We start from the raw sequence: 144179 nt of genomic DNA on the forward strand, positions 1-144179 counted from the left end.
TACACATGTAAGGCCTAATAGGAGTCAAGCCGACGATCGAAACAATCATGGAAATGCAATGTTAATGGTAGTAGAGGTTGATCCTACTTCCATCGTCATGTAATGTGCTCCATTGCTTACCGCTCTCCTCTCACTTGGAGAAGCTAGAGTTCTAGGAACAACCGATCGGCGAGGGCGAGGGCGCAGGCAGAGGCATCGAGGTCTCCTGCACCTGATTCGAGTGTTAGGGTTCCTCTTTTCATGGCCTCGATCTCCTTCACCTCGTCTCTTTTCCTTGGCCTCGATCCCTTTATTTAATGGGGATATATTTGTGGGAGACGTGGGATGATCTGAGCCGTTATTTGCGTGCGTAATCTATCTGTGATTGTTTCTCACGGCGACACGTGTGCTTACAAAATCTTTTGGGACCGAGGCCCCCTGCCCCCTATATCACCCATTTAAACTTTCAGGGGTGATGTGGTCCACGAAAACCGAATCCTGTGTTTAGCCAAGATACCAAACAGGATAGTTAGCCCTTCATATGTCTACTGTTTCCGGGGTCCACAATATCTGCGATCTTTACATCGTTGCTCGGCGTCGCTGCTGTGTCTGGTCTCTCAGACAAATATCTGCTTTGGGTTATAGGCGGATCCTTTTAAACCTGCAGCAGCTTCAAGTCTCGGTCTTTGGGGTAAAGAAGGGCAAAAAAATGTCACCTTGCTGTTGCTGCGCCGTTCCTTCTTCTTCCACCTCCAACTCCTCTCTCCCCATCCTTCCCTCTCTCCTCCAAGCCAAATCCCTCTCACCTCTTCACCGCCTCCCCTCCAGAATCCCGGCGACCCATTCGAGTCCACAATGCACTGCGCAAGCCACGTCTCCCGTCAATTCTCGATATCTCCCCAAAGTCGCCGACCCGTTCGACGAAACGCCCCACAGCAAAGCCCGCTCCTACGCCAAGCTCATCAGCTCCCATTGCCGGTCGCAGCGGTGGAGCGACGTGATTTCCGTGCTCGCCTCCATGATCGCGGACGGTGCCACGCCTGATAGGTTCCTCCTGCCGAAGATCCTCAAGGCCTGCTCCGAGCTGCGGGACTGGGGAACTGCCGCAACCGTCCATGGGTATGTGATTACTGCTCCTCTGGAGGTCGACATAGTCGTCGGCAATTCTATTGTTGACATGTATTCCAAGTGCGGAGATATCACCTCAGCGCGCGCGTTCTTTGATCGGATGCCCGTAAGGGATGTCATCTCGTGGACCGCTCTCGTCAATGCCTATGCTGACGCTGGATTGCTGGATGTGGCGCAAGCTATGTTTCAGTCGATGAGGGAGAATGGGGTTCGACCGGATTTGATATCGTGGAACGCGTTGATTTCTGGGTTTGCTCGGAACGGGGAGACCGGCATGGCCCTTCTCCTCTTGGACGAGTTGCGAGAAAATGGGCTTCAGCCAGGCACCAATTCTTGGAATGGAGTAGTGTCTGGTCTTGTTCAGAATGGGTGCTTTGATGATGCACTTGAAATTTTCAGACAAATGTGCTTGCATGAGAAACCAAATGCTGTCACGATAGCAAGCATTCTTCCTGCTTGCTCGGGCCTGACGGCTTTGAATCTTGGGCAGGAATTGCATTCATATGTGATAAGGAATGGAATGAAGATGAACGCTTTCGTGGGTGGGTCTTTGATTGATATGTATCTCAAGTGCGGAAAGAGTGGTTTTGCAGAGAGGGTGTTTGCTGATCTGGAGAATAGGAATGTGCCTGTGTGGAATGCACTGATTGCAGCATATGCTGATGAGGATAAGATGAGTGAGGCCCTGGATCTTCTTGATTTGATGCAGAAAGATGGATTTGTGCCTAATGTGATCACCTACAATACATTTATTGCTGCTTATGCAAGAAGGGGCCAAAAAGATGAGGCCTTTAAGTTTTTGTTTGAAATTATTCGGAAGGGTTTGAAGCCCAATGTTGTTTCTATGAATGCACTAACATCTGGCTTCCATCATTCTGGTCTTAATGATGAGGCATTGGATTTGTTTCGAGAGATGCAATTGCCAAAATCGTTCAACACAAGATGTTCTAGCATTCTGATTGGCATGTTGGATGTGATAATCCAACCTAATGCTGTAACCATTAATTCTATTCTCTCAGTCTGCGCAGGCCTTAAGTTACATCATTCTGGAAAGGAAGTTCATGGCTTCATTTTGAGAAATAGTTTTGAGTCTAATGTCTTTGTTTCAAGTGCATTGGTTGACATGTATGCGAAATGTTGTGACATGTCTTCTGCTACCAAGGTTTTTCATGGAATGAAAGACAAAAATGTAGTGTCTTGGAATGTATTCATGGCAGGTCACAATCATAATGAGCATCCAGAAGCTGCTTTGAAGCTATATTTGGAAATGTTAGAGCAGAACTTCGTTCCTAGTTCTATTACGTTGATGATCCTACTGTTGTCTTGCAGCAATATAATGGCTCTGAGGTTGGGCAGAGAATTGCATAGCCGCATTGAAAAGGGCAGACCTGATGGCTGTCCTCTTACTTTAGCAAGCACCCTGATAAATATGTATGCAAAATGTGGTAGTATTAAAGATGCTAAATTAGTGTTCGACTGTGTAATTGAAAAGGACTTGGTAATATGGAACGCGATGATGGCTGGTTATTCACTCCACAGAATGACTACGGATGCCCTAAGCTTGTTTAAACAAATGCAGCAATCTGGTATCAAGCCGGACCATATTACTTTTACTGCAATCCTTTCGGCATGCAACCAAGAAGGTTTTGTAGATGAAGGCTGGAAGCTTTTTAAAATGATGGAGGATATTTTTGGAGTTTCTCCCACCTTGGAGCACTTTACCTGCATGGTTGATATGTTGGGTACTGCAGGTTTACTGGAGGAGTCTCTGGATCTCATCAGAAGAATTCCATTCAGACCTGATGCTTGCCTGTGGGCTACTCTTCTTAAAGCATGTAGACTACATTCAAATTATGAGATAGGAGAAAGGGCAGCAAGGGCACTTTTTGAGTTAGAACCTCAAAATGCTTTGAATCACATAGTGCTCTATAACATCTTTGCCATGTCCGGGTTGTGGGATTCTGCTAGTACCATGAAGAATGCACTGAGGGATCAGGGGTTAAAGATGGTTGACATATGTAGCTGGATAGAAATAGGCAGTGCCATCCACTCCTTTAAATCTGGAGATAGCTCCCATCCTGAAATGGAGATGATTCTGGCCATGTGGAACAAGTTAGCTGATGGAATGTTGAAGGGTGGGTATGTTCCTCAGAATATTGTGTTCTGTGATCAAGGAGAAGTTGATCCCTTCACTTGTTACCACACTGAAAAGCTTGCAGTATGTCTAGGCATTATCTCTCTGCGTGCTAACATCCCTATACGTGTCTCCAAGAATGTCCGGATGTGCATTGACTGCCACTCATCAGTTAAATTTATAAGCAAAATCGAGGACCGAGATATCTTTATAACAGATGGGTGCTTCTATCACCATTTTAAAGATGGAACTTGCAGCTGTGGGGACAAATGGTGATTGAACAATACTAGAAACGAACTACAATTGGTGTATTGTTCATCTAGGTGATGGTTCACCTAAGATCTAACATCCATAATAAATAATGAGTTAAGGGCTCACTGATCATGCAGGATATGTGGTTAGATGTGGTAAACTTCAAACTGGATGTATCTGCATCAGAAAATTACCATTTATAGACATTCTTTCAATTGATGCAACAGTCATGGTCAGATGTCGACTTGACATAGATGTAAGTTGCAAAGTTTGAAGTTTCTGCATCAGAAAATAGCCGACTGACATTGCTGGCAATGCATGAAACAGTCAGACTGAGCAGGACCAGCTACATGATATCCCAGACCAACATGCCTAGTTGTTCTATACACTATTGCTGCAAGGTGTTCCATTGAGGTAAGGTGGATCTACTTATGCATTTAAAAGGATTTAACAATTGTCTTAGCTGGAGTGGGGAGGTGATAATACAGTGTTTAATTGTAAGAAAACAAAATTTGCACCGTGGACAAATTAGATTGCTTTAATATTCTTTCATATGGTTATTTTGGATAAATGATTAAGATCTGTATGTTATATCTCATTAATTACCTTTAATTAATAAGATATTTGGATTAAGATCTCTATGGTTATTTGGATTAATTACCTTGAATGTAATATCTCATTTTCAATTGATTACCTTGCACAAGGTAAATGGTGGCTTTTTAATGCATCTCCAGCAGCAACCAGAGGGAAAGAAAATAGAAATTGAAGATCAAAATCTCGCTCAATTGTTTGCTGAATTTGTCGACATTTTTGCTGAGCCGCACGGTTTTCCTCCTACTCGACAACATGACCATTGGATTCCAATCCTTCCGGGCAAGCCACCAACGAACACTTGACCATACCGATATCCTCACCTCTAGAAGGATGAAATTGAAAAGATCGTAAAGGAGATGCTTGAAACAGGGGTGATTCGGCCAAGTTGCAGCCCCTATTCCTCACCAGTGTTACTTGTACGCAAGAAGGAAGGAACTTGGCAGATGTGCATCGACTACCGAGCTTTAAATGACATCACCGTCAAGGACAAGTACCCAATACTAGTGGTGGATTAACTTCTTGATGAGTTAAAAGGAACTCGAGTCTTCACGAAGTTGGACCTCCGATCCAGTTACCACCAAATTCGGGTATGTGAAGATGACATTCCAAAAACTGTATTCCGCACACATAACGGCCATTATGAATTCTTGGTAATGTCTTTTGGACTCACTAATGCTCCTTCAACCTTCCATAGTCTCATGAACGATATTTTTCGGAGCTTTCTTCGCAAATTTGTGCTGGTAATTTTCGACGATATTCTCATTTATGGTCCTTCGCTTGAGACTCACTTTCAGCATTTACGGGTTATTTTGACGATCCTTCGGGAAAATACTCTTTTTGTTAAGTAGCCAAAGTGTAGTTTTCTCCAGCAAAAAGTAGAGTACCTTGGGCACATACAATGATTTAAAAAGGCACTCGGGCGAGGCGAGGCGAGACCCGAGCGCCTCGCTTCATTTCCAGGCGGTGCGCTTCAAAGAGCCTGAGCCCAGGCGCCGGGCGCTTCGGGCGAGCGCCTGGGTTAAACCAAGCGACCGAACCAGCGTTTGAGGTCTGGTTCGGTCTCCGGTGCTTTAGTTGGTTCAATCGAACCAACTAAAGCACCGAAGACCGCTTTAGTTGGTTCAATCGAACCAGCGTTTGAGGTCTTCGGTCTCCGGTGCTTTAGTTGGTTCAATCGAACTAGCGTTTGAGGTCTGGGTTAACGCTGGTTCGGTCTCCGGTGCTTTAGTTGGTTCAATCGAACCAACTAAAGCACCGATATCAGCGTGACTTCCCCAACCCTAACCCTGCTCACCATTCACGCTATTGTCGCCACTGTTGCTATCGCCGCTCTCGCTGCTGCTGTCGCTGCCGTTGCTTGCTGCTACCGTTACCGCTCCGACTGTCGCCGCTTGTCGCTCCTGCTCGTCGCTACCGTTGCCATTGTCTCCGCTCGCCGCTTCCGCTCCTGCTCTCGCTGCTGCTGCTGCTGCTGCTGCCGCTGCTCGCTGCTACCGTTGCCACTGTCTCCGCTCGCTTCTTCTGCTCCCGCTTCCACTGCTCGCTGCTGCCGGTGCCACTGTTACCACTCCCGCTGCCGCTGCTATCGCTGTCGCTGCCACTGTCGTCGCTCACAACTGCCGCTCTCGCTCTTCTCAGTCAACACCCTCGGTCTTTCGACTCTTCCCTTACACTCTTCTCCTCTTTCGATAGTGTACTGTTAACAGTATACATTATACAGTATATTGTTAATAATATTCTTACTATATACTGTTAACTATATACTAGTAATAGTAATTGTATTTATTAGATTAATTTAATAGCATATTTTTATTTAAAAAAGTAATTAATTATATTTATTAATTATATTATTAATTATATTATTAATTATATTATTTATTTTTATATTTTAGTGTCTCACTTTATTCGGGCGAGCTCCTAGCGCCTCGGGCAATTTTGGACCTTGGCGCCTAGCGTTTTTTAAATCACTGGGCACATAATATCATAAGAAGGAGTGGCGGTAGACCCAACAAAAAATAAAGGAATGCAAGGCTGGCCGAAACTACAAACGTGAAATTACTACGCGGTTTCTTTAGACTAACGGGCTACTACTGAAAATTTGTTAAGGACTTTGGGAAGATCAGCGCACCCCTCACTTCTCTACTGAAAAAAGATGCTTTTCAATGGTTGGATAAAGCCTCCGTTGCCTTTGACAAACTTAAGGCAGCCATGACGATGCCAGTGCTAGCGCTACCAGATTTCAACCGACCCTTCATCATTGAGGCCGACGTATCTGGAGTCGGAATTAGAGTCGTTCTCATACAAGATGGTCAACCACTCGCATACATCAGTAAGACATTATCTCCCTCCCATCAAAATATATCAATATATGATAAGGAGATGCTCGCCATTGTCTACGCAGTAATGAGGTGGAGACCCTACTTGATCGGTCGGCGATTTCAAATTAAAACCGACCGTAGAAGCCTCAACTGCTTTTTGGAGCAAAAGATATCATCCCCTGAGCAGCAAAATTAGGTAATCAAACTTCTTGGATTTGATTATGAAATTATTTACAAAAAGGGGAAAGAAAACATTATTGCAGATGCACTCTCATGGCTACCTAAGCAAGCTAAGTTTTCAGCCATCTCCCTTCCTACCACCAGCTTCCTCAAGGACATTAGGGAAGAAGGAAGAAGGATCTAGAGATCAACAACATCATAAAAAAATTGGAGGAGGATCCAAGTGCAGTTGCCCACTACACTTGGGATTCGAGGGATCTACGCTACAAAGGTCGCATTGTGCTTATATCTGACTCCCCTTCTATCAAAATCATCCTGCATGAAATACACTCCACACCTTCAGCAGGGCACTCCGGATTCCTGAGAACCTACAAAAGAGTGAAGCAAAATTTTTAATGGAGATGGATGAAAAAAATTATTGCTGAATATGTGGCACAATGTGATGTATGTCAACAGCACAAGGGTGAAACAGTGACAAGTCCAGGGAAGCTACAACCATTACCCATACCAGACTCGGTGTGGATTGACATCACCATGGACTTCATCGAAGGGCTGCCACCTTCCAAAGGTAAAAGCGCAATTCTCGTGGTGGTTGATCGACTTACGAAATATGCTCATTTTTGTGCTGTGCGAAATCCCTATACTGCTTCTAGTAATGCCCAGATTTTCAAAAAAAATATTGTTAAACTGCATGGGATGCCAAGGTCCATTGTAAATGATCGTGATAGGATTTTCACTAGTAAATTTTGGACCGAGTTATTTCAGTTACAAGGCACCAAACTCAAGATGAGCACAGCGTATCATCCACAAATTGACGGCCAAACAGAGGTGGTAAACAGGTGTTTAGAGATGTACCTTCGGTGTTTCGCCAGCGATCGGCCAAAGGAGTGGGCAAAATGGCTTCCTTGGGCCGAATTGTCACGAACGGTCGTCGCGCACCCGCAACAACTTCGTTCAACGAACCGTTCGTCGCTCTCATCTACATGTACAGCTACTTGGCAGCCTGTTTTGCCTTGGTTTTGAGTCATTTTGCTTGTAAAAATGTAAGTTCGAACAAGTTGCAGCGCTACAAAGCAGCCGCTCACCGAACCGAGCAAAACAGCCCCAAAACAGCCCAAAACATCTCTGTTTTGGTGTGTCGCGGGCTGTTTTCTGCAGCCCGCCTCCGCTCACCAAAACGTCAGCCATCTCAGCCCCTTTGAACCTGGCACAGGGCTGGATGGGGCTTCAGTATAGTGTCGGGCGTTGAACAACCTTTCGCAAGTTCGCACGTTACCTTGACGGGAACTTGTTGTCGCGCTTGGCACCCGGTAAGCAGCTGCTTGTGGACTTGCAGCTGTTCGTTCAACCCTCTAAAGTCCTTATTTTCCCCCTCTCCCTCTTTTCTCTTGTGCACGTAACAGTGATTGCAAAAGGCGCTCGGGTGCTCGCCTAGGCGCTCGGGCGAGGCGAGGCGAGGCCCGAGCGCCTCGCTAATGTCCCAGGCGGCGCGCTTCAAACAGGCGCCGCCTGGGCGCTCGCCCGAGCCCAGGCGCTGGGCGCTTCGGGCGAGCGCCTGGGTAAACCAAGGCGACCGAACCAGAATTTTAGGTCTGGTTCGGTCCTGGTTCGGTTATTAGTTGGTTCAATCGAACCAACTAAACCGATATAACCCTAACCCTAACCCTAACCCTAACCCAACACTAACCTGCTGCCGCTGCCGCTCTCGATCCCGATCCCGATCGCGATCTCGTCGCTCGCTGCCGCTGCTCGCGCCTCCCGCGAGCCTTCCCGCTGCTCGCGCCTCCCGCAAGCCCTCTCGCTGCTCGCGCCTCCTGCGAGCCCTTCCGCTGCTCGCGCCTCCCGCGAGCCCTCTCGCCTCCTGTGAGCCCTCCCGCGAGCCTTCCCGCTGCTCGCGCCTCCCTCGAGGCCTCCCGCTGCTCGCGCCTTCCTCTCCCTTTCCCTTTCCCGCTGCCACTGCCGCCGCTCGCCGCCGCTGCTGCCGCCGCCGCTCGCCGCTGCTGCCGCTCGCCGCTGCTGCCGCCGCCGCTCGCCGCTCGCTGCTGCTGTTGCCGCCGCTGCTTCCTCCTTTCTTCATCAGGCTCAGTATACTCTTAATATTAAGTTTATTTGAATTTTAAAATGATTAATTTTCTGTTAATAGATTAATAATATATTATTTTGATTTTAATGTTATTAATTTTTATTTATTTGAAATTATTGTTAGGTTTCAACATAAATGGCAAGTGCAGAAAGCAACTCAATAGAGTCTCCAATGGTATCAAAAAAAGATCCTGCGTGGAAGTATAATTATTTGAAGGATCCGAAAGATCCTAATGCAGTGACTTGCATATTCTGTGATAAGACTACCAGAGGTGGTATTTTTCGTGCAAAACAACATCTAATAGGAAATTTCAAGAATGCAGCAGCTTGCAAAAAATGTCCACCTGAGGTAAAAGAAGAGTTGCTGAATTATATGAATGAAAAGAAGACACAAAAGAATGAATCTTATGGGAATTTACCAGAAGACAATGTTGAACATATCAGAGATGAAGAAGAAGATTATTCTACGAGTATTAACCCAAGTGAAAAAAGAGTATACGACAAAAAAGGAAAAGAAGTTATGAGTACTAAAAAAGGTAGAAAAGGACCGATGGATCTATATATGCTTTAAGGATCCCAGAAACAACAAGGGCAAGCAGGAGGCTCAAAATTGAGACAAACAAATATAAGTGATGCTTGTGATAAAGAAATAAGAGGAAGAACAATTCAACACATTGCTCGCTTCTTCTATCAGGCTGGTCTTCCCCTTAGTACAACTCGTTTAGACAGTTTTAAGGATATGATTGAAGCTATTGGAAGATATGGTGCAGGATTAAAACCTCCAAGTTATTATGAGATGCGAGTTCCATTGCTGCAAAAAGAGTTGAATTATACAAATGACTTACTAAAGGGTCATAAAGAATCATGGGCAACACATGGTTGCTCTATTATGTCAGATGTTTGGACTGACAGGAGGCGCAGGAGTATAATTAATTTTATGGTTAATTGTCCTTTAGGGACTATGTTTGTGAAGTCAATAGATGCTTCATCTTTTGTAAAATCTGGAGACAAGATATATGATTTACTTGACAACTTCGTGGAAGAAATTGGAGAACAAAATATCGTTCAAATCATAACCGACAATGGAAGCAACTATGTTTTAGCTGGTAATATTCATCTTTTGATTTTGTTAATTATTTTATCTTCAATTAAGTGTGTTAAACTCTTAAGTCTTATCATTTTTGTTATCCTTTGTCTCAGGTAAATTGCTTGAATCAAAAAGACAACACTTGTATTGGACTCCATGTGCAGCACATTGTATTGATTTAATGTTGGAAGATATTGGAAAGATCTTAGAAATCAAGAAAACCTTAGAAAGGGTAATTTTTGTTGTTGGATTTCTTTATAATCACATTGGGGCTTTGAATATGATGAGAGAATTTACAGGGAATAAAGAATTAGTGAGACATGGTGTTACCCGATTTGCTACTTCATTCTTGACATTACAGAGCGTGCATCGTCAAAAACATACTCTGAGAAATATGTTTACCTCTGAGAAATGGGTGACAAGCAAATGGGCAAAAGAAGCAAAAGGCAAGAGGGCTGCTGATATCATCTTAATGCCATCCTTTTGGAATCATATAGTTTATATATTAAAGGTAATGGGCCCTCTTGTTCGAGTCCTTCGATTGGTGGATAATGAAAATAAGCCTGCAATGGGATATATTTATGAGGCTATGGATAGAGCAAAGGAGACGATTAAAAGATCTTTTAATGAAAATGAAGAAAAATATGAGAAAATTTTTACAATCATTGACGAAAGATGGAATTGTCAACTTCATCGTCCCTTACATGCAGCAGGATATTATTTGAACCCTGAATTCTTTTATAAGATTAAATCTGTTGGATTTGATGCAGAAGTTTTGGGTGGGTTATATCAGTGTGTTGCAAGATTAGTTCCCAGCATTGAGGTTCAAGATAAGATTATTCATGAATTATCTTTATATAAAAATGCTGAAGGTCTTTTTGGAATTCCAATTGCCGTTCGATCCAGGACAACTACCTCTCCAGGTATTAATAATTTGATATAATTAATTTCATATATATTATGTTACTATGTTATTGCTAATAATAACATAAATTTTGCAGCTGAATGGTGGAGTCTATTTGGAAATTCCACCCCGAACTTACAGAAATTTGCTGTCAAAGTACTTAGTTTGACATGTAGTGCTTCGGGTTGTGAGCGAAACTGGAGTGTCTTTGAGCATGTAAGTATTACTAAATATTTTTATTTTAATTAATTTATTTATTTAGATATATGTATTAATATATTTTTAAATTATATGACATGATAGATTCACTCTAAGAGAAGAAATCGGTTAGAACATCAACGATTGCACGATCTTGTTTACATAAAATATAATCAAGCTTTGAAGACTCGTCATGATTTGAAAAATAGATTTGATTCAATTTCATTGCAAGATATTGATGATTCAAATGAGTGGTTAGTAGGAGAAATGGGTGCTAACTTGCAAGATGCTGAAGACGAGCTTGTATTTGAAGATGATAGATTGACGTGGGGAGATGTGGCAAGAGCTTCAGGTGCTGGAGAATTACAAACATATACAAGACAGATGTCAAAGAGAAAAATGAGTGCAAAAGCATCAAGCTCGGCTCCTGCTATTGTTGAAGACATAGAGAATGAAACATATCTTGATGAAGAGGAAGGAATCGAAGAACAAGAGGAAAAAGACGAATTCAATGAAGATGATTTGTGTGAAAATGACGATAATATTGATTATGATGAATGACTTTGATGTAAAATGTTAATGTTTTGAATTTTGAAACTTTTTGTTAATGTGACATTGTGATTTTGTATCTTAGATTTTCTTAATTTAATAGCATATTTTTATTTAAAATTTTAAATAATTATATTTATTAATTATATTATATATTTTTATATTTTAGCGCCTCGCTTCGCTCGGGCGAGCGCCTAGCGCCTCGGGCGTTTTTGGACCTTGGCGCCTTTTGGCGCCTAGCGCTTTTTAAATCACTGGCACGCAAGGTGCTTGCTGAATTTCTTGTAAAGCTTCCCCTTTTCGCGAGACGTCGAGACTTGTCCGTCGCTCGTTCTTTCGAACTAATCAACTTTCTCTTTTACAGGTCCTTCGAGACCGGCGAGAGGTTGCAAGTGGGCTGATCTTTGCGGAGCAATATCGCAAGGGTGAAGCGCGGCTTAGGCAACGCAAGCTAAGTCTGCGTCTTTGCCGCAAGGGTGCCTCGCGATTTAGGTGACGCAAGCTAAGTTCGTGTCTTGGCCGCAAGGGTGCATCACGCCTTAGGCAATTCCATCTAAGGCCGTGACATTGTGGTTTCAGAGCGGGCAAGCACTTCGAGCGAGCAGCGAAGGAACTTCGCCATGGCAAAGCATCATGGCGAATCAAGCAAGATGGGGCAAGCCGGACCCTTGCCCCAAGCAGCCGCAGGTGGGCTGTATGTGCACACTCGCTTTCAGGTTGTTGGAGTTGCTCAAGAGGAGCGGGACAGCGAACATGATGAGCGAGAAGTTGGCTACTCTTCGCGAGCGGAGGAGGTGCAATCTGGAGCGCCAACTGGGAAAAAGAGTCACAAAGAGAGACTCACAACGACGGAAACCCACTTGGAAGTTCTTGAAGCGAGCATGGAGGAACTCTACCATGGCCAACAAAGGCTTGTTGGGGTAGAGAGCTCACAAGAGGAAGCGGAGTCCAGGATCGACAAGGTCGAGGCCTTAGTCGACCGATTGTCTGATGACACCAAAGACTCCGTGCAACACTTAAAGGATGTTGTGGCGGAACTCACTTCAAAGGTGGCCATGCTCACAAGAGCACTAAATGCAGGAGGAAGCAACACCCGCGTTGCACCACCACAAAATTTGAGGGCACCCGAGCCTCATGGATATGGAGGGGCCAGAGATGCCAAAGAGCCCGAGAACTTTCTGTTCGACATGGAGCAATACTTTCGAGCCACGAGGCTTGATTCTGAAGATACCAAAGTTTCTATAGCAACAATGTATCTGAACGGAGATGCGAAACTTTGGTGGCGAACCTGTTGAGAGGAGATCCAACAAGGTCGGTGTCGGGTTGACACACGGGAGGACTTGAAGCGGGAGTTGAGAACTCAGTTCCTACCGGAGAACACGGAGTTCGTCGCAAGAAGGAAGTTGAGACAATTCCGCTAGAGTACCACCATTCGAGACTATGTGAAACAATTTTCTGCACTAATGCTGGACATACAGGATATGTCCGAGAAGGACAAGTTGTTCAGCTTCCTCGATGGTTGAAGCCATGGGCTCAACAGGAACTAAATCGAAGGAATGTCACCGATGTGGTCAGGGCAATTGCTACTGCAGAAAGGCTCACCGACTTTGTTTCCTCTGAAGACCCGGGAAGAAGGAAACAATCTTCAGGCAATCGCCCTCCAAAATATTCTCGAGGGAAGGAGCTCGGGGGTGAACAAAAGAAGAAGAGTTCCCACAAAGGGCGAAGCCCGAAAGGCAAGGCCTCGAAACCTGGCGGATGCTTCTTGTGCGGAGGGCCACACATGGTGAGGGTGTGCCCACAAAAACAGGCACTCAATGCTTTAACAGCTTCCATCCACCCTCCCAAATCGGACAAGGGCAAGGTTGTCGCTCTTAGTTCGAGTAGTTCTGAAGCCAGCAGCGACGATGAGAAGTCGCAAGGACCCCGGATGGGAGCTGTGTGTTTATTGAACGCCATGCGGGGTCAAGTGGGGGAGAACCCAAAGACAAGGCAACAAAAAGCAAGAAGCGGCAAGCTGATGTATGTAGACATTAAGCTTAATGGCCAAACAACTCGTGCAATGGTGGACACGGGCGCTACCCACAATTTCATTGCCGATCGAGAAGCAAAGCGACTTGGGTTAATCTTGGAGAAGAGCCCAAGTCGAATGAAGGCGGTGAACTCGGAGGCCAGGCGAATCTCCGGGTTGGCGAAGGGAGTTCCCATTAAGATCGGAACATGGAGCGGGAACACCAACATGATGGTGGTGCCATTGGACGACTTCCAAGTGACTCTTGGAATGGAGTTCATGCACGTGGCGAAGTTGGTGCCCATGTCGTTCCTAAACTCCCTGTGTATGATGGGAGGTGACGACCCCTGCGTGGTTCCTGTCTCTCGGAGAGGAACCAAGGAGCCCCAACACATATCGACATTACAATTGAATAAAGGGGTGCGAAAAGGTGAATTAATATTCGTGGCTGCTATGAAGCTAGAGCCACTCAACGAGAAGGCCATTCAAGAACCTGCTGTGGTGGCGAACGTCTTGAAAGAGTTCAATGACGTTATGCCACCCGAGTTGCCGAAGACTCTTCCACCACGCAGAGGCGTGGATCACAACATCGAGCTGGAGCCAGGAGTGAAACCTCCAGCGAGACCACCCTATCGCATGTCCCCGCCAGAGTTGGCAGAACTCAGAAAGTAGTTAGGTGAACTGCTAAGCGGTGGTCTCATATGCAGCTCTAAAGCACCTTTCGGAGCTCCAGTTCTCTTCCAGAAGAAACAAGATGGGAGCCTCCGACTATGCGTCAATTACCGAGCCCTTAACAAAGTGACAGTGAAGAACAAGTATCCCATCCCGCTCATCGCGGACTTGTTCGACTAGTTGGGCAAAGCTAAGTATTTCTCGAAACTCGACCTTCGGTCGGGGTATTGGCAGGTGCGCATTGCTGAAAGCGACGAAGCGAAGACTACATGCGTGACTAGGTATGGAGCGCTTGAGTTCTTGGTGATGCCTTTCGGCTTAACCAATGCTCCGACTACGTTCTGCACTCTCATGAACCAACTATTCAAGGAGTATTTGGACAAGTTCGTGATCGTCTACTTAGACGATATCGTCGTATACAGCCAAACGCTCGAGGAGAATGTTCAACACCTTCGGACAATTTTCAAGGTTCTCAGGGAGAACACTTTGTTCGTAAATAGGGAGAAATGCTACTTCGCCCAAATGGAGATCTTATTCTTGGGGCATCGAATCGGTGATGGTTTCATTCGCATGAACAAATCAAAAGTGCAAGCAGTTGCGGAATGGCGAACTCCAAAGAAGGTGCTAGAGTTGAGATCCTTCCTTGGTTTCGTCAAATACTATCGACGCTTCATAGCGGGGTACTCGAAGCGTGCAACTCCACTGACGGAGTTACTAAAGAAGGAGCAGCCTTGGAAGTGGTCGGACAAATGTGAAAGAGCATTCCAAGATCTGAAGGCTGCTGTTATGGAAGAACCAGTGCTTAAATTATCAGACTATGGGGAGCCTTTTGAAGTCCATACAGATGCTTCGGACTTCGCTATTAGGGGAGTACTCATGCAGGAAGGTCATATGGTGGCCTACGAGAGCCGTAAGCTCAACGAGATCGAGCGGCGGTATCCAGTGCATGAGAAGGAGATGATAGTGGGATCCACTGTCTACAAGTTTGGCGACACTACCTTCTCGGATCGCGATTTGTGCTGAGGACAGATAACATCGTTCTGAGTTATTTCCAAACACAGAAGAAACTTTCCCCAAAACAAGCACGATGGCAGGACTTCTTGGCTGAATTTGATATGGCAATAGAGTATAAGCTTGGGAAGGCAAATGTCGTGGTCGATGCATTGAGTCGGAAAATGGAGCGCGTGAATGTCGCACAATTGGAGGGCGGAGGCCAAGCAAGTCAAGTGCACTCCAACTTCCTTTCCAGGATCAGGGATGGACTGTATAGTGACCCCCAAGCAGTTATCCTGATGCAGCTCATCAAAGAAGGCAAGGCACGACGATTTTGGGTCCAGGGAGGACTCGTTTACACAAAAGGGAATAAGGTTTATGTTCCTCGAGTGGACAATTTGAGGCGTGAACTCTTAAGAGAGTGTCACAATTCCCTTTGGGCTGGACACCCAAGCATTTGTGGACTTGCAACTGTTCGTTCAACCCTCTAAAGTCCTTGTTTTCCCCCTCTCCCTCTTTTCTCTTGTGCATGCAAGGTGCTCGCTGAATTGCTTGTAAAGCTTCCCCTTTTCGCGAGACGTCGGGACTTGTCCGTCGCTCGTTCTTTCGAACTAATCAACTCTCTTTTACAGGTCCTTCACGACCTGCGAGAGGTTGCAAGTGGGTTGATCTTTGCGGAATATCGCAAGGGCAAAGCACGGCTTAGACAACGCAAGCTAAGTCTGCGTCTTTGTCGCAAGGGTGCCTCGCGACTTAGGCGACACAAGCTAAGTTTGCGTCTTGGCCGCAAGGATGCATCACGCCTTAGGCAATTCCAGCTAAGGTCGTGACAGAATGGTGGTATAATACTACATATCATTCATCTACCAAATGTGCCCCTTATGAAGCACTGTATGGTCGGCCAGCCTCTATGATTCTAAAGTATGTAATTGGCTCGGCCAAGGTAGATCAGGCCGACCAAGAATTAATTGACATGGACAAACTCCTACAACTGTTAAAGGTTAATCTCTCTATCGTTCAAGCCAGAATGAAGTAGCAAGCCGATACACGACGAAGCGAAAGAGAATTTTCAGTAGAAGATTGGGTTTATCTTTGTCTACAGCCATACAAGCAACTCTCTATCAACACTCGAGCCTCCATGAAGCTATCCCCACGTTTTTACGGGCCCTATCAGATCACAGAGTGTATTGGAGTCATGGCGTACAGACTGAAATTGCCTGAGGATGCCAAAATTCACCCTGCCTTCCACGTGTCGTGCTTGAAGCCCAAGTTGGGAGAACACGAGTCACCCCAGATCCAACTGCCCAAAACCACTGAGGATGGAGTTATTCAAGCCCAACCACAAGCCATCATCGACCGCAGGATCGTGATGCGTCGCCGACGTCCCTCTTCTGAAGTACTAGTGCATTGAAATAATTTACTATTTGAAGACGCCACATGAGAATCATATGAGGAGTTGAAGACCTGGTTCCCTGAGTTCATGGAATCCCAGCCTCGAGGACAAGGCTGATTTGAAGAGGACGGGTTCGTTAGGACTCTAGCTAGGAGAGTCCTAATTGAGAAGGGCATTTATGTTAACCTATCTAGCCGACCTCTATTAAAGAGGTGAAGAGGTCGGCTAGGGTTAGGAGTCCTATTATGAATTGTTTTTAGAGAAGCATTAGGAGTTGTAAAGGAATAATAGGAGTCTTGAGTATGAGTCATATTAGGAGTTAGGGTTTAGAAGCCCTTATAAATAGTCATGTATTCATCATCTTTTAACAAGCAATAGATGAATCTTTTCTGCAGCCTTTGAGCAGCAATTTGGAGGAAGGAACCCTTGTAGAGTTCCAAGGAGGCCGATCCCCTAAAGAGATCAACCCCAAGCTTAGAATCTACAAGGGTTCTATCACCCCCCCCCCCCCCTCTTGTCCTTGGCGAATAAGGTTGGCCCTATCCTTTAGGGCCTCCCGGAGTCGAGGATGGAGGAGGGTGGTGGTCCTTTAGAGAAACCCAAAGACTCACCAGATGACACTCTTCTGCAAGAAGTTGCTGTGCTGAAACATCCCAAGACTGTAGTGACTCTTATGTCTAAGGCCGTGGTTGCCCATTTCAAATCTATAAACACCTGTGTCCGTTGTCGACGTAATGTGCCGACTGAGTTGGGGGAGTTTGTGCACCCTGTTAAGGGGAGTAGTTCTGGCTCTCACCCATCTTCTTCTTAATGAAAGTTTTTACTTGGAACTGTACGGGGGCCAAGCGCTGCCCAGTTTGTGATTTTTTGGAATTTTTGCTGGTTTTAGACTCACCTGATTTAATATTACTGCAGGAAATTCATGCTGATGAGGTGCGGTCAAAGGCTGTCATTCGCTCTCTAGGGCAGTGCCAGGACAGTTTTGCTCAGTCAGTGGCTGGGGCATCTAGGGGTATCATTTCGGCTTGGCACACCACTATGGTACAAGTCTAGGTGATATCGTCTCATGCTTAATGTATGTATGCTGCGATTTAGCTTAAAAATAGTTCACCTTGGTTAATTTTGGTCATCTATGCTAATGTTATTTCGATTTTACGTAATGTGTTTTGGAATTCTCTAGCATCTGTGGATTTATCCGATGTCCCATGGTGTCTTATTAGTGATTTCAACTGCTTACTTGATGCTCACGACAAGCAAGGGGGTTTGGTTTTCTCAGTTAATTATGCTATTCGGTGTTTTCGTGACTTTATTTATAATTCGGGTTTGATGGATCTTGGCTTTTCTAGACGGAGGTTTACTTGGTCCAATAATCGGCAGGGTTGGCCAAAGTTTTGGTTAGACTGGATAGGGATTTTTCCAATTCTCGATAGCTTTAGAAGTTTGGTGATTCCTCGATTTCTCATATGACTCGGGTCTATTCGGACCACTATTTAATTCTTTTGCATGTTAAGGATTCCCGCATGAATCCTAAACACTTGTTTCATTTTCAAAACTTTTGGATTGAAAATAAGGTTTTCCATGAGGTTGTTAGGAATAGCTGGTCCTTCTATATTTGCCCTACTATGCTTTTTGCCTCCTTTTCTTATAACCTTAGGAAGCTTAGGTGTGACCTATCTAGGTGGAACTGGACAAGATTTGGAAACCCTAATGCCCAAGTTGATCGGTTGCAACAGGTCATCTCTTCCCTAGAACTAAAAGAAACCTCGTCTTGTCTGTTTGGTGAGAAGACCAGATATTTGATCTCCTTACATAACCACTTTCAAGGTATAATTCTTCTGTTGAACCTTAAATGGTGGGTTCTTTCCAAAACCAAATGGGTATCGATGGCGATCGTAATACTAGGTATTATTACTCTTTGGTCACTGCTCGTGCCCGTAGTAACCACATCTAGTCCATTAAGGTTAATGACTCTGTGTTTGACTAGCCCAAGATTATTATGGCTAGCTTTATGAACTTCTACCAAGATCTTTGGAATGCTCCCTCAGGTATCCCTAGAATTGATATTTCTTGGCCTGTTATCTAGGGCATTGATAGTTCACATCACCATTTTCTGACTAAAGCCTTTGATAGAAATGAGATTTGATAGGTCGTTAGATTGATAGGCTATGGGAAGAGTCATGGTCTTGATGGTCTTACGGTTAAATTTTATAGGGGTTGTTGGGATATTATTTCTGGTGCATTGTGGATTTTCTTTAATCATTTTCATGATACTTCTGTCTTGCATTCTTCTTGGGTTCAAAAACACATTATGTTTATTCCTAAATATGCGAATCCTATTTGTGAAAGATTTTCGGTCAATTTCTCTTTGTAATGTTATTTATTGTATTTTGGCCATGGTACTTACAAATGGGTTTAAAGGTTTTGTGCCAAATCTTATTGCTATGGAGCATTCTGCTTTTCTTACCGAAGCATTCAAGATAATATCCTAGTAGCCTAGGAAGTGGCACATTCCTTCCTTTAAATCTAAAGGAAAGAATCCTTTAATCATTATTAAGGTTGATCTTGAAAAGGCATACGATAGATTGTTTTGGGATGCCATTGTTCCGGCTTTAAAGGTTTTAAATTTTCTTAAAACTTTTATTTCTTGGATTTATAGTTGTATGTCCTTGCCTGAGTATGCTATTCTTATCAATGGGTTCCCTTTACAATCTTTCAAGGGGGCCCGAGGTATTAGGTAAGGTGATTCTCTTTCACCTTACTTGTTTATACTTATGGTTCAATTGTTGTCCCATTTGTGTCACGGACAAAATTATAAACGAAGTGTTTGATGTACTGCTCATATATGTCATTGTCTTTCGGTTTTGATTGGCTTTGGTGGCCGTTTTAGGCTAGTAAACAAATGTTGCTTGACCCTTGTGAGTATTTTGGTTTGTAGTGAACTATTTTTGACCCTTTGTTGTGTGACCGTTTAGAGCTTGTGAAATCTATGTTTATAATTTACATTGGCTATGAAGTATTTGCTAAAATGGTTGCTTGTGGATCTTGAGTGAAACGTTTTTTCTAACCTGTTTTATCTTTTGTAGGTCCTAAGAGACCATAGGAGGTTTCTGGGAGGCTGACCTTTGCGGATGGATACGTAAGGGTGCCGCATGACTTAGGCAAAACTAGCTTAGTTCGTGACATTATGGTATCAGAGCGGGACAAGCACACTTAGAAACACTTGGCATGCAAACGTGGGGGACCTAGCAGGGTTGTGTTGAGGGCAACTAGCACGCGTGATCGTTTGGGGGAAACGGGCATGGAGATATAGGGAAAGGAGTCACTCAAAGGAGCGGGCATGTGAGATTGACATTTAGAGGAATGGCCAACCCTTCGCGCGAGAGGCACAACGAGGATAAGCAAGCTGGGAAGAATGTGTAGCGCACAAAGGTTGGGATGGCTGAGTTCGAGCTACGACTCGACGTTGGCAACTATACTTGACGGTGCTCAAGGCAAGCGGAGCATTTGGTAGAGGATAAGATCATGCAAAGTGAAATAGGTTGCTCAGCGACCGAAAGAGTTGTGCAAAGCTCACAGAGGTGAGGGGAATTGCTAACTTGAAGAATTCGATACTCATGTAAGGGCTTGTATGCAGACGAGAGAATGTTCGTGGCCATCCTAAGGTGACTGAAACTCGCTATTGTGGAGCATTAAAACTTTCTCTTCGGCATGAGAAGGATACTTCTGTAAGAGGTTGATGTAGCGAGTTCAACATGTTGCTAGGCCTTGAGGGGGGTAGTGAGGGCTGTATTGGTGAGGAGTCGCAATCTAGCAAGTGCGTTTGCAGGGGTAGAATAATGCATAGTTTGTTTAGCAAGGCGGAGTAGTCCAAGGGATGATGGTCTCCAAAACTTCTAGAGGGAAGGATCCGAAGAAAGAAGTTACTCCAACGAGACAGATATCTAGGAGGGATAAGTCCCGGTTCTCTAAAGGGAGAATCATATGCAACGGACTACACATGTTGAAGAGTACCTCAAGACAACAACTCTATAAAGCTTAACGAACCGAGCGAGCGATGAGGAGTCGTCGTATGAGGTAATGCATTGGTGGATGCATTGCGAGATCAAGTGAGGGAGCGACCTAAAGTGACATAAATGAAGGCACACTTGGAGGCGATATAGAGATCAAACTCAACGAAGGGCTGACCCGTAGAATGGTTGGCGCGAGGACCACCATCAACTCAATGCAAATCAAGGAGTAAAGCAACTTGGATGTAACTTGGTGAAGTACCTAAGCCGCATGAAGGGAGTCAACATAAAAGATGGAACATGGAGCAGAGGCACGAAGCTTTCTTTAGACAAACGTCAAGGACATGAACTCTTGCAGAGGTAAGAGCGGGATCTTGTCGTTCCATGGGTCCCTCATTTTAATGGAGTAGACTTATCTTGCATGGTGTCAAAGACAAAGGGAGCTTCAAGGCACATGCACCTTATCTCAAAGAAGCATTTGACGGAGGAACTAAGGCGACTCAACTTGCGGAGGCGAAGTTGGGGTCAGAAGGCCTTTGGCATGGAGCAAGAGGACACGGAGGTGGGTACTCTTGAAGAATACGCTACAGTGTTGTCATTCGAGTTGCAATGAAGGAAGCGGTGCATAGTGGAGATTGTGTTGATCGGAGTAGAGGCTCAAGATCCAGATAATGATGCACTAATTTCAGCAAAGTTGGTGGACTTTAGAGTTGCTAGGTGACGAACTGTCCTAGAGCTGTGCTTCATTCGAGTGTGACCCGAGAGCGAGTGGACGAAAGTCGATTGCCAAAGGAGCGAACATAATCGAAAGTGGAAGAGCCTTTACGATGTGCTGGCAGAGGCCATACATAGAGGGATCGCAATCCAAGTTCATCCCACAATGATTAGAATGCAATGAAGATGTCACCAAGAGGCGACATGATGTAGCGGATCGTGGTGGAACAGTTCGTGGCAATGTGATACACACGAAACTAGTCCCGCGAGGGACTAGATCATACAGAGGTATGATCGGGAGATATTGGGAGCTCCACTTCGGTGAACAACATGACAACAAGAAAGGCTATGGATTCAAGGAGTGAATGTCATGGTACTGCAGAGGTGGGTCTTCCATGTGTGCACTGGATTTTGTATCGGATGAAAGATTTGGTCATCAGCATATTGTCACGACCTTAGCTGGAATTGCCTAAGGCGTGAGGCACCCTTGTGGCCAAAGACTCGAACTTAGCTTGCGTTGCCTAAGTCACGAGTCGCCCGTGTGGCAAAGACGCGAACTTAGCTTGCGTTGCCTAAGTCGCGCTTCGCCCTTACGATCTTGCTCCGCAAGGATCAGCCACTTTGTAACCTCTCGCAGGTCCCGAAGGACCTGTAAAAGAGAAAGAAATTTAGATCGAAAGAACGAGCAACGGACAAGTCCCGAAGTCTCGCGAAAAGGGAAGCTTTACAAGCAAATCGTCAAACACCTTGTGTGCACAAGAGAAAAGAGGGAGAGGGAGAAAAACAAGGCTTTCAAGGATGAACGAACAGCTGCAAGCCCACAAACAGTCGCTCACCTGGTCCCGGGCGCAAAACCAAGTTCCCGTAAAGGTCACGTGCGAACTTGCGAAAGAGTGTTCAACGCCCGGTATATAACCGAAGCCCCATCCAGCCATGTGCCACCCGGGGGGTTCCTGGGTGCTGAGATGGCTGACATTTTGGTGAGCGGAGGCAGCACTCCGCTCACCTCTCGCGGCACGGGAAAACAGAGCCGTTTTGGGCTGTTTTGGGGCTGGTTTGCTCGGTTCGGTGAGCGATCGCTTTGCAACGCTGCAGTTTGTTCGAACTTACATATTTACAAGCAAAATGACCCAAAACCATGAGAAAACATGCTGTCAAGCAGCTGTACATTCGGGTGTGAGCGACGAACGGTTCGTTGAACAGAGTTGTTGCGGGTGCGCGACGACCGTTCGTGACATTCTCCCCCACTTAAACTGTCGACGCCCTCGTCGACGTTTGTTGGTAGTTGTTGATGACTTCTTCTTCATGTCGCAGGGCGTCTTCAGGCTCCCAACTGGCTTCAGTTCGGGGAAGCTTTCGCCACTTCACCAAGTACTCTATCTGCTCCGCTCCGTTGGGTAGCTTTATCTTATGATCCGCCAGAATGGTTTCCACTCGCTTCTCGTAGGAGGCTGTGATGGGAGGTAACCGAGTTGGAACATTTCGAGAAGCATCTTGCGGATCCGGATGGTAGGCCTTTAGGTTGCTGGCGTGAAGAACGTTGTGAATTTTGAACCACGCCGGCAGCTGCAACTTGTAAGAAACATTGCCTACCCTGCTAATAATTGGGAAGGGCCCTTCATACTTACGCACCAATCCTTTGTGAACTCTGTTCCTGAAGAATTAGAGTGATGCCGGTTGGAGCTTTACCAACACCAAATCGCCAACTTTGAACTCTTGCGGTCGCCTTCCCAAGTCAGCCCACTTCTTCATCCTCTTTGTCGCCTTCTCCAAGTAAGCCCGCGCAATATCTGCATTTCGATGCCACTCCTTGGCGAAATGATAGGCTGAAGGACTACTTCCAGTATACCCAACTGCCATCGTGTGCGGAGTCGACGATTGTTGTCCTGTGATAATTTCGAAGGGGCTCTTGTTGGACGTAGAGCTCCGCTGCAGGTTGTAGGAGAATTGGGCAATGTCCAACAGCTTCACCCAATCTCGTTGATTGGCACTCACGTAGTGCCGGAGATATTGCTCCAAGAGCGAATTTATTCTTTCAGTCTGGCCATCCGTCTAGGGGTGGAGGCTTGTAGAGAAGTATAACTTTGACCCCAACAATTTGAACAGCTCAGTCCAGAATCGTCCCAGGAACCGAGCGTCTCGATCACTAATGATGTTGTGCGGGACTCCCCAATACTTCACTACATCCTTCATCATCAGTCTGGCCGCCTCTTCTGTTGAACAGTGTAGGGGAGCAGCAATGAAAGTTGTATACTTTGAAAACTGATCGACCACCACGAGTATCGATCCAAGTCCCCCTACAGGTGGCAAGCTTGATATGAAGTCTAAGGAAATGCTCTCCCATGGCCTTTCTAGTACGGGCAACGGCTCCAAAAGTCCCACCGGCTTCCGCTGCTCCGCCTTATCTTGTTGGCAAGTAAGGCATGTTCGAACATACTCCTCCACATCAATCCCCATCTTTGGCCAGTAGAAGGCCCTCTCCACGAGAGCCAACGTTCTGTGAATGCCGGGGTATCCAGCCCAAAGGGAATCGTGACACTCTTTTAAGAGTTCACGTCTTAAATTGTCCACTCGGGGAACATAAACCCTATTCCCTTTTGTGTAAACAAGTCCCTCCTGGACCCAAAATCGTCGTGTCTTGCCTTCTTTGATGAGCTGCATCAGGATAACTGCCTGGGGATCACTATACAGTCCATCTCTGATTCGGGAAAGGAAGTTGGAGTGTAACTGACTTGCTTGGCCTCTGCCCTCCAGTTGTGCAGCATTCACGCATTCCACTTTCCGACTCAGCGCATCGGCCACGACATTTGCCTTCCTGGGCTTGTATTCCATTGTCATATCAAATTTAGCCAGAAAGTCCTGCCACCGTGCTTGCTTTGGGGAGAGCTTCTTCTGAGTTTGGAAATAACTCAGGGCGATGTTGTCTGTCCTCAGCACAAATCGCGACCCGAGAAGGTAGTGTCGCCAAACTCGTAGACAGTGGATCACTGCTGTCATCTCCTTCTCATGCACTGGATACCGCCTCTCGGTCTCGCTGAGTTTGCGGCTCTCGTAGGCCACCGGATGACCTTCCTGCATGAGTACTCCTCCGATAGCGAAGTCCGAAGCATCTGTGTGGACTTCAAAGGGCTCTCCATAGTTTGGCAATTTGAGCACTGGTTCTTCTAGGACAGCAACTTTCAGGTCTTGGAATGCTATCTCACATTTGTCTGACCACTTCCAAGGCTGCTTCTTCTTCAGCAACTCCGTTAGTGGGGTTGCCCGCTTCGAATACCCAGCAATGAAGTGTCGATAGTAGTTGACGAAACCAAGGAAGGATCTTAACTCTGGCACCTTCTTTGGAGTTCGCCATTCCGCAACTGCTTGCACCTTCGACTTGTCCATCCGAATGGAGCCATCACCGATTCGATGCCCCAAGAATAGGATCTCAGTTTGAGCAAAGTAGCATTTCTCCCTTTTTACGAACAACGTGTTCTCCCTGAGAACCTTGAAAATCGTCCGAAGGTGCTTGACATGCTCCTCGAGCGTTTGGCTGTAGACGACGATATCGTCCAAGTAGACGACCACGAACTTATCCAAATACTCCTTGAATAGCTGGTTCATGAGAGTACAGAACGTGGCCGGAGCGTTGGTTAAGCCAAAAGGCATCACCAAGAACTCAAACGCTCCATATCTGGTCACACAAGTAGTCTTTGCTTCGTCGCCTTCAGCAATGCGCACTTGCCAATATCCCGACCGAGGGTCGAGTTTTGAGAAATACTTCGCCTTGCCCAATTGATCGAACAAGTCAGTAATGAGCGGGATGGGATACTTGTTCTTCACTGTTACTTTGTTGAGGGCTCGGTAGTCGACGCATAATCGGAGGCTCCCATCTTGTTTCTTCTGGAAGAGAACTGGAGCTCCGAAAGGTGCTTTTGAGCTGCAGATGAGACCACCGCTTAGCAGTTCACCTAACTGCTTTCTGAGTTCTGCCAACTCTGGCGGGGGCATGCGGTAGGGTGGTCTCGCTAGAGGCTTCACTCCTGGCTCCAGCTCGATACTGTGATCCACGCCTCTGCGTGGTGGAAGAGTCTTCGGCAACTTGGGTGGCATAAGGTCTTTAAACTCCTTCAGGACGTTCGCCACCACAGCAGGTTCTTGAATGGCCTCTTCGTTGAGTGGCTCTAGCTTCATAGCAGCCACGAACGTCAATTCGCCCTTTCGCACCCCTTTCTTCAATTGTAATGCCGAAATATGTTGGGGCTCCTTGGTTCCTCTCCGAGAGACGGGAACCACGCAAGGGTCATCGCCTCCCATCATACATAGGGAGTTCAAGAACGGCATCGGCACCAACTTCGCCGCGTGCATAAACTCCATTCCAAGAATCACTTGGAAGTCGTCCAGTGGCACGGCCATCATGTTGGTGTTTCCGCTCCAAGTCCCGATTTTGATAGGAACACCCTTCGCCAACCCGAAGATTCGCCTGGCCTCCGAGTTCACCGCTTTCATTCGGCTTGGGCTCTTCTCCAAGGTCAACCCAAGTCGCTGTGCTTCGCGATCGGCTTGGCCATTTAGCTTGATGTCCACATACATCAGTTCGCTACTTCCTGCTTTTTGTGCCTTCGTCTTCATGTTCTCCCCCACTTGACCCCGCATAGCGTTTAGCAAACGCATTGCTCCCATTCGGGGTCCTTGCGACTCCTCATCGTCGCTGCTGGATTCAGAACTGCTTGAGCTAAGGGCGACAGCTTTGCCCTTGTCCGATCGGGGAGGGTGGATGGAAGTCGTCAATGCATTGAGTGCCTGTTTTTGTGGGCACTCCCTTACCATGTGCGGTCCTCCGCACAAGAAGCATCCTCCAGGTTCGGCCCTTTGTGGGAGCTCTTCTTCTTCTGTTCGCCCCCGAGCTCCTTCCCTCGAGAATGTTTTGGAGGGCGATTGCCTGAAGACTGTTTCCTTCTCGCTGGGTCTTCAGAGGAAACAAAGTCGGTAAGCCTTTCTGCAGCTGCAATTGCCCCGACTACATCGGTAACATTCCTTCGATTCAACTCCTGTTGAGCCCATGGTTTCAAACCATCAAGGAAGCTGAACAACTTGTCTTTCTCGGACATGTCCTGTATGTCCAGCATTAGTGCAGAAAATTGCTTCACATAGTCTCGGATGGTGGTACTTTGGCGGAGTTGTCTCAACTTCCTTCTTGCGACGAACTCTGTGTTCTCCGGTAGGAACTGAGTTCTCAACTCCCGCTTCAAGTCTTCCCATGTGTCGACTCGACACCGACCTTGTTGGATTTCCTCCCAACGAGTTCGCCACCAAAGTTTCGCATCTCCATTCAGATACATTGTTGCTATAGAAACTTTGGTATCTTCATAATCGGGCCTCGTAGCTCGGAAGTATTGCTCCATGTCGAACAGAAAGTTCTCGAGCTCCTTGGCATCTCTGGCCCCTCCATATCCATGGGGTTCAGGTGCCCTCAAATTTTGTGGCGGTGCCGCGCGAGTGTTGCCTCCTCCCGCATTTAGCGTTCTTGTAAGCATGGCCACCTTTGCGGTGAGTTCCGCCACATCTTGTAAGTGCTGCACGGAGTCCTTGGTGTCATCAGACAGTCGGTCGACTAGGGCCTCGACCTTGTCGATCCTGGACTCCGCTTCCTCTTGCGAGCTCTCTACCCCAACAAGTCTTTGTTGGCCATGGTAGAGTTCCTCCATGCTCGCTTCCAGAACATCCAGGCGGGTTTCCGCCGTCGTGAGTCTCTCCTTATGACTCTTTTTCCCAGTTAGCGCACCAGATTGCGCTTCCTCCGCTCGCGGTGAGTTGCCAACTTCTCGCTCATCCTGTTCGCTGCCGCGATCCTCGTGAGCAGCTCCAACAGCATGAGAGCGAGTGTGCACATGCAGCCCACCTGCGGCTGCTTGGGGCAAGGGTCCGGCTTGCCCCGTCTTGCTTGATTCGCCACGATGCTTTGCCATGGCGAAGTTGCGAAGTTCGTTCGCTATTCGATCGAAGAGCTTGCCCACTCTGATACCACAATGTCACGACCTTAGCTGGAATTGCCTAAGGCGTGAGGCACCCTTGCGGCCAAAGACTCGAACTTAGCTTGCGTTGCCTAAGTCGCGAGTCGCCCGTGTGGCAAAGACGCGAACTTAGCTTGCGTTGCCTAAGTCGCGCTTCGCCCTTGCGATCTTGCTCCGCAAGGATCAGCCACTTTGTAACCTCTCGCAGGTCCCGAAGGACCTGTAAAAGAGAAAGAAAGTTAGATCGAAAGAACAAGCAACGGACAAGTCCCGAAGTCTCGCGAAAAGGGAAGCTTTACAAGCAAATCATCGAACACCTTGTGTGCACAAGAGAAAAGAGGGAGAGGGAGAAAAACAAGGCTTTCAAGGATAAACGAACAGCTGCAAGCCCACAAACAGCCACTCACCTGGTCCCGGGCGCAAAACCAAGTTCCCGTAAAGGTCACGTGCGAACTTGCGAAAGAGTGTTCAACGCCCGGTATATAACCGAAACCCCATCCAGCCATGTGCCACTCGGGGGGTTCCTGGGTGCTGAGATGGCTGACATTTTGGTGAGCGGAGGCAGCACTCCGCTCACCTCCCGCGGCACGCGAAAACGGAGCCGTTTTGGGGCTGGTTTGCTCGGTTCGGTGAGCGATCGCTTTGCAACGCTGCAGCTTGTTCGAACTTACATATTTATAAGCAAAATGACCCAAAACCATGAGAAAACATGCTGTCAAGCAGCTGTACATTCGGGTGTGAGCGACGAACGGTTCGTTGAATGGAGTTGTTGCGGGTGCGCGACGACCGTTCGTGACAATATGGGGGTTGTGTATCATCGAGGGAGAATTTCGAATGCAAGTACCAGTGAGTCCCATGGGGAGACTTGATCATGTAGAAGTATGATCGAAGCAGTTGAAGAGTTGGATTACTCCAGAGCTCATATTCGCTTAAGAGAGCCTGACAAGTCAGGGGACAAGGTCGAGTAAGTGAACGTTGCTACCAAGGAAGCTAAGGAGAACAGAATCAGCGCGAGTCCTGTAACATGATGGTGAAGGCTATGCATGAGAGTTGCAGTTTGTCTTTCTATCGACCAAGGGGAACTGCTCGGAAAACAAAGAGGTGTTAAAGTAGGCGGTCAAAAGGAGCGATGAAGTGACGATGAGTCCAGAGGGACTTAGCTACCTAAAACTAAGCATCGGTTAGAATAGAGATAGACTCGGAGGAGTGCCACAATGCCGCAAAGGCGGATCTACTGATCGCGAAGAAAGAGACGCAGATGCGAGGTGACAGATAGTAGGGCCATAGGCATGACAGCGCCATGGCACTACAGAGGTGGGACTTCCGTGGAATCATCGATCCCTTGCTCTCATGGAGGGAGAGCGCTTAGTCATGAAAGGGGCTGAGGAGGTAGAGAATGCAAAAGCAAACTCTAAGTATTGAGACAAGGCTGAAGGGCAGAGGCCAAGGAACTTCGTAAGACCGGTGTCAACGAGCTTCTCATCAAGATAGCCAAAAGTTGAGGACTTCGAATCGATGCAAGAGTGCTCGACCAAGGAACGAAGTAGACAGTATGTGGTGCTGTACCTTTGCTACTAAAACGAATAGGCGGCAGAGATGATAGAGAAGATGGTACAATCCCAAAGGAGGCCAAAACTATTAGATACTTGCTCTAAGTTGGGGTGAAAACTTCTTACATTCTAGAAGTTCGATGGCATTGAGAAGGTGAATCACAATAGCTAACTTAACGCAAGGAGTGCAAATACTTCAAGTGCTTTGGAAGTGCGAGCAAAGCGGGTGAAGGCTAATAACCAGCTCGATGCATGGAGTACAACCCTCGAGGAGGCAAGCGAAGTCAAGTAACCTTTGTCTTCTGAACTCTTAAGAGAATAGGCAAAACCGAGTACCCCAATTCTCTTATCTATCCGGCAAAGGAGCTATGCATAGCTTCAAAGACCCTTTGAAGAAACCTAAGAGAAGACAATAGTTGTCAAATCCTCATCAATGATGATCGGTGCTGCTGAGAGTTAATTGTCCGCTTCATTTCCAAACAGAATGTCAATTGAAAGCAGAAGTGACGTGACCCTACTTGGAAATGACAACTAAGTGGAAGAAGAATCAATAGACAAATTTTGCAGAGGAAGGACTCAAAAACTTTAAAGTCTGCGAGGCGATGCTCGTTAAAGCTCTAACACGCATCCATCCAGTTCAAGCGGCATGAGGCATTTAAAAGACTAGTGCATACTAAGGATGATCTTTTCCTTCATCTGAGGGATCCGTAGGAACTAACAGGGATCAACACAACTCAGCCGACCCTAAACCAGAGTCAAAGTCATTGGCGAGTTGAAGTAGTATAGTAGATCAAAGTTTGACTACTCAACAACAGCGGTGGAGTGCAATTGGGAGCCAAGAGGCACATTGCAGTTGGAGCAGAAGATTCAAGGCTCAGCAAAGGCGAGGAGATGTAGCGTCTGCAAAGGCTTTAACGAGGACGTCGAAGGAATAAGTGGGGGAAAATGTCACAGATAAAATTGTAAACGAGGTGTTTGATGTAATGCTCATGTATATCCATGTCTTTCGGTTTTGTTCATGATTTGCACAGCATGTAAAAGGCTAACAGTAGGCTTAACAACCCTATTTTGGTTGGCTTTAGTGGCCGTTTTAGGCTAGTAAACAAAGGTTGTGTCATGTGGGCACTTGTGGGCATTTCGGTTTGTAGTGGACCATTTTGGACCTTTTGTTATGCGATTGTTCAGAGCTTGTGAAGTCTATGTTTGTAATTTACATTGGCTATGAAGTGTTTACTGAAATAGTTGCTTGTAGATCCTGAGTGAAATATTTTCTTAAACCCGTTTTCTCTTTTGTAGGTCCTAAGGGACCATAGGAGATTTCGGGGTGCTGCACGACTTAGGCAAAATTAGCTAAGTTCGTGACATCTGTTAAATAGTGTTACTCGGGAAGGGAGGTTCACACCCTTTAATTTTAAACACAAATATAAGCTCACTCATATGATGTATGCGGATGATATTTTGTTTATGTTTTAGAGCTAACAAGAAGTCTTGCAAAACTATTGTCGATATCTTTCGTATGTATGAGATCCTCACTAACCAACGAATGAATCTGGTTAAATCTGAAATTTTCTTCCCTTGTGATAACAACCAATCTATTAAAGCCTCTATATGATTTCTTTGTGTCGTTTACCGGTTTATGCTTTTGATAACCATTTGCATGAAATTCAATAGAAGTTAAGCTCTTGGCAAGCAAATTTTTTATCGCAAGCTGGTCGCATTACTTATATTAAATCGGTTTTGATGGCCTCCCCTGTCCATATGTTGTTTGTTTCTTAGATGCCGGTTCATTTTCTGAAAAATATCAATAGTATGGTTCGGAACTTCGTATGGCAGAAGAACTCCTCTACCAGGGGTCTTCACCTCCTCTCTTGGGATACCATCACTGCCGTTAAGGATAAGGGTGGTCTTGGAATTCAAAATTTGGTGATTACTTTTACTGCATTGCAAATTAAGAGAATATATAATTATCTAAACAAAACTGACAGTATTTGGTGCAAAGTTGTTTATGCTAAATATGGAGAGGTTTATCCTTGGCAGAAAGGCTCTTTTGTTAATGCTAGTTGGTCTTGGCGTTTGTTTATGCATTCTATGTGGGATTTGCATTCGGCATTTTCATGTTTAATTGGTAATGGTTGTTTGGTTCACACTTTTGACCACAGTTGGCTTTTTGATATGCTGATTTCTTATATACGTACTTATGTAAATATGGACTATGTGCATATGTTCATAAGGCTTCTACCATTTCTACTTTGGTTTCTGATCAGAATTGGGATGTTGTAAACTGGATTTATTTTTCGTATCCCTGTTTGTCGATATGGTTTTAAAAGTGGATTTATCATGTGTCCCCGATGACGATTCTTGGATTTGGACCCTTGACTCAAAGGGCAACCATCAACCAAGGCTACATATGGCTTTCTATCATCTCACTGTGCTGCGGATCATGTACAATCTAATGTGTGGTCTAGTCTTTGGAGAATTCCTGCTGTTCCTCATACTATATTAGTTTGTTGAAAATTACTGCATGGTCGATTAACAACTTCTCATTACATAGCGAATTATGGTATAATGGGAGCTAATTCCTGCTTTATGTGTGGTTTTCATGAAGACAGTTTATCCCACTTGTTTTTTGGATGCTCCTTTTCACACGCTGTCTTTTATATCATTAAACAGAAGCTAGATATCTCCTTCAGATTTTATGATCTGTGGCATACTGGTGCATGGTAAAGGGAAGGTGATGAGTTGGGTAAACAATCTTGTTTAACCCTAAAAGCCATTATTGCATATGCCTTCTGGATGATCTGGAAGGCTCGGAATGGTGTCATTTTCAATGGTAAAACAACAACCTCTTATAGTATTTTCTGTAAGGTGGTGGCTAGCAGTATGCTGTGGCATAGATTCATCTGGAAAAATTTGGATTAGGATTTGCTATGTGGATTTTGTAAATCTGAGATTTTTCAGGCTAGCAGTATGCTGTGGCATAGATTCATCTGGAAAAATTTGATGTCCAGAATCTTAATTCTGAATATATGTGTGGCCCATACTGATTCCACAGACTTAATTAGCCAAGAGAAATCCTGTTTGGCCAAGGGAAACAGATTATGTAATGTGTCGGACGAGAGTATTTTTTATTAGATTGCTCATGTTATTTCCTTGGTAATGATTCATTCTCATAATATTGTAAATTTGAATGATATTAATTTTCTTCATCCAAGAGAAATCCTGTTTGGCCATGGGAAACCAAGCATATCTAAAAATTTTGCTTGACCTCAGTAAGTTCTTTAATGTCTTTATTTTAGTGTAATTTTTTTTATCACTCAGTGACATAGATCTCATCTATCTATGGAAATAACGTTTTCTTGGAAATATATTTTTAGTCGTATGAGACAAGGATTAAATTCTTAATCTAATACAGATACGGATCGACGATCAAGCTATACCAGAGAGGAGTGATGGCAGCAGAGTAAAAACAGTGCTGTAGTGGTAGGAGGAGAAGCAGGACAACGGAAGGAAGAAGAGAAAGAAATAGCAAAGTCTCAATTTAAATTTACGCATAAATTAAATCTGTTTCAGTAGATCGATGTCAACAGTATTGAGCTTAATTGATTATGATGTATTATTGGATACTCCAAGGGGATGATGAGAGTACTTCCTATCAACTTAAGCGTTGCTGATGGATCTTTTACTCCAAGGGTATGACCTTTTGGAACAGAGTAGAGGCTCTTACTCTTTTACACTTGTATGTGATAGATCTTTTAACACTGATGATTGTGCAGGTACCGGCTACTGCTTCTTTGATCAGCAGAAATGTTAATCTAGCTTCTGGTCCTCTGCAGGCAGAATGCCGAGCAATAAGGGATGATTTACCAAAAGCCTCTCAGTTGAAGTTACATGATATCATTGTTAACTCAGACTCACCGAAAGCCATACTTATTTGTAATAGAATTAGATTCATATCTTGGCATTTGTGAAATATCTATAATGATGTTCCCAAACTTGCTGAGGAAGTTATTGTTTTGAGTGTTTCGAGTTTTGAGCATGCAAACAGATTGTCAATCCGTCTAGGATTTTTTGTTCTCCTCCAGCATCGGAGGCGATTCCTGTACTTTTGGTGACATTTGAAGTCCTATCAACTGAGTTGAAGGTTTTTGTTTCAAAAAGAAAGAAAGGAAAAAAAAAAAGAAACTTGAGCAAGTGCTATTTGGAAAGAGTTAAGATCATTTCAATTCTTCCAGGTATTGCAAAAAGATACATATGGAAATGATCCAACAGTGACTGTTGGTTTCAATTGATCATTGTAGCTGCATAATCCATTTCCATCGAGTCCTCACATTTGTTTACCTACTAACTTGCATTTCCTTCAATCTTCTTTTGTTTCTTCTTTGTTGTGGTTTGGCAGGCTTGCTTAGACTTGAGAACAATCAGCCTGATCTAACATCTGCAGCAGCCATGCAGCAAATGGAGACTTCTGCTTTGGACAGGCCGCAAGATTTGACCATGATGTTGCAAGGACTGGTTTGTTTCATGCTGCAAATAAGGTACGATCACTAGGCTTTGTTCTTTATTTGCCGGCATTTTGATGGCAACATAAATGCTTTGCTTTCTATCTCATTTTAGCTGTTTTTTTGTGTGTGTATATTAGATTGAATGATGATGTTATTTCTACTGTTCGACCAATGGCTTCTTTTGCATGATAAGAAAAGCGACAAAAGTCGAGAGACACCATACCTTTTAGAAGACGGAGAAAGCGTGTGGCTTTCATGGATGGACTACAAATGGGAACTCTTCTCGAGATCAAGAAACACGACGACGACGACGACGGTGGAGGAATTGTATGCAGCGGAGATGGGGAATGGGTCCGAGGAGCCAAAAGTGTGTTTCACATGCTTGAGTAGTGCATGCATGGTTGCAATCTTGATGTTGTCTTCTGCTTGCGGCTCGGGGACGACGACAATACGTGGCTGTGTCCTATGTTGATTAGGTTAAGATTAGGATAATTCTGAATCTGAACCGATTCGAATTTATTCTAACTAAATCGATTCAAAATTGATTAATTCGGTTCGATTAATCGATTTATAATTATAAATAATTTAAAATTATATATATTTTTAAATGAATTGATTTAATTCGATGAACCCATCGAATCGAATCGAATCAAAATTTTCATCTAATTGGATCGATACAATAAGATTTATAAAATTAGACCATTATAAAACCCAAGTACATAAGGAATTTTGTAAAATTAGTTCGATTTGATTAATCGAATGAATCGATCATAATCGAATCAATTTTAGAAAAAAAACGGTTCAAAAATATATAAGATAAAATTTCAGACCATCAAATTTGATATGTGAATACGATACATTACAATTAAATTAATATTTCATGTCAGTCAAAATATTAGTCAAATAGAAAATCGATTAATTGAAAAAAATAAAACAATAGATCGATAAAATGTCGCCAGCTGCTCCGCACATGCACATGCCACGTGCAGGACACGAGCAGCCGCATCATCACGACGACATCCTCCGCGACAAGATTCGTACGTGAAGACGTCAAATCCAAGTAAATATATTTGACCATTTCAAAGCTTGCAACCTCCAAAGTCAGCCACAAACTATTGTGTCGTTGTCGACACAATGAATTCTTAGTGCTTCACACCACACCATCTTTGACAAGGAAAGAGAGACGACGAAAAAACAGCAGTTCGATTGTGCCTTGAATTCGATCGAGAGAGAGAGAGAAATGAGTAGACGATTAATTAACCTCACGAAGATCACGGAAGAGCCAAAAGATTGACCTCATGGAACAAGTCAAAAAAGGGCAATCTTAAATTACGTGAAGTCAAATTCCTGATAGGATTCTTCCTCTTTATGTAGCTCGATTATATTGAGAAATTATAATCTCTGCATATTTTTCTATCCTACTTATTCCATATCTATTTTTATTTTGATAAAGAGTCGAACCATATAAAACAAGAAGAAAATAGAGAGATTCGCTGTGGATCAAAAACAGATTAATTGAGGGAGGAAATAAAGCATATATCCTATCAGAGGAGAAGAAATTTTGAATGATAAATGATTTATTCATGCCCAATCTCCATGATCTTTCGATATGCTGTTCTTGATATCAATCTTTACAAGATGAACGACAATATCGGCAATCTTTGTCGTATTATTATTAGTACTTTTTGCCTTGCAATGGTTTCTACTTGTTCGAGTCATTCTTCGCATGTATCTTTGATTGAGGAAGATGATGGACTCCATAACATGTGATTATGTCGAGGGGACAGGCTGGTCCTTTCAAGAAGGGAGGCTGCTACGGATTGAAGGTAGCTCAAGAGAGACAAAGAGAGAGAGAGAGAGAGAGAGCAGTAGCGAAGTCCAACATCGATTGTAATGAAGGTAATGAAGCACATTGCATGTTTCCTGCGTGCATGGATTGAACGTGCAAACCCTCCCTGCACACACCGACACGCATGCAAGCCATCCTTATCTTCATCTTGAATTCACTTCCACAGGTGTCTCGGTCACCAAAACCCAAGAGAAGAGATCAGTTAATGATAGGTTAAAGGAGCTGTAAAGCTCCTTCCGATCGAAGCTTTTCCAAGATCAATAAAATCCCCTATAGAAATGTCTATCTTCTTCTTGGTTTTGTGAAGATTATTAACAACTATAAACATGTACTCCAACTACTTAACATCTGTACAGATCTATTTCAATCGCTCTCTTCCAGTCGAAATCAACATTCATGTCTACTGTTGGAAGCATGCAACTCCCACATCAATCCCCACTTGTCCACCACAGGTAGAGTGTAACTATCCTTGCCACCTCGGTAGCTCGTACCTCACCATTCCTGCCTCCCCAAAGCTGTGCTCGAACCCCAAGTCCAACAGGAATCCCAGCTCATCCTCACACCTCGAGCTCATCCCCACCATACCGGCGGGTGCGCTTCCCATCTCCTGTGGGAAGTCAAGAAGGTTGCGCTGCAGCAGTGCCATGTTCATCAGGAAGGGGTCTGAGCTGTTGTCCTCCTGCTGCAGGAGAGCAGGGAAGGATGAGCCAAGCTGGTCATGGCACACATCTGGCATGGGCTGGTCCACGACACAAGCAGATGACATCCGAGTGGGAGAAGAAGAAGCAGTCTTGTCATGATCCGACTCCCCTTTCCTCTTGTGAAACACTCTACAAAGAACCCAGTCCTCCTGCAGATAACATAGCGCACCAAAATGAGATTTTAACGCAGGAAAACATTCCATGCATCATAAGATAATCAATCACACACATATATGTCCATTATGAATTCTCGGAGTTAATAGTACGTTTTGGCATCAATTGTTTTCACCTGAATAGTCCAAACAGGCCATTCAGTTTGTGAATATAGGCATGTCTTTTTGCAGCATCTCTTATCTCTACGATGTGATCTTCTCATTATCTTACTACTATTTATCACTATAATAGATTCTTATCATTTTGACTTTCCAGTCGACAAGTGCATTCGCTTCACCATATAGTACTTACATCAGCTCTACGGCCAGCAATCTCATCAAGCAATTCTGGAAGATAAAACCCATTTCGGAAACAGAAAAAGATTGTGCTCGTGATGTAAGTTCTTGTCAGGTAGTGTTGCAACAAGGATGTGGAAGAGAAGACGACCAAAGCAAAGATTGCATGATCCTACGATCAGATAGTAACTATGCACGATACCCTGGGAGGTGAGTGGGGGGTCTCCAGTCGGAACTCATGCATTACCCAGCCAGTCTTTGCTCCATTCGGAGCTCTGCCTCCGTAGAACACCAATGTCTTCCTCATCCCAACCCTTGCGTGTGTTCTTGGATCACAGATTATTCTATCCTTCCCGGTAGCTTTCCAGTATCCCGATTTGGTTGCTCGGTTGGTGCGCGATCCGGTGGCGTATTTGCGGTCGCGGAAGCTGAAGAAGTACCACTCGTTGGCACTCAGTTTAGCCACATCTAACATCCATCCAAGAAGACAGATTAGCGCAATACAACCGTAGACCTCATGCAAATTCCTATGGTTGCATAGCATGGCATATACTCGCAAAGGGTTTCATCTGATTACTACTTCAGCCGCAAATTTGTTGTGGCTTTTAGATTAATTAGAGTCTTTTATGATTCTAATCCGGGAAAAGAGGTCTCACAATCACATCAAAAAGACTTCAACAAGCTGTGTTTGGTCAAATTATCAGTAGCACGGTGAGAAAAGCGAGCACAAAGTGGAAGTATCTTTCACGGAAAGAGAAGAAAAGAGGCTGGTAGAGCAGCTCAGGATCGAATTATAAGCTTCCGGAGAAACAAAAGAGGAAAAAAAAAGGGGGATGAATTAATAGTTTTTTATGTTTGATGCAAAGGATAAGTGGCAAAAACGGGACTTTGCGATGATCTGTTTAGGTTTCTATCGGCTAAGCCAGTCGGCACCTTCATGAAGTAATTACTTGGGAGCTTAAATGGAACATAAACTGAGAACTCACCTGGAAGCTCCCACGGCTCACTAGTGTGCAGATCCACCTCTACCATCGTCCCCTCCGAGCACCGTTCGCTGGTCACCTTCTTGTAGAGATAGTGGCAGACCAGCTCCTCGTCGCTTGGGTAGAACCTGAACCCCGGCGGCAGTGTGGATTCTATTTCTCTCAACCCCATTCTATCCATACGCCTTGGATCTGCTTCCTTGATCGGATGAACAGTCTTCGAGTCCCTCTCTCTCTCTAGATCTGTTGCGAGAGCTTGAATTCTTGAGAGTAGCAAGGCTGGAGGGTTTATATACCGAAGATGGCGCATTAAAGTTGGATTGTGAGTCTATCAACTGCAGGAGAAGCGTGTACCGACGTCGCCATCGCCATCGCCATCGCTGACAAGATGTCAGGGCACTGATGCTTGTGCTGCTGAACTAAAGAAGACCGCAGTAACAAGTAATCTCCATCTGCTCCACGCTTCAATGCACAAACGATTTTAATGCATTAAGGTTGTAACGTACGAGAAATAATTCCGATGACGATGACATGTTGGCATGAGGTGTGGCAATTGGCCAAGAGGGCATCATCAAGCATAATTATGCATGGCGACGCGTGCGTTGGGGTCGAATCATTTGCTCTCCTCCACCTTACATGATGATTAACAAATATAATATATCAGAAAGTTGACGCAGAGAGGTTCGGCAACTCTCATTTATATTTATGAAAAATAATTAAAATTAATCTATGAGAAATCTATACTCTTTTTTCTATCCTGTTTACAAATCCCCTCTCTATATATTCTATTCTAGAGAACAACACGCAAAGTATTCATTTGTTCTTTCCCATTTGAAACCTACAGATTTATGAGATATTTAGACCCTATCTTACTTGAGAAATTAAATATTGAAATGAGGAAACAAAGTTGCAGACACTTCACCAATTGTTTAAGTGTCTTGGATTTCAAAGCTCTTCGATGCCCTAAAATATAGTCCTCTTGGGTACTTCCTGAGCTAATGTGAGGCATTGATTTCTGTAGATAGTGATCTTGGCACCACCATGATCAGGCAAAGGAGACATCACACCATGGAGCTCCAAGGAAATGCCACAAGTACACTGCACTAATTTGTAGTGTGGGTTCATGGGATCTGATTACTCGTAGGCTCATCACCACATTCACTGTTTGATTGCAGAAACATGTCTCTTTTGGGACCAAACTGAAGAAGAAGAAAAGTAATAATAATGAGTCTGGACATATGATCCAAGCTGGACTAGCAGCCATATCTTAGGCTGGTCCAAGTTGTAGGTGGACATAATTCTCCGCCAGTAGCATCCAAATTAGGGTGTGCTTGTTAGAGTTTGTCCCTTGCAAACACAAAGAGTTGTCATGTGATCGATCATCTGTCATTGTGACATTGCATCAACCAATAATTTAAGTTCGATTCGACGCGTAATTACAGAAGCAAGAGACGAGATGAACCTTAGTTCTTTGGATAAGAAATGCCATGATTAATCTGAAATTATGATTTATGATTGGCTAATGGCAAGCATTAGATTCAGCAGCTTCGTTCCTGACCAGATGTCCGCTTTGTCCTCCTCGTCAAGCCTCCGTCGATGAGTTGCAGCGCAGCTCGCCACGAGTTTGGGTGTGGATGGGGGAGAGCACAGTGCTAAGGCAGCATATCTGGAAAAGGAAACCGGCTGCAATTATTAAGCTCCATGATTGGGTCCTTGAGGCTCTTCTCCATTCAGACAGGTAGCTGCTCATGAAGCTTACGCTTGTCCATGGAGTGACGGCTCCATACTCCCTTTCTTCCAGCAATTGCAGATGGTGGAACACACTTGCAATTGCATGGAATGCTTGCGCCCCCCCCCGCGCCGTGGGTCCCTTTCGGGCCAACCCACTCTCCCTCCGCCACGTGCTACTCGACCGCCACGTCGTCGCCGGCTCCCCCAGTCATAATCAGGTCAATCATTCTGTGACAGCATCAGCATCAGCATCATCATCATCATCATCATCTGCATGAACAGTGGTCGGAGGTGGTACGCTGCGGTGGATGGCGATCATGATAGGATTCCTGATGGACCACTCCGCTTGTGCCATTTTCTCTGGTCATCACAAGTAGATGACAGACTCGTCACTGTCTTTGTCTCCATCAGCAGAGCAAATCATTTGCATTGATTAATTGCAGCAGCATATTTACTGTGGGACAAAAAGAACCATTTTAATTCTCATCGGGGTCCCGTCGTTCACGTGGAAAGAACACCAAGTTTTCCTATCAGCGTGAGAAAGATCCACGACTACTAAGACTGTATTAATTGGGATCTACTTGCTCTTTCTGAGGGGAGATCCAAAAGCAGATATTTTGATCGCAGCTGAAGATGGCGACAAGCTCCCGAGGATGAGTGGGTTTTTCACCCCTACAGATTCCATCCATCTCACCCTACTAAGAGATATATATATTACACGCAATTCCTTTACTTGATGGAATCTACAACGACAACATTCATTAAGCAACGGATGTCGATTCCTGAAAAGCTTGGAGTCGGTAGGTGAGCTGCCAAGGATGCTCCCTTATCCATCTGATAGAGAAGTTGATGGAGGTCCAAGGTTCACATAAAATGAATGATCTTAATGGAAGATCGTCCATGTCCACCATGGTTTGCTTGCTGTAGGTTATGAATGATCTTGGGAGATGCTTAGACAAAGAAAAATGGAGAAGCTGTCGGAGAAGTGGCATCATCAGTCTCGTCCACGGCCACTAAAATACTGCGGAGATGTTGCATGATAACACATGGCATCTGCAAATTACCCTGCGAACCTTTTGATCTTTTAACCCAGCACGTATGATGGGCGATCATCCACGCCAAGGAGCTCTCGAATGGCTGTCACCAATCATTCTCACGAGAGGGACAGGCCACTGTTGCAGGACTAGAATATTTGCTCGAGTTAGCCAGTGAGGGCTCGAGTTCAGCAAAAGATTGCGTTGGTGGCTTGGGGAAATGGCAAAGCGTTGTCTGCAAGCATCGCTCATGCTGATAGGGCTGAAAGCGAAGGTGGAACGCATCTCATGGAGGAGTTAGGGTTTGGTAATGTGATGAGAAGCGCATCGAGCTTGTGCATGCCTCGCTGACGATGACAAGGTTCCTACTGCTGCTGCTGCTGCAACTGTGGCGGTCACAGGACCGACCTACCTCTCCCCGTCTGTGGATGGTAGGAGGAGGAGGTCATGTCACAACAAGCAACAGTGGTGGCTGATGTCGATCGGATGCACAGTGAAACCGGAGAAAAGGTGAAGATTGAAGCGTCGAAGAAGAAGACGGTAGGAAGGGGGACAAGCAAGTAGATCTCTCCAGACACGTACGGGATTTGATGCTTCGAGTGCTGTAGAATGGCTTATTAGATTGCAGATGGTATGATCTCCATTATTCGACCTTGTTTCTTCCATGTTGGCATGCTACTGCTCACCAGATGTGGGTCATCAGCTCACGAATACGGACGAGTTGGGTGAGAGTGACCTCTGCATCAAGAGTTTTCTAGTGTATAACCATTAACTCTACAAGTTAAACCTAATATAGAATGAAACCCAATCAAATGATTGTTTTTTCTTTCCTGTTTCTGATGCTCGATAGTAAATCAATTCTAATATTTTATATCATGATCCGATCATAATCGACTTATTAATTTAATAGATCTACGGATCACTCACTGGCTTGGCTCCATAATGCTTAAACTAAGATTAATGATGATATATAACTCTTATAGAATAACTGAAGCCCGAACTCCTATATGAGACAAAATTAAGGTAGATAAAAATATATTGAGATCAAACCCTGCTCGGATGAAGGATCGCATGATCGCAAGGATCTACGAAAAGCCTTTCTTGTTCCCCTGTCCTTTTGATCCGCTTGGGAATCTGCGAATCCTCTTCTCCAAAAATTAAGGTGCAGATCTGTAAGAGATTACGTGCTTAAGACAGTCTCCTCCACATCATAGCTTGCAATATCCAACACACAAATTAGAGCTGCCATGGAGGGGTAACAGCGAGACAAATCTTAAAGCAATTTCTGGATTAAGGGAGTGAGATTTGAGACCTTTCAGAAAAGGCTATTCATGAGAGGTAACAAACAGAGCACTCTCCCAAAAGAGTACAAACAAGAAGATAACAACATTCACATAATGTACGACATTGATATACTAATCCAAAAGATTTAACCCTCTGATTGCAACACATTGCAAAAAGATCACAATCACTATGGCCGTCCGATGGTATTCCCCAGTGATATTACACCTGCTAACTAGTCAGGCACAACAACTACTTTTTCTTCATATTGATTTCTTTGCATCTAACCATTATATATAACTGGAGAACCTAAAGAAAATGGAAATCTTTTGCAGTTCAACCTTGCACTCATTTCAATATCACAGCCAATGGTGAAGGATGACTTGCTTTAGACATGGGAATCATCTCCATTCTCTCATCTAATGACATGATACATCCTCAGATATGATCAGGTGGTTGGGAAAGATTGCTATGCTATAGTATTTCTTGGCTTGTAGAATGAAACGTGGGTTATCATATTGCTACAATCCCCAATCAGTCTTGTTATATTCAGATTGCTAACAAATTGTGGTTTCTATGGCCTCTAAGGGTAGGTCATCCTCAGGTCCAACTACTAGAGCTAATGATAAAATATTCTGTATAATCTAGGAGTGTCACAAATACCTTTTCAATCCAGTATGTAAAGCATAATTCTTCACCTGTAACTTAGCGCACAGTGGTGTTGGGTCCATCAAATCCTTCAGAACTCCATTAAATAAAGCAACTGTAATAGAGTTTATAAAGTGCATAGAGCTCATGAAGATATGTTTGATACCACAATGAAACCTGCTAATTAGAAACGGGTGGATATCTTCTTGAAAAATGCAACTACTGCTGCCGCCTAAGAAGAAGCCCCACTTCTAATTGCTTGAGCTTTCTTGGGCTTACTGGGAGCAATCTGGGTCTCCGGCTGCAATGTAATAACATAGAATCAGAAAGCAAACAAAATGTCATGCATGCCAAGATCACAGATGCCAAACAAGTATAATGAAATCTAGGTCACGTTGTGCAAGGAGGTGACCACCATGTTGGACCTTAGGCATGAGAGAGGAGCCATTCATGGACATGCATGAAACTTTAAAGATGAAAGAGTAGGAGGTGGCAACAGCAAGAACAAGCCATGACAAAGCAAGAAAAGGTTCAAGTTAGTCAAGAAACAAGGGGAGAAGCAGACACCAAGGTGGCAACACCAGAGCTAGAAGAAGAATGCAGAGCGAGTTAGTCGAGAAACAAGGGGAGAAGCAGGCACCAAGATGGCAACACCAGAGCTAGAAGAAGAATGCAGCGCAAGCAAAAGAGGGAGTGTAAAGCAGAATCACCAGACAATGGCCACAATAGTGCAATCTGTCGCTCACAGCAATGACATTAACAACATAGGAAGAATCCAAACAGCAAAATATCAACAAAAGAAGGCAGTTGTGGCAAAAGAACTGCATCAGCAACAGAGAAACAAGGGGAAAGAGAGGGAGGAAGGGAGAGGGGGAGAGGGAGAGAGAGAGAGAGAGAGACGAGTAAAAAATAAGTAATGATGAGATGAAAGGTCCTAAAAATCCAAACTAGTGTGGCAACTCTAAACAAAGCCTAAGCCACTCTAACATAGGTAGAAAAGCAGCAAAAAAAAAGTACAAAACAGATGTTCCATTTTTGAAGTTAACAAAATAGCCCAAGAAATTACCTCTTTCTTAACGGGCTCTTCCTTTTCTGACAAAATCAGTTCAATATGACAGGGGGAGGACATATAAGCTGCCAACATGTAACACAATGAATCATTTCTGAACCAAAAAGAACCTGAAAAATTAGCTCAATAAGTGATCTTACGGTTGATTCGCCCATGAGCACGGTAAGTCCTGCGCCTCTGCCTTTGCGCTTGGTTCACTTGGATGTGTGATATGAAGAGTGCATCAACATCCAAACCTTTCACCTAAATAAGAGAAATTGAGCATATAGCGATAGAAACAAAGCACCAAAGATGGAAAATAATTGGTCAAGTATGTTCATACTTCAGCGTTGCTTTCAGCATTCTTGAGCAGATCCAATATGAATCTGGCTGATTTCAGAGGCCACCGGCCCTGCCCATTTGGGTGCCGGCCCTTCGCTTGAGCTGTGCGTCCTACACCACCACAAAACCTTCGGAAGGGAATAGCCTGCTTGTGAGCAATTACATCTTCAAGGTATCTTTTGGCCTTTGACAAAGGCAGCTTTCTAATGGCATGAGCTGTCTCACGGGTATTCTGTTATATAATTACATCATTGGAGAATGTACAGGAAGTTAATAAAACTTGCATGTGCCATTAAGACAATATAGAAATATAGTATTTTAATATATATCTAAAACGATGTACAGGCACCTGCTCATCTGCTGATACACAAGCAACTAAAATGAGTTAAAATTTGTAAAATTTCAATGTGTTCAATGTTCTGATTCAATGGCATTTCTCAATCTACTTCAGTAAAATAAAGTACGTTAGTTTTCATCCGTAACAAACATAAATAAAATGTGACAAAAAAGGAGATCCCAAACAAATCAGTTTTATAATGAAGAACCATAATCTTAAGTTGCCAACAAGAATTCCAAAATCCATTCCTGTCCCCATGCCAACAACAAAATATTGAACACTTGATAGCTTCTTAATTTCATTAAGCCAATGATTGATGATCCACGTTATAAATTTAATCAATAATACATTAGTTCAGTTTATTCCAAGATACAAAAGGAATTTGAACAAAAAAAAATCAAGAGCATTTAGTATCTCTCCTGTGGCCCATAAACCTGAAGTCTAGAAAGTTGCATCTGTATCCATTTTAACATAGGTTAAAAAAGACTTTAAACTCAGAGACGGTGATATTTTTAACTGTATATAAGAGCGCCATCAATTAACAAATTTAGTATACATATATACATAGTCCTGTGTGGAGCAGTCACAACAATTAGAAAAAACCAATTGGACTATTATTTACAGATCCTATCTAAATGCAACCAAAATAATTTGCTTTCAAAGTTTCATTATAAACATAAAATCTTTTTCGTAGATATGTGCACATAATCTATATAGAGCACATGCGGTCACTACTGATACATCTGAAAATGGCTTCAAGCACAGCATCAGATTACTATTGAAAACTAATTTGACATTAGAGTTAGTAACGGTCAATGGAAAGTTGAATCTTAATCACCTCGAATTAAAAATGAAAGACAATGCTGAACCTAAAGCATGAGAATTTGGCATAAATGAAACAGACTCATGAAGTAGAAGACCAGGCAGAGGGTATTATTTGCAACTACTAATAAAACATGAGATATTGATCCTAGAAATACGTAAAACATTGCTGACAAAACTTCCCTCCCTTTCCCCTTTCCTCTATATTTAGCTAGATCTGGTTCACTGAATTTTCAGCTCTACCACTGAAATGGCAACCGTTTATACTAACATCTTTCATGAAAACCTACTTATTAAGTATAAAAATCAAGTACAAGATAAATGCACCATCGCGGTTACCATGTTGCAAAGAATATGGATGATGAAGATAGAAATCTCGCATAAATACAATAAAAAACCAAATCAACCAAAATAATGCCAAAGATATGAGACACTAGAAATAAATATAATTATAGACCCTCAGTTTAGAAAAAAATCGCCTTCAGATATAAAAATAATGTTTTTACTGAATTCTAGCCTTCCGGATGGATGTCTAGATATCATTTTCTCCCTTTTTCCACAACTCAAGAGATCCATATACTAGCTTTGCTTTCACACTATTTTACTAGTATTTGCACAAAAAAAAAATCTGAACTAACAATGGGACAGCATAGAACTCGTACTCATACAATAGTGAAAAATCTCGCACCTTGAAGTGAACCCTCATGTCCCGACCCATGGCTTTGGCGGCTGCAAAGACCAAAAACATATAAGCTCAAAGAAAAAGAATGACAAAAATCTGAAGAGAACATCATATAATAAAGAGTAACTGAGCATATCAGTTCAAGAAGAGAATTCGCCACGACCAACAGAAACAACAGACATAAATCCTTATATCCGAATCGTTACTAAATCGCAGTAGATCAGACAAAAACGATACCCCGAGCTCCAAAATGCTCGAAATCAGGGTTCAAGGAAACGCAAAATCTCTTTTTTATTGACCTTTTATCAAAAGCATCAGATAATAACGACCGCAAGATTCTACATTCCCGGGGAAGGACTAAGTAACCAAGACAAACATCGGAGTAGATCGATCAAAACCAAGACCCAGGCTTCAAAGATGAGTATATCCGAGATCGAAAGAAACCCAAAAATCAAATCGAAAGCAACTTACACTTGGTAGGATTGGAAGGCTCTCTCGAGTACTTCACCTGATCCAAAACAGGGAAAAAACCATCAGATTAGTAACGGATTACAACCAAAAGGAACGAATCGAAGAAAGGCGAACACTAGAATTGCACCATGGCTGCAGAAGAGTCGTCGCGATCTCCGACTTGCACACTCTGCAGGAGGAGCGAGGGAGCGAAGGGGGAGGCAGTTGCCCGAAGATGAGGCGGCTCCACGAATATAACGGAACCCTAACCCTGACGCAGAAGAATGTTACGGACCCAATGGGCCGACCTACGCATGCTTAAGTGGGCCTAATGAGGGTTGCTCCTTCTTCTACCTGCTAATTGACACGTGCGTTACACGTGGATGTCACACATGCATCTAAGAACTCATTATATACCATTAGAGGCTGCCAGAGAGAACAGTCCAATATGATTTAATGCTTTGTTATAGCATTAGGAATCTATGATGAAAAAGTGCAATTAAATAAACTATACCTCAAAAGTTCAATAATGTTATGTGGGTAGTTCAACATACTGTATATGGATATGAAATTGAAAACTGTGGCTTGATATGTACACAATAAAACGAAGATGAGAGCTATTTTGGCATGATCCATCAACACCACAATTCACATGGAAAGAAACCCATGAACAACAAAACTGGAATGCTTCAAGATACAAGTTTGCATCAATCATCCAACCTCAAGAAAATTTCTTGCACAAACAATTGGTCAATATTAATATGAACAATAAGGAATAAATAACACACCAATTTTACACTAGGACTATGAATAGAATGGTATATGGCCAACTCGAAAACCGATATATCACATCCCATATATGTTTATGTACTCGACAGAAGCAGATCCCCCTCTTGATGTATCTTCCTTGACTGGATAGAACTTTCATTGCAGTGCTCGTCACGCCGCTTGTTTCTTCTCGCTGTTCTTGCTTCGGAAGGGTGAAAGGAGGGAGAACGAATGAGTAACTGCATCAAAGAATTGATATTTTGAGCAACGACTATTGGGTCGAAGTAAAATCCACACAGATAAATTTATACAAGCAACAGCTACTCCTAGAAGGAGAAAAGGCAGAAAAGAATGTTTTAGTGAGATCTGTCACGCTACCAATTTTGGACTGTTCGAGCAACAGCACAGAGCTATATGTAGATGAGCTTGGAAGTTGTAAAATAGATGTCTGAACATTAGTTGGTGTGCCCCCAGCATGAGAATCATTGCAAGAAATGTGATTTTTCGGTATATGAACTGAAAAGAAAGTGAAGACCTGCAACATGCACATATCATTTGGCAAGAAGGGTTCCACTATGCTTTGCGTTAACACCCAAGCTTCTGTGATACATATTTTCTTAGAAGCACAAAGACAACTTTGCTGTTTCAATTTTCTTTCCATGTCGTTGTTGATGACTGGTCTAAAAGCCTCTACTTTTATTCCGCTTAACAACTAGAAGTAGCAAACTCATCAAAATTTCAACAGCTGACTAACTCGATATGGCACAAATTATTGATTGAATCAGCTAGGTAAAGATAAAGACGTAATCAAGGTGAGCAGATTTTTTCTTTCTTGATTAGAGGAATTCAGTTGTTTACGCAATAATCCGTTACGTAAAATGAAAAAAAAAAAGGAATAATCTGCAGAAGCTGAGATCTTACCATCGTTGGATGAAGCAGCAGTAACCGTTGGATCATCGACTGATGAAGCATCCGAGTCAAGGTTACCTTCACCTGAAGCTGAGCCATGGCTCTTACGTCCAAATTTTAACAACTTTCTGAAACCTTTTGATTCCTTGCTTCGAGGCTTCTCATGTGTTTCATGAGTTATATCAGTTAAACTTGAATTCTTGAAACCGGATACATGTACCGTAATACTCCCATTCTCAGCATGTTCTGCAGCCATCTCAGACTCTGATGCAGGTACACCTCCATATCCCAAATTAGGAGCAGCAGGATCTTCCAAGGATGTAACTCTGGCATAAGGGGCTTGATAACTCTTTTCTGTTACAGTCAAGTTTGAGAACTTCTGAGGCTCACTCCCCAAGCAAGGAACAACCACCTGATCAACAGAAGCAACATGCATCCATCATCAGCCTAAAGTAGCATTTGTTGAGGAAAGAAGATATATAAATAAAAAAGGAGTGCTCTAAATGGAAGCAGTAGTCGAGATAAAATTTATGTAATTGTATACGTCACTAGAAAGCCCCTTAAATAATGTGATTAGATTTGAGCCTTATTGATCCCACAAGCAGCTTGCCCGTGAACAATGGGCAAAAGAAAAGCACCAAACAGAACCATTAGCATTATCAGACAAAGCATTGAAATATGAAACAAACTAAATACAAATAGATATTTGCTTTTATAAGAACTCAAATGCTAAAGATGTTGAGAATTAAAATATTTGCTAGAAAGAAAATGGTGCTCAGAGAGAGAAGTGATGAGACAATCAGCTAAACTAATAAAGTCCTTTAAAGATGTGCAACTTAGATAAAATACCTTGTAGGAATTCAGCTGTTCATTCAACTTGCCTTCACCAGAATCCTCAACCTGAGTTATAACAACTGGTGAAGGTGGAGCATGAAGAGCTGCATATCCTGTAACCATCCCATCTCCATGTGATCTCTCCTTTGTGTCTATCATCTCATCAGACTGCTGGACCACAGGGGCAGTGACCAAATTATTTTCGAGCATCACAACAATCTTCTCGATCACTGGATTCTCGTCGTTGTTGCTAGGTGGCTTGTCATTGGCTGATTTTCCGTTGTTGGTATCAGATGCCTGAGAAGCTTCTCTTGCAGTCTCCTTCTGCAATGGGTCTTTGCTAGCTGTTTCATTTTCAACTACTTCAGTTGAAGTTGGTGGTGTTTTAATCCTAAGCTCTGGTAGAGTTGCTGACTTACTTTCCTCCTGTTGTATGATTGCAGTAATCTTTTTCTGAGACTCATCAGGTACCCCTCTCTTTGAATCTTGATCTGCAGTTATAGACTTCACCGAGGAACCAGATTGAGTATAATTGCTTTTGGGATCAGAGTGTCTTTTCATCCGAAGAGAATCTGTTTTTGCTTCCGGCATGAGCCCATTACTTTCTTTTTTAACCTCAGGTAATGAAGATGCTGATCGAGTTAACCCATGGTTACTGCCATTTAATTTGCTGGATTTAATAGGTTTCTGGGGATCATTGGATCCATCTGAAGAGGTTCTGATGGGCAATTTTCGCAAAGGTGAAGAAGAAACAGGCTCTGTGTTGCTAAGCTTTAATCCTTTGTGAGGACCTGGTGAAGGCTTGATGGCTAAACGGGCCTTTGTCTGCTGTGGAGTTGATGGCGCCTGAGTGACTGTCGAACCACTTCTTGAAGCTATTCTTTTTTGCCTCTCCCTTTTCAAAGCTTCCAAACGCTTTAGCTCTTCGTCTTCCTAAAAAAGTAAAAAAATAGTGACATGCTCAGCCAAGCAGAGAAGCAAAACATCAAGACTAAGCCACAACAGACTAGCGGAGAAAACTTCTTTATACAGCTATACTCAACTAACAAGACTTTAAAACAACAACATACCAAAGAATTAAAACTTCTGAACTACAATCTTTAGTACCTTCAAACAATGTCAAGTATACTTGTTCAGAACTGTGAGACACAATCGAAAGCCAAATGGACTATCAGAGGAAAAGAGACTTAAAACACTTGTAGAAACAACATAGTATGAGATTGTCAGTGCTCTATCTTTAGTTTACCTATACCAAGGTTTTGCGCAAAAAGATAGTTAACATGCTAATCAAAGAAGAGAAAAGGATAGGGTGATTGAAAGAACTAATCAAGAAAAGGATAGCTCAATGAATAAAGGAAATATGCAATCAGGTTTATGCTTGTTTTTATCAATGAAAGATAATATGAAGTATAAGCTCATCAGGTTTCTTGGAATGTGCTTTCCTGTGTGACACCCCTTTCTCACTTCCTGTATGATTAGCAACCAGAGAAATATTCATAACATATTTCAGACAGCCAACAGAGGATCAATCATAAGAAGTACCCTTTCTTTCTTCATTTTCTGAAGATCAACTTTGTGAGAACGCAGCTTCTCTGCACGTTTTTGGGCTTCAGTCAATAGGTTAAGCCTCGAGGATGTCCCTTTCTTCACCAGTGCATCCTTCCTCCTTTTCTCCATACTATCATTTGAGACCCTTGAATTTTCCTTGTCTAATTTCTGTGATTCTTCTTTAGTGCTTTCTGAGAGATCCTCTTGGTTAGTGGCTTCCAGCTTGACAGCATTTGCAACAGGAATCTGAAAATCATAGTCCATTGCTGGATCATATCCTACAGAGACAGTTTCTGTTTCACGTTCAGGAACCAAGGACAAGTCATCTGGTTCGTAGCTAAGCTGATTTTTGGCTTTATCATATAAATTCGAACCATTCTGAAGGGCTGAGGAGAACTCAGAATCCATGTCAATAGGAATTATGCTGTCTGATCCAAGATCCTGTGAATCTGTTCTATAAGGAAGCATGAAGGTCTCATCTGTTATGTTGTATGACAAATTCTCAACTGCTTTAACAGGATGCTCATCCATATGATCAACAAATGGGTCAGAAGAATTCTTAATACTGAATTGCTTTTCTTGCTCATAAATCATAAATTCATCACTGCTCATCTGCCGGTATGCTCTTCCACCACTTTCTATTTCCTTGAACTGGTTATCTGTCAAGTCTCTTCCGTTACTTGAAGCTAAAAATTGATCATCAGAAGCTACCTGCTTCATTCGGATCGTCTTCCCACTAACAGAATCAAATTCTGCCATGCCCCCATCATGATAATCACCATAATCTCGCTCAGGAAGAACGATAGGATCAGCTTCGCTTTTGCTCTGTTTTCTCTTTGACTGAGGCTCTTTTTCTCCCATGAACATGTCTTCACCAACTGTTCTTGACTTTTCTTCAGCACTTAGTAAGAAAGTCTGAAATGCTTGCCAATTTCCAGAATCTGCCTCCTCTCGATATGCAGCTTTATCATTGCCATAGGCATCTGAAAATTCTTCAGGTTTTGCTGGACGATCTTCTTTCTTGGAACGCCTAACAGAGTGCTTGTGCTTTCTTTCTCGCATGTCAGCATGCACATCTTCACTATCTTCTTCAGCTTCAGATTCAGAGACAGACTGTGAACCACTTTCGGATTCCACTGAGCCATGCTTCTTCGATTTGATGTAATTTATGTTGCGAATGACAACAACACCAGGCTTTTTCTTTCCTTTCCGACCAACTATTCTGTGAGATTTATGACCATGAGAACCTTCTTTCTCAAGATCTGAAGTATTTTGATCTGAATCATCTTGTGACCTCGTACTTCTTTCCCAAGTCTCTGATTCAATGTCTTTATTATCTGCTGACTGCCTTTTTGACCCCTTTCTGTGAGAGCTGTTGAATCTAGGATCCTCCATTGGAGGATATGGGGGATGAAAATATGGAACGCTCCCTGGATAGTTTTGATAATAAGGCATTCCTTGCATGGGATAAGGTTGAAACATAGTAGGACCTGGTGGAGGATGCATAGGCCACTGTGAGTAAGCAGGATGCTGGAATTGACCTTGAAGATACTCCTGGTGTCCCAGTGGCACCTTTGAATCTGAAGGAATCTGTTTATCTGAACAGAAGAAACAAATGAATTAAGATACACTGATCTATCAACCCAGAATACTAATATATGGAAATCTGGAATTGAGGTAATTGGTTTGCATTATGCAAGAATTCACATAAATACATTGTGGTTATCTTCATGCATGCATTTGTTTTGGAACTCATGTTACATATTTGATCAGACTTGCCATTTGAATAGCATAAAAAGAATAAAGATTATGAGAGGTTTTCTCATGGGAAACTTCCAACTAAGATGATATGTCAACCAAATAAAATGAGTTGACTAAATGATCAATAAGAAATAATACGTTGCAATGCTGAAACCAAAAGGAAGAACTTGTCATAAGTTTACAGATAGGGGAGAGTGCCTTTGACAATGCATGGAAATGTAGAATTAGAGAAGGCTTGGTGCATCAAATAATTTAGATTATTTAGGCCAAAAATTAGAAGCAGTTAAAATCTTTTACTAGGATTGTGATATGTATTATGAGAATTAAAGGACTTTTTCTTTAGCTACCGACTTTAACATGAATATTAGCTGATGTAAAGTGGTCTCAGCTTTCATGTTCGGAGCATATACCAGCTCTTCCATCAAGCTCTGTAAGCATATCACCGCCAGTGACAGATTGTGCATCTCCGTGATCATTCTGCATCATAGGATCTGTAGCAAATATAATCCCAGAGGCATTCAAAGCAGAAAATTCAGACCGAGTTGACATGGCTTCTGCAACTTCAACTTCAAGCCATTGTCCAGTCTCATGCTTTTTCTTCCATAGCTCCATAAATTGTAAGCAGGCATCCCTGTTTTATAACGTGGAAGAAATGAGAACTATAATGAATATAAGATGAAGAAAACATATCAAACAATGGTGACATGATCACAGGAATTATCTCAAACCTTTGTCATACCATCATTAGAGATAAATAAGTCATAGACTTGTCACTATATCAAGATTTACAAACTGTTCCTTAATTTTGTTTTCAAAATACCTTTCATGCATTCATATTACTCTTTACTTTGTCATTTTATGCACCTGAAGTTTTCAGATTTTGACAGCAAATATACTCCCAGTTCACATATTCCCTGCGGTTGCCGAATCATTCTATATCTCAACATGTTAACTAGGAATTTAAAATGATGAAAACTAGCAGTATTCGGTAATGTATTAGTTGGACAAAGGCAAAACTAACTTTAAACGTGAGGCACCAAAGCTTTCAGAAAATGATATCAAATCCAGTAAATTGTCCATGTCAAAACCAGCTGCTGCAGCACGTGCAAAGGCCATCCCCTGTTCCTTCCGCAACACCATTTTGCGAGTCTCAAGCACTTTTAGAAGTTGAACTCTGCAAAAAGGAATTCATTCTTACTGTAACATGTAATGAAAAAGTACTAATGGAAGATAATATAAGCATCCACCAAAGAAAAGACTTATTTTTTCATTGTTATTCCTATCATGCAATTAGGATGCTATCACTGGGAATATCTAAAAGGAACATGGACGCCACCTTACTTATCCGTTATTTATTGATTATCTGATGCTTCAACATATTAAATGGAAAAGACAATATAAATTATTCTTGCATATATGGGGGACATTCGTACTACTATTCTTGCATGCTTCAGAAGAACCAATTTCTAGGAAAGAAAAGGCTAAGGATATGTTAGGTTGCTCATACTTTGAATTCTCTTGTGTGGTGGATCCATTAGAATCTGGTGGATTTGGTTGTGAATCAGGCTGCCACATATCAAGAAAAAAACATGTTTATTAACATCTCTGTGAGACAAGTATTAAATACATACAAATGTGCATGTGTGTAGCTACGTATATGCATGTTGTGTCCACAGAATAAAATTACTTTGAATCTCTCAATGTACCAACATCAAATACATACCAAATACTAACACTTGGAAGGATACTTCTTAAACAAGTAACATAACTTTTTGAAGTATCAATTTTTTTTTCAAATAATTATTTATTCATAAATAGGATACTTTTAGGATGTATAGGAATTTCATTGAAAAAAGAGATTTATAGCCAAACACTTTTTGCAAATGTCAATTTTGCGATAATAGTCAATATGAATATTGAACTCTAGACAGATCATATGGTTTTATTTGTATTTAACATCATATTACAATTAACAAAACTATAAGTCTATAATAACTATTTTTTTTCTTACTTCACTTATCATAAGTTTTGGTTGTATAATTTCATGTCGAATAGAAGCTAGCTAATATTTTATTATTTATCATGATTGTTAACTACATATTTTAGTAATTCAAATAAATGGAAAATTTTACCGTATAATATGGTATACATTTTAATATACTTTATTATTATGTTTGAACCAAAATCCTATTATATCTTTTCAATATTTGTCATGTTGACATGCAAGTAACACATCATATCAGCTCTCCATATCAGTGTTCCAGAGGTTTTGTATGCAAATGTCAACTTTTACAAATATACATGTATGTTTGTATGATGCATGCATAAAATCAATACCTTATAAAGAACTATTGCCTTCGCTGCATCAGTATCAACTGAGATCTTCGTACCTACCCATGAGCAAGCGATGATACAAAGGTCAGAATAGCAAAGGGTGTAAGTAGTGGAACAGAAACTGAAATCAATATTAAAATTGATGTGTCCGTGGCATACATATGGATAATTAAGGCCAAATAGAAATATTAAGATAACTAACTTTCAGAAAGTTAAATGAAAAATGCAACTAGCATGTATGGTGGATGACATAAGATTCCTTAAGTATCTTTGATATGTAGGTCAGGAGATCATCAGCCCTAATGAAAAGCCAGTATAGCAGACTTCATTACTTTTGAAGAAAAAAAAAAGTGTCTTAATGTTGTTCAGAACAAAAAAAATTGTGTTTTAATGCTGTTCTTGTACACTATGGTTGACAAAGTTCTGATGCTGGAACATATAGAAACCTGCTCCTACTAACAAGATGTTAGTTTGAAAATTGGACACAAACTACAACTTCTTTGATCTATGGGACTACATTAACACACCTAGGAAAGGAGAAACCAAATGTTAAAATGCTCACAAATCAATTATGGTTTTTTATTTAGGACTACTATAGAACCAGATGAAATTATATACCTTCTACTGTTTCTGCTGGCTTTGATTGATGATCTTCTACCTGCCAAATGGCATAAAAAAGGATGTCATTTGAGTTTTACAAACAACATATGAATAGTTCGGATATATACAATGCTTGAGACAACATTATCATTCCCCTGAATGGCAATTGCATTTTCAATCTGCAAGATCTCAGACTCTATGGTTGTCACACGCTCCAAAACCTCAGGTGTGCTCACAAAACGAACAAACCTGTCAATATCAGAATTAGATGCTGAATTTGGGTATTAAAATTTGAGCATGTGCCCAAAGTTCCTCCAAAAAGATAAAATGCAACTAGCTCATCAAGAATTGAGAAATGACATGTTTGAAGACCAACAGTTAATATGACAATTCCATGTTGTGTTGTTCACTTGAAAGATCATTTGCTTACCTCTCCACAGTGCCCTTGGTGAACCATGCTGCCTCAGTTTCTGGGTCTGGTTCAAGAATGATGGAATAGCCACCCTTGGCATTCTGATCCTGAGCGAACTTCAAATGGGCAAGAAAAGGAGTCAACAAGCCAGATGCAATCTTCTGTGTTTTACCATTTGCTATGATGATCAAATCACACCTGTTAAGAAAGAAAAGCAAGACTCCATAATGAACAAGCATCCTCCACGAATGATACCAAAACCATCTTATAATGATTCACACAAGCCTAAGTCTGCCCAATACATATGGCTACAATAAACAAAAAACGAGGGATGAATTTTATCGAGTACTATACTCTTCAGTCAGGCAATGGTCTACAGGGTGGATAGATATCAATCCAAATGATATCATACTCATTAAGAAGCCTGGTATACAGAAATAGCGAAAATAATACTAACTACTACCTGAACCAAAATTGTCAGTTTAATCCTTATCTGAACTAGCGGGAAGTAATCACATCCGAAGCATGTCAATGCAAATTCCTTTGTGTAATCTAACAACTTTGACAATTTCCTATATAAAAAAAGAAGGATTCCACTCATACTCCCAAAGTCCCCATTATAATAGCATGCAGAAATTTGTTTTCTTTCTTTTGGAGCTCGATTGAGAAACCCTGATAGATCTTATCAATTAGTCAAGAAGATTTTTCCCACATCTCAAACAAAATTACCACAAAATCTCCCAAGATCTGAACTTTTTCTATATGGAAACATCTGATACGGTCCCATCCGCTCACCTTGATCCAACCCTTGAACAAGAAACAATTACATCTAGAAGGATCTAACATTTTACCTGGTTCGAGTAGGCGTGAGCTGAAACACCAAGGATTCTAGCCGAGCCTCCGACCTCATTGCACCCGGAAGCAAAGATCTCGGAAGAAAGATGAGATCTTTGAAGAAAGACTAGGTCTTTGATCCCACTCCTCCCTCTCCCTCTCTCCTCTTTCCACCCTCTGCCCTCTATCAGATCTTACTCGTAGCCAGGTTCTGGCATCGAAAGCGCCACATTCAGAGAAACCTAAACGAAAAAGTAAAGTCAAGGAATAGCGATCAATGAACAATTTTGGGAGCGCAAAGCGGCGGAGTAATGGCTCGAAACAGCTGCCTTAATGCTGAAACTCTCTAAAATATTAAGGTACCAAATGGATCTTCAATGGCGACTGTAATTACAAGTAAACAAACAGTATAAATAAGAGAGAGAGAGAGAGAGAGAGAGAGCGAGAGAGAGAGGCGGCAAGCTGGAGAAAAAGAGGCCTCAGGAGTCACAAGAAAAGAGCTTCCGAACAACTGTAGCAGAGCATGGCATCTATGCAAACAACAAAAAGAACATACAGACGGAGAGAAGCTTTGCAGACCAAAAATGAATTAAATTCTTCGGAAGATGAAATGAGCAGAGAGAGAGAGAGAGAGGGAGAGAGGCTTTGGATTCCAACAGGACAACTGGAGACTGGGTGGAAGAGAATAAAAAGCAGAGTTTTTTATCCAAAATAATGGTGGAATATGAGAGAGAGAGAGGAAGAGGGGATGCTTCACAGTAGTGGGAGGGTTGAGTAAGTAGGAGTGGAAGGGGTGTGGAGGGGTCCACAAAACATGGGTCCCAGGGAACAGCAGGACATCTTGGATGCAGAGGATCTTTCACTCGCTCGGTTTGATTAGCATACCGTCCTCTCTCACTTTGCTTACTCTTAAAAATCTTCCAAATTCCAAGAAAAATTTTACTGTATTGAGGGGTTAATTTATGCAGTCTTACTTTTTTATATTAAGAATAATTGTCATCTTCTTGGAGAGTAAAGAAAAAGAAGAAATTGCTGAGTGTAGGATAAGCCTAACTGTGTTGATGGATCATTCAGAATGAATGATTGTGAATGTATTAAATGGCATAGCATGCATTCCAACCTTTTCTTTTTTTATTCTTCTCTGAAGGGTCATAGAAAATTTACATGTTGTCTTCATTGGCAGTGGTGATGATAAGCCCAAACACCCATCAATCTCCAGCTTGTAGGTGCAGGACATGACAAAGAACAAGAGCCTCACTTCTCATGGCACCTCAATTATGTGGAGTGAAAGCAGCAAAGCATAGATGCAAAAGCCACTCTGTCAATGATTGCAGCACCAACCATTTTATCTTTTTGATCTTGAGGAAGAAGCAAAGGGTGCTTCTTGGCATCTTCACCTGAGACCAAAATGCCATCTCCACCACCAACTCAATCATCTTTCCATCTTCCTATGACAGATACTTTTAGTATGCAAAAGATTTCGAGCTTGAGTTTCCATTAACTCAAGAAAATTTATTGTTTGATCTTACATGATGAAAATTTGTAAATTCTATTGCGTTTGATTGTGTTGATTCATTGGATTTTTAGATTTATATTCGGTTATTGATGTTTTCGGTTTTGAAGTCTTCTACAGTGAAAGTTAAATTGGCCAGCTTTTGAAGGCTGCATCTGTGATGTTTCTTACATGGAGTTGATGATGTGCATATATATTCTCTCCACAATTTGATGATGATTTAGGGAGTGTTCATGTGGTGATAGCTACAACATAACAAGGAAGATAGCTGCATGCCTCCCTCATTGTGTGGTGGGAGAAATGAATGAGGCCTCTTTCCCTTGACATATGATGTTATCTTTTTGTAGACACAGGTTGGCTTCTTTGGACCCACATCAGATTGGAGCTCCCTCCCAAAAGTGACTGCCCACTAACCACACAGTGTCGGTGTTGGGTGGAATATATCTTTCCACCCTCTTCCCAGATCTCACTTGATGATGCTGCTGACTTCCAAGCTCACACCTAAACTTAGTTGTCCATTTGTCTTTAAGAAATATGATTCTGACATGAAAACCTGGTTGGGTCAAAGCAGAGTTTTCTCTTCTATGTTCTTCTTCTCACTCACATCTGCTAATGTGAAGTTTGGGTGAAAGGTTTGGACTTTTTTTTTACTGCTCAGTTTCTAACCAGCAGTGAAGTACAAGTCAACTTCTTGTGTTGTTCTTGATGGATGCCATGGAGCGAGAAGAAAGCTTAGCCAACAAGTGGCCGGCATCCAAGTTGTCATTAGGCCATGACCTATTGCTTACACATGCTCTGCTGCACTGTTATCATCCACATTAACAGCTGCTGCTTAGTTGTCTGCCATCAGAAACATATCCCCATTTGCTTCTCCCATCACTTGCTATGGTTGGTGGGAAGTCAGACAAGAAACAGGTAAACTATGCAATTGCAGTCACAGCAATCTTATACCTTCTCTCCCAGCTTTTTTGAATTTTTTTTGTTAAAGAGTATATATTATCCTTTTTTTCTTTTTCGAAAAGTTTAACCTACTAAGATTTGATTTGTGGTCATCCAAGTCAATCTCAAGATGATCCCAGAGTGGTCATGAGTTTAAATGTTGTGCTTATCTCTTTTTTTCAGGTGTTTAATTAAAAAATATTTATACAATCAAGTTTACCAGATGTTAAAGAACATATTTAACCTTTTTATCTTTTCTTTACCATTTAAGCTTTTGGGATTTGTGAATCATGAATCATAAGAAGCTAAGAGTAATAATTCAGGCACAAAAGTTCTTAAAGAAAAGATTATGCTTTGTTCAGAAATATAATTCTTATATCAGCACTGTACAGTATATGAGAAACAATTGTCAACCCTCATTTGGAGGCTGACAAGGATAGAAGCTCTGTGGTTACATAATGTCAACCTGGAATCCTATATTCTGGATAGTGAAGAGACTGAGGTAAGAGCAACTTTTTCTACCTAGAGATGTCAATTTTGATCAAGATGATGATCAAGTTTCAATATATTTAAACCTCCATCTAAACCCCTAACACACCATGCTGACCGTAACAGATGTTGGTTAATAGCTGAAGCTCTAAATATGATCATGTTGTCGAACACAGCTTGGCCTGCACACCATTATTGTTCTGAATCAAATTCCTTAACTCAACCTAACCTATGCCATCTTCATTTCTCACTGGAAGAGAAAGGCAATCTGTGCAGGCAGGCTTATCGGTTCATTTCAGCTTCTATGATTACTAAACCTTCATTTACAGTAGTATCTTGAGCCAGATTTTCAGCACCACCTTGCTTGATCGATCAAAAAGTGGGAGATTCTCCACCTTCTTGTTTAGGTGAAAAATGAGCCACCTGCCGACATCCTACTGTATCTGAAACATCAATGGCAGCAGCCATGGGCGCAGAACAAGAGAGGATTTTGGGACATTAAAGAAGACTTGGTTTCGGACACAACCATAAGGTTGAAACGTATTAATCATACTACCAAACACCACTTTTCTGAGCTGGAAAGGAACTGCTGAGCTAACTTATAGCTTATCCAAACACCACTTGTTATTAAGCAGGTGACATTTGGACTGCATATTGTTTGGTTTCTGAAGGGGATCAGAGGTTGAAGAAGGGTAACTTGCGAGACTTTTTTTCCCTCCGGTGTAAGAAAAGGAAGTCCTTTTTTACTTCCATGTATCAGAAGCTTGTATCTCCAAGATTTCTTTTTCTTACATGAAATGTTCAGACAGACATATCCATGAACAACCGAGTAACCCACTGCATGAGTAGGTTCAGTCATATTTCTGGAACTGGCCGAGGTAGAATCCAATATATGGGGCCTAATGGCAGACCAACTTATCATTCCAAGGAATGATTAGCCTTTTGTTCATTGACTAAGCGAAAGGGGAGTGGTACAGAGTGTTTTTCTTGTATTCAGCTTCGGAATCTGCTTGAATTCTACCTCGGCTTCGGAATGGCAGAACAAACTAACAAAAATGTTCAGCTTCGGAATCTGCTTGAATGGAGAAAATGCAATTCACCAGTTTGTTCTGTAGTCAGAACTGCAGATACCTAAACATTGAACAACTGAGGCATCCATGTCTTTTCCATCAATCTCGTCCATTTGATGTTTCTCAACTGCTATTTGAAAATATTTAATTTCAAATTAATAAAAGTACACCCATGTAACTCACCTTTTACAGAAGAAAGAAGAGAGAGTCATTTACAGCAGCAAATGTACTTCTCCCAGAACCATCAATCTGGAGATCTCAAGAGATATGGTTGATATCTACATAGAACAGAACAAAAATTTCAAAGCAATAACTCAACACTCGCATAGACATTCGGATTCAGTTTACAAGCATCGAGAAGCACAATAAGCCTCGAGAAGCACAAGATAAGATACCAACTGCAAATGTAACGCAAGAATGATACAATTTACAAAATATAGGGATCGTCTCATTTTATACAAAGATTATGGTTGATCGGCACAATTTTCACTAACCGACCTCAAAAATGGCTTTGAAAACAGTCCTATCACATTACTCTGCTGGAGAACCATCCGGCAGCACAAAAAAAACAACAACAAAAAGTCCATTAGGCGAACAGTTGTTCTTTTTTTGTTATATAGTGTTCCTGTACAATCTCAACCGCTGGTAGTCATTCCACAATGGACTCCATAATTCTAAGAGCCATGACAGGGCACAGATATCAGATAGCCCCTTGCATTCAGTCCAGAATCATTGGAGCAGGATCCGATGTATCACATGCCTCAATAGACTCGGCGATTCTGAGAGCCATGACAGATTTGTACACTAAAAGCTCAGCATTTGACAAGAGCATCTGAGCTCTACCACGTAAATGGATGGCAAGCTCAACAGCTTTGTTAGCAGCATTCTTGGCTTCCTGTACCCTCTGCAAGGCCTCCTCGTGTGGTTCAACTATAATAATTGACAGTGATAGTTAGAATGGCATGTCACAGAAAAGCAAAACAAAGTAAAGCCAGACTGAGTGGCAAAACCTAATCAATCCGACAAAGAGTTCAAGATATAAATGCTCTAAAAATTGTTTAATGACTTTATAAAAAGAGCCAAAAAAAAGAAAAGAAAACTACTTTCTGCGGGTGAGAGAAACTTGCATGGATTCTAGGAAAGCATTTCATCATAATCAGAAAGAACACAAGTTAACATCAAAGCAAATTAAACTTACAAAAATAAGGGTCTCATTAACAAAATAACCTAACTATTCTATGGATACTGGACCAAAGGTTGTGGGTAAGGTCTGCAATAACGAATGATACCGTCCGTACCGGACGATGCGTATCAGTCCGTCAGCAGACCGACACACGGACTGTCCGCTGCCGAGCGGTACCATCGACTGAGGCATTATCGTTGATGATGACTGAGGGAGAAGAAAGAAGAGAGAGAAGGGGAAGAAAGAAATAGGAAAAGGGGAGAACTAGGAGATCACCACTCTGCTCCTCGTCTATCGACGACTTCTCTTCCGTGCCCAGGAGAAGAGGCATCGACGTCGCAGGGCAAAGAGAGGCAAAGTTTTTTTTTTTTTCTTCTCTTCTCGGGCGACGTCGCCTACAAATTTATTTTTTATCTGAGACATCACAATTTTTTTTTATTTGCAATGTCGCCCGAGGCGACATCGCAATTTTTTTTTTATCTGCGACATCGCCTCAGCGACGTCGCCCCGCATAGAGGTAAACCGAGCGGTTTACTGAAATATACCGTTCGGTATACAATACCGTACCGTATTGAATAAGTCTCAAAATTTTGGTACGGTACGAAATTTCAATCCTTGGTTGTGGTTATTTGAACAAAACATATATAGCACACAGGTGTATCATGTCCAATCAGAGTAAGTTTATGTAAGTTCAAAAAATACTTGACAACAGGCAGCAACATGGCATGAACCCTCCAAAGTTCTGCCAACAAATTACAAGCTTGTTTGATAGAGAAAGGTTTGTAATATATTCGTTGCACTCTAAACATGCACAACAGCACAGCAACTCTCCAAGTACAACTATATAAGAGAGACAATCCAGAAAAAGGGCAATTACGAGTTCAACCATGGAGAAGCCAAAAAATAATCCAAAGAAAAAAATCAAACAACCACCAATGAAATTCTAATTCTGAACAAAACATAAATGGTCAAGGCCTCTTGTATGAACTTTCTTTGATCTCTCAGCATTTCATATTTTAGGCTACTTGATATGTGTAGATGAAGGGGGGATGACGGCGTGAAAAAATCAAATTAATTTTCGTGATATGAAAATATTTTAAGAATAAAAAACCAAAAAAAACATGAGATCAGAACACGTCGCAGACATCTAAATTTCAATTCGACGATCTTTATCTCATGATAACATTAGAACTGCTTGCATAAGAGCCAAACCAATGTCATGGTAAAGGCACAACAAACCTTGAGAGGTGACCACCAGCTTTGTTCTAGTTATCTGGCTACGTTGCCTATTGAAAGATCTCTTCTTGCGCACAAATGGTTTGTGTATGAACTTTGCCCTTCGCAAAGGTGGACCCTGTTCAAAATTATACTAAAGGAACTGAGACATTAAGTTGAAACAAAAAAAAAATATGTATAAACCATTAATTAAAAAATCACAGTAACATCATTAAAGTGATCAGCACACTAAACTCAATAAACACCAAAAGCACAGACAAAAGAAAGAACACTAGCCATACATAACAGACTAATTGGAACAATTAAAATGGAAAAAAATCATAATGACAAAAGAAAAGACAATACATCTTAAGAACACTGAACCAACATGGACAAAGAGAACTCGTGAAACATTATACTGTTGCATAAGCATTACATGATATGAGATGAGTAAAATGAAGCTGGTAAGAATTCGATCCACATCTGAAGCTTGTTATTAAGTATAGAAGAGAAAATAGTTGACCATGTGGAATAAATCGAAGTACAGCTGATGCAGCAAAATATTGCAACAAGCTCTCACGAAACAGAGTCATAGTCTAAAAAATTGTGACGCCATCAACAACTTTTATTCAACTGCCCATTATGACTCCATGGAACAAAAAAGAACAACCATGCAACTGCAGTGATACGCTAAAACCTATGGTATGAAACAACATGTATCTACTCTAAAATTATATAAAAGCAAGTCGAGTTCTTTCACAGAAAGATGCATCCAGCAATCAGCTAACAGCAAACACTGTAAGTTAGCATGCATATGTATGCATGTATGTATCCTAATACTAGGTCATCAAACTTCATTTTGTGACTTGATTCAAATCTTAAAACAATATAAAAGAACACAATAATCATCAAACTAACAACTGCAATTACCTGGAACTCTCGAACTAAAGCAGCACATCTCTTGTTCCTCTTTCTTATCCAGTAGTCATAAACAGCACCCAACATCTCTCTCATTCCAAAATTCTGATAAAGATCTAATGCCTTCTCCTTATCAAATACATCATCCACATTGCTGAAAGCATCCTTCTCCATTGCATAAATTATTTTCTCAAAGTTGTCTGCTGTAACAGCCAATTCGCCAAGATCCATATGTCGAATGCTAGAATTATACTCATCAAGCCACTGCTCATCCCCTGAGTCCATATCATACCTAGCAATTTTGCTAAATAGAGCTCGCTGAACTTCATCATCCTCCATCCTGATGTATTCATCAGGGTGTACAAAAGTAGCAGCGCATGCCTCGGTACCGGAGACCTCCTCAAAGATGGGCACTGGAATCATCCTAAAGGAAGCCTCCTGCAGGTTACGCTCTCGGCATTCTGCATGCAATTCCTTGAAAACAAGCCAGTCCCACCTATCCAAAAACTCAAGCTTCCATCTATCTTCTCCAGCCCACATATAGGCATGAGTGAACCGATTGACAAAACAAGGCCTCATGTCCAGAGGCCTGTGCAGGTACCTCACTTGACCATGTGACTTCACAGTTATGCACCAGTCCTTCGGGGCCAACATGTCCAACATGACTTCAAAACCTTCCTCTCTCCAACACCTGTCTGCATCGGTAACCAGAACATTTGCCTTGCAATGTACAGAGTCTATATTTCGCTTCACCTCTGCCAAAGCAGACTTTAGTTCCTTATTCTGCTCCACGGGGCTCTTCTTGGGAGACTTCTTCTGCTTTCCCTGAGAACTAAGTGGACTTGAGACATCACTCTCATCTTTGCAACTGGAGTCCTCACCACAGGCATCAGGCACATCAACAAACATTGGCTTTACCATGAGTTCTGGGAAACTACTTGCTTTATCTTCTGATAAAACACTAGAACCATTCTGACTTGCTGTATCTGTACATGAGCTCATCAAACCCGGGTTCTGACTACTTAGAAACCTTGAGGAACTTCTTCTCCTGCGGTGCTTATCTGGCCTTAAACCACTAAACGAAATTGCATTTTGGGTCAATGATCTATAAGCATCAACTAGATCATTTTGTTCGTATACATCCATAGAATGAAGCCTTAAACGTTTAGTTCCCAAATAATCTGCCTCCACAAGAGCATGAGAATCATTTTCTCCGCAATTAACAGCTACGTAGGGATCAACATGTGAGACCATTAAGGTCCTCGCAAGAACACGAGGTAAATAAAGTGAACCAAGAAGAAAGCTGACATGCAAGCTCCTAAAGTAGGACGGAAGGGCCGAAATATCAAGCCATATTATAGGAACCGACTGTCTAGAACCATAAATCTTACATAACCCACAAGAAGGCAAAGCATTTGTCAACACCATATTCTGAAACAAAACAAAACAAAACAAAATTCATGATTTCAGACAATTAGGCGTTCAGAGAATCAGTGCAAAATTGGAAGGAAAATATGTCATTGTAAAATAAAAGCCTTACATCTCTGTCTCGTTGGAGTGGCAATATATGGACTCCATGCTGAGAGAAGACACTTGCCAACGACCCAGATAGTAGGAAGGCAGCAAACTCCCAAAGAGTCACCGTGACCCTCCTCGTCCATCTAAGTATAGCAATTAGGAGTCTTGGAAACAAGAGTGAACTACCGACGCAAGAAGATTCCACGATCAGTGAGAGCACCACAGGACCACCTGTGGTAATGCACAGACTACGTTCCTTAATACCGATCTTCTTCACGCCATTCACTGAAGATACTGCAACTCTAGGCTGTCTCTTCACAACACCTCTTTCGTTCGAGATCTCCACCCGCTCTCGTTCGAATACCAGAGGTACATGCGCTACCTTTAGTCTCTTCCTGCGACCTCTCCGCATGAAAACCAAGCCGTATCTTTTTTCGATCTCGGAATCCCCATCTCCAACAGACGAAGATGGTGACCCTGCGTCACTAGGAAGCTGCCTCTGCCGCTTACGCCCATAAACCATCCCAAACTTCTTAGTCTGCGGACAATCCATAGAGTTCTTGGGAACAAAGGACTCCGGCAGTTCCCTCACGATCCCAGCAGCACGAGCCTCCGGCTCGTTCCACACAATGGAGTCCCTATTTTCCCGCCTTTCGCCATCCTCCCGCTTCCACCACTGCAGATCCGCGGTACCGCCGCTAAAGACATCCAACCACTCATCCCTGCGCTTCCACACAGCGAGCCGCTTCCCGGACCGCAGGATCCTGGAGTCGCCGTCGCCGCAGGCATTCGCAGCCACAGCAACGGAGGAAGGCTTGGCGACGAACACCCTCGTCGACCGCCGAGCCCCCACCGACGGCATGGGCTGCGGTGCCGGCGCCGGCAGTGGGAACACCCGGGACCCTATCTCCGCTTCGGCCGCCCCGTACAGCTTCCTCCGCGCAGCGCTAGGGCCCTCCGGTCTCGCTTGTCGCCTCATCACCACCGCCATCTCGGCACCCCAAGAACCTCCCCATGATCAACTCCGATCACCCGCCCATGGTGAAAGCCCGATCGGATCCCGAATCCTTCCGTCTCCCCTCCTTAATTTCAGTTAGTCTCAATACCCTGACGCCGATTTCGTTTCACCACTTGTCCGGTTCCCTCCGAGATCAAGATCTGAAGAGGGGGACTGAACTGATGGCGGTTAAGGCGCTTCACGTCGTCGCCGGTCGGGGTGGATAGAGAGTGAGAGGGCGAGTTAGGGTTTGGATTCGGGCACAGCTATTAATGACGACTGACAAGGCGAGTGGAGCCGTCTGATGGAGATCGAACGGATAGAACTTGGAGACTTCGCACGTCGTGTTGCTCCTCTCGTCGTGGGATTTTAAACAGGCCGGGGCGATTTTTCTAGGCGCATCGGTCGAGTGCGCCGCGGCTCAGGTTGGCTGACCACGCGGCGGTCATCGAAACGATTGCATTCGCCGATTATAAGGCACGGTTTCGGCTCCCAAACGTGGGACCGCGGAGCAGCGGACGCGAGGGGGCAAGCGTGTCCTCGTCGCGGAGTTCGAGGTGACGGCGACAGGTGGGATCCGCGGACGTGCTTTGCGGGAGACCATAGGACAGGGGTTTCAAGGCACTGGCAGGCTTACACGTGTCATGTTTGTTGACTGACTATATCACCTATTTTCCTTAAACGGGAATTCGAGATTTGGCCGAATAAAAAATGAACCAAATTAGTGGGGCCAATAAAATAAAAGTTCTTATTGGCGAGAAGTCCTGAATTCCGAATGACGTCGTGCGCAAAATCCTGGATATCTCTTGTCCTGTGGGCTGTTGTTCATCGATCGAACGCACGTCGCCGGGTAGTTCAAATATCTAAAAAAACCTAACAATTACATCCCTTGAAAGTGCTTTTTCACATCCATGTCCCTATATGCTTCGATAATGACAAATATATTCCTGACGTGTGGTTCCTTTGTGACATTTTATCAAACATGTTTAAGATATGACTAGATTAAACCAAGCAAAGGTTAAACCTAAAAAGATTAGAATAGAAATTAATAAAACATATTCTCACCCATATGTCTACATGGACAAATATTAAGCCAGAAAACATAAGCTTCTACAATCAGGCAATCCCAAATTTTATTCTTAAATAATATTTAAGGTATAAAAATATATTTTAAATAAGAGTAAGTTTTTTTATTTAAGTACTCGAACCCATATTTAGGGATGTTGGATCATTGACTTAGCATCGGAGGAATTGGATCGAGAAACCTCTCCCAATCGCGGTGGAGCACCTCGAGGACAAGATACTTTCACCTTGGGAAAGCTTTGGACAATCCTACACAGAAGGATCTAAACCATATCGAGTTAACTAAAATATCAATAATAATTTTTTTTATAATAATTTGGTACTAGAATGACAGTTTGATCTCATAGGAATATCCATCCTTCAATCCTCTTAACGAACTCTCCAATGATGAGATATTGCCTCCAACTCATAACACTTTTACTTATAGAGAACAACTGTCATCCTTCCCACATATATATGAGTCTACCTTGATGCAAACGCCAGCAATGTAATAGCGTATATTCAATAACTCAAGCCCTTCACTCCTAGGGTCAAGCTCGAGTAACTTACTCGTTCTCGTCGAGATGTTTTTAAACCTCACTCATCATGTGTAGATGTTCATGCTCATGTTGCAAGTTATCACCCTGATCTTGCCTCAGTTAGCCTAACAAATAGTGCCACCATCTTAGTAGTAACCGACATCTCAATTGCCACTTGCATTGGAACCATCAAAATCCCCCTGGTTGACATGATGCTAGTATCTCAAGATTGTCCGAGGTCCATGGAACCGCCAGCTGAAGGAGCACCCTACTCCCTAATGGTGAAGTTTAGTGTATCACCACACCATTACTCTACTTGGCCCAAATCCGAGACTCAATCAATGAATTCAATGGATGGCTCTTTAAGAGTCCAACTAAGATAAAGAAATCAACACTTAAACGAGATGCGATAAGAGTTCTAGTAGTCCATGGGAGAGAATTTGGTCGATCCCACCTCAGGTCAGTCCCCATTCACCTAGAACATTAAAGAGGAGTCCTGACTAACTTTCACCTCTTATTATTATAAGTCTTTGATGATAATACCGACCCGATTGAACACACTACTACCTTTTTTGCCCATATTTCACTCTACAGCACCTTAGATGCTTTGATGTGTCTCACATACCCAATGATGTTGAGCTGATTGGCGCGATAGTGGTACACTCATCTTAAGCCACTCTTAGTCGGCTTTTTCACTTGGCTTACAAAGGAGTTCAAACTCTACTTCATCAAGAATATATTCCTGAAGCCATCAACGATAATGTTGCTCGGAGTTGGGCAAGGGGAGGAAGAGACACTATTCAACTTTGTTGCTCAATTAACCAATAAGCAAGATGAATACAATGTCGTAGTTCGAAACAAAAGTAGATTAGTGACCAAAAGATTCAATCAAGAAGAAGGTATAGATTATAAAGAAACGTTCGCTCTTATGACTAGATTTGAAGCCATAAGGACACTCCTTAAAATTTTAAATTATTTCAAATGGATATCAAAAGTGCTTTTCTTAATGGTTTTATTTTTTAAGAAGTTTTTGTTAAGCAACCACCCGGATTTGAAAAAATCTTTTTTCAAACCATGTTTATAAATTATCTAAGGCTTTTTATAGGTTGAAGCAAGCCCCTAGGGCTTGGTATAAGAGACTTAGCTTATGCACTAGATAAAAAAGAATTTAATTGGGTTTCTATTTGTGAAACTATGCATGACATTTGACACACTCTTGAAATCATGCACGAATGCACAAGTAAGGTTAAAGATTCTAAAGTTAATATTTTTATGTATAGTTTTAAATTGTTTCGAATAGAACTAAGTGATGACATGTATACTTGTTTTACAAATGTCATCAATGGTATAAAAACTCTTGGCAAATGTTTTTTAAATTTTGAACTTGTTAATAAAGTTTTACGATTACTTTTTAAAAATTTAGATTTGAAAGTAACTACAATACAAGAGGCAAATACCTAGATAACTTTTTACTTGAAGAACTTATCGAGTTTTTGATGACCTATGAAATGACATGCATGACACATGATGAATATGATAATAATCTTTTATAGAACAAGAAGGATTTGACACTTCGAACAATAAAAGACCACTCGAGCGAAAGCTCAAGTGATGATGACATAAAACTTGTAACAAAAAAATTTAAAAAGTTCACAGAAAAGACTAATTCTAAAAATGAACTTTAAAAGGAGAAGCTACAAAAGAACAAGAAAGCACTCAAGGTAACTTGGAATGAAACGAGTGCATCCGAAGATAAAGAGCAAACCGATGAAGATGAAGTGGTAAACTTCTCTTTGATAGCTCTTAACGATGAGATAAATGAATTAACCCAAATGTCTTTACCTTACAATGAATTATTTGATACATTTAATGATTTATATGATGAATGTAAATTAGTTAGCAAAAATTTTAAATTACTAAAAAAGAATCATGCCTCTCTTTTTAATGAATTTAAAAAATTAAAAAATGAGCATGATAATTACATGTTAAGCTCTTGCACTAAATGTGAATAGTTAAATTTATAAAAAAGAAAATTTTGCTATTACAATAAACTTTAAAAAAAATTAAAATTGATAGCAAATCTTTAAATATGATTCATGCCAATAAGAGTGTGTTAGGACTCTAGCTATGAGAGTTCTAATTGAGAGGGATATTCAAGTAAAACCTACCTAAGTCGACCCCTATTAAAGAGATAAAGAGGTTGGCTAGAGTTAGGAGGTTGTTTCTTAGAGAAAAATTATGAGTTATAAAGGAATAGAAGTATTGAGTATGAATCCTATTAGAAGTTACGGTTTAGAAGCATTATAAATAGCCATATATTCCTCCTCTTTTGATAAGAAATAGATGAATCTTTTATGCAGCCTTTGAGCAGTAACTTGGAGGGAGAAACCCCTATAGAGTTCCAAGGAGGTCGATCCCCTAAAGAGATCAACCCTAAGTTTAGAATCTGCAAGGGTTCTATCATCTGGTATCAGAGCAATGTTCTTGGTGTCTCACTGTCTTTCCACAGCTATCCATCAACCCTCCACAACCGCCCAAAGCAATTCCTATAATTGCTTAAAAAATCATCGTCGAATTCTGCCATCATCTCCACCACTGCGGATCATCTTTTGATCTCCCCGTGAATTACAACAGGTTCTAGTTTCCTACCTTACTACTACTGCAATTTAGTTATCCTTATTTGAAAATTTTAAAAAATATATTTTTATATTGCTGTATAAGCTTTTCATCGTAAAGTTTTCATCTCTATGGCGAAAGATATATTGCAGAATTTCAATCGCATAGCACAGTTTGTTTGATCTTACTACTGTGTTTTTTCTGTCCAAATCTCTACAAAATTTTTATGACACTTTGACACTTCCTAACAGCGGATTTCCCTTTGGCTTCATTTGAAAATTTCTCAATATAAACCACTAATCTTTTACGTCCAATCTGCTACACTTGAAAATCTGCGCTGCAAAAAATTTCAATCGTATATTGTTGCCTTAACTAATTTATTTACAATATTTTTTGAACGAAATTTTTTATACACTTCATATATCATCTTGGCTTCTATCTAAGATTGATCTATTAAGGAATTCATCTCTAAAAACATTCTTGTGTTGCTGCAAATTTTCGTCGTAAACCACTAAAATTTTTCGATAAAAATTTTGTTATCACAACTTGCATCAATTTCCTTGTTGTTATACTACCAAAATTTTTTTAATTAAATTGGTCATCCTTACTGTCATATAAACTATGATTTTGCTATCAATTCCCTCCTCAAATTTCTTGGTTTTTGCTGAAAATTTCATCGAGAAACTAATGTTTCTTCGAAGACAATTTTACTCTTACAAAACAACACATACCTGCAGCAACTTCCATTGATTTCTATCTAATCTTTGCTGTCATCTACCATAGATCTAAAACTTTTTCCCTAACCTTCATCCACTACCATCACAACCCTAAAACTCTACCAAACCACACCCTCAAACTATACTCAAAATAGCCACAAAACAAGTCTAAACCGCAGCCTACATCCACCGATCCACATGAGTGATGGCACGTATGACTTGATACAGAATCTTTTTACTTATTATATTTTGACATATATCACTTTATAACTATTGCATATATATATATATATATATATATATATATATATATATATATATATATATATATATATATATATATATATATAATTTATTTATTTGTGATGTCCTTGGATTTGTGCAATGAGAATCGGATCGTGATGAGATCACGATAATGAGATTGATTCACCTTTAAACACAAATCCTAAATAATCCCGGTCACAAGTTACTCGAGAGGGACATCGTGATAACCGGACAGACTGATGTGCTGTATACTCATCCATATGATGGATGCAGTTGGTCTCATAGCTGCTCGTGTAGGGACACTAGGGATACAGTATAGGTGCTCATTGGAGAACGAGTTCACTAATTGATCCGCTTACGGAATGCTGGATGGTTAATGATGCTTTATTATCAGACATCAATTTCGTAGTCCTAGTGGTGTATCTAGTCCTTAGACTTGAGTCACCAAGTATGTCTTATATGAGTGCTCCACTCTTTGATACCAGACTTATAGGTTTAGCTATCCTAGATCTAGTACGGCTGGTCATTGAGAGTGGTAGTCGACCTTACGAGGGTTATTGAGTGTTAATAGAGGATCATCCACTCTCCGCGTCATGAGAGGAATATCCCATGTGTTCTTGCTCAGACAAATCCCTAGTCAAGGTCATTCGGGTTGAGAGAGAAAGAGTTCTCCGAGAGAATCCGATTAGAGCGAGACTCGAGTAAAAACCGTATAGGTCTGACAGCACCATGCTCGATATACGATCTCTGGGATATTAGATGGATAAGGGACTATAGGCATATGGTAACTGAGGATAGACAGGTCCAATGAATTGGATTCCCCTGTATCGTCTGGGGACTACGGCGTAGTGGCCTAGTACGTCCGTAGTCGATGAGTCAAGTGAATTATTACAAAGATAATAATTCACTGAGTTAGAAGGAGTTCTGATAAGTATGACTCACGACCAGCTCGATATTAGGCATAGAGGGTCACACACATATGGTAAGCATTGCGATGAGTAGAGGTTCGGATATGAGATATCCGACGGAGCCCTTATCTTATTGGATATCCAATAAGCCCCTGAATTATTGGATCCCATGGACGAGATCCAATAAGAGCCCATGAGAGATTATTGGATAGAGATCCACTAATCTAAAAGGCTTGGGTTATTGGATGTAGATCCAATACCTACTAGGGGAGGATTCATTAGGGTTTGATAGGGGACCTCTATAAATAGGAGGGATTCAGAGCCTCATAGGCTAGAGCCTTTGCTTGCCTCTCCTATTCTCCTTTCTCTCTCCACCTCAGAGCAAGCTTGGAGTTTTGAGGAGCATCGTCGCAGCCCTGCTGTGTGGATCACCGCTAGAGAGGAGGATGCTTGACCTCTTTCACCCTCTCCTAAAGATCTGTAAGGAAACAGGGATATACAATCTCCCTATGTAACACAATTTACTCTATACACAGTTTTTTAGTTTCGCAGATTTTTCGCACCAATCTTCGCACGACGACGAACATATCTTTGGGAATCAGAGATTTTATTTTCTTGCTCTTCCGTTGCGCATGTGATGTCACCTCCAAGATTTCCCAACACTTTCGACCATCACTTCTCTCAACCTATATATGCCTTTAATTCGACAACAAAAGAGAGATATTAATATCATAGATTTGAAGGCATATACGATGGCATCTGATGAGACAATCAATGCTAAATTCGAAGTATTCGAGGCTCGAATGAAGGATAAGATTCGAACACTCTTTACCAAACTCAGATTGGGCTGACCACTAAGCCCGAAGAAATCACATCAAGGAGATAGCTCTGCATAATCGCACCAAGCCCGAAGAGATGACTTCCAAGGGATGAGAGGCTCTATGACTGGCCTCAACTATCCATTCATGAGGGTGGACTTCCCTAGATAGGAAGAAGGAGATCTGATTAGTTGGATCTTGCGCACAGAGCTATATTTTCGGTACCACAAAACTACGAACTCATCTATAGTAGAAATTACGGCTATACATCTGGAAGGGGATGCTATAAAATGGTTTGAATGGTTTGAATACACTCATGGAGTCCTCTCATAACAATAATTTAAAGAAGGACTATTAATCCACTTCGGACAAATCGATTATGAGAACATTGACGAACAACTAGCAAAGATCCGACAAACCTCCACCATTAAGGAGTACCAAACCAGGTTTGAAAGTTTATCTAATCAAACTCATGATTGGTCTAAAAAATAGCTATTGTGGACCTTCATTGAGGGCTTGAAGCCAGAGATCCAAGAAGAAGTTAAAGCGTAACAACCGTATATGCTTATGGCATATATCTATTTTGCACGATTTCAAGATGAGCGATTGAACCATTAAACCCAGAGGACTAGTGTCACTCCTCGACCAGTAATACTGAAGCCCTCAGCCCCCCCCTACTGTCAATAGAGTCCCTGCACCAAAAAGGTTGACAAGAGAAGAGCTTCAGGAGCAATCTGTGAAGGCAAATAGATCACCTTACATGGAAAGCATAGAAGTAACGTAACCACCGTTTCAACCCAACGAATGGAGAAAGTTTTGCACAAGGTAAATGGTGGATTTTTTATGTATCTCTAGCAGCAACTCTAGGGGAAGAAAATAGAAATTGAAGATCAAAATCTTGCCTAATTGCTTGCTAAATTTGCCGATATTTTTGCTGAGCCGCGCAGTCTTCCTCCTATGCAGCAACATGACTATCAGATTTCAATCCTTTCGAGAAAGCTACCAGCGAACACTCGGCCCTACCGATATCCTCACCTCTAGAAGGATGAAATTGAAAAGATCATAAAGGGGATACTTGAAATAGGGGTGGTTCGACCAAGTTACAGCCCCTATTCCTCACCGGTGCTACTTGTACGCAAGAAGGACGGAACTTGGCCAATGTACATCGACTACCGAGCTTTAAATGACATCACCACCAAGGATAAATACCTTATTCCAGTAGTAGATGAATTGCTGGATGAAAGGGAGTACGAATCTTCACAAAGTTGGAACTTCGATCCGGATATCATCAAATACGAGTGTGCGAAGAAGACATACCGAAAATCACCCTTCAAACACACAACGGCCACTACGAATTTTAGGCATATCATATCAAAGGAAGGTGTGGCAGTGGACCCCTCCATAATTGAAGCAATATGAAACTAGTCGACCCCGAGGAACATAAAATTGCTACATGGCTTTTTGGGTTTAAAATGCTACTACCGTAAATTCGTAAAAAACTATAGAAAGATCAGTGCACCACTTACTTCCTTGCTAAAACAAGATGCTTTCCAATGATTGGACAAAGCCACCATCGCCTTCAACGAACTTAAAGTTGCAATGACGACAATGCCTGACTTCGACAAGACTTTTGTTATTGAAGCTAATACCTCCGGAGTCGAAATTGGTGCTGTACTAATGTAAGATGGCTACCCCCTCACTTATACCAGTAAGGTGTTATCTCCTTCCTATCTCAAGATGACTATTTACGATAAGGAGATGCTCACGATTGTGCATGCGGTGGCTAAGTGAAGACCGTACTTGATCGAGCGACGCTTTCAAATCAAGGCCGACCATAAAAGCCTAAAATATTTCTTGGAACAGAAGATATCTTCCTCCCGAGTGGCAAAAAAGGATAACAAAGCAACTTGGATATGATTATGAAATAACTTACAAAAATACGAAAGAGAATGTTGTTGTAGATACGCTTTCGAGGCTACTCGAGCAAGCTGAATTTTCAGTCGTTTCACTTCCGACCAATGACTTCATTGAGGATATTAAGATGGAATGATAGGAAGATCCAGAGACTAGTAAGATCATAAAAAAATTGGAGGAAGCACCAAGCTACATGGCTCATTACAGTTGGGATTCAAAAGAATTGTGCTATAAAGGACGTATTGTGCTTGTGTCAAATTATACTTGCATCTTCACAAGTAGATTTTGGACAGAGTTATTCCAGATACAGGGCACTAAATTGAATAGAAGTATGGCATATCACCCACAAATCGATGGCCAGACGAAATCGGTGAACAGGTGCTTGGAGACAACCCAAAGCCATCCACCAAATATGACTACCCAAGTAGAACTCCAAACCCAATCGAGTGTCATTATTGATCGATGAATCATGACTCGACGATGATGACCCACCACTGAAATGCTAATACAGTGAGCGAACTTACCAGCAGAAGGCGCCACTTGGGAGAATTATGACGACTTGAAGATCAAATTCTCAAAGTTCATGGAATCTCAACCTCGGGGACAAGTCTGATTTGAAGATGGCGAGTCTGTTAGGACTCTAGCTAAGAGAATCATAATTGAGAGGGGCATTCATGTAAAACTTACCTAAGCTGGCCCCTATTAAGGAGGTGAAGAGGCCGGCTAGGGTTAGGAGGTTGTTTCTTAGAGAAGAATTATGAGTTGTAAAGGAATAGGAGTCTTGAGTAGGAATCGTATTAGGAGTTGGTTAGAAGTAGGAGTCTTGAGTAGGAGTTTTATTAGGAGTTATAGTTTAGAAGCCCTATAAATAGCCATGTATTCCTCTTCTTTTGATAAGCAATAGATGAATATTTTCTATAGCCTTTGAGCGGTAACTTGGAGGTGTTGAATCTCGGATTTTGATGATGAAGTCAATTGTCATTTGTTATCTAATCTATGTGTTGAGATAAGTGTGCAGGATTAACTACGATGAGAGTAAGACAAGCAGCAAGTGTTGCGCCGGAGTCAAGATCATGATCACGTTGGGAGTTCGAGAGTTCGACGGAAGTTCGGACGGTCGTCGGAGGTTCAGCGAGAACAGATCCAAGAAGTCCAGAAGCTTGCCAAGCGAAGCTCGTCGAAACTCGCCAAGTGGATCGTCGCAAAGTCCAGGAGTATGCCGGATGTCCGCAGAAGGATCACCGAGGGTTTATCGGATGATCGACGGAAGTTGGCCGGAAACTCGCCGGAAGAAGCGATTGACGCATCGGAGCAAAGCTGCAGAAGTTGTCTTAGAGTTAATCGTAGTTAGCATGATGATTAAGCTTGAAAATGGGAGGTGATCCCATTAGCTTAATCTTGGGGCAATTGGGCCCCTGAAAAGATTCAAATTGGGCCGAATGGAGCGAACCATTCGGACCCTGATTGCACCAGGCGGTGCAACCGCCCCAGCCAGGAGGTGCAACCGCCAGGGCTGCGAGGCTGGGAGGTGCAACCGCCCCAGCCAGGAGGTGCAACCGCCAGGGCTGCAAGGCTGGGAGGTGCAACCGCCCCAGCCAAGAGGTGCAACCGCCCAGAGCTCAGTCTTCGAGCTAGACTGGGCGGTGCAACCTCCTCTGTCAAGAGGTAGCACCGCCAAAGCTCAAGTTTCGAGCTCTACCAGGCGGTGCAACCACCGAGCTCAGTCTTCGAGCTCTGGCAGAGAGGTGCATCAGCCTGAGCTCAGTCTCGAGCTCTGCCAGGTGATGCAACCACCGAGCTCAGTCTTCGAGCTCTAGCAGAGAGGTGCATCAGCCTGAGCTCAGTTTCGAGCTCTGCCAGGTGATGCAACCACCGAGCTCAGACTTCGAGCTCTGCCAGGCGGTGCAACCACCAAGCTCAGTCTTCGAGCTCTGCCAGGTGATGCAACCATCGAGCTCAGTCTTCGAGCTCTGGCAGAGAGGAGCAATCGCCTGAGCTCAGTCTTCGAGCTCTGCCAGGCGGTGCCACCTCTCCAGTCAAGAGGTGCAACCGCCTGATCCCAGAATTCTGGGATTTGATCGATTTGATCGTTTTGAGCTCCAAATTTGAACTGGGTTGGGGCCTATAAATACCCCACCCATTCAGCACTGAAAAGAAAAGATCCACACCGAATTCTTGATCTTTTCAGTGATTCTAAGAGCTCAAATTTGTGTAAAGTCCTAAAGTTCTCCTCCTTCTGTTCTTCAAGTTTTGAGTTGTAAAGAGAGGAGAGAAAGGATCTGTAAAGGTTGTCTCCTGAGCCTGTCAAAAGGAGAGAAACTGTAAAAGGGCAGTTAGCCTTCGCCCATTGAAGGAAGGCAGCTAGTTGACGTCGGTGACCTCGTCGGAGGAGGAAGCCAAAAGTAGAGTAGGTCAAGACTGACCGAACCACTCTAAATCTCTGGTTTGCTTTTACCTTGAGCACTTTATCATTACTGCAAACCTCCTACATTGCTACTGCCCTCTGCGCCTTTACGAACGAATTTCTAAGCTCTGATCTTTCAGAATCTGCATTCAAACGTAAATCGTGTTTTCGTACGATCTTCACACTGCGGTTTACGCTTACATTCGGATTCCATTTATAACTGCAAATTGCTTTCTACGTAAAATGCTTTTCAAGGTTCAAAACTGCTTTTAGACGCAAAACTACATTTAGACGTAAAATTACGTTTAGACGTAAAACTGCGTTTAGACGTAAAACTGCGTTTAGACGTAAAACTGCGTTTAGACGCAAAACTGCGTTTAGACGTAAAACTGCGTTTGGACGTAAAACTGCGTTTGGACGTAAAACTGAGTTTAGACGCAAACTGCGCTCAGACGCAAACTGCGCTTAGACGCAAACTGTGCTTAGACGCAAACTGCGCTTAGACGCAAACTGCACTGTGATTCTACTTTTATATCGAAATCGTTTTTTATCGGACGAACGCAGCTTTCGTTTTTAAATCACTGAAAAGATTTCCGCTGCACTAATTCACCCCCCCCCCCTCTTAGTGCTCTCGATCCTAACAATTGGTATCAGAGCAAGGTTAACTCTCTAAAGGATTAAAACCCAAGAGAGATGGCATACGCCAGAAACCAAGAGGGGCATTCGATTACACGTCCACCCATGTTCAGTGGAACAGACTACACTTACTGGAAGACCCGAATGAGGATCTTTCTTATTTCTATGGATTTTGAACTGTGGAACCTTGTTGAAAACGGATTTTCAAAGTCTTCTCTTCCAATGATCGATTGGAATGAGTTGGAAAAGAAGGCTTTCGCTCTTAATGCAAAGGCTATGAATGCCTTATTTTGCGCACTTGATAAAAACGAGTTTAATCGTGTTTCAACTTGCGAAACTGCTTTTGATATTTGGCACACACTTGAAGTGACCCACGAGGGCACAAGTAGAGTGAAAGAGTCAAAAATCAATCTGTTGCTGCATTCTTTTGAACTTTTCCGAATGAAACCGAGTGAAACCATTGGCGACATGTTTACCCGTTTCACGGATGTCGTCAACGGTCTAAAAGGACTCGGAAAAAGTTTTTCGGATTTTGAACTCGTAAATAAAATACTAAGATCCCTTCCTAAAAGTTGGGATCCTAAAGTCACTGCCATTCAAGAGGCAAAAGATCTGCGCAACTTCCCTCTTGAAGAACTAATCGGGTCATTAATGACCTACGAAATGACTTGCAAAGCTCATGAAGAGCAAGAAGACATCATTCCAAAGAACAGGAAGGATATGGCACTTAAAACTTCTAAATGCCACTTGAGAGAAAACTCAAGTGATGAGGACTGTGATGATGACTTGGCACTTTTGACAAGAAAGTTTAAGAAATTCTTCAAAAGAAACAAGTTTAAAAACGATGTGAAAAATAAACTTGAACCCAAGAAGGACCAAGTGATCTGCTACGAATGTAAAAAGCTGGGACACTACAAGAATGATTGTCCCCAAGTCAAAAGAAGAACATCAAAGAAGAAGGCTCTTCAAGCAACATGGGATGACGCAAGCGCATCTGAAGAAGAAGAGTCCAACACCGAGCAAGTTGCTCATTACGCCTTTATGGCCATCGAAGAGGAGGTAACGGATTTATTAGATGCTGATTTATCTTTCGATGAATTATTAAATGCCTTCCATGATTTATTTGATGAATGCAAAGTTATAAATAGAAAATACAAGTTGCTAAAAAAGGTACATGATAATCTTACTTGTGAGTTTGATAAGTTAAAAGTCGAACATCATGATAGTTTAAATTCATGTATCAAATGTCATGATTTAGAAACTATACAAAAAGAAAACTTGCTACTTAAGGACACCTTGAAGAAATTCGAGGTTGGTAGCAAGTCATTAAACATGATCCTTACAAACAAGGGTCATGCTCCCAAAAGAAGTGGGATTGGATTTGTGAGGAGTCCTCACCAAAATCCAACTACCTTTGTAAAAGGCCCCATCTTACATGTTAGAAGCAAATGCAACTTTTGTTACAAGTTTGGACACAAGACACATTGTTGTCCTTTCAAGAAAATAAGTCCAAACAAATTAATTTGGGTTCCTAAAGGAACCATGATAAACTCTATGCAACATGATAGAAAATGTAGATCTATTTATGAGGCACCCAAAAGCAAATGGGTTCCTAAAGATCATCCCTTCCTATAAAAACATTAAAAGTCTAGGCCGGAGCAAGAAATAATATTCTGCTCCTTGACTCTCAATGGTCATAAACCAAGAATCAAAAAGGAACTCGCAACGCTTAAGTAACAAGTGGAAGTTGTAAATACGATACAACCTTATTAGAAACGTATGATATCCAAATTCACATACCCCCCTGATCTTCAAAACTCGTTCATCTACGAATTAATTCTTGTAGAAACTAAATATGTCATGATCTTAAAAGGGATACCAAACAAACATATGTATGCACGTTAAAAGATCTATCTTGATCGTACAAGAGCTTCTTCCTTAAATAAAAACTCCTACGAAATCATGCTCTGAAACTCTCCTCAAGGCAAAGGCTCCCTAATCAAATCATATTAGGTGCTCACTGGCTGCAGGCGGTGGCACCTCTCCAGCTGGCGGTGGCACCTCCAGCCATCACGGGTTGCCAGAGGTTGCACCGCTCCAGCCAGAGGTGCAACCGCCAGCAGCTCTGCCCTTTAAACCCACACTAGGGCCGGCTATGGAACCGACCCCAACTCACCCCCATTTCCTCCTCTACTCTTCCAAGTCTCCTCAATTCCCATTTCACTCCTCTAAGCCTTCCAAATACCTCCCATTTCGGAGCAAAACATCAAGAATCCTTCCTTCTCTTGAAGATTTCACAAAGGTACTCTCTAAGAAGCTCTTAAATTCTGTTTTGTTCTTTATTTACTTTAGCTCATCATCATCCCTCTAAACAGCAGTAGTTATGGGATCTAGAAGATCCTCAAGGGACAAGGGAAAGAGGAGAGTAGTAGAAGAGTTTGATCTCACTCTTTTTGATTCCAAAAACCATGCTGAAAAATTTCTCTCCTTCGAACTAAGAAGCATCAATAAGGGAAAATACGTAGATCTGAATGAACTAAGAGATGTAGAGACTATCCAATGGTTTGCAAACCTAAATCTACTTCCAATTTTGCAGATCAACGAACCCATTTATCCTAGACTAGTTAGATTGTTTTACAACAACATGCAAATAGATGATGAAGAAAGGATGTCAACCTATCTCTTAGGACAACACATCTCAATCACTGATAGATTCATTTGTGATATGATAGGTATTCCCATGAAAAGCATAGGACTTTACTTTAAAGGATCATGGGATGAAAAAACCATTGAAACATCCTACGTTGAAGCCTTAGGAACAATCCTTGCCAATCCTAACATAGAATCTGTTCCTAAAAGTTGTGAACATCTATTGCCCTTTAACACTAAGATACTTCATCATATCATGACTAGTATAATTCTTCCTAAACAATACCATCATGATGAAGTGAGTCAATTGGAATTAGGAATTATGTACCTAATCATGAAAGGACGTGACATTTGTCTTGGCTATCTGATCCAACAAAACATGTTAGAATTATCTACGAAAGATATGATGCTTCCATATGGTGGAATAATTACTAGAATAATGAAAGCTTACGACATTCAAATACCACTAGAAGAAGAAGTAATGAAAGCAGATAGATTCAGCATAATAAACAAAAATCTACTTCACCGACTAAGATGTCACTATAGAAACGATAACTGGGTTAGAATGCCTAGAAGAACTGATCCCCCTCAGCCTGAACCTGAACCTGAATCAGAGCCGGAAACCCCAGTCTTTAGGAGTACCCAATCTCCTCCGATCTGTCCCTTTGAGGAAACACATCCGGTTGAGCAAACTCACACATCATCCATCGAAGATATCGGGATTCGGATGGACCGATTTGAACAAAGACAAGAACGGCTTGAACTTCGACAAGATCAAATCCTAACCGAGCTGCAACAAATCCATCGACAATTTGACTCTTTACTTAGGCACTTTAATCTTCCACCTCATGAATAAGCTTGTATGAACATCTGCTGTTTTTGATATGACATGTTGTAAACTCCTTATGTTATTCATGAAGGACTTTGTCTTTATGGTTACCTGATATGCTGTACATATGTTACCCTGATATGGTTATCTTTGTTTGTGTAAGCATATTTGCAAACATCTCTTGTTGTTTATCTCGGTTTTTGCACTGAAACTAAAAAGGTTTAAAAGCCTATGCCTTGAAAAATATGAAGCAACATACCAATGTAGTTGATAAGTCAGCAGTATGACATTGATATGGTTGCTATTACTAATATGATTGCTATCATGTCATGTATCAAGATATCAAACAAAAATTTGCATCGTACGAGCTGATATCTTACCATGTGATGCAATGCTACACTTGCTAAAATAAAAATCTTGCTATGCAATATGATGGAATGCTGCACTTGAAATAATTGTGTTACTACATCAAAAGCTTAACACTCAAGAATCAAATACATTGATATTAGATATCACTTTATACGAGATCATGTCACTAATCATGATGTAACCATAGAGTTTATTGATACCAAACATCAACTAGCTGATATCTTCACAAAACCCCTATGTGAAGAACAATTTGATTACATAAGAAGAGAATTAGGAATGTTGATGTGTCCGAATACATGATGAATAGTTAAAATTATTTTTCGGATGGTATTACTATTACATGCCTTGACATCGCTTGATCAAATAACATGTTGCAAATTATGTGACAAATATTTTTAACCAAATGCATGTAAGAAGTTCATTTTTCGGGTTGTATGCTTAAAATGGGATGTTCCTGTACACTCTTATGAAGACTCTTTGAAAAATGACTTTCCTCCTTCAAGCAACAAACAATAAAGAGATATTCAAAGTATTATATGTGTCATGACTTCCTTTATGTGCTTGATAATGCTATCATGCTTTTTGTTGATGATAAAGGGGGAGAAACATATGAATTGATAAACACTATGTCATAGCTGAACTGCCATAATCATGTCTATGTCATAGTTGCAAATACTTGAGTGATGCTATAAACAATGTTATAGTTATGCCATCCTTGCATCACCAAGAGATATGTATAGTTGCAAATACTTGAGTGATGCTATAAACAATGTTATAGTTATGCCATCCTTGCATCACCAAGAGATATGTGAACATGTTTGCATCATGTCTTGATTTGATATTCTATATTATGAAGAAAATGCAAACTTGCTAGAAAATCTCAAATGTGTGCATCATGTAAAAAGTCCTTCGTAGCTTTATATGATTACATGATGAACAGTTACAAACACTATCATACAAACTTGATGATGTATGTCATGCCTTGACATCATTCTTGAAGAGATACATCATGATGGGCATCATGATGAGAGCATTGATAAGTTTAACTGATCTAACTTATCAATACGTCACTTGAATTCTTTGGTCTTGAATTCAAGGTTGACTTATCTCAACTATGGCATATAGATAGGGGGAGTTAAGGACAACTCCTTTATCAATTGATTGTCATCATCAAAAAGGGGGAGATTGTTGAATCTCGGATTTTGATGATGAAGTCAATTGTCATTTGTTATCTAATCTATGTGTTGAGATAAGTGTGCAGGATTAACTACGATGAGAGTAAGACAAGCAGCAGGTGTTGCGCCGGAGTCAAGATCATGATCACGTTGGGAGTTCGAGAGTTCGACGGAAGTTCGGACGGTCGTCGGAGGTTCAGCGAGAACAGATCCGAGAAGTCCAGAAGCTTGCCAAGCGAAGCTCGTCGGAACTCGCCAAGTGGATCGTCGCAAAGTCCAGGAGTATGCCGGATGTCCGCAGAAGGATCACCGAGGGTTTATCGGATGATCGACGGAAGTTGGCCGGAAACTCGCCGGAAGAAGCGATTGACGCATCGGAGCAAAGCTGCAGAAGTTGTCTTAGAGTTAATCGTAGTTAGCATGATGATTAAGCTTGAAAATGGGAGGTGATCCCATTAGCTTAATCTTGGGGCAATTGGGCCCCTGAAAAGATTCAAATTGGGCCGAATGGAGCGAACCATTCGGACCCTGATTGCACCAGGCGGTGCAACCGCCCCAGCCAGGAGGTGCAACCGCCAGGGCTGCGAGGCTGGGAGGTGCAACCGCCCCAGCCAGGAGGTGCAACCGCCAGGGCTGCAAGGCTGGGAGGTGCAACCGCCCTAGCCAAGAGGTGCAACCGCCCAGAGCTCAGTCTTCGAGCTAGACTGGGCGGTGCAACCTCCTCTGTCAAGAGGTAGCACCGCCAAAGCTCAAGTTTCGAGCTATGCCAAGCGGTGCAACCACCGAGCTCAGTCTTCGAGCTCTGGCAGAGAGGTGCATCAGCCTGAGCTCAGTCTCGAGCTCTGCCAGGTGATGCAACCACCGAGCTCAGTCTTCGAGCTCTGGCAGAGAGGTGCATCAGCCTGAGCTCAGTTTCGAGCTCTGCCAGGTGATGCAACCACCGAGCTCAGACTTCGAGCTCTGCCAGGCGGTGCAACCACCAAGCTCAGTCTTCGAGCTCTGCCAGGTGATGCAACCATCGAGCTCAGTCTTCGAGCTCTGGCAGAGAGGAGCAATCGCCTGAGCTCAGTCTTCGAGCTCTGCCAGGCGGTGCCACCTCTCCAGTCAAGAGGTGCAACCGCCTGATCCCAGAATTCTGGGATTTGATCGATTTGATCGTTTTGAGCTCCAAATTTGAACTCGGTTGGGGCCTATAAATACCCCACCCATTCAGCACTGAAAAGAAAAGATCCACACCGAATTCTTGATCTTTTCAGTGATTCTAAGAGCTCAAATTTGTGTAAAGTCCTAAAGTTCTCCTCCTTCTGTTCTTCAAGTTTTGAGTTGTAAAGAGAGGAGAGAAAGGATCTGTAAAGGTTGCCTCCTCAGCCTGTCAAAAGGAGAGAAACTGTAAAAGGGCAGTTAGCCTTCGCCCATTGAAGGAAGGCAGCTAGTTGACGTCGGTGACCTCGTCGGAGGAGGAAGCCAAAAGTGGAGTAGGTCAAGACTGACCGAACCACTCTAAATCTCTGGTTTGCTTTTACCTTGTGCACTTTATCATTACTGCAAACCTCCTACATTGCTACTGCCCTCTACGCCTTTACGAACGAATTTCTAAGCTCTGATCTTTCAGAATCTGCATTCAAACGTAAATCGTGTTTTCGTACGATCTTCACACTACGGTTTACGCTTACATTCGGATTCCATTTATAACTGCAAATTGCTTTCTACGTAAAACGCTTTTCAAGGTTCAAAACTGCTTTTAGACGTAAAACTACATTTAGACGTAAAATTACGTTTAGACGTAAAACTGCGTTTAGACGCAAAACTGCGTTTAGACGTAAAACTGCGTTTAGACGTAAAACTACGTTTAGACGCAAAACTGCGTTTGGACGTAAAACTGCGTTTGGACGTAAAACTGCGTTTGGACGTAAAACTGCGTTTGGACGTAAAACTGAGTTTAGACGCAAACTGCGCTTAGACGCAAACTGCGCTCAGACGCAAACTGCGCTCAGACGCAAACTGTGCTTAGACGCAAACTGCGCTTAGACGCAAACTGCACTGTGATTCTGCTTTTATATCGAAATCGTTTTTTATCGGACGAACGCAGCTTTCGTTTTTAAATCGCTGAAAAGATTTCCGCTGCACTAATTCACCCCCCCCCTCTTAGTGCTCTCGATCCTAACAGGAGGGAGGAACCCCTATAGAGTTTCAAGGAGATCGATCCCTTAAAGAGATCAACCCCAAGTTTAGAATCTACAAGGGTTCTATTAGAGTCATGTTTGTAGTAAGAAAGAAATTGGCTTTGTGAGTAACACTCAACAAAAGCCAACTACTTTTGTTAAAGGACCTACATTATATGTTTCCCTCGAAAACAAATATAATTTTTGTAGTAGATATGGTCATTTTACATATAAATATTTATTTAAAAGATATGACTTACATAAATTAGTTTAAGTTCCTAAAAGAATTATAAATGACTTTATACCAAAAATCAAGATAGATAAATCATGAGAGGTATAAAGCTAAATTGGTACCTAGAATAAACCCACCATTCTCGTAGACATCTCTAAAATTGAAAACTATAAGCAAAAGATAATTTTTTTATTGTGGATGCTCAAAGCTTATGATAGAAATCCAACACACTTCAAAAAGCTCACTTGCCAAAATAGAATAATTTTAAAAGTGTTTTATATTTAAATCATGCTTGATGATTTAATGATTTAATTATGTATGATGATTTAAAGTAATAATAATTTTTGTTATTTATAGTTTCTTGATCTTGATGATTTCTATGATTAAATTTACTCATTCAGTTTTAAACAATGATGCATGATTTAGCGTAAAAAACTTGCTATGAAATCAAATTATAGAAATTGAAACACATAAAAGGGAATGCATTTTAAAATTTTCTCTTTCTTTATCTTATCAATTTTTAAATAAAAGATTGATAAATTTATTTATATCATTTTAAATCTCTTGAAAGTGATTTTGATGATTTGATAATTTAAATTTGTATGAGTTTTATCCTAATCAGGATCTTGATTTCTTAATATTTGATACTTGAGATATTTTTATAAATCATGATCTCTTACTCTTTATTCTCATATGATTCTTGGATTTTATTTAAAAGAATATTTTCTATATGAATTATGAGATTTCTTATGCATGAATCAAAATATTCTACCATTATATTCTCTTATGTTTCTTTTCATTATTTGATTTATCCAAATGAATCATAATGTTTCTCTTGATTTTTTTTATATTTGATTCACAACTTGAAAGTTATTTTAGTACTTGCTTGTATTCTTCATATGAGGATTTGATAATTGATATAAAAGGAAATGAACTAAAATATTATATTCTTCTTTTCTTTTTTATAATAACAAAAGGGAAGAAAGTATTGCTAATTTACATATAAAATGATATAAAATTTGCTAGCTTGCATGTTCTAAAATGATATAAAATTTGCTAGCTTATATGTTATAAAATGATGTAAAATTTGCTAGCATGCATGATATAAAATTTGCTAAAATTGCTAGCTTGCTCATCTCAAAAGAGAAGTAAAGTTTCCTTACTTGCACATTTTAAGAAGATGCAAAAAAACAAGCTATCTTGCACATCTCAAAAGATGCAAAAAAAAATTCTACTAACTTTTATATATTCAAAACTTGCTAGTTTGCATGTTCAAAACTTGTCATCTTACTAGCTTGTATATCTAAAAATTTGCTAATTATACTTCTATTTTTTGTTGATGACAAAGGGAGAGAATATATGAGGATAATCATGCATATTAAACCTAAAATGATGATTTGATATTATGCATGATGATTTGAAATCATGTATATAATGATGATTTTGAAAATATACATGATGAATAAGTATTATGCACGAATACTCATAATTTTGAATGATGTATACAATGATGAATGTAATGACTTGCTGCACATGATTATTTTGGTATGACATGTTGAAGTTCTATCAATATGGCATATTGATAAAGAGAGTTTAGTTAAACTTCATCATCAATTAGTTGTCATCATAAAAAAGGGAAAGATTGTTGAATTCCAGATTTTGATGATGAAATCAATTGATAAGTTTGTGATCTAATATGTGTTTTGAGTGACACAGGACTAGCTTCGATCATGAACAGACAATTTGATTAAAGTAGGAAGAATTAATATTGGGACGAAGTAAAACATGTTAGAAGATTGAACATCGAGCAGAAAGATCAATTGATGTGTTGGCAAAAGGGTTCGTGCCATGAGTTTGGGCATCGAGCCAAGAAAATCCAACATTGCGCCAAGGAGATCGAATATTGTGGGAAGACAACATGCCGATTAGGCAATATGTCAAAGGAGAGGACGATATGCCGAAAGGTCGGATAAAGCGTCAGATAAACCAATGACATGTTGAACAATATGTGATTAATGCTTTGTAATAATTGTCTAGATCTAAGTAGTTTTAGGTCTAATTGAGTCGGTATTGGAATGAAACAATGTCAACTCAATTAGGTGCTAATTGGGCTTAAATTAGGGCTGAATTGTGCCTATTGTTTGGCCCATTCAGTGTCCTATAGCAAGGTTTAGTGGTGGTACCGCCCAGACACAGTCTTTAAGACTGTGTTAGGTGGTAGTACCACCCAGTGTTAGAGAGTATTAGCGATGGTACAATTGGAAAATCTAGGGACGACATCACATGCGCAACGGAAGAATACTAAAAATAAAATCCCTAATTTCCTAAAAGATGTGTTCGTCGTCATGCGAAGATTGCTATGCAAAAATTGTAAAACTTAAAACCATGTATATGAAAGATTGTGTTATCTAAAAAGATAGTATATTCCTAAATCCACATAGTAGTGTTGCGATGATACTCCTCAAAACTCTAACTTTGTTATCTGAGGAGGAGAATGAGAGGAGAATATGAGAGGCAACCCATAAAGACTCTAGCTTATGAACTATTGGTTCCCTTATATTTATAGAGGTCTCCTGTCAACTTAACCCTAATAGATCCTGCCTATTGGGTATTGGATCTTCATCTAACTGCTAATCGTATGTGCCCTATAAGTCAATCACGTGAGTGATGGCACGTGTGACTTGACATGCAATCTTTTTATTTATTATTATTTTTTTGATATTTTATCACTTTATAGTGACTATTGCTTAAATATATTGTGATGTCCATAGGTCTATGCAATGAGAATCGGATCGTGATGAAATCATGATAATGAGACAGTTTTACCTTTAAACACAGATCCTAAATAATCCCGATCATAGGTTATTCGAGAGAGATATTGAGATAATCGGACAGATTAGTGTATCGTATACTCATCCATATAATGGATGCAGCTGGTCTCATAGCTGTTCGTGTAGGGACACTATAGATACATTGCTCAATAAGGAATGAGTTCATTGATTGATCCACTTACGGAATACTGGATGGTTGATGATGCCTTATTGTCAAACGGTGATTTCGAAGTCCCAATGGTGTACCTGGTCCTTAGACTTGGGACACTAAGGATGTTCTGTATGAGTGCTCTACTATTTGATACTGGACTTATAGGTTTAGATGCTCTAGATCTAATATAGCCGATCATTGGTAGTGGTAGACAACCTTATGAGGACTATTGAGTGTCGATAAAGGATCATCTACTCTCGATGTCATGAGAGAAATATTTCATATGTTCTTACTCAAACAAATCCCTAGCCAGGGTCATTCAGATTACGAGATAAAAATTCTCTAGGAGAATCCGATTAGAGCGAGACTCGATTAGAAACCATATGAGTCTAATAACACCATGCCTGGTATACCGTATCTAGAATATCAGATAGATAAGGGACTATAGGTACATGATAAGTAAGGACAGATAAGTCCAATCGATTGGCCTAGTACGACCGTAGTCGATGAGTCGAGTGAATTATTATGAAGATAATAATTCACTGAGTCAGAAGGAGTTCTAATACCGAGGAGGGTAAAAATGTAAAATGGATTTCGAAAGAAAACTGATAGAATAATTGTTCAGATAGAAAATATCACAGAAGATAAGGAACGAACTCTTGACGAAACTTTGAAAAAAAATAAAAAAACTAGCTCACCACTAAGTTTAAAATCAAAAGGGATACAAAAGATCACCACTCTAATGATAATAAACAAGGATACATAACTGAAAGCAAAAGACTCACCACTCAAGGACGCATCGAAGAGATATAGAGTTCAAAAGAGCACTCCAAGAGAGCTTCTGCCCAGATATCATCAGTTTCTGAAGTCCTTTCTAAGCCATAAACCCTAAAATAAATACTAGTGCATGAAACAACCCTTCATGCATAGGGAATTTCGAAATTAAGTACTTTATAGCAGCCAACTAACTCCATTAATGTATTCCTTAACCATGAAGAAAAGCACCATGATACAGCTTTACAACTGCCAACCAACTCCATTAATGTATTCCTTTGTGTAGGGAATATGCTGATTAGTTGTCTTATCTGAGTAGGCTGAGTTGAAGATTATATGGTAATATTATTGGCTGAAAAAAATATCATATTATCATCATAGTCCATATGAATAGATTGTAGCAAATTATACACTCCCGTGTCAATCCCCCCTGGTTGAAAAAGACTTATCCTCAAGTTCTTGTTTGTTTCATCATCATGATTATAAAAAGGACTTAAATCAGCCACATTAAATGTTGAGGATACTCCGTAATCTTTAGGTAGCTCAATCTCATAAGCATTTTTGCCAATTTTCTTAAGCACCTTGAATGGACCATTAGCCTTTGGTTTCAGTTTTTCAAATTTGCTCGACAGAAACCTCTCCTTCCTTAGATGAATCTAGACCAAATCACATGCATTAAACTCTATATGTTTTCTGTGTTTGTTAGCAGCTTGCATGTACCTCTCATTTTGTTTCTCAACGGTTGCTTTCACACTCTCATGCAGCTTCGTTATCTGCTTAGCTCTTTCATCAGCATCTCCACTAAATTGTTTTGTTGTAGAATGAGGGATTAAGTCCAAAGGACCAGTAGAATTAGTACCATAAACTACCTCAAAAGGACTCTTACCAATACTATGATGCATAGAACGATTGTAGGCAAACTCAATTTATGGAAGAATGACATCCCACTTCTTAATATTCTTGCTAACATAGCTTTTAAGCAAATTTCCCAAGCTTCTGTTTGTTACCTCAGTTTGCCCATCGGTTTGTGGATGATGCGAGCTACTGAAATTCAAAGAAATACATAGCTTCCTCCAAAGAGTTCTCAAAAAATGACTAATAAATTTTGAATCTCTATCAGACACCATAGTTCTTGGAATGCCATGTAATTTAACAATCTCCTTAAAATATAAATCAGCAATATGAGATGTATCATTCGATTTATTGCATGAAACAAAGTGAGACATTTTTGAAAATCTGTCAACAACAACTATGATAGAATCCTTGTTCCTTTGAGTTCTTGGCAGTCCCAAAACGAAATCAAGACTCACATCCTCCCATAGAGCATTTGGCATTGACAATGGAGTGTACAAACTAGAATTTTGACTTCTTGTTTTTGCCAAATGACATAATCGGCATTACTTCACATGTCTATCCACATCTCTAAACATTTTAGGCCAGTAGAAATTTGATTGAACAAGAGCTAGAGTCTTGTCCCTATCGAAATGTCCTCCTAAAACACCACCATGAGCTTCAGCTAGAATTACTTGTCTAAAAGAACAAGATGGAACACACAAAGCATTAGCTCGAAAAAGAAAACCATCAAAGATAAAAAATTATTGAAAGGAACCTGATTTATAATTCTGCCATATCGAGCAGAAATCCACATTGTTCTCATATAGATCTTTGAATGTTTCAAATCCAACCACTTTGACTTCCATTGCTGATAATAAAGAATGTTTTATGCTCAATGCGTCAACAACTACATTTTGAACACCATATTTGTGCTTGATTGTAAAGTTATAAGATTGTAAAAACTCCACCCAAGCTGTATGCCTCTTGTTTAGCTTGTGCTGGTGATTAATGAACTTTAATGACTCATGATCAGAATATAGAACAAATGGCTTGGCAAGAAGGTATTGACTCAAATGAGACAAAGCTCGATAAATTGCATAAAACTTCTTATCATAAGTAGAGTATTTCTTTCTAGTATTATTCAGCTTTTCACTAAAAAATACAATGGGCTTTCCGTCTTGGCTCAAAATAGCACCAATTCCCACATTAGATGCATAACATTCAACTTCAAACACATTATCAAAATTTGGTAGAACTAAGATAGGAGCTTCGGTCATCTTTCTTTTCAAAAGCTCAAAAGCATCAATAGCTTCACTAGTCCATTTGAATTTGTCACATTTCAGACATTCGGTGATTGGAGCGACAATAGAGCTGAAACCCTTAATAAATCTTCTATAAAACAAAGTTAAGCCATGGAAACTCCTCATATCATGCAATGAAGCAGGTGTTGGCCAACTGAGAATAGCCTCTACCTTACTTTGATCCATCATGATTCCATCTTTTAAAACAACATACCCTAGAAACACCATACTAGTAGTAAAGAAATCACACTTCTTTAGATTAGCATAAAGTTTTTTATGCCTTAAAATAAGAAAGATCTCTTTCAGATGATTCATATGCTCTTCTTCGCTCTTATTGTACACCAATATATTGTCAAAATAAACTACAACAAATATTGCAATGCATGGCTTAAGTATGTGATTCATAAATCTCATGAAGGTGCTAGGAGCATTAGATAGCCCAAATAGCATAACCAACCATTCATATAAACCTTCTCTAGTTTTAAATGTTATTTTCCACTCATCTCCGAGCCTCATTCTTATTTGGTGATAGCCACTCCTCAAATCAATTTTTGAGAAAATACAAGCACCACACAATTGATCAAATAAATCATCTAACCTTGGAATAGGAAAGCGATAGTCCACTGTGATTTTGTTGATGGTGCGACTGTCCACGCACATTCTCCAAGAACCATCCTTCTTATGCACTAACAAGGCTGGAACTGCACAAGGACTCATGCTCTCCCGAATTAACCCTTTTTTAACCAATTCATCAACTTGCCTTTGAAGTTCTTCATGCTCCTTGGGACTCATTCTATATGCTGCCTTATTAGGTAAAATAGCCCCCGGAATAAGATCAATGTGATGTTGGATATCTCTCAAGGGTGGAAGGTCATGTGAAATCTCTTTTGGTATAACATCTTCAAACTCTTCTAGGATTTGTTTCATGATTGCTGGTGTCTCCTTGTGTTGTTCATTTTCCTCTAGTACTACTAGAGCCATAACATGACCTCCCTTGTCTAATTCATCTTTGCATTCACCATAGGACATAAAAGCGCTAACTTTCTTCTTTAGTGCACTGATTTCGGATGGTTGTAATGGAGCTAAAATAATCTTCTTTTTATTCACCTTAAAAGAATAAGTATGTTTGTAGCCGTCATACAATACCCTTCTATCATAATGCCAAGGTCTTCCCAACAGCAAATGACAAGCATCCATAGGAGCAACATCATACCATACTTCATTTTTATAATACTTGCCAATAGAAAATGAAACTAAACATTTTTTAGTTACATTGATGTTATTTCCTTTTTGCAGCCAACATAATTGGTATGGATGTGGATGAGGGATGGTATCTAACTTTAGCTTCTGTACTATCTCCAAAGAAACCATATTCTTAAAGCTGCCGCTATCGATGATCACCAAGTACACCTTGCCAAGAGAAGTGCATTTAGTGTGAAACACATTTTTCCTCACCCAACTTTCATCGTCGGCCACATAGGACACTTGTAAACTACGTTGTAATACAATAGACAAACCATGATCAGCATAAGTAATCTCTTCCTCATCATCATCGTATTTTGGTTCGTCCTCAGCTTCATCTTCTCCTCCATCACTATGATCTTCAACCAAAGTTACAATCCTCCTATTTGGACAATCTGAAGCAATATGCCCAAAACCATGACATTTGAAACATTTTCGGCCACTTGGGGTAGAAGAATTAAGTGTTTTTTTGCTGCCAGCAGATTCTTCACCTTTTTCTTGCACCTTCGATATCACCTTGCTTTGGATAGTAGGCTTGGAACTTCATCCTTTTGTATAACCTTCTTTTGAGCCGTACCAAAAACTCTTTTCAAACTTCTGTTGCTTTTCAACTTTTAATGTCAGCTTGCTCACATCATTAAAAGACCAATATGGCTATAGCTGAACAACTTTAGCAATATCATACTTCAGACCTCCTAAGTATCTTGCAATTGTTTGCTCTTCCGGTTCCACAAGCTCTCCTTTTAACATCAAATTATCGAATTCTGCAGTGTACTCCTCCACACTAAGATCTTTTTGCTTGAAATCATGTATTTTGAGAAAGATCTCTTGCCTATAATTATGAGGTAAATATTTTCTCTTCAGCTCCCTTTTCATTTTCTCCCATGTAACGTTCTTACTCTTCCCCTCACGTTCTCTTTATTTCTTCATATTTTCCCACCAAAAAGATGCATTCTGCTTGAGTTTGAGTGCCACAAGTTTGACCTTCTTTTGTTTTGGTGGTTCATGAAAATCAAAAATTCTTTCTACTGTATTAAGCCAATCGATAAAGTCATCAACATTTATTTTACCTTCAAATTCTGGAATATCGAATCTGGGGTTATATTTATTCTGCCACTCATCTTGGACTCCATTTCTTCTCCGACATCTTCTCGACTCCCTTGGAAGAGGAGGTGTATCATCATCATAAGTAAACTCTCGAGCATCATTTTCATGCTGGTTATGTCTACTTTGAAGTTCATCGATTATTTCATTTTTTCTTGTAGGCTACACAGTAATTTTCGTAGCTACAACCTCAACGACTCAGCATCATCTTCATGGTCACTACCTTCACCAACTACATCTTTTCCATTCCGCCTTGCCATGATCACTAGCCTTTAGCTCTGATACCAAACTGATACCGGGAGGATAAAAATGTAGAATGGATTTCGAAAGAAAATCGATAGAATAGTTGTTCATATAGAAAATGTCACAAAACACAAGGAACAAACTCTTGACGAAACTTTGATAAAAATAAAAAAATAGCTCACCACCAAGTTTAAAATCAAAAGGGATACAGAAGATCACTGCCCTAATGATAATAAACAAGGATACAGAACTGAAAGCAAAAGACTCACCACTCAAGGACGCATCGAAGAGATACAGAGTTCAAAAGAACACTCCAAGAGAGCTTCTGCCCAGATATCATCAGTTTCTGAAGTCCTTTCTAAGCCCTAAACCCCAAAATAAATACTAGTGCATGAAATAATCCTTCGTGCATAGGGAATTTCGAAATTAAGTGCTTTATAGTAACTAACGAACTTCATTAATGTATTCCTTAGCCATGAAGAAAAGCACCATGATACAGCTTTACAACTATCAACCAACTCCATTAATGTATTCCTTTGTGCAGGGAATATGCTAATGAGCTATCTTATCTGAGTAGGCTGAGTTGAAGATTATGTGGCAATATTATTGGCTGAAAAAAATATCATATTATCAGCATGGTCCATATGAACAGATTGCAGTAAATTAGATACTCTCGTGTCAAGTTCTGACAAGTACGACTCACGGTCAGCTCAATATTAGGCCTAGAGGGTCACACACATATGGTAGACGTTGTGATGAGTAGAGTTTGGATATGAGATATCCGTTATAGCTCCTATCTTATTAGATATCCAATAAACTCCTAAATTATTGGATCCTATGGGTGAGATCCAATAAAAACCTATGAAAAATTATTGGATAGAGATCAACTAACCTAAGAAGTTTGGGTAGTTGGATGGAGATCCAATACCCAATAGGACAGGATCCATTAGGGCTAAGTTTATAGTGGACTGCTATAAATATGAGAGAACTAATTGTTCATAGGCTAGAGCCTTTTGGTTTGCCTCTCCTCTTCTCCTTCTCAAAGCAGACCTGGAGTTTCGAAGAGCGTCGTCGTAGCCTTGCTATGTGGATCACCGCTATAGAGGATAGCACTTGATCTCCTTCACCCTCTCCTAAAGATCTGTAGGGATCCAGGGATATACAATCTCCCTAGGTAACATAATCTATCTTATACATAGTTTTAAGTTTTAATGATTTTTATGCACCAATCTTCACACGACGATGAACATATTTTTGAGGAAATTAGGGATTTCATTTTCTGTTCTTCGACTGCGCATATGATATCGCCCCTAAGATTTCCCAACACCAACTACCCAAGCCTCTTAGATTAGTGGATCTCTATCCAATAATCTCTCATTAGCTCTTATAGGATCTCATCCATAGGATCTAATAATTCATGGGCTTATTGAAAATATAATAAGATATAAGCTCCAACAGATATCTCATATCTGAACCTCTACTTATCGCAATGTCTACTATATGTGTGTGACCCTCTAGGCCCAATATCGAATTGGCCGTGAGTCATACCTATTAGAACTTCACTCGACTCATCGACTACAGACGTACTAGGCTCTTACGCCACAGTCCTTAGATGATATAAGGGAATTCAATTCATTGAACCTATCTATCCTAATTTATCATATACCTATAGTTCATCATCCATCTAATATCTCAGAGATTGTATACCAGGAATGGTACTGTCAAACCCATACAGTTTCTACTCGAGTCTCGTGCTAATCAGATTCTCTCAGAGAACTCTTTCTCTCTCAATCTAAATGACCCTAGCCAGAGATTTGTTTGAGCAAGAATACATAAGATATTCCTCTCATGACACTGAGAGTGGATGATCCTCTATCGACACTCAATAGTCCTCATAAGGTTAGCTACCACTTTCGATGATCGGTTATGATCTAGAACCTCTAGACCTATAAGTCTGGTTTCAGAGAATGGAGTACTTATACAGGATATCCTTGGTATCTCAAGTCTAAGGATCGGATACACCACTGAGACCACGAAATTGTTGTCTGACAATAAGGCATCGTCAACCGTCCAACATTCCATAAGCGGATCAATCAGTGAACTCATTTTCCAATAAGCACCTGTACTATATCCTTAGTGTTCCCACACGAGCAGTTATGAGACCAGTTGCATCCATCATATGGACGGGTATACAGCACACTAGTTTGTCTGGTTATCACGATGTCCATCTCGAGTAACCTATGACTGAGATTATTTAGGATATGTGTTTAAAGGTGAATCGATCTTATTATCGTGATCTCATCATGATCTGATTCTCATTGCACAGATCTATAGATATTACAATATATTCAAGCAATAGGCAATACAAAATGATAAAATATCAAATAATAATAATAAACAAATAGACTGCGTGTCAAGTCACATGTGTCATCACTTATGTGATTGGCTCACAAACCTATGACTAGTAGGTATCGCCTAGTATTAGTGATGGTACCATCCAGTATCCCGAAATCCTGAGGATTCAAATTTTTTGCTCTAAATTTGAATCCATTTGGAGCCTATTAAAACCCCACTCATCCCTGCTCGATTTATAGAAGAACTGAGAGCAAAAAAGAAAGAAAACTCTATTATAATATTATGAGAGCTTCTCTTAAGCTCTAAGTGTTTAGTGAAGTTTAAGAGAGGGGTGAGTGGTTGTAAATGTTATCTCTTAAACCTGTAAAAAGGAGAAAAAGAGGTGTAAAATGGTCATTGATCTTCGCCCATTGGAAAGAAGATCGGTAGTAGAAGCCGGTGGCCTCGAGTGAAGAGAAATCAGGAGTGGACATATGTCACAATGATCGAAAGACTATAAATCTAGTGTGCTTTCTTTCTATGTCATTTCTTTCATGCTTTTCATTCTCATTACTCACTAAGTTACTTGCTCACTACCCTCAATCACTTACAAATGTTTTTAAAATTTAAATGCTTTTTCGTCACGGTCCTAATAAAACAGAAGTATCCGGTAGACTTCTAGTGGGGATCAGGATCCAATTAATGTCTTACTGTAATCTCAAGGGACTCGACTAATCACACTAAATCCAAAAATGTAGGCAACTCTTGCTAATCATAACTCTTTATAATTCCCATCTTTTTTTACCTCTGAACAACTATGGCCTCGAGGGCCTAGACCAACCATGGTGTTCGGTTAAGTCATCACCATTGTTATACGATGAGTTTGATTCGATGAAATACTTTTGAGGAACTCGACAAAGCATATCATATCCTCAGGTCACTGGTGATATCTTTATATCATAAGCAAGATAGTGATTCGCGATATAGGTGAGCCTCGAGGGACTCGACCAACTCAACATACATCAGGAATCGGTTCCTACCTATAATGATAGAAGGCCATGTGGGTCAATTTAATTACCTCATATTTACCAACTTAATATTATCGAGAGAGGAGATTTTAATCTAGTCTCCTATGATGTGTCGTACATACATATTTAATATATATATATATATATATATATATATATATATATATATATATATATATATATATATATATATATATTAGGTGTATAAGAAATCACACATCACATAAGTAATAACACCATATGATTATAGATCTCAGCTTGATAAAAGCTTTTCTAAAACACGTTAAAAGTTTTTCTAAAATATAACACACGTAGTTTAAAACCTATAGTTAAAGGCTTGTATGACACCTATGACTAGCACTCCTAAGGAGGCCTTGGGAGTAAGAATGAAAACTCCTGAGATTCTAGACTCAAGAGGCTCATACAGAGGAATAAATCCCACCCTATAAGAGGAGGGGATTTATAAGGAGGAGACTGGTTTCTCTCTACTTACGATCAAGATAAGTGTCCCTTCAGGGGGCAAATCCCAAAAAGACTACTGCGGTAGGAAGCCTGCCATGATGGAGAGAAGACTTAAAATCCACTATGACGAAGCGAGAACTTGAAACCTGCCATAGAAGGAAGGTTTAAGACCTAGCACAATGTAGAGGACTTGAAATCTGTCATAGTGGAGTGAGAACTCGAAGCTCGCCATAGCGAAGAGAGGACTTGAAATCCACAATGGTGGAGTGAAAACTCAAAGCCCACCACTATGAGAAGATATAAATCCACCACGATAGAGAAATGACTTGAAATCCACTATAACATAGGGAGAATTTGAAGCCAGCCATGAAGGAGAGAAGACTTGAAATTCACCATGATGGAGGGAGAATTTAAAGCCGATCATAGCAAGAAGATCCTGAACCTACTATGGTGAAAGCATAGGGCCAAATGTGCCTGAAGTTTATGAGTCAAAAAATTCAACCCATCCCAAGGCAAGTCCACCATTGCAGAAGGATAGGGCCAAATGTAATCGAGGTGTGTAAGTCAAAAAACCTGACTCATGTCAAGGTGAATTTGCCACAACAAAGACATTGGGCAAAATATGCCCAATGCATGTGAGTCAGGAAAATCGATCCATACAAAGATAAATTCACTAAGGAAGACATATGAAGCAAAATATGTCAAAGGCTTATGAGTCAAGAAACCTGACCCGTGCTAAGGTAAGTCTATCATGATAGAACCGCATGACTAAATGTACCCGAGGTATGTGAATCGAGAAACCTAACTCATGCCAAGGTTAATATGCCATGATAGAGATATGGGGCAAAATTTGTTATAGGCATATGACTTGGGAAACGTGACCTACACTAAGGTAAATTCGTCACGATGGAGGCACAAGATCATATGTGCCCGAGACATGTATGTCAGAAAATCCAACCCATGCTAAGAAAAATTTGTCATGGTGGAGACGTGAGGCAAAATGTGTCCGAGGTATATAAATCGAGAAAATCTAACCCACACTAAGAGAAGTCCATTACGATAGAAACACATGCCTAATATGCTTGAGATATCTGATTTATGAAAATCATACTCGCAAGACAAGATCTCGAATGCTCACTTGTTGGATAAACTAAATAATGCACTTCAAACCCGTTTCGCAAAAGTCTCAAAGTATGCTTTTTGGGGGAGGGGGCAAATGATAGAGAATATCTTGTCAGTTAACATGTATTTGTCATGTGAGATCCAAGCCACCCTCCACCCATCTACATAAGATTCAAAGAAGGAAAACATAAGCTTCCTTCCCATTTGACAAGGAAGATAATCATAAAACTTTCTTCTCCTCCTTTATGGCAACAAAGACAATCCCAAGCTTCCTTCTTATTCTTCAAGATATAAAAATACATTCTTAATAGGGGTGAATCTCTTTTTTTGGGAAGACTAACTTGAGCGTCAGAAGTTTCGAATCATGAAACCTCTTTCGACCTTAGTATTTATGCATGGAGCACCTAAGGGGCATGACACTCTCATCTCGAGAAAGCTTCAGATAATCCTACACATATGGGTCTAGATCATATTAGGCTGATCAAAATGTGAATGATATTTTCTCCTAATATATAGAAACTAACGTGACGAGGAATATATGGAGATTAAAATGTTCTTATTGGATCAAATCAAATTCTATTTAAAAAACATGAAGGCTAAAGAATGATTTGGGAGATGTTTTTTTCTTAATAGCATGATGGATGTTTTAATAATTTTATGTTAATTCTTTGCCTATGTTCTTAATTATAATGAGTCTGTAGTTTAGTTATGTATAATTCATTAGTCATTGCTAACGATTTTATGATTTATTGTGGATTGACTATCGATAACATTATCTAATTTTTCATAATATCCAACATGACAATATTTCTACAAATATCAAACCAGTCGATTTGAGAGTAAACTTAATGATCTTAGAAGGCTACACTGAAAAATAAAATAAATTATCAAAATATCCTTTTAAAACATATAAGAAATCATAAAACAATATGAATTATAAAATCATATCAATCAAATCATGTTAAATATCAATATCAATATCATGTTTCAATTTTTATACAATGCATAGGCCCAATATTTATTAGTGTGATCTCGTATAATAATAGTGGATGAAGATATTTTATTTATAGGATAAGCTTTGTATCTGTTGTGAATGGAAAGAAAAAAAAAAATCATATCATACACGGATTTGAATGAAAAAAATAAATCATAATAAAATCATTCAAGAATAACATAGTTGAAGTGTTAAAGATATGCACGAATAATAAAGAAATATATTTACAAGAATGAGGCATTATAAATAACATCTTAATAATGTGCATTTAATCTTTAAAATTATTATCAAGTAATGTCATAAATTAAGAATCCTAAAAATGAAATAATTTATAAAAAAGAGTCAAAGATTATACCTCTCTATCCAAGATGAAGAAGAAGAATAGGAGAAGATGGAGGATTTCGTACTAAGAAAATAAATACTTTAATTTTAAATTAAGTAATTAATTAATTTATGCTAACTTGAGAGATGAATGGCATCAAAGGAGTTGGCTCAACGAGGGAAGTGATATGAGCCACTGTAATTACTGCCTTGATCCTAATACTGATCATGTTTCATAGTCTATGGTTGTTGACGGATAGCCAGAATATGAGACTATGCACATCAAGGCCAAGCCTTTCTCCGGTCCTATCAACTGATATCCTAAATACTAAAGGATATGGTATGTCACAGAAGGATTAGATGGGAGAATAATCCAGCGTTAACACCTGCAGCATTGAGTTGCTTCATCCCTTCTCTCTTCTACCATGCTGTTTGACCATGCAAAAAAGACCCACATAGGAGGGAGAATCCTACTGCACCAACGTGAAGCTTAGAATGTTGTTGGAGAACTCCATGCACGAAGAATCCTACTCTTCCAAAATGAACCTTCCAACGCACGCAAGCAATTTGTTGGCATTCACGACCGCGAGAAGTCGCCCCCTTCCACCATTTCCGCAAGCTTCATGTCCGTGTCTATGCTGTAGTTGGCTGGCTATCCCATCAAACACGCAAGGAAACGTTCTCTCTCTGAGGAGACAGTATTCTATTGTACTGATGAGATTAATGATTCATATACATCTTAGTTGTCCATCCATAACTACTACTTTGCATGTTGTAGAGCTTAAAACTAAAACATTTCTTTATGTTCTTAGTTGCCTCCACAAGACACAAAGATATCTATATATATAGAGAGAGAGAGAGAGAGAGCGCGCGCGTAGTTCTCTTTGTCTATTCATCTCTCTTCTTTTGGATTTGCCTCCACGCAGAAGAGAGAGAGGTGTTCCTCTAATGGCGAAGTGGATGATGATGGTGATGATGGTGGTGGTGGCGATATCTGGGGGGGCGGAGGGGCAGTTGCCGCCGCCGTGCGTGTCGAGCCTGATCCCCTGCGCGGCCTACGTGAACTCGACGCGTTCCCCGCCGGCGACGTGCTGCGATCCGCTGAGGCAGGCGGTGGACGCCGACCTGCAATGCCTCTGTGCGGTGCTCAACGACCAGAGCGTATTGAAGGCCTTCAACGTCACCACCGACCAGGCTTTCCGCCTCGCCAAGTCCTGCGGCGTCTCCGAACTCAGTGGTTGCTCGGGCGGTACGTATAATATACGCATATATGTATGTAAGTATGTATGTATGTATGTATGTATGTATGTGTAATTTCTTCCTTTTTGCATATATATATATATATATATATATATATATATATATATATATATATATAAGATTAATTCACAACTTTATGTTAATTCAGATATTTCAATCATCTTATGTTGATTGAGAATTGATTGTTTTCTTTAGAATTGTTTTGTAACTTAGCATGCATCACATGACTGGCTAATTGATTGCTGCTTTCTTCATATTTTTTTTGTTTTTTTTTGCAGCTCCATCACCTTCTGCCATGCATACTCCTCCTACAGGTAAATTAATCATGTATTAATGGATCCATTAATTTATCAACCATGAGTTGCCTATGTTTCAATTAAAAATTTTGGCAATCATTTATTTTGCTTGAGGTTGATCTGTGGATTGACAACTCAAGCAGATTGAGCCATCCTAGTGTACAAATGAAATCTATTAACTTTTTACTTTTTACCTATCTCAATAATAATGATATGATAATAAAAGATTGATATAGTCGATCCCAAATAATTAAGACTTATGAAATTATTATTATTATTATAAAATATAGTCTACGTTATTTCTTTTATTTCACGTCGATAGGTTTTTACATTATAATAAATAAAAAAGTGAAATAGGGAGCATTGAATCATGCCATATCATTTATTTTATTCTATGGGATCTTATGGAGTCATTCATAAAAATTATTCTATCAATCTTGTGGTCATGACATTCTTCGTTATTCATGTAGTAGTTGCAGGTGGTGATGGAAGAGATAAAGGTGACGCCCACAGAGCAAATTGGATTGGCTTGTCCAGCTTCATGAGCTTGTCCCTCCTGTTTTGGTGCTCCGCCGTGGGGCTGTGAAGTCGCAGCCTCTCTTGTTCTTTCTGCTCGTGTTTGTTTGGACTACTTACTGTTGGTTGCGAATTCTGTGTGCTTGTGATGAGCTGCTGCTTGGATATGTCAGATTGAATTCTTTTGATGATGAAAACTGCATAAGCACTTCTACATAAGAAATTTGATGGGTTATTTTCATAGGTAAAATAATATATATATATATATATATATATATATATATATATAGAGAGAGAGAGAGAGAGAGAGAGAGAGAGAGAGAGAAATCATAGATTTGAGTGGCTAAGTCAAAACTTTAATGATATTTTAACTATTTCAATTTATTTAAGCCTTTTTACATTAACATACACATCTCAACTTTGAGAAAGGATATGACATCCCACTATCTAAACCTCCAAAACTAACGGCAATAAGCAATCCAAGCCATCAAAGCTCTCTCTCTACTGATTCCATCAACTAGCCCGATGAGCTTGCCGCTGTTTATTTGGTGCATTGTGGCATATAGTCTATCTTATGCAAAAAGATAGACTATGCAAAAAGGATTTCAATTTTCCATGTTCAGTCAATATGCAAAAAGCATCATCATCACAAGGAACTCAACTGCGAAAAAGAAATGAATTGTTACAAGATGGATAACTTTGGTTTCATGGATAAAACAACACCTGAGGATGCATGAGGGCAGCAATCTTTAAGCAGACCCCATGCAAACAGCATATTTTTATACATCCCAATCTTGCAAGAAATGATCAATTCGCTTCTCGAGTACCCGAAAAGCTAAACAAAAGTCACCACAACTCAAATGGTTAATCCTTCCTCAGCTCCATTAACTCCTGCCGAATACCTGATGCATTTATCACCAAAATTTCCACTTTATCCCCCTGCAAACATACCATCAGCCAAAAAACGGTGAAAAATGTCAAACTTTTAAGACTCGATGAAAGAAAATTGATGAACCATAACACGATCTAACATACAGTATATATGTCTCTTTCGGTGGCTGACGCAAAAACATCTTTCACTAAATCGACCGCCTCCATCTCCAACAAAGGTGTGACAGCATCCTGTTTAATTACGTGAGGGTTATGATACCAACGAGGATTCCCACAGTGAATTCTGAATTAAAATTTATTAACCAATATGTTTATACCTTGGCGGGTAATAGCAGAGGACTTGGAGATTTTAGCTGGTTGTCCAAAACAGGTATGATGAGTCCTGCACCTGTACCTTGGGCACTGTACCCAACCCTTTCATATGATCCAACAGCATCATATGTGAAGACACAGCCCTTTCCTGAACCAAAGATCAAATGTTACGATCATATCTGCTGTGTTCAAGTACAGGTTTGAAGGACTAAATTTTGGACTAAGCATCCATGAGGATTCATACCATCACTATCAAGTCCACCTAGGATGTTGAAGGTGAAATATGGGAAAAACCGCTTGTAGTAAAGGGTGTTTGACAGGAGCTGAGCCATGGCTGGGCAGCTCATCTGCTTGTTGTGCTGATGTTGATAGATCTGCAGTATTAGAAACATCAAGTAAGGGAATCATGCTGCAGCAAATGTATTAGATTCCCAAACCATTTCTACTACAGAAATCATCCTAACCACAGATGCCATCATGGACAATTGATCGCATACTTCCATGCAGGTGAACATAGATATTTCAGTCAATTTAGAATCCAGTTTGCCCGTTCAACCATAATAATATGAACTACAAGCATTGGCGTATTCTTCTTTAACCTTTCCCAATTCAATTTTTAACTTTAGGAAGACAGAGAAAGAAACATTTTGCAATATTTTAGACGAAGATTATGACATTAATCATGACGATTGTCCATCTCTAGCCAATTATCTAACATTAGTATTCCTTCTGATGACTATTATTTACTCCGGAAAGTAATGAATGTCGCTGAATGCCATTAATAGACCAGACAGTATGTACTTTAACCACCACAATTGAGTTTATTTTTCACTATGGTGATTTCTGTTTTTTTTTTTTTTTTTTTCACTTTTGTGTCTGGCATGTAGTATCTATCTTCTTCCATTTAGGTTGTAAACAGAGAAAAAAAAGACTCATCATTGTCATGATTGATGCCTCATTTTACTAGCAGCAAATCTGCACACTGAATGAATAACACTAAACTCTGCAGCTTGCCTACATTGGCCACAAGAAGAACTCATATATTATGAGAGTACTCTTCACTCAAATCAGAATTCGTGTAGATGGATAGTGCACTTTATGCTAGAACATGCATGGACACAGCATACCTCCTTTGTATGGAAAAAGAGTGCAAGGGGTACAATGCTCCAATTATGGGTTAAAAATGACAGAATATTATTTAAGATGGTTCAAACATGTCCAAAGAAAACCAATAAATGCATGCTAGTACATCAACCTGCTACCAAAACACAAGCTGAAAATGCAACGACCAATTAGAAACTTTGATTCAGCTCATTCTTCCTTTTACCGTGCAAGTGTTACATGCATTGTTAATGTGATCTAACAGAACATAATTCTATTGTCTTGTATAATTTGATCTTTCTCCACCAAATATAATCCAAAATCCTATTTAGCCTCAAAATCAAGATGAACACTTCTGTTGGCAGTAATGGAGCTTCTGCTGTTGTTGACCTAATAATCTCCTAATTATCCTCACTATAGCTTCTTTACTATGTGTTATCATAATATTTACTACAAGGAATAGTGTGTGCTCCGATGAAATCTTAATATTTAAAGTAATAGCCTAATGGATTGTGTCAAGATAAAGTAATATTACCTTGATAGCTTTGTTGCATTATTCACAACAGAAATGAAAAGAAAGACAATCGAAAGAAACCCATGGACCAGTCATGATATCTCAAAACCAACATATATTTTTTGTACAAATAATATTGAGATTTGCATTTGCATGATATTTGATACGGAAAGAATTAGATTTTATGCAAAGAAACACACACATATATATATATATATATATATATATAAAAGATATGTGAACCATGTGGACATATAGTGTCATGACCCGAGCCTGATAGGCTAACTGGCCTATCAACTTCGTTTGGTCTAAACCACTGATCAAAATGCTTAAGCTGAAGTTGACACGGACCCTTATAAGTCAGTGTTACAATCACCCCCATTCAAAGGTTTGATGTCCTCGTCAAGACCCAACATAACCCAGATCAAATCCTAGCATAGTGCATGTGAGGCGTATCAACTTCGTTTACGGGTAGCCCTTTCCTACTCGAGCCCCCTTACTATGCCCAAATGCTATGTCGGCTCTGATACCAAATGTCATGACCCGGGCTTGATGGGCTAACTGGCCTATCAACTTCGTTTGGTCTAAACCACTGACCAAAACGCTTAAGCTGAAGTTGATAGTAGTACACTCATCAGACCCTTATAAGTCAATCTTAATATTGCTCACTTTGGATGTGGAACTAATCAGGGTGTTACATATGGAGTAGAGCAATGACAAAACAAAATATTACTTTAACTAAATAGATGTATGCAATTACAATGAAAAATGGCAAAACACATTTCTTTTGAAGTGCTCCTTTGAATAAATAAACACCAGAAAATATGTGCTTCAAATCATATCCAAATCAGACAAGAAAATAAACGAGGACAAAGGACAAAGTGACATGAGTAGTCTTTATGCCAAGATTCAAGCATTGTTTATCATATCATAATTCCATTAACATTGTGGAGCACAAGACAAAGGTGTCCATGGCTGAAAGTGAGTTGGTATTATACAATACTTCTCATGAAATGCATGGGCACAAGACATGTCAGCATTACTTGGAATGCTGATCCATTCCAAGGAATAGCATCTCCAATACAAGCAGCCTAAACAGTGTTTTGTTGCCAATGCTATGTGATCAGCTAATGTCAGCATTACTTGGTCCTTTATTAAAAAGACATTTATCGTTACATAGTATTCTTATCAAAGTTATTACATTCTCATTACCATTAAAGTCAGCATTACTTACAATAGAATACATTTCTAATTGCTCTTTTAATTTCTTTTCAAGCCTGGATTTTCAAGAGCTTCGCCAATCTTCAAGATTCACCCAAGTTTTTCAAATAATGAAAAGACTAATGTTTAACACTTTTGGTATTGAGTTGGCTCTATAATGTCTACAACTTCTGGTATCCATAAGTATCATAAGGTAAAAATGTAGTGATTAATGTAAAATCATAGGATGATCTTGTGGTTTGAGTTATGTCCAAAATATAATGGTAGAATAGGGCATTCAAGTAGTTATTTGGAACCCAAAAACAAAAAGAAAAGAAAATATCAATAGAGAAGGAAGATATCTTCCATCTAGAATATCATAACCTTCCAAGGATGAACAGCATCCGATCAAGGAAAAAGCAAAGTAGAGAAGTCTGTCGGCAAAATCACTTAAATAACAGTTCTAGCAGGATTTTGAAGGTTTTTATGTGTTGACAAAAATCTAACTGGAAAGACCATTGCTCAATGCATTTGAATTAGTATAACATGCAACCATTTATATCCATCCTCAGTTTGAAATTTTAAGTGTCTGATTGTGGCCAAAGCTGATCATTCACTACTAGGAATGTTTTAGATGGTGTTTTTTATCTTGTGTAGTTATGATTAAGCATTCTTCGATCCATGACATACTTTGGCAGAATTTCTACTGTAATAGGCGAGGTTCATGAGATTGTATTTAGAAGCAATCTTAGCTTATCGATACTTTCTCTCGATGCTTCTCTGGAAAATTCTACTGCTGCTTGATACCATACTACTGAGACTAAAATTGAGGCAAAGGGATCGTTAAAGAAGCGCAAATACTTGTACAAGTGAGGTAAAAGATCAAAATATAACTTTTGCTTACCAAATGCTTTGCCGCCAAGTTCTTCTGCAGAGCTTTAAGATCCCCCTGGAACCCCGAGGACGCCATCACACACTTGTCTGCTCTGCAACACGGAAACAACTTGTCAGCATAGACCCAGAAACCAGGTTGGTACGAACGGCGACAACACAGCCGTACAGCTTGCAGATCTTGGAGTAGTCGCGGGTGTAGATGCTGTAGCCGACGGAGAGCCTCGTGTCGGCGGCAATCACGCAGTAGTCCGCTCCCGCGATCGCGACGCAGGTCCTTAACCAAGCAAGAGAGCATATGAAACGCGCATGTTAACTGTCCCGAAAAAGGGGAGGAAGGGGAGATGGGATGGGACGTACCCTCCATTGTTCTCGTACATCCAGTTGCCCCTGAGAGCCATATCGCTGTAATCGTCGGCGATAATGGAGAGAGAGAATAGGGGAGGATGGCAGCTACTACTACGATTAGGGCTTGTTTCTTTCTCCCCAAGGCAGTGGCGACGCAGAGATGTGTGGGATGGCTGCTTGCCTCGGGCCGGTTTATATATAGGGCGATTTCCTCGCTTTATATATCCCAAACGATGGATGAACGTACGGAATATATATATATATATATATATTATGATATCACATTTCTTATAATTCAATTATGCGCGTTTCTAATAGGGAATATATATATATATATGAAAATTAAACTCAATACCTAACTTTAACATTCCAACATTAACCATTAAACTGTTTATTTTTAATATATAAAAAAAATTATAAATAAATAATAAACAAAAGAAATAAAATATTCTATCCAAAGTTCAAGACTCTTTATGGGATAAAATGCATGATATGAATTTTAAGTTGAATAAAAATATTTTAATTTTTATTTGTTTAGTATTAATTCTTAAGCATTCTTGTTTATGTAATAAATTAATATTTAATGGCATATTTGAAACCTTGCGCATTCTTCAAAGAGGAAAAAAATGATTGTAAGATAATTAATATATATTTTAATAATAATAATAATATTATTATTATTATTATTATTGTATTTTATTATTAGATATTATATATTTTTTATTTATGTAGGATCCATCTAGCACGGATATATGAGCATCGAAATTAAAACGGCAAAATTAATGAAGAAAATTATTAATTTATATATTTATTTGGATATATTTTATATTTATTTGGTTACGATTAAATTTCGATATATTTGGTTGTGCTTATATTCGGATATATTTATATTTTGAATATTGTTATGACACCTAACCTTTACAAATATTTATTATTCTGACTTGTAAATTTTGATATTATTAATTAGTTCTGATGATAATTTTATTTTTTAAAAATAAAATAAATTAATAATGAGAATATAGAAGACCCATGATTGCTTGCCATCGATGAAGGTTTTCCATACTCGTCTCGTCTAAATAGGGAATTGGATGGATATGAAATATCAAGAATAAGACGATCGTAAACTTTTTTACGGTTAAAGAGGAGACACTCCCTCATGACTGAAAGAGATGAATCAAATAGGTTTGAAGTGTTGGTAGCTACTATGAAAGCCTTCTTTTGTCCATCTCCTTCCTGCCTCACCAATAGTTGAAGTGGCTGATGAACCTGTTGAATCTCGGATTTTGATGATGAAGTCAATTGTCATTTGTTATCTAATCTATATGTTGAGATAAGTGTGCAGGATTAACTACGATGAGATTAAGACAAGCAGCAGGAGTTGCGCCGGAGTCAAGATCAGGATCACGTTGGGAGTTCGAGAGTTCGACGGAAGTTTGGACGGTCGTCGGAGGTTCAGAGAGAACAGATCCGAGAAGTCCAGATGCTTGCCAAGCGAAGCTCGTCGGAACTCGCCAAGTGGATCGTCGCAAAGTCCAGGAGTATGCCGGATGTCCGCAGAAGGATCACCGAAGGTTATCGGTTGATCGACGGAAGTTGGCCGGAAACTCGCCGGAAGAAGCGATTGACGCATCGGTGCAAAGCTGCAGAAGTTGTCTTAGAGATAATCGTAGTTAGCACGATGATTAAGCATGAAAATGGGAAGTGATCCCATTAGCTTAATCTTGGGGCAATTGGGCCCCTGAAAAGATTCAAAGTGGGTCGAATGGAGTGAACCATTCGGACCCTGATTGCACCAGGAGGTGCAACCGCCCCAGCCAGGAGGTGCAACCGCCTGGGCTGTGGGGTTGAGAGGTGCAACCGCCCCAGCCAGGAGGTGCAACCGCCTGGGCTGTGGGGTTGAGAGGTGCAACCGCCCCAGCCAGGAGGTGCAACCGCCAGGGCTGCACGGCTGGGAGGTGCAACCGCTCCAGCCAAGAGGTTGCACCGCCAGAGCTCAAGTTCCGAGCTCTGCCAGGCGATGCAACCACCAAGCTCAGTCTTCGAGCTTTGGCAGAGTGGTGCATCAGCCTGAGCTCAGTCTCGAGCTTTGCCAGGTGATGAATTCACCAAGCTCGGTCTTCGAGCTATGGCAGAATGGTGCATCAGCTTGAGCTCAGTTTGGAGCTCTGCCAAGTGATGCAACCACCAAGCTCAGATTTCGAGCTCTGCCAGGTGATGCAACCACCAAGCTCAGTCTTCGAGCTCTGCCAGGTGATGCAACCATCGAGCTCAGTCTTCGAGCTCTGGCAGAGAAGAAGCAATCGGCAGAGCTCAGTCTTCGAGCTCTGCCAGGCGGTGCCACCTCTCCAGTCGAGAGGTGCAACCGCCTGATCCCAGAAATTCTGGGATTAGATCGATTTGATCGATTTGAGCTCGAATTTTGAATTGGGTTGGGGCCTATAAATACCCCACCCATTCAGCACTGAAAAGACACAGACACATACCAAAATTGTGATCTTTTCTGTGATTCTAAAGAGCTCAAACGTGTTGTAAATCCTTGAGTCTCCTCCTTCTGTTCTTCAAGTTTTCAACTGTAAAGTGAGGAGAGAAAGGTCTGTAAAGGTTGTCTCCTAAGCCTGTCAAAAGGAGAGAAACTGTAAGAGGGAAGTTTGGCCTTCGCCCATTGAAGGAAGGCAGCTAGTTGACGTCGGCAACCTCATCGGTAGAGGAAGCCAAAAGTGGAGTAGGTCAAGGCTGACCGAACCACTATAAATCTCTGGTTTGCGTTTAATTTCGAGCACTTTATCATTACTGCAAACCTCCCTCATCACTACTGCTCTCTGCGCTTTCACGAACAAGTTCTAAGTGCTATTCTTCCAAATCTGGATTCAGACGTAAACTCGTATTTTCGTACATTACAGTTTACGTTTACGTTTGATTCTGCAGAACTGTTTTCTGCGCTTTTACGAACGAGCTTCCTTGCAGTTTACGCTTGCATTTTAATCCTATTAATAACTGCAATCTGTCCTCTACGATTTTACGAACGAGTTTCAACATTTAGACGTAAAACTGCATTCGGACGTAAATCGGCTTTCTTCGCTCAATCATCAGATTTCAGTTTACGTTTACGTCTTGATTTCAACTGCATACTGCCTTCTGCGAATATACAAACGAGTTTCAAAGTTTAGACGTAAATCTGCGTCTAGACGTAAAACTGCGTTTAGACGTAAAACTGCGTTTAGACGTAAAACTGCGTTTAGACGTAAAACTGCGTTTAGACGTAAAACTGCGTTTAGACGTAAATCTGCGTTTAGACGTAAAACTACGTTTAGACGCAATCTGCGCTTAGACGCAAACTGCAGAATTTGCTTTTGCATCATAATCGTTTTTGAACGAACGCAGCTTTTTGTTTTTAAATTATTATAAGATTTCCGCTGCACTAATTCACCCCCCCCCTCTTAGTGCTCTTGATCCTAACAATTGGTATCAGAGCTCGGTTAACTCTCTAAAGGATTAAAACCCAAGAGAGATGGCATACGCCGGAAACCAAGAGGGGCATTCGATTACACGTCCACCCATGTTCAGTGGAACGGACTACACTTACTGGAAGACCCGAATGAGGATCTTTCTTATTTCTATGGATTTTGAACTATGGAACCTTGTTGAAAATGGATTTTCAAAATCTTCTCTTCCAATGATCGATTGGAACGATTTGGAGAAGAAGGCTTTCGCTCTTAATGCAAAGGCTATGAATGCCTTATTTTGCGCACTAGATAAAAACGAATTTAATCGTGTTTCAACTTGCGAAACTGCTTTTGATATTTGGCATACACTTGAAGTGACCCACGAGGGCACAAGTAGAGTGAAAGAGTCAAAAATCAATTTGTTGCTACATTCTTTTGAACTTTTTCGAATGAAACCGAGTGAAACCATTGGCGACATGTTTACCCGTTTCACGGATGTCGTCAACGGTTTAAAAGGTCTCGGAAAGAGCTTTTCGGATTTTGAGCTTGTTAATAAGATACTAAGATCCCTTCCTAAGAGTTGGGATCCTAAAGTTACCGCCATTCAAGAGGCAAAAGATCTGCAAAATTTCCCTCTTGAAGAACTAATCGGGTCATTAATGACCTACGAAATGACATGCAAAGCTCATGAAGAGCAAGAGGACATCCTTCCAAAGAACAGGAAGGATATGGCACTTAAAACTTCTGAATGCCACTTGAGAGAAAACTCAAGTGATGAGGATTGTGACGATGACTTGGCACTTTTGACAAGAAAGTTTAAAAAATTCTTCAAGAGAAACAAGTTTAAAAATGATGTGAAAAATAAACTTGAACCTAAGAAGGACCAGGTGATCTGCTATGAATGTAAAAAGCCGGGACATTACAAAAGTGATTGTCCCCAAGTCAAGAAAAGAACAACAAAGAAGAAGGCGCTCCAAGCAACATGGGATGATTCGAGCGCATCCGAGGAAGAAGAATCCAACACCGAGCAAGTTGCTCATTACGCCTTTATGGCCATCGAAGGGGAGGTAACAGATTTATTAGAAGCTGATTTATCTTTCGATGAATTACTAAATGCCTTCCATGATTTATTTGATGAATGCAAAGTTATAAATAAGAAATACAAGTTGCTAAAAAAGCTACATGATAATCTTACTTGTGAGTTTGATAAGTTAAAAGTCGAACATCATGATAGTTTAAACTCATGTATCAAATGTCATGATTTAGAAACTATACAAAAAGAAAACTTGCTGCTTAAGGACACCTTGAAGAAATTCGAGGTTGGTAGCAAGTCATTAAACATGATCCTTACAAACAAGGGTCATGCTCCCAAAAGAAGTGGGATTGGATTTGTGAGGAGTCCTCACCAAAATCCAACTACCTTTGTAAAAGGCCCCATCTTACACGTTCAACACCAAACCAAGTGCAACTTTTGTTGCAAATCTGGACACAAGACACATTGTTGTCCATTCAAGAAAATAAGTCCAAACAAATTAATTTGGGTTCCTAAAGGAACCATGATAAACTCTATGCAACATGATAGAAAATGTAGATCTATTTATAAGGCACCCAAAAGCAAATGGGTACCTAAACGTCATCCTTTCTTGTAGAAAACTAAACAATTGCAAGCTAGGAGCAAGAAATGGTACCTTGATAGTGGATGCTCAAGGCATATGACCGGAGATCCATCTCAATTCTCTAAGCTCTCTAGCATAGACGAAGGATATGTCACCTTCGGAGACAACAACAAGGGTAAAATCATTGGCAAAGGAACCATTGGTAACAAATCCAACCTCTCTATTGAAGATGTTTTACTAGTTGATGGTTTAAAACATAACCTCTTGAGCATTAGTCAATTATGTGATAAAGGATATATTATAAGATTTGAATCTAATGCCTGCATCATTGAAAAACCACACAAAAATATATCTATGACTGCATTAAAACAAAACAACGTATACACTATTGACATCAATAACTTATGTGATGAAATGTGCTTTGCCGTTATGAATGAGGATGCTTGGCTATGGCATAGAAGATTAGGTCATGCTAGCATGAAACTAATCAATCAAGTATCATCTAGAGAACTTGTAAGAGGAATTCCTCATATCAAGTTCATCAAAGATAATGTATGTGATGCTTGCCAATTAGGTAAGCAAATTAGGGGTAGCTTCAAAGCTAAGAATCAAATAAGCACCTCTAGGCCCTTACAATTGATCCATATGGACTTGTTCGGACCAATCTCTACATCGAGTCTAGGAGGTAGCAAATACGCCTTTGTCATTATTGATGACTACAGCAGATATACATGGACCTACTTCTTAAAACAAAAAAATGAATGCTTTAGACATTTTACCAAGTTTTGTAAACTTGTTCAAAATGAGAAGGAATCTATGATTTCGTCAATTAGAAGTGATCACGGTGGAGAATTTCAAAACCATGACTTCCAAGAATTCTGTGAACTCAACGGATACAACCATAACTTCTCTACTCCAAGAAATCCTCAACAAAATGGGGTAGTAGAAAGAAAAAATCGAAATTTGCAAGAAATGGCTAGAACCATGTTGAATGAACATAGCCTACCCAAATATTTTTGGGCCGAAGCTGTAAACACTGCATGTTATATTTTAAATAGAGTCCTAGTAAGACCCTTGCTCACCAAAACTCCTTATGAGTTATGGAATAACAAAAAACCCAATGTCTCATATTTTAAAGTCTTTGGGTGTAAGTGTTTTATCTTGAATGAAAAGGATAACTTAGGAAAATTCGATGCTAAATCTGATGAAGGAATTTTTCTTGGTTATTCTTCGGTTTCTAAAGCTTTTCGCATCTTCAATAAAAGAACCTTAATTATTGAAGAATCCATCCATGTTGTTTTCAATGAGATTTCAGAAATTAAGAAAAATGATCTTGATGATGATATTAATTTTGATTCCTTGAATTTAAACGAAAACCCGTCTCCAACTAGCAACTTGGTTGCATCTACTTCCAAAACATCCTTACCCAAGGATTGGAAGTATATAGATGCTCATCCTAAGGAACTAATCCTAGGAGACACATCAAAGGGGGTTCAAACACGATCTTCTTTTAAAAACTTTTGTGCCAACGCCGCTTTTCTCTCCCAAATTGAACCCAAATGTGTTGATGAAGCCATGAAAGATGATTCATGGATTTTCGCAATGCAAGATGAATTAAATCAATTTGAGAGAAATGAGGTGTGGACGCTTGTTCCTAGACCAAATGACCATTTAGTAATTGGTACTAAATGGGTCTTTAGAAACAAGCAAGATGAAAATGGTATCGTGGTTAGAAACAAGGCTAGATTAGTGGCCAAAGGTTTCAACCAAGAAGAAGGTATCGATTACGAAGAAACCTTCGCACCTGTGGCTCGATTGGAAGCCATAAGGATGCTCCTTGCCTATGCTAGTTGCAATAATTTTAAATTATTTCAAATGGATGTTAAAAGCGCTTTTCTAAATGGTTTCATTTCTGAAGAAGTTTATGTTGAACAACCTCCTGGATTTGAAAATAATGGCTACCCTAATCATGTGTTTAGATTAACTAAAGCTCTCTATGGTTTAAAGCAAGCCCCAAGGGCTTGGTATGAGAGACTTAGCTCTTTTCTCATTGAAAATAATTTCGTAAAAGGCAAGGTTGATACTACATTGTTTATCAAGAATTTTGAAAATGATTTTCTCATTGTTCAGATTTATGTTGATGACATTATCTTTGGTTCTACAAATGAATCTCTTTGTGAATCCTTTTCGAAAACTATGAGTCATGAATTCGAAATGAGTCTAATGGGAGAATTAACATTCTTCTTAGGCCTACAAATCAAACAACTAAGCAATGGCATCTTTATTAGTCAAACCAAATATGCTGTAAGTTTGCTAAAGAAGTTCAAAATGAATAATTCAAAAGCCATTGACACTCCTATGAGCACCTCCACTAAGTTAGAAATTGATGAGAATGGAGAAAGCTTCGATCAAAAAACCTATAGGGGTATGATAGGAAGTTTACTTTACCTCACTGCCACAAGACCAGACATTATGTTCAGTGTAGGACTTTGTGCTAGATTTCAATCAGACCCTAAGATATCTCATCTCAAAGCTGTCAAAAGAATACTCAGATATCTTAATGGAACTACCAATCTAGGATTATGGTACCCAAAATCAGAAAATTTTGAATTAACAGCTTATGCTGATGCGGACTTCGCTGGCTGTAAACTAGACAGAAAAAGCACATCAGGATCATGTCAATTTTTAGGACATGCCCTTGTATCCTGGTCATCTAAGAAACAAAACTCAGTTGCCCTATCAACAACCGAAGCTGAATACATTGCAGCAAGTGCATGCTGTGCACAAGTTGTATGGATGAAAAACACTTTAGAAGATTACAAAGTGAATCTTAAAGATATTCCCATTAAATGTGATAACACGAGTGCAATATGCTTAACTAAAAATCCTATACAACACTCAAGAACAAAACACATTGATATTAGACATCACTTTATACGTGATCATGTCACTAATCATGACGTGACCATAGAATTTATTGATACCAAACATCAACTGGCTGATATCTTCACAAAACCCCTATGTGAAGAACAATTTGATTACATAAGAAGAGAATTAGGAATGTTGATGTGTCCGAATACTTAAACTAGTTAAAATTATCTTTCGGATGTTATTACTATTACATGCCTTGACAACGCTTGATCAAATAACATGTTGCAAATTATGTGACAAATATTTTTAACCAGATGCATGTAAGAAGTTCATTTTTCAGGATGTATGCTAAAAATGGGATGTTCCCGTACACTCTTATTAAAACTCCTTGGAAAATGACTTTCCTCCGTCAAGCAAAAACAATAAAGTGATATTTGTGTCATGACTTCCTTTTTATGATTGATAATGCTATCATGCTTTTTGTTGATGACAAAGGGGGAGAAAAATATGAATTGATAAACACTATGTCATAGCTGAACTGTCATAATCATATCTATGTCATAGTTGCAAATACTTGAGTGATGCTATTATGCCATCCTTGCATCACCAAGAGATATGTGAACATGTACTATAGTTTGCATCATATCTTGATTTGATATTGTAAAGAAAATGCAAACTTACTATACCTGAGTGATGCTATAAACAATGTTATGCCATCCTTGCATCACCAAGAGATATGTGAACATGTACTATAGTTTGCATCATGTCTTGATTTAATATTATAAAGAAAATGCAAACTTACTAGAATATCTCAAATGTGAGCATCATGTAAAAAGTCCTTCGTTGCTTTATATGATTACATGATGATTGGTTACAAACATTATCATACAAACTTGTTGATGTATGTCATGCCTTGACATAATTCTTGAAGAGATACATCATGATAGGCATCATGATAGAAGCATTGATAAGTTTAACTGATCTAACCTATCAATGCGTCACTTGAATTCTTAGGTCTTGAATTCAAGGTTGACTTATCTCAACTATGGCATATAGATAGGGGGAGTTAAGGATAACTCCTTTATCAATTGATTGTCATCATCAAAAAGGGGGAGATTGTTGAATCTCGGATTTTGATGATGAAGTCAATTGTCATTTGTTATCTAATCTATATGTTGAGATAAGTGTGCAGGATTAACTACGATGAGATTAAGACAAGCAGCAGGAGTTGCGCCGGAGTCAAGATCAGGATCACGTTGGGAGTTCGAGAGTTCGACGGAAGTTTGGACGGTCGTCGGAGGTTCAGAGAGAACAGATCCGAGAAGTCCAGATGCTTGCCAAGCGAAGCTCGTCGGAACTCGCCAAGTGGATCGTCGCAAAGTCCAGGAGTATGCCGGATGTCCGCAGAAGGATCACCGAAGGTTATCGGTTGATCGACGGAAGTTGGCCGGAAACTCGCCGGAAGAAGCGATTGACGCATCGGTGCAAAGCTGCAGAAGTTGTCTTAGAGATAATCGTAGTTAGCACGATGATTAAGCATGAAAATGGGAAGTGATCCCATTAGCTTAATCTTGGGGCAATTGGGCCCCTGAAAAGATTCAAAGTGGGTCGAATGGAGTGAACCATTCGGACCCTGATTGCACCAGGAGGTGCAACCGCCCCAGCCAGGAGGTGCAACCGCCTGGGCTGTGGGGTTGAGAGGTGCAACCGCCCCAGCCAGGAGGTGCAACCGCCTGGGCTGTGGGGTTGAGAGGTGCAACCGCCCCAGCCAGGAGGTGCAACCGCCAGGGCTGCACGGCTGGGAGGTGCAACCGCTCCAGCCAAGAGGTTGCACCGCCAGAGCTCAAGTTCCGAGCTCTGCCAGGCGATGCAACCACCAAGCTCAGTCTTCGAGCTTTGGCAGAGTGGTGCATCAGCCTGAGCTCAGTCTCGAGCTTTGCCAGGTGATGAATTCACCAAGCTCGGTCTTCGAGCTATGGCAGAATGGTGCATCAGCTTGAGCTCAGTTTGGAGCTCTGCCAAGTGATGCAACCACCAAGCTCAGATTTCGAGCTCTGCCAGGTGATGCAACCACCAAGCTCAGTCTTCGAGCTCTGCCAGGTGATGCAACCATCGAGCTCAGTCTTCGAGCTCTGGCAGAGAAGAAGCAATCGGCAGAGCTCAGTCTTCGAGCTCTGCCAGGCGGTGCCACCTCTCCAGTCGAGAGGTGCAACCGCCTGATCCCAGAAATTCTGGGATTGGATCGATTTGATCGATTTGAGCTCGAATTTTGAATTGGGTTGGGGCCTATAAATACCCCACCCATTCAGCACTGAAAAGACACAGACACATACCAAAATTGTGATCTTTTCTGTGATTCTAAAGAGCTCAAACGTGTTGTAAATCCTTGAGTCTCCTCCTTCTGTTCTTCAAGTTTTCAACTGTAAAGTGAGGAGAGAAAGGTCTGTAAAGGTTGTCTCCTAAGCCTGTCAAAAGGAGAGAAACTGTAAGAGGGAAGTTTGGCCTTCGCCCATTGAAGGAAGGCAGCTAGTTGACGTCGGCAACCTCATCGGTAGAGGAAGCCAAAAGTGGAGTAGGTCAAGGCTGACCGAACCACTATAAATCTCTGGTTTGCGTTTAATTTCGAGCACTTTATCATTACTGCAAACCTCCCTCATCACTACTGCTCTCTGCGCTTTCACGAACAAGTTCTAAGTGCTATTCTTCCAAATCTGGATTCAGACGTAAACTCGTATTTTCGTACATTACAGTTTACGTTTACGTTTGATTCTGCAGAACTGTTTTCTGCGCTTTTACGAACGAGCTTCCTTGCAGTTTACGCTTGCATTTTAATCCTATTAATAACTGCAATCTGTCCTCTACGATTTTACGAACGAGTTTCAACATTTAGACGTAAAACTGCATTCGGACGTAAATCGGCTTTCTTCGCTCAATCATCAGATTTCAGTTTACGTTTACGTCTTGATTTCAACTGCATACTGCCTTCTGCGAATATACAAACGAGTTTCAAAGTTTAGACGTAAATCTGCGTCTAGACGTAAAACTGCGTTTAGACGTAAAACTGCGTTTAGACGTAAAACTGCGTTTAGACGTAAAACTGCGTTTAGACGTAAAACTGCGTTTAGACGTAAATCTGCGTTTAGACGTAAAACTACGTTTAGACGCAATCTGCGCTTAGACGCAAACTGCAGAATTTGCTTTTGCATCATAATCGTTTTTGAACGAACGCAGCTTTTTGTTTTTAAATTATTATAAGATTTCCGCTGCACTAATTCACCCCCCCCCTCTTAGTGCTCTTGATCCTAACAGAACCTATTAGGGTTCTAACTACTCCCATCTAAAGATCAATGTGAGAGCAATGATGAAGAGGATTAAGCCACGTAGATTGGAAGAATAGTAGATTATGCCATGTTCAAGTGATCTCATCCCATACTCAATCATCTTCCTGCTATTATTCAAGATAGGAAGAATGGTAGATTCGTGGTTTCTCATTTGCCTTCAGTGTGTTTTGACCATTGTCCTATTTTGCTTTTCAGTTGTTTAAATTTTGATTTATTTTGGGTCGAATATGTTCATTGTGTTTGGATCTATTTTATTTATCTCTTAATGATTTTTATTTGAATAATATTTTTTATAATCTATTTTTTACGATCTTTATCCTACCAGAACAAGAATTCTTTAGCTAAGATTAGATTAAGGATGTCTTAGAATTTACTAAGTAATATATTATTCTATTTAGTCTATAGAATCAATGGGAGGTCATGATGACTTCGAAAGGTTTAGCTTTCTTATCTTTACAATAGATATTATACTCTTCTTAGGAAAATTAACTTGAAGTGATGGTCCGAAACTTAAACCAAATAGATTAGTAATGGATATCAAAATACCAAGTATTATCATGCTTTGGTCTCTTACCAAAAGAGGAGGAACTTCATTCACTATGTTAAGATGGGAAGTGGGACTTTAGTGCATGATGCTAATGTTAAGAATGAGTTTGTTAGGTTTTATTTCTCCCTTTCTCTTTAGAGAGCTGATAGATCGATAGGTCATGCCTAGTCTTGATTAGTCAACTTATTATCACTAGGGCTTTTCTCCTATTATCTCTAACTCTATGATTTACCCTTTTAGCTATGCTGAAATTTGAGATATTGTCAACTCCCATTAAGCTTGATGGCTTTACCACGGAGTTTTATAGGTTTTATCGAGATATCATTTCTAATTCCATGATTCAAGAATTCGATGACTTCGTTTATCATGCTTTACTCTCTCCTAATTAGACTAAGACCTTTTTCATCTTTATTTCTAAGATTAATAATCCTAAGGAGATCAAAATTTTTTGACCTATATTTTTCTACAATATGAATTATCATATTTTGTCTAAAGTCCTTGCCAATAGGTTCAAAACTTATTTGGACTCTTTTATCTCTAAGGAGTGATATGCTTTTATATTTGATAGATCTATTCATGATAATATCTTAGTGGGTCAAGAAGTAACTCACTCTATGTACAAGGTCCTTGTTTGTCATGGCTAAGCTGGATCTTGAAAAGATTTATGATAGGCTTTCATAGGATGCTATCCTTAGAGTGTTGCACATGATTAAAATTTTAAATTAATTTATCAATTGGATATTCATATTTATTTTATCCTCTTCTTTTGCATGTTTTATCAATTCAGATTTTTTTTTAAGGGTGAGTATGGGATTAGACAAAGTGACATGATTTTTCATTATCTTCATGTTTTGGTTGTATAGATCCTTACTTACCTACTCGGTGATACTTGTGATAAGATGTTAATCACCTTTTTTAATCTTAAAAAAGAAATTAAAATTTACCACTTATGTATATATGCAGATAATAATTTTCTCTGTTTAAGAGGAAATAAAGGGTTTCGTGATGCTATTAGAAATATCTTTATGATGAGATTTATGAGACCCTTACTAATCAAAGGATTAATTTATTCAAAGATTCTTTTCTTATGAATAACAAAGCGATATTAAGAGATATATTTGTTATATTTTTAAATTTAAAGAGGGGTATTTTTCTTTTTAAATATAGCTATTATTGCTTCTAGAAGAGTAAGTGATATCTCACTAGTTTGGTGGAAAATGTTGTTGATAAGATAGAGAGTTGGACAAGGGATATTCTTAGTATAGGCGGGTGATATTAGCTTGATTAATTTTATGTTGAATTCTATTTTTCTTCACTCCCTAATGTATTTTGGATGCTAAATATAATTACTTATGATGAGATTATGAGATCCATTAAAAAAAAAATTTGGGATGTGGTGAGAACTCTTAGGGTTATATCTCCTCTCTTGGGAGGTGATCACTCAAGGGCCGATTAGATATTAAAGACTTATACAATATAAAGTTTATTTTGCAAGGAAAGATGATATTATAATATTTGTGAATTGATGTCGTTACGATCAGGTATAGATGTATTAATCCCCGGGTTTTATACATTTCTTCTAAAGATAGTTAGAATTAAATATTATTTTTAATTACTTTTGAAAAGTTACATGATGACTTCTTTTTTGTTTATGTTTGTGGGCAATGGATCCTCAACTAGAGCTTTTTTTCATATCCTTAAATTATGAAATTGTCAAATTATCTAAAGCTTACTTTCAAATTTATATCATAATGGATCTTAAACTTTTCATAAGCAAAACTTTCAGTTTAGGAGTATCTTATCCAAGGTCATTTGTTGATTAGATATTGCCCTCGGACTATATGATTACTTTTGGTTTTGGAAACCATAGGAGAAATGTATCATTTCATGTAAGTCCATTTATCAATATTTGTATTGCTAAAGGGATGAATCTGTATTTATGATGGTATAAATTGTGAAAGCTACTCATCGATAGAAATAAAGATAAGAACAAATATTGAATGAAGCTTTATTGAATAGTTGAATATGCTATTTATACAAATTAAGAGGAAGGATTTTCCTAATATAATAGAGGATTTTCCTCAACATAATAGAGAAATTTCCTCATATAGTTAGGAAAATCTTATCTTCTATTATGCCCCCACAAGATGGTGCTCCTGACAAGGATACCAATCTTGGATCGATGCAAAGAATTGCTACTGCTGCAATTGCTGTTGTTGTGATGGCACAGGCGTTCCCTTCATTCTCCTTAAGTCGATCGAATGTTGGCAAATCAGCGAAGACTACCACGGTGAGGAAGATGAGGATTGACCACGGAGCCTCTTAGGAATGCAACGGTGTTGGTCGTTGGCCGAAGGGTGAAGCTTCACTTTTCTCAGCGGCGTTGGTCGCTGGCCGAAGGCAAGAGCGAAGCTTCGCTTTTCTCAACGACGTTGGTCGTGGTTGCGATTACGACGACTGCGACGTTAGAGAAGAAATCTACGATAATATTGCAGTGATGCTACTATAGAAAAGAGGAGGCAGTGCTGATGAGCGCAGCACTAGAGATGCCATAGCGGAAGGGAAGGTGTAGAGTGACAATGGAGAAGATTGATAGCGAGAAGAGAGCTTGCTCTAGGCAAGCGGCTCTGATACCATGATAGAAATAAAGATAAGAACAAATATTGGATGAAGCTTTATTGAATAGTTGAAGATGCTTCAATATATTAATATGTTCCCTCTCCTATTTATATAAATTAGGAGGAAGGATTTTCCTAACAGAATAGAGAAATTTCCTCGTATAGTTAGGAAAATCTTATCTTCTATTACTAATGATACATAGGGTGTGTGTCATATGAATATGTATTTTGTACATATGATTTATGAAATCTAATTGAACAGAAATATAGTATTTATTTTAGTTCATTTCAAGCATAGCACGAAGGTGAGTGGACTAACGAGGATGTGTAGAAAGAGGAAAATCCTGGATTACTTTTTGGGTTTGTTATTGTCATTACTCTATGGTTGCTATGGTAGGTGAGGAAGATTATCTTTTGTGTGTAAGTTGGTGTTTTCTATAATGTCATTGCATTCGTCTTAGCTTATGACATAGTTAATTAACTTGATGTTATTGAGTAATGACAAGTCGAAAAATAAGTATTCTAGTATATTGAAAGGAGGAGTATTTTGTATTGTGTAGTGATCGTCGTCAAAGTTGATCTCTAGATTAAGTTTCAAGAGAGAGTTAAATTGATTCACGTGGAATAGACTAAGAGATGTTAGTTTGAATTTTATATATAATGAGAAATTTAAGTAAAAATATTTGATATGTCATTGAATGTTTTGATTCATTTCTTATATATATATATATATATATATATATATATATAAACGCAAACCAGACAAACGCTTGGGCGAGCGGCAACCGACCATCATCGATTGACGCGACACAAAGCAATGAACCACCCTCTTCTTCTTTCTCCTCCTCCTCCTCCTTCACTGTTCCACGGACGACAGCATCTACTTTTGGTTGGAAGAATCTGTGAGTGGATTTATTGCGCGGTCGGTTGCGTTGGACGTATCAAAAGATATGGGCTCGGCATGAAAACTATTAAAGACGCAGTCCATCACATGCCGCCATGTGAGAGGATGCGACCGACCGCCGCCGAGCTCTCTCCTCAGCCGCCTCGAGCCACTGCCTTCTGCTCTCTCCTCTTCAGCTATCACCACATGCAGTCCCCTTGTAGAAGCGTATGGCACATGATGATCCCGGTCAACTCCACTCCTTCATCTACAATCCAGCGATCAAACGCTTGGTGGGTTGTGACATGTGCGGTCGTATGAGGCTCATGTGCGAAGATACAGCTCCAGAACATGAAGGTGAGATTCTTGACCGATCTGTGTTGGTGTCTTCATCTCCATAACGGAGGACCGTCGAGCGAGCATTCAGAGGCATTCCTACGCAGCTTTACATAAACAATTCCTTCGACGCCCTCCACCATCTTATAATAACCCAACATTCTTGTCCGCATTCATTGTGCCTTCATCATTACCGGCCACTGAGCCAAGCCAAGCCATTCACAGGCTGCTCAACGCAAAGCCGAAGACCGACGTATTATATATTGAGTCCGTGGACTGTGGCATTCAAGAAGGAAGTCATCATCACCATGGCCGAGAGGGAGTGCGGGAGAAGGAAACCGACGGATGCCGCCGCGCAGTGCATGCCGAGGCTGTGGCGCAAGAGCACGGCCGCCACGCCGGGGTCGCTCCTAGAGCGTTTCCGCGTGGTGGTGTTCAAGCTCATCATGCTGTCCGCCATGTCCAAAAGCGTGCGCACGAGCCGGGAACGGACGCCGCCCGGCGGCAGTGGCTGTCAGCCCCATCATTCCGACTCGTACCGGAGCGAGGCGGTGGAGGACTGCATCGAGTTCTTTAAGAGGTCGGCTGAGGGGGCCAAGAGCTCCGGCGTCGGGGACGAGGAATTGGAGATTGGCTTCGCTTCGTTGCCAGTCATGTAAAGTGTGGGTGCGTCGTCTCTTTTGCTTTTGCTGCTAGTTTAAGCAGGTGAACTCGATGGGTCAGCGACTGGTTGGTTGTCTGAGCTCGTGGTTCCTGCAACAGTTTATAATACTGGGGTTGTAGATAGTTCATGCACACTGCTGCTGTAATTCTAGTCTGCAGTTCTACTTGTGTTTGATCGCAAGCTACACTTGCCATTGAACCATCTGATGCATCGCATGAGGTCAGTGCGCCGGCAAATGGCATTCACGTTGATGTTTGGTTGCACGTGATATTATTACCGACATCTGCCTCTGTGAAACTTCCTCGTAGTGTTCCGAGCGACTACAGCAGCGCCTCCCGCTAACTGCCACCTTTTACGGCACTCAGAGAATACCCGCCTGGGCCCACCGCGTTAACCCGCGCATCACCGTTGGTGCTTTAAGATATAAGTTCTATCTTTTGGTTTATATGCAATAGGTAAGTAATATATATTACGAATATAATTAGATTTTAATTATGATTATAGGTCAATAAAAAATTAATTATAATGTTTTTTTAAAAAATAAATATATGATATTATTAAAATATTATATATTTTTTTATTATTTTTCCTTAGTCATATCATCTCCTCTTTGTTTTTAAATCTATTGCTTATAGTGCTCTTATGAAAGATAAAAAAAAAAAAAAAAAAGTTGAGTCTAGTTTTCCTTATAGATCAGTATTACTATAGTTTTCGGATCTGACAACAATGCACCCGCAAATCTGATAAAGGTTTTTTTGAGAACCATAACTGTTTTTCCCTTATAAATTTATTTAGTTAATTTTAATTTATATCCTTTTAACAATTCTGTTACTCAGAAATCATAAATTTTCATTATATCCTAAGTAAAATTATAGTTTTATCTTTCAAAAATTAAGAAATTTCTAACTAATATCCTCAATTATAAATTTAATTAATTTGATTTTTTTTAATCAAATATTTTTAATCGACCTTAATTATGATTATATCTTGACTACTTAGATTAAATTTATATTTAATCAATTAAGTGTTAATCAAATTTTACAATGTCAAATTTTGATTATTTTTATCTTTGTCAATTTTAATTTTGAGGGGCCTAATTGGATGAATGGTTGGCCCAAATCTATAAGTCTAATTTAGGTAGTATAATTCTAAGCCTACCCAATTAAATAAACTTGATTGGTACAAGATTCCACTCAGAATTTAAAAAAAATTATAAATTATAATTTTCTTTAATAGTTTTTTCATATGCTATATTGATAATATTTTGTATATGATAAATAAAGATTCAATTATTGTTCTTGGATATTTATTTGATTATTCACATGCGTATATTTAAAATTATAAAATAATATTTAAATTTTACATTAAAACATATTTATGTTTCATTATGATTACACTTATTATATATGTTTTTTTTATGATGATTAATATTCAATAATTATTAAGATTATTATTATTATTAAACTATTTCAACATGAACTATCTTTAAAAAAATTTATGAATATTATTTGTAACTTATATCTATTAGTTTTATTTGATTAGTAGTTGCTAAAGTGGCATAGTAGGCTTATGGAATGTGAATTAAAATAAAAGTATCATCATTTATAATTTTTTTTATTATATTATATTGTTCTTGTAGTTGTTAAAGTAGCATAAAAAATAACTAATAAAATTATATTAAGAATTAATCATAAATTATATTTAAAAGAATAAATATTTATAATGACACACATAATTAGAAAATTTAGATAATCACAGAGGAGAATCTACTTCTAAATAATTATATGATGTGATAGGATGAAATTATTTTGGATATCCTTATAGTTAAATATTGTATACCCAAAAGTAATAATACTATTTCATGAGGATTATATCAGTTTTCTATAAATAATTTTATATGAATAATAGATATGTATAATATCAATTGTTCAACATTACCTAAAAAACTCAAAGCATCGATATTATATTATTACAATGGTACTTCCTTTATTATATTCTTATAAATATCTATATATTATTTTGAATTAAAATTATTATAAATAGTTTAGTATATGTAATTTACACTGTTAGACCCTGATTAGATTAGTTAAAAGGATTATAGACTTAATTACTGAAAGTTCTATAAAATAAATAATTATGATAACTGATTAGGAAAAATCTAAAAGACTTAATTTTATAATAATTGGTAATAGTATTTATACTTCATTACAATTTATAATTAGTATAATAAAATATTTTAAAGATTAATTTAAATTTACTAACAAGTTACTAGCTGATATATTAATGAAAGAACTAACTAAAATTTAGTATGACAGTATTTGAAAAATTCAAGAGTATATCCTTAATATGGTTGACAAAACTATAAGCTCAAGAATATTGAGTGTGAATATAGTTGAGTACTTTTTCATATAATTATTTTTAATTTTATTTTTTTTTAATTTTGCTCGTTTAGATTTTACTATAATAAAATTATGGATAAGTAAAATTTTAATGAGCTAATTAGTATATATGTTTAGAAAGAATTAAGATTAAAGTATGAAAATCTGATAATATTTTGGGTACTACTCAAGGAGTGGGTAACAATAAAAAAAAATTAAAGCATAAATCATATGAGTTTATAAATATTATATAAACTCATAAAAAGAAAATATTCACAATAAAGTGCTATCTCTATTATAAGAATTATAAAGTTTGGTTTAAAAGGAAAATGTATTATTCTAACCTTGCATGTTTCAAATAAAATATTATATAAATTATTTTCTAATATTTGGTGGATTGATTTTGATGTCTTAATATATGTTATCAATAATATAGATTTATTTTATATGAAAACGAAAAGAGAATGAAATATTTATCGTTATCAGGAATTATTTTAAAGCGAAAGCAATAGTAATCATCACCTACACTTACAATGATTCATTTAATGAATCTTGAGGATATATGTTCTTATGATTCTAAAAATTTATATTCTTTATCTAGAATAGTCGGAATATTATATCTCTTAGTGATCGAAAACTCATTCAATAAAAATTAATATTTGAATTTTATATGATAGTCCATGCAACAGTGTATAATACTGGGGTTGTAGATAGTTCATGCACTCTGCTGCTGTTATTCTAGTCTGCAGTTCTACTTGTGTTTGATTGCAAGCTACACTTGCCATCGAACCATCTGATACATCGCATGAGGTCACTGCACCGACAAATGGCATTCACGTTGATGTTTGGTTGCACGCGATATTATTACCGACATCTGCCTCGGTGAAACTTCCTCGTAGTGTTCCGAGCGACTACAGCAGCGCCGCCCGCTAACTGCCACCTTTTACGGCACTCAGAGAATACCCGCCTGGGCCCACCGCGTTAACCCGTATCACCGTTGGTGCTTTAAGAGATATAATTTCTATCTTTTAGATTATATGACATAGGTAAGTAATATATATTACGAATATAATTATATTTTAATTATGGTTATAGATCAATAAAAAATTAATTATAATAATTTTTAAAAAAATATCTTGATGAAAGGATCTCTCATAATTATTTATCTAAAACTTTTAATCTTGTGTGTATAAAATAATATGACAAACTGAATATGTGATATTATTAAAATATTATATATATATATATATTTTTTATTTTTCCTTAGTCATATCATCTCTTTTTGTTTGTTTCTAAATCTATTGCTTATAGTAATCTTATGAAAAATAAAAAATAAAAAGAAGTTGAGTCTAGTTTTCCTTGCAGATTAGTATTACTATAGTTTTCGGATCTGACAACGATGCATCTGCAGATCTGATAAAGGTTTTTTTAGAACCATAATTGTTTTTCCCTTGTAAATTTATTTAATTAATTTTAATTTATATCCTTTTAACAAATCTGTTATTCAGAAATCATAAATTTTCATTATATCCTAAGTAAAATTATAGTTTTATCCTTCAAAAATTAAGAAATTTCTAACTGATATCATCAATTATAAATTTAATTAATTTAATTTATTTTAATCAAATATTTGTAATCGACCTTAATCATGATTATATCTTGACTAGTTGATTAAATTTAGATTTAATCAATTAAGTCTTAATCAAATAAAAAAAAAATCAAAATTTGATTAATTTTTTATCTTGATCAATTTTAATTTTGACGGGCCTAATTGGATGAATGGTTGGCCCAAATCTATAAGTCCAATTTGATAGCATAATTCTAGGCCTACCCAATTAAATAAAGTTGATTGGTATTTGGTATAAGATTCCACTCAGAATTAAAAGAACTATAAATTATAATTTTCTTTAATAGTTTTTTCATATGATATATTGGTAATATTTTGCATACAATAAATAAAGATTCAATTATTATTCTTGGATATTTATTTGATTATTCACATGTATATATTTAAAATTATAAAAAAAAATATTTAATTTTTATATAAAAACATGATTTATGTTTCATTATGATTACACTTATCATATATGTTTTTTGATGATGATTAGTATTCAATAATTATTAAGATTATTATTATTATTAAACTATTTCAACATAAACTATCTTGACAAAATTTTATGAATATTATTTGTAACTTATATCTATTAGTTTTATTTGATTGGCAGTTGCTAAAATAGCATAGTAGACTTATGGAATGTGAATTAGAATAAAAGTTTTATCATTTATATATATTTTTTAATTATTTTATTATATTATATTATTCTTATAGCCGTTAAAGTAATATAAATAATAACTAATAAAATTATATTAAAAAATAAAAATTTATAATGATATACATAATTAGAAGATATAGATAATCACAAAGGAGAATCTACTTTTATATAATTATATGATTATATTATTAATAATAGAAGATTGATTTCGTGACTTGAGGTAGTTTTATAATTATAAAATTTTATATTAGGATTTAATATGATCAGATTCAATTGTAAAGTCTGTGAAAACATTTTACCATATATCATAGTAATTTTTTTCTCTGATAAGTACTATTCTATAATTTTATATATTATGATATAAAATACTTAATGATTAGAATGTTAAATGCTATTATATAACTCTATACAGTATAAAATACTTAATGATTAGAAAAAAAAAAAAGAAACAAACAATGTCAATTAGGTATGACATGGGTTTCGATAGAAAAAGAATACATGGAATCGGACATCTGTTCGAAATCCAACGGCTTAGTCACAGCTTTGCGTCAGATTCACGGGTGTGTATAACGGAATGACTTCGAGATGGTTTGATGCCGGTGCGAGCCTCAACAGTCTCGCCTCAGATTTTGACACGTATGCTAAGGTTGGCTGTCATCCGGCTCTGATGCCACGCAACCCAATCAGCACTCTCCGCGTCATCATCCGATAAAAGCTTTGAAAAAATCATTTAACCACCTCCAGATCAGATCGCCGGATGCTAAACAATAGTCGTGGAGACGACAGCACGTGACACGCGTTTCTCTATTTTGTAATGCATCTAAATTAGATGAGATTTTTCCAATTTATATTCTCAAAAATTATTAAATGACATAATTACCCCCACCATATATTCTTTCTTCTATATATTTATTTATATATTTAAAATCAAAGATATTTTAACTTATTTCAAAAGTATAATTCAAAAGTAGACTTGGTGTTGTACAACTAAGGCGTTCGTTCATCCTTTCAAATCTTATACACCTTAGCCTTTCTTGCATAGGCTGCCAACTAATTCGCCACCTTATTTGTTTATATATATATATAATCATAAGATATTTTAACGTTCTTTAAAAAGTCAAAATAATAATTTCTAAAGAGATTAATGACTTCCCACGTCGGTTCTAAGTATATCAACCACCTATTTTGTTGTGAATGATTGACTCATTCCTTTATTATTAGCATCACAAATTTATTGTTTTGAAGTCGTAAACCTTTAGTTAATTATGCCTAATTATATAGTTTATATTTAGAAAATAAAGAAAAAATTAAAATATATTAAAAAAATAATTAAACTAACTATCAAATGTGGAGGATATATTTGCTATACCAAAATTTAGAGCGATGAGGGATATATGTGTAATTTTGTTGACATTATGTTTTCTTCTTTTTCATTGGATTGGAGGAGAGGTATCGCGATCTATCTATCTATCGTGAGGCGGTTCGACGGTTCCTGCACATTTTACAACCCTAGTTTGTTGGGGGTTGTCTGGAGGGGCGATCGATTCCCATCGATCCAAGGGCAGAGAGAGAGAGAGAAGAGTGAGAGAGAGAGAGGGGTGGGAGGAATGGGGGACTACCGTGGGCTCAACGTGCGGCGGGACCGAGGCGGGTGCTGCCCGCCGATGGATCTGATGCGGTCGGAGGCGATGCAGCTGGTTCGGATCATCGTCCCCGTCGAGTCCGCCCACCTTACCCTCTCCTACCTCGGCGACCTCGGCCTTTTCCAATTCAAAGATGTATGCCGGATCTTTAACGCTTTTCCTGGTTCAATTCCCGGTTGTTCTTTGGTTCCCGTCTGTTCGCTGCCGAATAATGAATGATCCGATCTCTGATTGCCTCTCTGATTCTGTCGGGGGTATGCGTTCTCCGCTGTGAGCGACGGCAAATCTTGAATAATTATACCTGAAAGTAAATAATCGTTGAATTTTCCTCCTCCTGACATCCCTTTTTCCAGATTCTTTCGTGCTTGACTCGGTGACCCCTGGATGAACGATCGTATGTTGGCAATTGGATCCTCCGAAGGTCCAGCTGATCTGATCTTTGGGGCATCTTAGAAACGTGTCTTTTCATCCATTTTCTTGAAATTACTTTGAGTTACTACATGTGTTGCTTCGCATGTCTGGAAAATAACTATTTGTCAAAGAATCGATTGCTTCAGGATGTGTGACAAAGCCTATCTGTCCCAGATTGCCACGACATATCTACCCTCGCCCTAAGGATGATTTCTTTTGCTGATACAAACTGGAAGGTTTTGACCCAGGCTTATTAATTATACCAGAATTGAGTATATTGAACAATGCAATCGCATCTTTCTTAATTAAAAGACTCTTCTGTTGTATCTTGATATCCTGACATTATCTTGGTTTACGTCCATGAACCTGCAGTTCTCTCTAAACTAGATTCTTTTCATCCATCTTTATTCAAAACGATTTAATTATGATGCTGGAAAATAAGTTGGTCTATATTTGTGTGTCATTACTTAGCCACTCCATTTATTTCAGACTTTGCTTTTCAGCGAAATTTGCTAATATTGTTTATGCTACAAACTTTGGTGCTTTCCGCCCCTCTTTCTGTTGAGCACCATATTTCCTTGCACAAGTCTCTACTCTCTAAGACAAGAAAAAACTATTTCAGTTGACTATGAAATTCTTTTGTTTTTTATTTTTTTAAATTTAGCAGAGTCCTCCTAGCAGTCATACATTTACTATCTTCTAAGATTATAATTCATTTCTCAAAGTACTTTTTGATCGATAAGTATGTAGCATTCTTGCAAGATACAATTTACATATATACTGGAATTTCATCTATATTTCTAAATTTAGTTTAAGCTATAAAAAATGCACCAGTATGCGACACAAACAAAACATATATTTTTGATAATTTACAACAATTATTTTCTTTTTAGTTTCTTCCATGATTTTTAATCAACAATATGAAATTTGCTAATTTAGACTCTAAAATTGAAACTTTTCAAAAGTATAACAACAAGAAGCCATAATTTCTAGATATTTGGGAGTTTATACTTCTCTAAAGCATGAGACATTTATGTCATGGACTATTCACAATTTAAAGTTTTATTTTTCATCACATATATGCAAAATTTTAATTTTTTTTTTATCTAATATGAAACTATTTCAGCTTAATGCAGATAAAAGTCCTTTCCAGCGGACATATGCTAACCAGGTACTGTCATTTCTTTTAGTTATCATCAGGATTTTCTTTGTAGATCTCATATTGTGTAATTCTTTTTCATCAGTTTGGAGTTTTCTTGGTTATTATTTGAGTTTGTGTACTTATTTGGGTGTGTTTGTTTTCATACTTAAAGGCTTCTGCATGAGTTATAAAATCCATGTATAAAAGAACTACTTAGAGTTCATATATTAATCTGATTATGTTCTCCAGCTTCATGATTTTTTCTTGCTCAAACTTTTGCAGTCAAGTGGCAAGCCACTCGTGTTAAATTATGTTGTAGTATTAGAATGTTACCGATATATGTTCTTTGCTTCAATAAGAAACCCTTTTATAGTTCGCCCAGTTGATTTTATGGTTGGAAATGTTATAGTGCTTTTTATTTTATACTTACGATCATGGTTCGTATTACTGGTCCGTACCGGTGTACCGACCAGCTGTTGGTATGGTATGTACTAAGCTTTACCGAACATACCAACACACAATACATTGGGGTGTACTGATGTACCCCTCATATCGGTCCTTTGTCGGATTGGTACGTACCACCCGTATCGAGCGGTATGCTTCGGTACATCAAACCTTACTTATGATATATCCGGCTTCTGATATGAACCAAAAGATCTGATAAACTTCTGATCAGCACTATGTTTTTGTCTGATGTTGGAAAAAGGGTTCTGCTTGCTTCCTGTGTCTGTCCTAGTCTGCCACTAGGGTTGGAAATGGTTCATTTCAAGATTGGATGTTGAAAATTGAAAATTTATATCCTTCCCACTTTTAATCAGTTGATATGAATTTGAAAATGATATGAAATGGATTCAAATTCCATTCTCATGATTGATTCTAGAAGATACAGGTACAAAAATGGATACACGATGGGTACATGTTCCAATAGGATCTAAGGAGAATTTGGAATTGGATATATCGCCAACAAATAAGCAAGACACTAACCCAAACTTATGGTGTTTCTTGGATTGAAAAGGTATGTCCTAGCATACAAGGTTTCGCCGATACTATGTTCAGAGAGAGTTAATATATGCAACTTTACCCGGACAAATAAAGAGGCTATATTTGGGTTATGAATGAGTAACCTTGCCTTGGCACTAAGTTTCGTGCTCTCATGATATTTTATGGATAGGAAGACTTTGAAGCAAACCAGAACAGGAGAATGAGAACAAGACAGTATATTATGTTTAGAATTTAGCCAAATAGCACTTTTTTCATGTCATTATATGTAAATTTAACATTGGGATGTTATTAAATTTTATGCATTTGAATATGACTGGAATGGAACCCATGTCATTTGTGGAAAATTTTCATGGGAGACTAACTTGGGTATTGACTATGACATTTACGTAATGCATCTTCCAATCAAAAGTTTTGAACCATTGTTAATTCAATGGTATAGGTGCATATTTTTTTTTTTTGTTTCACATGGTACTCATCTATGCCACTTACCCTTCTGATGCTGCCGATATTCTTTTCAAGAGAGTGATGTGGGCATTTTTAAATGATAAGTCAGTTTTCTACCTCTAACTACAACTACTGAAGTGCATATTCTAAAGTTCAAAATATTATTTCTTTTATGACATCTGCATAGTTGCTTCAGAACCAATAAAGTTTTGGAAGTGTTGGACTGCTTTTCTGAGTCTATGCTTTGACATGGTTAAGTTTATGCTTGGACATTATAGCTTTAGCTACTTGTAATTGTTGTTGTTGTATTGTCATTACTAGAGTTTACTTGTTTTTCAGATCAAAAGATGTGGTGAAATGGCACGGAAGTTAAGATTGTTTAAAGAACAAATGGCAAAGGCAGGTATATCACATTCAGAAATGGCAATGACACAAACTCGTATTGATTTTGATGAAATGGAGGTAAATATGTTGTCGATTAAGTGCTATTTGTTTCTTTTCTTTCGTTTGACATGTAAATTCTATCCTTTGCATTGAGCTTTCTTACTTGTTACAGATAAAACTCGGAGAACTTGAGGCTGAGCTAATTGAAGTTCATTCAAACAATGAGAAGCTGCAAAGATCTTATAATGAATTACTGGAGTACATGTTAGTTCTCAAAAAGGTAAAGATTTCTTTCACTTGTACTGTGCCAAAAGTTACACAATACCCATTGCAATCCTTGTGTCAATGTGCTCTTTTGGTACCGTTATGTTCTTCATTTGATGTTCTTGTCATTCATGCACAAAATCTAAGTAAACTTTGGTGATTGTCACTTAAGTTTCACTATTGCACTAATATCAGCTTGTTCTGACATGGATTTATCAATACTACATTAAAATTCTAAAGTCCATCTGCATGATGACAATTAAAAGATAAATAAAGGAAGTTTGCATCATATGGGGGCAAATGGGAGACTAGCATGTGGGCTGTATGCGTTCAGGTAGTAATACGGAACATCATTCTGCATGTGTTTAATTATGATTTTTTGGCTCTTTGAACCAGTGTTTTTGTAGCTTCTTTCTCGGCTTGAGTTTGATGGGATTGCAGTGATTAATAAAGTAATAAGGAGAAGAAGAGCACAGATAGGATTTAGTGAAAACGCAGCAAGGGTTAGAACAGAAGCAGAGGAGAAGTGGAGAAGTGAAGATTCTCATAGTTTTTCTTCTATTTGTCTTTTCTGATGGTTACCAATCGATGCCCTGCATGACAAATTATAATTGAAGTATTGGACTTGTAGCACTCCCGTCTCAGGCTGGTTCCTGTCCAGCTTACCGCTGCTGGTAGCAATTGACAGAAAAATAGTAAAACTATAGAAAAATAGCCATGAAAGCAAAAAAGTGCTCTACTAACTTGTAACCTTCTAATCGCTGCCGTAGGCAAAGGTTACAAGCAAAGGCCTTATTATCCTTTTCATGACCCACGCATGCTACCTGGAGTAAGAAGAGACAAGCAATGTGATTTCTCAGAAAAAGTCATGGCGGATGACCTTTTTATTTTTTTAACTAAATTGTGTGGTTGAATCATTGTCAGGGATACACACTTTTTTGAATTTTGTTTAATGCAATTATTTTGGGCAGCTTGAAGCCTTGAACAATATACCGAGATAATTGACTGGTTGGATCACAATCAAATGAATTGGATGATCTCTGGGTCCTTGCTTGATCTGCATGTTTTGCCTGTACAGGCACTATAAAATAATTTTCAGAGGCTATCAGTATCTTTGCCTTTGTTTATAGCTTAATTTCAGAGCATGAACAAAGTTGAGTCAGATATCTTATTAGCAAAGGCAATCAACATTTGGTGTCCTTAAAGTTCCTATTCCTCGTTCTCTTATGTTATAAATTTCTTTATTGAACACTTGAAAGTTGAAAGGGGCTCATTGAATTTTAGTTGATAAGGTAGTTTGATTACTTTGATACTATAATTTAAAGTGGACATGCTATGCCACAGAGTAGTATAATTTAAGGTGTGCATTTTTTCATTGCATATTGGTGAAGAATGACAGAGTGTATCAAACTCTTTCATTTGATGAATATGTTTGGGAAGGGTTTCATTTAAAGATGAATGGCTTGTTTGAATACGTGGAAAAGAATTCAACGGTACTGCTCTGGTTATGATTTGGTGAGAATACAATGATGTGTTCTGTGTACACATTTCATTATGTTTATCTGGTAATGAACTTATGCTGTATGTAGGATCTTATGAGATTCTCCATTTTCTTGATATAGCTAATTTAAAAAGAGAAGATAAACTAATGATGTTATTTCCATTTGGTGTTTGATGTTTGAAAATGCAATCGTTCATTAAAGATGTGCAAAATGGTTGCATTTATGGAAATTTTCCCTTACATCTTCATCTTTTGAATCTGGATTCCCAGTGGTTTCCTGTTAAAACTTACTAGCAAATTGACTTTTTAAGTTTCTCAAATGCATTATATGCCTTATTTTCAGGCTGGTGAGTTTTTCTACTCAGCCCAAAGTAGTGCTACAGCCCAGCAAAGAGAAATCGAGGCACGTCAAACTGGAGATGGTTCTCTTGATAGCCCTTTGTTGTTGGAACAAGTATTATGACTCATCTTCCTGTGATTTGCTCTTTGGTTTTTGAAATAGTAAGTAACTCCTCGAAATATTATTGCTCAGGAGATGCTTACAGATCCAGCAAAGCAAGTAAAGCTTGGCTTTGTTAGTGGACTTGTGCCCAAGGAGAAGGCAATGGCTTTTGAAAGAATTTTGTTTCGTGCTACTAGGGGCAACATGTATCTAAGACAAGCTGCAGTTGATGATCCTGTTATTGACCCAATTTCAGGAGAAAAGGTCAGCCTCATCACAGAAAGTCTAAGAATAATACTGCGTTAAGAATGCAGATTGTCTTTCCCAAATTAATTAGAGTTCTGTTGGCCTATTAATAATTGATCTGCAAATACTTATAGGTGATGGAACTTAAACATGACTTATCTAACATGGTTATTTGATGAACTTCACTTAAATATCATCAATATGTGCCTATATGTTTTCTCATGCTTCTGGTCTGCAGATTGCCAAAAATGTATTTGTTGTCTTCTACTCTGGGGAAAGAGCAAAGACCAAAATTCTAAAGATATGTGAGGCTTTCGGAGCAAATCGATATCCATTTACAGATGACATAGGAAAACAAATGCAGATGATATCTGAGGTTTGCATCTGATCGACGTACTGTATTTTATGCTAAATGCCAGTGTAGTGTCTCACTCTATGATATTAAGTTCTCTATGCATTTATTTCTCTTCAATAAATTATGAAGTCTACTTCATGTGGAGCCCTAACGTGCATGGCATTGTCTATTTCTTTGATACGTTTTCTTTGTCTTTTCTTCTTTGACATTGCTTTTCCCTTAAACGTTGTTTAATAAAATTGCTTTATCATTTTGTGATGTTAATTACAAATTTGATTTTGATTGCTGCTGACATGGATATACGGTCTAGAATACTGGAATCAAGAATTTTTTGTAGGACTGGTAGGCAAGATGGTATGTGATTTTAATGATCTTAATTGCTCTTACATTCTGAATTTCTTGTAAAGTTGTTCTACGGTTGGGTCCAAGGCCTACTACTGATCAAAATGTGGAGTGTTTGTCACGTAAAGTTTAGTCCGGAAGTTTACTAACCTACTTTTCTATGCAGAATGTGGCATTGGCGCCATGTTTTATCAGTCATCTAATTATGAACAGTATTTGTATTATCCTGACCACTTGCTGTCCTTACTGGTATCTTGACAGATTTTGATATTCCATATTGTACGTGGTAATTGTCTCTAATTATATAGATAGATATTATTTCTGATGCTCTGCTTGAAAGTGACATGTATACATGTAAATATTTCTTGTGAGTTTCTTGAACTGACAATTAAAGTTGGTTTTAAACATTGTGCATAGCATACAATGCATCAGTCTGCTAACTAATATGTCATAGATGACAGAACTAATGGGTTATCTGTTTCCATGAAGATTCACAACAGGAACAATAGTTACATCAGAATCATACTTTATGAACTCTTCTTTTTTACTTTCTTACGTTGATTTGTAAATTTCTAGGCCTTAATTTTTTTGAATTACAGGATGTTTTAATGCTCTTTGGCATTTCTAATTTCTAAATCTGTTGTATTCGTTATATATGATAAAGTTATGTTAATTTTTTTTTAAATTTTTACAGGTTCAGTTGATAGGAAAACTGCTTTCTTGCAAATATTCTACATAATCTTTTTGAAATCTGATGATGTCTGTAACTATCCTCAGTTGTCATATGCTTGCTGGAATTTCTACTGCTCTTTTGTGTCACTAGCAATCAGACTCATACAGTTTCAACTTAACATGAAGCTTTTTTTTATTCAGGTTTCTGGGAAAATCACTGAGCTGAAGACAACTATAGATCTTGGGATGCTTCATCGTGATAACATACTGAAAAATATTAGCTATCAATTTGAGCAGTGGAATAACTTGGTCAGTATGTAACTTCTCTTTTTTAATTTGTCACTAAATTAGTAAGAGACAGTGCTGAACCTTACCACCATGATAAGGTATATATATCCTTTATAAGCTTGAATGACCAGGGTTTAGATTATGGAAATAGGCTTCCTGCCTGCAGGGATAAGGCTGCTTAAAGTGACCTTTTCTAGATCCCAGATAGGTGGAATCCTCATTAACTGGGTCACCTTTTTATTTTTTTACAACTGAGTGAGAAACTTTTATTTTATGTTTGTTATAATACAGAATAAACTCCCACCCATCACCTTAATCTGCTATTTAGAGAAATTGTCAGAAAACATTCCATAGTGGGATTTCCTTGTGCACTGTAATGAAAATCGTTGACATCCGATATGTAAACTATTCCAGGTAAGGACAGAGAAAGCTATTTATCACACTCTAAACATGCTCAGCCTTGATGTGACAAAGAAATGTTTAGTTGCTGAGGGTTGGAGCCCTGTTTTTGCAACAAGTCAGGTATTTCATCCTAATTTCTATCTTTTTGCATTTATCTATACACGATATAGACAAATTTTTAAGTTCTGTATGGTTTTTTGTGAGGCATAATCTTTAAATCAGGCTCTTTATCACAGATTCAAGATGCATTGCAGCGAGCTACATATGATAGCAACTCCCAAGTCGGTTCCATTTTCCAGGTTCTCCATACAAAAGAATCTCCACCTACTTACTTCCAGACAAACAAATTTACTTCTGCTTTTCAAGAAATTGTTGATGCTTATGGGTGAGTACTTTACATAAAAGAAAGAGATAGAGCTGTAAACTTTTATGCTTATGCACTAAGTATAATCACCTATCTTTCTGTTGGTATTGAAAATTGTTTAAATAACAGGTGGATATTCTCTACCATTGAACCTCACATAGTACAACATTATAGTTAAATCAAGAGCAATTAAATCTCCATTTCTTGTTACTAGTAGGTTTTTTTGAGATGCTCCTCGACTTCTTCATGTGTCAGTAATGCTTATCTGACTTACCATCTTCAACCATGACATCTATTCTCTTTTGAACGTGATTGACATCTTAAATGTTGACATTTTTTTCCTCGTCCTCTATTTGAACCACAATTCTTATTGCAAATCGGTGGTTGCAAGGGGAGAAATCTACAAGAATTTAATTAATTCTACGTTAATTTTCATTTTTTTTTCTTTGGCTTTTAATATCGATTATAAATTATCATTTTGATTTTAGGTACATTGTGTTTCTTCTTTTCTAGGGTTCCAATTTATACACAATTGTCTTATGAAGTTACTCATCTTGTACAACAAACAAGTATAAGAATGTAGTTTTATGTTTTTATCACTTTTTAGGTTGTAGAACCTGGATTTGATAGGTATTGCCCATATGGGGTGTCAGTCTTCAAAATTCAATTTATTTATTTTAGACGGATATGACAAGGATCGAGGTATAGCATGACGACACATGCGTTAAGCTTGCTAATTCTGAGGTTACTTCATCTTCTAGAGTTTTGTAGATGTGTCTGTCATGCCAGCTTTGTTTTGGTCTAATATTGCTGCTGGTTTCAGGACTGATTCTACATTGTAGTTTGTGGATTGATTTGAACTTTCTTGAGAGCTCGTGCAGATCGACCCTGAACAACATATTGCAATATCAATCCACTAGTTAGTGGAGGACCAATACACAAAGGAGTATGCAAGATGAGATGGAAAATGATGTTTGAATATCATTGTAATAAGCCTCTAACACGGTTAACTAATCTTAGTAGTCATACCTTTTGTACTGAATTTTTTTTTGTACATATTATTTTTTTAATTTCGATAGTTGTTTCTATTCCACAGTATAATTGATTAAATGCTTGGCTTTTCTTTTCTTGTGCTATTTCTTTTGCATTGAGAGTATCTATTCTTTTTGAATTCGTGGTTCATGAATCCTTCTGATCAAGTCATGGGCTACGAGTGCCTTAAGCTAGGTCTAGACTGCAGTCTGTCTTCACATATGTTATCGGTGCTTGCCCATGCCAGTATGTGTGCCTGTTGCTGCATGCACCGAACAGACCTTCACATATGTTATCACTGCTGGTCCATGCCAGTATGTGCCTGTTGCTGCATGCACTGGACAGACCAGCACAGTGATTTTTGGTCATATGTGCATTTTCATGATGGGGTCCAGCATGCAGGATGGATTAGCATAGAATGGTCAAATAAATCTTGCTTTCATGTTTCTTTTCCTACCATTATTACTTGATTGGCGCTTTTCTTTATACAGTAAAGATGCTCCGTGTTTCTAGAAGTTTTTTTATTTTGTTTTATCATGCGACATTGGAACAGTGGAATGTGAAGTTGTGAACCACCTAAGAGCATAAATTTTGGTGTTTATTACTTGCCATTTGAATCTTAAAGTTCATGCATATTTGCAGGATTGCTAAATACCAAGAGGCAAATCCTGGTGTCTACACTATTGTTACATTTCCTTTCTTGTTTGCGGTCATGTTTGGTGACTGGGGTCATGGTATGTGCTTATTACTTGCAACGTTGATGCTTATATTCCGAGAAAAGAAACTATCTTCTCAAGTGAGCTCTCACCTCTTCTAGCATTTGTTTACATGCTTTAGTTTTAGAACTTTCTAATTTCTCTTTTTCTGTTCTTAAATTCTTTCTTTTGTTGTTTTCTTAAATTGGCAATTGTGGGTGTAAAGTATTTTAACATGTACCAACAACAACAACAACAGTAAAACCGTAAATCCCAATTATTTGGGGTCGACTATATGGATCTTTTATCGTCATTGAGAACTATAAAAAGTTGTATGTTTAGTTAAATTTAGAATACTTAGATCTTTATTTATAGTTTTTATTAAAGTCTTTTTAAGTCTTCCTCTACCTCTCCTCATATCATTAACATTAATCATTTTATCTTTTCTAAGAACTGCATCTTGAGATCTCCTAAGTACATGCCCATATTATCTTAAATGATTTTCTTTTATCTTATTCTCTATCAAAGCAATACCTAGTTGTTTACGAATAAAAGTATTTCTTTTCCTGTCTTTCCTAGTAATTGCGCATATCTATTTTAACATTCTTATCTCGATAACACAAACCTTTTGTGTATGTTGTTTCATAGTTGCCTAACACTCGGATCTATAAAGCATTATTGGTCTCATAACTATCTTATAAAATTTTTCTTTTAATCTCAAAGGTATCCGATAGTCATATAAGACTCCTGATGCCCCTCGCCATCTTAATCATCCTGTTTTTACTCTATGAATAATATCTCAAAGGTATCCAATGATCATCAGATATTTGAACATGTACTTGTGATACTAAATTTACACAATTCTAGTTCTCAATTTTTTTTTTCTTGTCATGTTTGGTCGCTTATACTTGTGTGGAATTTGACAATCAAACTGTTATACTGCCACATTTCATTATCTACATCTACAAACTTGAAGCAGCATCCTGAATAACACCTGATAATCATGTTCATTTAATATTTGAATTAAAACTTGAAAGATGCTTGTGTTGGATGATTGTCTCTCTTGTGCTAACATAAATTGCTGATTTTTTTTATTTTTTTTACTATAAAATTAAAGTTCTCTCTGATGCTTTTATGGAAGGAAAGAAATTTACCAGTATATTTACATATAAAGGATAATTTCTAAATAGTTTTATCCTTAAGGAGGCCTTGCAATTGGCAGAGTTATGCATTTATTTTGCTGTTTCTTCAAATGATTCTTTAGAAAAGTGTCTTTTAAGTTTTTTCCTTCTACACTATATAGGAATTCAAAAATTGGATAGCTAAAGAAATTGTGTTTAGACTGAAGCTATATTATGAGTTCTTTTGTATGGGGTCTCAAACTAGTATCTAGTTTAAAGCTTCATCTTGAGGTTTCGATGGTAGAATGTGAAGCAAGATTCACAATTCAGAATCACGATCGTATATTATATATATATATATATATATATATATATATATATATATATATATGTATGTATATATGTATGTGTATATGTATATGTATACATACATATATACATATACATATACATATATATATGTATGTATACATACATACATATATACATATACATATACATATACATATACATATAAATAAATAAATAAATATATATATATATATATATATATATATAAATGTTGGAACTTTCTATACGAGCTTGTCTATTGGCTAAAGTTTTCTTTAAGAATGTTTTAAGATCAATATTTATCTGACTCACTAGAAAATTTGAGTCTGCAGGAAGCTTTTCTAGACACTGTTGGATGAATATCTGCTTGTAATTTGCATATATTATTTTTTGTAACACCCTTCCTCGACAGTCATCAAAAGAAAGATTTTCTATTATCAACTTTTGATTTTGTAGAGCTGAATATGAAGCTCTATTAAATTAAATACTATTTTTGATGGTGACCCTCCCTGCATTCCGCGTTAGCAGGAGCCTGCACTGAGTTTGTCCCTTTCTAAAAAAGGATATTGAAAACTTGGCTTGAGCTTTCTGTCAATCAACCTTTTGGTAGATTATTCCTTGTGAGTTTGTTTTATTGTTCTTTTTTGGGTTCTTATATCAGATCTTGCTCGACAATATTTTCTAATGCAAAAACTATTGAGTCTTTAACATTTGACTCTTTGACCTCAATCTTTAGCACATTCTACTCTTCATTTGCTGGTACTGTTAAAATTGGAATTTCAGTACCCATGTTTCTCTAATTTGCATCTTTCCTAGCACAGAGGAAGCTTCTTGTTTGGAATCATGGGTTTCACACAACAAAGTCCAGGTTATGTATACGCAGAAGGGGTAACTCATTTCCTGGTAATGAGGATCAAAAGATCCTGTCTAATGCAGTTGATTTGGAATGAATGAACCAGGTCTGTCACAATTCATTAGGTTTGTTCACCCGGGGACAAGCCAATTACAATGTATATATAGGTCTGTATCGATGGACTTCAATTTGTTGTTGAACCTAACCAGCAATGAACAAGTCACACTGTATGTAGAATATTTGGTCTATTTCACCTACATATCTAGCAGAAATGAACACTAAATTTTTTTGACAAGGACATCGGGTAATGGTAATGCTGCTAGTCTAATGTCTATAACCTTTAGTCCATTTCACCTACACAAGCTTGTATCTAGCAATATTGAACTTTCGTTTTATGCCAGTAGGATTTTGCTATGTTAATGTTGCTAGTCTTATCTTGTTATGCACATAAATGAGATTTCCCAGGATTTAGATCTACTGATCGTAATTTGTATATAGTTCTCTATTGAGTCTATTGACCACTGCTGGCTGTGTATTTTTACTGAATTCATTATTTGAATTCGTTCTTCTGTTAAAAAATGCATCTGGTGTCATGGTATCCTAGTATGCTCTCACGGTATTTTCTGGTGTTTTCTTTTTGAAGCACATTATCTTTTTTACAGGACGAGTCTTAATACATTGGTAAAGTTGCTTCTTTGTTACTTGGGTGACTAGTCCTTGAGTTACGGAAACAATCTCTTTACTCATAGAGGGTAAAACCATGTGTTGACCCTCTCCGGTAGCCTAGTGCATTGGCTTTGCCCTTCTATTCATTCTTTTGTTAGCCTAAAACCCTGTTTCTAGTCACACCATCATTCATGATCTTGTTTCTTGATATCTTTAGATTTACTGTTCTGTCTAGCCAACTTCTAGAAACTGCTTTAGCACAGGGAATTAAGTCTTTTATTTTGTGCAGAAACTTGGTGACATTATGGAGATGATGTTTGGTGGCCGTTATGTGATTTTGATGATGGCATTATTCTCAATTTACACTGGACTGATCTACAATGAATTCTTCTCTGTCCCATTTGAGATGTTTGGTCGATCTGCCTATGCATGTCGTGATCTTTCATGCAGGTATGTCATCATGCAGTTAGCTCTCCATTTATTTAATTCGAAATCATATGGTGGTTATTGTTCCTGTTAATAGGGATGCTACTACAGAAGGCTTGGTTAAAGTGAGAGAAGCCTACCCATTTGGTGTGGATCCCAAATGGCATGGCAGCAGAAGTGAGTTACCATTCCTTAACTCGTTGAAGATGAAGATGTCTATCCTTCTTGGAGTCGCACAAATGAACCTTGGCATTATTTTGAGTTATTTCAATGCAAAGTTCTTCAGTAACAGTATCAATACCTGGTAATTTCTTATTTCAGTTGTCTTTAAGGTGTGTGTAACTTGTAATGTGAATCAATAATTCAACACTCGCTATCTTTGTATGTATCTGAATATTTATTAGCAATTAGTAGTGTTATTGCCTTTACAAGTCATCTTATAGTGATTATCTCACTAGTTTTAGGTGATTTCTATTTTGATATATGAAATCAAAAGGACTTTTGACATGTTTGTTGACTTTTTGATGTCTATTACTCAAATTGAAAATTCAGTATGCCAGCAATCTTTACCGTAGTGCTAAAAATGTCGTCATGTTTTGCCACCTTTGGGAAGGTTGTCAGATTATGTTTGCAGACCAGTATAACTGTAAATATCTAACAGAGATAGCACCCTCTTGCTACCAATCTTGACAGAAAATTTGAAATCTTTTTATTTTGTACGAAACATTTACCGTTGTGTTCTTAAATAATACAGCTTATGTGCAAGATCTTTGCATGTTGTATCTTGATATCAGGATTTTTATTGCATTGTTGAATTTAATTTTTACCATTACAAGAGTGTAAGCAAAGTTTTAGGATAATGAGGTATATTAGACTAGGACTTATCAGTAGTTATGTCACTTCTATAATGCAAAATTAATATTAGCTCCAAAGTGTACCTAGTGATAAAATCTGTGCTAGAAAGATCCTGTTGGTGACTAAAAATTGATTTTGTAGTCATCACTATTTCTGGTTAATAGTCTTCTAATTTTCCTTCCTCTGCCTATTAATTTTGTTTCAGGTATCAGTTCATTCCGCAGTTGATCTTTTTGAACAGTTTGTTCGGATACCTTTCACTCCTCATAATTGTAAAATGGTGTACTGGATCACAAGCAGATCTGTACCATGTAATGATATACATGTTTCTTAGTCCAACAGATGATTTAGGTGAGAACCAGCTATTTCCTGGTCAGAAAACACTTCAGGTTAGTCCTTTGCATTTCACTTTCCTGTTATCTTCATGTTGGCCAACATACTCACCAAGTTCCCAGTTTGGATGAATGAATACTAATTATTTTTCATTGTGTTTCCAGCTTGTGTTGCTCCTTCTGGCCCTTATTTCAG

At 39.4% G+C, this 144179-nt stretch overlaps 8 protein-coding genes across 18 annotated transcripts in view; 3 read left to right on the plus strand and 5 right to left on the minus strand.

Annotated features, from left to right (window-relative positions):
- Positions 1 to 679: 679 nt before the first annotated feature.
- On the plus strand, positions 680 to 32929 carry LOC135584209 (pentatricopeptide repeat-containing protein At5g04780, mitochondrial-like). 3 transcript variants are annotated; one of them, XM_065150904.1, is made up of 5 exons: positions 680 to 3907; positions 4198 to 4674; positions 17390 to 17549; positions 32151 to 32428; positions 32512 to 32929. In XM_065150904.1, exon 1 carries the CDS (start codon positions 689 to 691, stop codon positions 3515 to 3517), a length of 2829 nt encoding a protein of 942 aa, XP_065006976.1. In that variant the 5' UTR covers positions 680 to 688; the 3' UTR covers positions 3518 to 3907; positions 4198 to 4674; positions 17390 to 17549; positions 32151 to 32428; positions 32512 to 32929. The 3 variants fall into 3 exon arrangements, with proteins under 3 accessions (XP_065006976.1, XP_065006977.1, XP_065006978.1); XM_065150905.1 differs by lacking the exon at positions 4198 to 4674; XM_065150906.1 differs by lacking the exons at positions 4198 to 4674; positions 17390 to 17549.
- A 2369-nt stretch (positions 32930 to 35298) lies between these two features.
- Positions 35299 to 37500, minus strand: LOC103985820 (NAC domain-containing protein 21/22). 2 transcript variants are annotated; one of them, XM_009403665.3, is made up of 3 exons: positions 37226 to 37500; positions 36487 to 36707; positions 35299 to 35939 (listed from the first exon to the last, which is right to left on the minus strand). In XM_009403665.3, the coding sequence occupies exons 1-3, from the start codon at positions 37401 to 37403 to the stop codon at positions 35553 to 35555; spliced, it is 786 nt and encodes a 261-aa protein (XP_009401940.1). In that variant the 5' UTR covers positions 37404 to 37500; the 3' UTR covers positions 35299 to 35552. The 2 variants fall into 2 exon arrangements, with proteins under 2 accessions (XP_009401940.1, XP_009401939.1); XM_009403664.3 differs by having other exon boundaries at positions 36442 to 36707; positions 37226 to 37494.
- A 4489-nt stretch (positions 37501 to 41989) lies between these two features.
- Positions 41990 to 45869, minus strand: LOC103985819 (large ribosomal subunit protein uL22). The gene is made up of 7 exons (XM_009403662.3): positions 45746 to 45869; positions 45619 to 45655; positions 45154 to 45194; positions 43308 to 43538; positions 43126 to 43228; positions 42983 to 43050; positions 41990 to 42217 (listed from the first exon to the last, which is right to left on the minus strand). The coding sequence occupies exons 1-7, from the start codon at positions 45746 to 45748 to the stop codon at positions 42149 to 42151; spliced, it is 552 nt and encodes a 183-aa protein (XP_009401937.2). The 5' UTR covers positions 45749 to 45869; the 3' UTR covers positions 41990 to 42148.
- Positions 45870 to 46264: 395 nt separating this feature from the next.
- Positions 46265 to 56322, minus strand: LOC103985817 (COP1-interacting protein 7). Of its 6 annotated transcripts, none has more exons than XM_009403661.3 (13): positions 55615 to 56322; positions 54782 to 54961; positions 54480 to 54600; positions 54370 to 54409; positions 53755 to 53807; positions 52925 to 52983; positions 52439 to 52591; positions 51828 to 52048; positions 49651 to 51254; positions 48528 to 49041; positions 48124 to 48452; positions 47287 to 47686; positions 46265 to 46604 (listed from the first exon to the last, which is right to left on the minus strand). In XM_009403661.3, exons 1-13 carry the CDS (start codon positions 55671 to 55673, stop codon positions 46537 to 46539), a joined length of 3801 nt encoding a protein of 1266 aa, XP_009401936.2. In that variant the 5' UTR covers positions 55674 to 56322; the 3' UTR covers positions 46265 to 46536. The 6 variants fall into 6 exon arrangements, with proteins under 6 accessions (XP_009401936.2, XP_018681964.2, XP_009401934.2 ...); XM_018826419.2 differs by having other exon boundaries at positions 48124 to 49041; positions 55615 to 55839; positions 56154 to 56320; XM_009403659.3 differs by having other exon boundaries at positions 48124 to 49041; positions 55615 to 55839; positions 56177 to 56319.
- Positions 56323 to 60015: 3693 nt separating this feature from the next.
- LOC103985816 (uncharacterized) lies at positions 60016 to 65789 on the minus strand. The gene is made up of 4 exons (XM_009403657.3): positions 64465 to 65789; positions 62937 to 64355; positions 62031 to 62145; positions 60016 to 60538 (listed from the first exon to the last, which is right to left on the minus strand). Exons 1-4 carry the CDS (start codon positions 65431 to 65433, stop codon positions 60327 to 60329), a joined length of 2715 nt encoding a protein of 904 aa, XP_009401932.2. The 5' UTR covers positions 65434 to 65789; the 3' UTR covers positions 60016 to 60326.
- Positions 65790 to 100356: 34567 nt separating this feature from the next.
- Positions 100357 to 101742, plus strand: LOC135637988 (non-specific lipid transfer protein GPI-anchored 7-like). Of its 3 annotated transcripts, none has more exons than XM_065150899.1 (3): positions 100357 to 100722; positions 101012 to 101047; positions 101500 to 101742. In XM_065150899.1, exons 1-3 carry the CDS (start codon positions 100422 to 100424, stop codon positions 101613 to 101615), a joined length of 453 nt encoding a protein of 150 aa, XP_065006971.1. In that variant the 5' UTR covers positions 100357 to 100421; the 3' UTR covers positions 101616 to 101742. The 3 variants fall into 3 exon arrangements, with proteins under 3 accessions (XP_065006971.1, XP_065006972.1, XP_065006973.1); XM_065150900.1 differs by having other exon boundaries at positions 101503 to 101742; XM_065150901.1 differs by having other exon boundaries at positions 101509 to 101742.
- Positions 101743 to 102138: 396 nt separating this feature from the next.
- On the minus strand, positions 102139 to 106976 carry LOC103985328 (proteasome subunit beta type-1). Its single transcript, XM_065150709.1, has 7 exons — positions 106815 to 106976; positions 106624 to 106731; positions 106468 to 106549; positions 102993 to 103122; positions 102754 to 102896; positions 102581 to 102667; positions 102139 to 102484 (listed from the first exon to the last, which is right to left on the minus strand). Exons 1-7 carry the CDS (start codon positions 106853 to 106855, stop codon positions 102410 to 102412), a joined length of 666 nt encoding a protein of 221 aa, XP_065006781.1. The 5' UTR covers positions 106856 to 106976; the 3' UTR covers positions 102139 to 102409.
- A 22272-nt stretch (positions 106977 to 129248) lies between these two features.
- Positions 129249 to 144179, plus strand: part of LOC135638242 (V-type proton ATPase subunit a3-like) — a 16733-nt gene continuing 1802 nt past the window's right edge. Inside the window, exons 1-15 of the mRNA XM_065151277.1 lie at positions 129249 to 129550; positions 130953 to 130997; positions 132753 to 132875; positions 132970 to 133077; positions 134906 to 135016; positions 135095 to 135268; positions 135489 to 135626; positions 136821 to 136928; positions 137322 to 137429; positions 137546 to 137694; positions 139348 to 139501; positions 142660 to 142820; positions 142894 to 143100; positions 143857 to 144040; positions 144149 to 144179. The exon at positions 144149 to 144179 is cut by the window's right edge and continues 53 nt beyond it. Of these exons, the coding sequence (XP_065007349.1) occupies positions 129380 to 129550; positions 130953 to 130997; positions 132753 to 132875; positions 132970 to 133077; positions 134906 to 135016; positions 135095 to 135268; positions 135489 to 135626; positions 136821 to 136928; positions 137322 to 137429; positions 137546 to 137694; positions 139348 to 139501; positions 142660 to 142820; positions 142894 to 143100; positions 143857 to 144040; positions 144149 to 144179 (1972 nt within the window). The 5' untranslated portion in view covers positions 129249 to 129379. The remainder of the gene's footprint in view (positions 129551 to 130952; positions 130998 to 132752; positions 132876 to 132969; positions 133078 to 134905; positions 135017 to 135094; positions 135269 to 135488; positions 135627 to 136820; positions 136929 to 137321; positions 137430 to 137545; positions 137695 to 139347; positions 139502 to 142659; positions 142821 to 142893; positions 143101 to 143856; positions 144041 to 144148) is intronic.

The sequence above is a fragment of the Musa acuminata genome, chromosome BXJ3-5 (genome assembly GCF_036884655.1).
Source record: "Musa acuminata AAA Group cultivar baxijiao chromosome BXJ3-5, Cavendish_Baxijiao_AAA, whole genome shotgun sequence".
In the NCBI taxonomy this organism is placed as follows: domain Eukaryota; kingdom Viridiplantae; phylum Streptophyta; class Magnoliopsida; order Zingiberales; family Musaceae; genus Musa; species Musa acuminata.

Bases quoted from the DNA above. Each gene is read 5' to 3' on its own strand.
- LOC135584209 (XM_065150904.1), top strand. From the start codon at position 689: ATGTCACCTTGCTGTTGCTGCGCCGTTCCTTCTTCTTCCACCTCCAAC.
- LOC103985820 (XM_009403664.3), bottom strand. From the start codon at position 37,403: ATGGATAGAATGGGGTTGAGAGAAATAGAATCCACACTGCCGCCGGGG. The intron at 36,708-37,225 runs GTGAGTTCTCAG...GATGGATGTTAG, and splicing joins TGAGCCGTGGGAGCTTCCAG to ATGTGGCTAAACTGAGTGCC. The intron at 35,940-36,441 runs GTATCGTGCATA...TGTTATCTGCAG, and splicing joins CCCCCCACTCACCTCCCAGG to GAGGACTGGGTTCTTTGTAG.
- LOC103985819 (XM_009403662.3), bottom strand. The intron at 43,229-43,307 runs GTATGAACATAC...TCTCTTATTTAG, and splicing joins ATGCTGAAAGCAACGCTGAA to GTGAAAGGTTTGGATGTTGA. The intron at 42,218-42,982 runs GTAATTTCTTGG...ATTACATTGCAG, and splicing joins AAGAGCCCGTTAAGAAAGAG to CCGGAGACCCAGATTGCTCC.
- LOC103985817 (XM_065152413.1), bottom strand. From the start codon at position 55,673: ATGAGGTCGGAGGCTCGGCTAGAATCCTTGGTGTTTCAGCTCACGCCT. The intron at 54,601-54,781 runs GTAAGCAAATGA...TGATATTGACAG, and splicing joins ACCAAGGGCACTGTGGAGAG to GTTTGTTCGTTTTGTGAGCA. The intron at 49,042-49,650 runs GTACTTCTTATG...TTACTTTTTTAG, and splicing joins AGAAAATGAAGAAAGAAAGG to GAAGACGAAGAGCTAAAGCG.
- LOC103985816 (XM_009403657.3), bottom strand. From the start codon at position 65,433: ATGGCGGTGGTGATGAGGCGACAAGCGAGACCGGAGGGCCCTAGCGCT. The intron at 64,356-64,464 runs GTAAGGCTTTTA...GTTTTGTTTCAG, and splicing joins CACTCCAACGAGACAGAGAT to AATATGGTGTTGACAAATGC. The intron at 62,146-62,936 runs GTAATTGCAGTT...AATTTTGAACAG, and splicing joins CTTTAGTTCGAGAGTTCCAG to GGTCCACCTTTGCGAAGGGC.
- LOC135637988 (XM_065150899.1), top strand. From the start codon at position 100,422: ATGGCGAAGTGGATGATGATGGTGATGATGGTGGTGGTGGCGATATCT. The intron at 100,723-101,011 runs GTACGTATAATA...TTTTTTTTGCAG, and splicing joins ACTCAGTGGTTGCTCGGGCG to CTCCATCACCTTCTGCCATG. The intron at 101,048-101,499 runs GTAAATTAATCA...TTATTCATGTAG, and splicing joins CATGCATACTCCTCCTACAG to TAGTTGCAGGTGGTGATGGA.
- LOC103985328 (XM_065150709.1), bottom strand. From the start codon at position 106,855: ATGGCTCTCAGGGGCAACTGGATGTACGAGAACAATGGAGG. The intron at 106,732-106,814 runs GTACGTCCCATC...TGCTTGGTTAAG, and splicing joins ATGTACGAGAACAATGGAGG to GACCTGCGTCGCGATCGCGG. The intron at 102,897-102,992 runs GTATGAATCCTC...TCTTTGGTTCAG, and splicing joins AGGTGGACTTGATAGTGATG to GAAAGGGCTGTGTCTTCACA.